A 144,179-nucleotide genomic window follows, 5' to 3' on the forward strand; every position below is an offset into this window, starting at 1 on the left:
AAGGAAAGACTATAGAGAAGACGTCACCTGTAGTCACTGATATCATTGTGTATTCTCCTTACTATAGAGAAGACCTCACCTGTAATCACTGATATCATTGTGTATTCTCCTCACTATAGAGAAGACGTCACCTGTAGTCACTGATCTCATTCTGTATACTCCTCACTATAGAGAAGACGTCACCTGTAATCACTGATATCGTGTATTCTCCTCACTATAGAGAAGACTTCACCTGTAGTCACTGTTATCATTGTGTATTCTCCTCACTATAGAGAAGACGTCATCTGTAGTCACTGATATTATTGTGTATTCTCCTCACTATAGAGAAGACGTCACCTGTAGTCACTGATCTCATTCTGTATTCTCCTCCCTATAGAGAAGACGTCACCTGTAGTCAGTGATCTCATTCTGTATTCTCCTCACTATAGAGAAGACGTCACCTGTAATCACTGATATCATTGTGTATTCTCCTCACTATAGAGAAGACTTCACCTGTAGTCACTGATATCATTGTGTATTCTCCTCACTATAGAGAAGATGTCACCTGTAGTCACTGATATTATTGTGTATTCTCCTCACTATAGAGAAGACGTCACCTGTAGTCACTGATCTCATTCTGTATTCTCCTCACTATAGAGAAGACGTCACCTGTAATCACTGATATCATTGTGTATTCTCCTCACTATAGAGAAGACATCACCTGTAGTCACTGATCTCATTCTGTATTCTCCTCACTATAGAGAAGACGTCACCTGTAATCACTGATATCATCGTGTATTCTCCTCACTATAGAGAAGATTTCACCTGTAGTCACTGATATCATTTGGGGGTACAAACTCTATTCTACGGATAATTTGCACCTGAATGGAAGGGGGTACGCTGTGCTGAGGGAGAGAATCCTGGAAGGGGTGGCTGAGTATTTAAACTAGGTGAGTGGGGGGAGGATAATAAAGCAAAGAAAGCAGACAGTGGGATGGATAGGTTAGAGAGGGGTCAGGACATAATGGTGGGTGAAGAGGAGTCCTGTGGGGGGAGGTTAAGAGCAGTGGATAAGGAGATCCATGGGTTACAAACCAGCCGTAAAAATAAATGTAGCCCGAAAAATTGTAATCCCAATAATTCAAAAAATTCCATTAGCCCCAATAACTCAATAACTACAATAAGCCCCATTAACTCAAAAAATACCGTTAGCCCCAATAACTTAAATAACAATGTTTGACCCAATAACGCAAAAAATCCCATTAGCCCCAATAACTTAAATAATAACGTTAGACCCAATAACTAAAAAAATCCCATTAGCCCCAATAACTTAAATAGTACAATTAGCCCTTATAACTCAAATAATAACATTAACCCCAATAACTCAGAAAATCCCATTAGTGAGACTATATGTGTAAAACTTAATGGAAATGTAAAGTGTATGTTCACAAATGCCAGAAGCCTAGCAAATAAAATGGGGGAGCTTGAGGCCTTGATACTGGAGGAACATATTGATATAGTTGGGGTCACTGAGACATGGCTGGACTCTTCGCATGACTGGGCTGTCAATCTGCAGGGGTTACATAGTTACATAGTTACATAGTTAGTACGGTCGAAAAAAAGACATATGTCCATCAAGTTCAACCAGGGAATTAAGGGGTAGGGGTGTGGCGCGATATTGGGGAAGGGATGGGATTTTATATTTCTTCATAAGCATTAATGTTATTTTGTTCCATAAATGTATCTAATCCTGTTTTAAAGCTGTTAATTGTTCCTACTGTGACCAGTTCCTGAGGTAGACCGTTCCATAAATTCACAGTCCTCACGGTAAAGAAGGCGTGTCGCCCCTTGAGACTAAACTTTTTCTTCTCCAGACGGAGGGAGTGCCCCCTCGTCCTTTGGGGGGGTTTAACCTGGAACAGTTTTTCTCCATATTTTTTGTATGGGCCATTAATATACTTAAATACATTTATCATATCCCCCCTTAAACGTCTCTTCTCAAGACTAAACAATTGTAACTCCTTTAATCGCTCCTCATAGCTAAGATGTTCCATGCCCCATATTAGTTTAGTCGCGCGTCTCTGCACCCTTTCCAACTCCGCAGTGTCCCTTTTATGGACAGGTGCCCAAAACTGAACAGCATATTCCAGGTGAGGCCGTACCAATGCTTTATAAAGGGGGAGTATTATGTCCCTGTCCCTTGAGTCCATGCCTCTTTTTATACATGACAATATCCTGCCGGCTTTGGAAGCAGCAGCCTGACATTGCATGCTATTCTGTAGTCTGTGATCTACAAGTACACCCAGATCCTTCTCTACCAGTGACTCTGCCAGTTTAATCCCCCCTAAGACATACAATGCATGCAGGTTATTAGTACCCAGATGCATAACTTTACATTTATCCACATTGAACCTCATTTGCCAAGTGGATGCCCAGACACTTAGTCTATCCAAGTCATCCTGTAACTTATGCACATCCTCTATAGACTGTACCGTGCTACAAAGCTTGGTGTCATCTGCAAAGATAGAAACAGAGCTGTTAATACCATCCTCTATATCATTGATAAATAAATTAAACAACAGCGGGCCCAGTACTGAACCTTGGGGTACACCACTAATTACCGGGGACCAATCAGAGTACGAATCATTGACCACCACTCTCTGGGTACGATCCATGAGCCAGTGTTCAATCCAGTTACAAACTAAAGTTTCCAAGCCCAAGGACCTTAACTTACCTGTCAGACGTCTGTGAGGGACAGTATCAAACGCTTTGGCAAAATCCAGAAACACTATATCCACAGCCATTCCTCTGTCAAGGCTTCTACTCACCTCTTCATAAAAGCAAATTAGATTGGTTTGACAACTTCTATCCTTAGTAAACCCATGCTGGCTATCACTTATAATACAATTATCCCCTATGTATTCCTGTATGTAATCCCTTATAAGTTTACATTGTTTTGCAAGGATAGAATGAACAGAAAAGGTGGTGGAGTCTGTCTGTACGTAAGAAGTGGTATCAAAGTCAGTGTGAACGATGCCATAGTGTGTGATGATTCTGAGGATGTGGAATCACTGTGTGTAGAATAACAAAAGGAGGGAAATACTGAAAAAATGATATTTGGTGTAATCTACAGACCCCCTAATATCACTGAAGAGATTGAAGGTCGGCTGGACAGGTACAGTGGTAATAATGGGAGATTTTAACTATCCAGAAAATTCCTAAATTTATTGCAGGATAATTTTATGGGCCAGTTTGTGGAGGACCCAACAAGAAGTGATGCCTTGTTGGATCTGATCATTTCCAACAACGCAGAGCTGGTTGGTAATGTAACTGTGCGGGAAAACCTTGATAATAGCGACCACAATATAGTTACTTTTGACTTAAAATGTAGAAAACAAAGACAGACGGGGAAGGCAAAAATATATAACTTTAAAAAGGCAAATTTCCCTGGGCTGAGAGCTGCACTACAGGACATAGACTGGGGGAGGTGTTCTCAAATACTGATACGGAAGGTAAATGGGACATCTTTAACCCCTTAAGGACCGGGGGGTTTTCCGTTTTTGCATTTTCGTTTTTTGCTCCTTGCCTTTAAAAAATCATAACTCCTTCAATTTTGCACCTAAAAATCCATATGATGCCTTATTTTTTGCGCCACCAATTCTACTTTTTAATGACGTCAGTCATTTTGCCCAAAAATCTACGGTGAAACGGGAAAAAAAACCGTGCGACAAAATTGAAAAAAAAATTTTTTGTAACTTTTGGGGGCTTCCGTTTCTACGTTGTACATTTTTCGGTAAAAATGATACCTGGTATTTATTCTTTAGGTCCATACGATTAAAATGATACCCTACTTATATAGGTTTGATTTTGTCGGACTTCTGGAAAAAATCATAACTACATGCAGGAAAATTAATACGTTTAAAATTGTCATCTTCTGACCCCTATAACTTTTTTATTTTTCCGTGTATGGGGCGGTATGAGGGCTCATTTTTTGCGCCGTGATCTGAAGTATTTAACTGTACCATTTTTGCATTGATAGGACATATTGATCGCTTTTTATTCATTTTTAAATGATATAAAAAGTGACCAAAAATGCACTATTTTGGAATTTTTTGGCGCGCATGCCATTGACCGAGCGGTTTAATTAACGATATATTTTTATAATTCGGACATTTAATTCAGACATTTGGATACCATATATGTTTATTTTTATTTACACTGTGTTTTTTTTATTGGAAAAGGGGGGTGATTCAAACTTTTAATAGGGGAGGAGTTAAATGATCTTTATTCACTTTTTTTTTTCACTTTTTTTTTGCAGTGTTATAGGTCCCATAGGGACCTATAACACTGCACACACTGATCTCCTATGCGGATCTTCTCATAAGAAACCAGTGATCAACGATTCTGCCGCATGACTGCTCATGCCTGGATCTCAGGCACTGAGCAGTCATTCGGCAATCGGACAGCGAGGAGGCAGGAAGGGGCCCTCCCGCTGTCCTGTCAGCTGTTCGAGATGCCGCGATTAACCACGGCTATCCCGAACACCCCGACTGAGCTAGCCGGGAACTTTCACTTTTAGCCGCGTGGCTCAGCTCTGAGTGCGCGGCTAAAGGGTTAATAGCGCACGGCGCCGCGATCGGCGCTGCACGCTGTTAGAGGCGGGTCCCGGGGTCACTATGACACCGGGCCCGCCGTGATATGACGCGGGGTTACTGTGTAACCCCGCGTTATATCAGAAGAGCAGGACCAAGGACGTACCGGTACATCCTTGGTCCTTAAGGGGTTAAATCAACTCTAAATAACTATGCAGCTAAATATATACCAAAGGGGAACAAATATAAACGATTAAAACTAAATCCTACATGGCTGACAAATGATGTTAAAAGAGCAATAAACAACAAAAAAATAGCCTTCAAAAAATTCAAATCTGATGGGTCAACTATAACATTTAAACAGTACAAGGAGCTTAATAAAATCTGTAAAAATTTAATAAAAACAGCAAAAATTCAAAATGAGAGACAGGATGCCAAAGATATATAATTATATATATATATTTTTTTTAGATATATAAAAATACAAAAAAGCAAAGAACAGAGCATGTAGGACCCCTTAATGATAATGGGGAGGTTGTCACGGGCGATCAAGAGAAGGAGTAGCTACTGAATGGGTTCTTTAGTTCTGTATACACTATGGAAAAAGGAGCTGACATTGGCCAGGTCAGTGCTGGTAACACATCATGTAATGTACTGAACTGGCTTAATGTAGAGATGGTACAAGGTAAGTTAAGTAAAGTAAATGTAGGCATATCTCCAGGGCCGGATGGACTACACCCAAGAGTTCTTAGAAAGGTAAGTTCAGTAATATCTGTACCCTTGTTCATGATATTTAGAGATTCTCTGGTGTCTGGTATTGTGCCAAGGGACTGGTGCAAGGCTAATGTGGTACCAATCTTCAAGAAGGGCTCTAGGTCTTCGCCAGGCAATTATAGACCAGTAAGTCTAACGTGCATTGTGGGTAAATTGTTTGAAGGACTTATAAGGGATTACATACAGGAATACATAGGGGATAATAGTATTATAAGTGATAGCCAGCATGGGTTTACTAAGGACAGAAGTTGTCAAACCAATTTTATTTGCTTTTATGAAGAGGTGAGTAGAAGCCTTGACAGAGGAATGGCTGTGGATATAGTGTTTCTGGATTTTGCCAAAGCGTTTGATACTGTCCCTCACAGACGTCTGACAGGCAAGTTAAGGTCTTTGGGCTTGGAAACTTTAGTTTGTAACTGGATTGAACACTGGCTCATGGATCGTACCCAGAGAGTGGTGGTCAATGATTCGTACTCTGATTGGTCCCCGGTAATTAGTGGTGTACCCCAAGGTTCAGTACTGGGCCCGCTGTCGTTTAATTTATTTATCAATGATATAGAGGATGGTATTAACAGCTCTGTTTCTATCTTTGCAGATGACACCAAGCTTTGTAGCACAGTACAGTCTATAGAGGAGGTGTATAGGTTACAAGATGACTTGGATAGACTAAGTGTCAGCATCCACTTGGCAAATGAGGTTCAATGTGGATAAATGTAAAGTTATGCATCTGGGTACTAAGAACATGCATGCATCGTATGTCTTAGGAGGGATTAAACTGGCAGAGTCACTGGTAGAGAAGGATCTGGGTGTACTTGTTGATCACAGACTACAGAATAGCATGCAATGTCAGGCTGCTGCTTCCAAAGCCGGCAGGATATTGTCATGTATAAAAAGAGGCATGGACTCAAGGGACAGGGACATAATACTCCCCCTTTATAAAGCATTGGTACGGCCTCACCTGGAATATGCTGTTCAGTTTTGGTCGCCTGTTCATAAAAGGGACACTGCAGAGTTGGAAAGGGTGCAGAGACGCGCGACTAAACTAATATGGGGCATGGAACATCTTAGCTATGAGGAGCGATTAAAGGAGTTACAATTGTTTAGTCTTGAGAAGAGACGTTTAAGGGGGGATATGATAAATGTATTTAAGTATATAAATGGCCCATACAAAAAATATGGAGAAAAACTGTTCCAGATTAAACCCCCCCCCAAAGGACGAGGGGGCACTCCCTCCGTCTGGAGAAGAAAAGGTTTAGTCTAAAGGGGCGACACCGTGAGGACTGTGAATTTATGGAACGGTCTACCTCAGGAACTGGTCACAGCAGGAACAATTAACAGCTTTAAAACAGGGTTAGATACATTCCTGGAACAAAATAACATTAATGCTTATGCAGAATTATAAAACTACATCCCTTTCCCTTTTTCCCCTTACACCCTTCACTTCAATTACCTGGTTGGACTTGATGGACGTATGTCTTTTTTCAACCATACTAACTATGTAACTATGTAAGTTCTGCAGTTAAGATGAGTGAAACTTAACTCCCAGCATAACCTCACCACTGCTTAAAGGGGTACTCAGCTGCAAAACATTTCTTTTGAATCAACTGGTGCCAGAAAGTTAAACAGCTTTGTAAATTACTTACTTGAATGATTCAGATTTTAACTTCCTGGCACCAGTTGATTCAAAAGAAAATAATTTCCAGTGGAGTACCCATTTAAGTAATTCTGGGAGTTGTAGTTTTAAATGGTGAAAACCTCTTTAGCGCTTTTCCATTCTGTGGCAATTGGTATATATAATTATTATACTGGAATTTTTCACAATGCGCTACACCAGTGGTATTCGTCACAACAGGCTAAAAACTTTATTATGTGGAAGGGGTGGGTAGGTATGGGGTGACACCATTTTCTACCGCACCGGGTGACACCAACCCTAGCAACGCCACTGTCTCTACATAAAGTGAACACCGAGCGGTGTTTGGATATGCATATACAACTCAAATTGAAAATTTCCTTACATAAAGGATAAAAAACAACACTTTTTTCTTCTTTTTATAAAGATATATTTTTTTATTTCTATTTCTATTTTCAAACATGTTTTGTTGTAAGTTGCATTTTAAGTATAGGATGCATATAGAGATATTGCAATTTATATTATTGCGAACATTTTTCTTTTTAAACTGATTTACCTGTGAAGTACAATCTGTTTGTGTTATACAATTTGCCTGGTGTTTTGGATTGGTTTGCCGGGGACCATCCCCCTGGCGTACCTTCCCATTTCCCAGATAAATTCACTGTTCACGTGTCTCTAACTATGCCTAATGAAGCTGCTGTTGCAGTGAAATGCGCTGCATGATGGGAGAATAAACTACCTTGCTTTTATCCATTCGTGTGAATCACTTGTGTCCAGCGCAACGCACAGACCGGTGTTCCTCTTTGAAGCTATCCATCCGAGGCTAGTAAGAGGTCTGGGCAGGCATCACAGGAGCGTAGTCAGTATGGTAAAGTAACATAGTAACATAGTTCATAAGGTTGAAAAAAGACCAGAGTCCATCAAGTTCAACCTATAACTCTAATAAGTCCCTATTGAGTTGATCCAGAGGAAGGCAAAAAACCCTCATACTAGAGGTAAAAATTCCTTCCCGACTCCAAATATGGCAGTCAGAATAAATCGCTGGATCAACCTTCTGTCCCTATAAATCTAGTATACATAACCAGTAATGTTATTACTCTCCAAAAATGCACCCAGACCCTTTTTGAACTCTATTACAGAGTTCACCATGACCACCTCCTCCGGGAAAGAATTCCACAGTCTCACTGCTCTTACAATAAAGAACCCCCGTCTGTGCTGGTGTAGGAACCTTCTTTCCTCTAGACGTACAGGATGCCCCCTTGTTATTGATACAGTCCTGGGTATAAATAGATCATGGGAGAGATCTCTGTACTGTCCCCTGATATATTTATACATAGTTATTAGGTCTCCCCTAAGCCTTCTTTTTTCTAAACTAAATAACCCTAATTCTGATAATCTTTCTGGGTACTGTAGTCCTCCCATTCCCCGTATTACTCTGGTTGCCCGTCTTTGAACCCTCTCCAGCTCCACTATATCTTTCTTGTACACTGGTGCCCAGTACTGTACACAGTATTCTATGTGTGGTCTGACTAGTGATTTGTACAGCGGTAGAATTATTTCCTTGTCGTGGGCATCTGTGCCCCTATTGATGCACCCCATGATTTTATTAGCCTTGGCAGCAGCTGCCCGACACTGGTCACTACAGCTAAATTTACTGTTAACAAAGACTCCTAAAACTACAACTCCCAACATACCCAGACAGAACACGCATGCTGGGAGTTGTAGTTCTGTAACATCTGGCCCTTCAGATGTTGCAGAACTACAACTCCCAGCATGCCTAGACAGTCTAGGCATGCTTGGAGTTGTAGTTTTGCAACATTTGGAGGGCTACAGTTTGGACACATCTGCACAGTGGTCTCCAAACTGTGGCCTTCCAGATGTTGCAAAACTACAACTCCCAACATGTCGTTCAGCTGTCTGGGCATGCTGGGAGTTCTAGTTTTACAACAGCTTGAGGCACACTGGTTGAGAAACACTGAGTTAAGTAACAAAGTCTCAGTGTTTTGCAACCAGTGTGCCTCCAGCTGTGCACGGACAGCCAAAGGGCATGTTGGGAGTGTTAGTAGTATGCCTCCAGCTGTTGCATAACTACAAGTCCCAGCATGCCCTTCAGTTGTTACTGTATGCTGAGAGTTGTAGTTTTTGCAATGGCTGAAGGCACACTGGTTGCAAAGTTTGTTACCTAACTCAGTGTTTCACAACCAGTGTGCCTCCAGCTGTGGTAAACTACCACTCCCAGAATGCACTGATAGACCGTACATGCTGGGAGTTGTAGTTTTGCAACAGCTGGAGGCACACTAGTTGCAAAAAACTAAATTAAGTAACAAACTGTGTTTCGCAACCAGTGTGCCTCCAGCTGTTGCATAACTTCAACCTCCAATATGCACGGACAGCCAAAGGGCATGCTGGTAGTGGTAGTTTTGCAATAGTTGTAGGGATCTACAATGAGTTTCTTGCTTCAAGTTTGAGATGCAGCAAATTTTCCACCACAGCTCAAACTCCCAGCGGGGAACTTGCTGTACACCCCCGCTGTGTAAGTTTACCCTAAAAACTTTACAATAACCCAAAATAAAGGGTAAAACACTACATATAAACATACCTCAACACAGTCCCCCAACCCCCAAATAAAATAAAAAAAACTTCTTGTATGACACTGTATACAAAACGGAGCCTCCAGCTGTTGCAAGACAACTCCCAGTATTGTCGGACAGCGATTGACTTTCCAGGCATGCTGGAAGTTTTGCAACAGCTGGAGGCACCCTGTTTGGGAAACACTGCCATAGGGTATTTTTGGTATTGGAGGCAAGTGTAATTCTTGCATCCAGGTCCGTCCCTAAGCAAACCCTTATTTAGACCTCAAATGCGCATGGAGCTCTCTCGCTTCGGAGCCCTGTCGTATTTCAAGGCAACAGTTTAGGGCCACATATGGGGTATTTCTGTACTCAGGAGAAATTGCCTAACAAATTTTGGGGGGGCTTTTTCTCCTTTTACCCCTTTTGAAAAGGTGAAGTTGGGGTCTACTCCAGCATCTTGTTGTAAAATATTTTTTTTATTTTTTACACTAACATGCTGGTGTTGTTTCCTTCTTTTCATTTTCACAAGAAGTAAAAGGAAAAAAGTCCCCCCCCCCAAATTTTAACGCAATATCTCTAGAGTACGGAAATATGTACTCCATAGAAGTACGGAAACCCCATATGTGAACGTAAAATGTTCTGCGGGCGCACAACAAGGCTCAGGAGTGAGAGCGCACCATGTACATTTAGGGTGCATTCCCACAGGGAGTATACGCAGCGTATTTGACGCTGCGCAAAATTTATGGCAGCAGCGGGAAATACGCTGCGTATCCCTTGGTCACTATACACACAGGGCTTTCCGGCGGCAGCCCTATGTGTGTAGTGAGTTTTGGAGGCGGAGCCATATGCCGGCGTGTCTGTGACGCGCGGCTCCGCCTCCAAAACTGCAGGCGCAGCTCAAACTCCCAGCGAGAAACGAACCCGACCGTGTGAATGTACCCTAAAAACACTACAATACAGTACACAAAATAAAAAGTAAACCACTACATTTACACATATCCCTACTCAGCCCCCCCCAATAAAAAAAAAGTCTTATACGGCACTGTTTCCAAAATGGAGCCTCCCTGTTTGGGAAACACTGCTGTAGGGTATTTTTGTGGCGGATTCAAATCCCCAATTTGGTCCTCGAATGCACATGGTTCTCTTTCACTTTGGAGCCCTATCGTATATTGGGGAAACAATTTAGGTCCACATATGGGGTATCTCCGTACTCAGGAGAAATTGCCTTTCAAATTTAGGGGGGCTTTTTCTCCTTTTACTCCTTATGAAAAGGTAAAGTTGAGGGCTACCACCAGCATGTTAGTGTAAAAAAAAAAAAAATTACACTAACATGCTGGTGTTGCCTTTTCATATTCACAAGCGGTAAAAGGAAAAAAAGACCCCCAAAACTTGTAACAGAATTTCTCCTGAGTACAGAACTACCCCATAGGTGGGCGTAAAGTGATCTGTGGGCGCACAACATGGCTCATAAGTGAGAGCGTGCCATGTACATTTGAGGTCTAAATTGGTGATTTGCACAGGGGTGGCTGATTTTACAGCGGTTCTGACATAAACGCAAAACAAAAAATACCCAGATGTGACCCCATTTTGGAAACTACAGCCCTCACGATTGCGTATAGTGAGTATAGTGGGTATAGTGAGACTTAACACCCCACAGGTGTTTGACAAATTTCCGTCAAAGTTGGATGTGAAAATGAAGAAAAATTTTTTCACTAAAATGCTGGTGTTACCCTACATATTTCATTTTCACAAGGGAGAATAGGAAAAAAGCCCCCCAAAATATGTAGCCCCATTTCATCTGAGTAATAACATACCCCATATATGTGGATGTAAAGTGCTTTGCCAGCAAACTACAATGCTCAGAAGAGAAGGAGCAACCATTGGGCTTCTGGAGAGATAATGTGTCCGGAATTGAAGGCGACGTGTGTTTACAAAGCCCCCATAGTGCCAGAATAGTGGACCCCCCACACGTGACCCCATTTTGGAAACTACACCCCTCACGGAATTAAAAAGGGGTGCAGTGAGCATTTACGCTCCACAGGTGTCTGACATATTTTTGGAACAGTGGTCCATGAAAATGAAAAATGTTTCATTTGCATAGCCCACTGTTCCAAAGATCTGTCAAATGCCAGTGGGGTGTAAATGTTCACTGCACCCCTTATTTAATTCTGTGAGGGGTGTAGTTTCCAAAAAGGGGTCACATGTGGGGGGGTCCACAGTTCTGGCACCACGGGGGGCTTTGTAAACGCACATGGCCTCCCACTTCTATTCCAACTAAATTCTCTCACCAAAAGCTCAATGGCGCCCTTTCTCTTCTGAGCATTGTAGTTTGCCCGCAGAGCACTTTACATCCACATATGGAGTATTTCCATACTCAAAAGAAATGGGGTTACAAATTTTGGGAGGCTTTTTCTCCAATTACCTCTTGTAAAAATGAAAAATTTGGGGTAAAACCATCATTTTAGTGAAAAAAAATCAAATTTTTCATTTTCACGTCCAACTTTAGCGGAAATTTGTCAAGCACCTGTAAGGTGTTAAGGCTCACTGTACCCCTTGTTACGTTCTTTGAGCGGTGTAGCTTCCAAAAAAGTATGCCACATGTTTTTTTTTTTGCTATTCTGGCACCATAATAACTTCCTAAATGTGACATGCCCCCCAAAAACTATTTCAGCAAAATTTGCTTTCCAAAAGCCAAATGTAACTTCTCTTCTGAGCATTGTAGTGCGCCCGCAGTGCACTTGACATCCACACATGGGGTATTTCCATACTCAGAAGAGATGGGGTTACAAATTTTGGGGGGCATTTTCTCCTTTAACTCTTTATAAAAATGTAAAATTTTGGGGAAAACCAGCATTTTAGTGAAAAAAAAATATTTTTCATATCCAACTTTAACAAAAAGTTGTCAAACACCTGTGGGGTGTTTAAGACTCAGCAACCCCCTTTTTATGTTCCTTGAGGGGTGTAGTTTCCAAAATGGTATGCCATGTTGTTGTTTTTATTTTAGTTTTTTTTTGCTGTTCTGGCTTCCTAAATGGGACATGCCCCCCAAAAAGCAATTTCAGAAAAACTTATTCTCCAAAATCCCATTGTCGCTCCTTCCCTTCTGAGGCCTCCAGTGTGCCCGCCGAACACTTGACATACACATATGAGGTATTTCCTTACTCGAGAGAAATTGGGTTAAAAATTTTGAGTGGATTTTTCTCCTTTTAACATTTCAAAAACCGGGTCTACAAGAACATGCGAGTGTAGAAAATGAAGATTTAGAATTTTTGCCTCCACTTTGCTGCTATTCCTGTGAAAAACTTTCTGAATGTCATATTGAATACTTTGAGGGGTGCAGTTTTTATAATGGGATCATTTGTGGGGTATTTCTAATATGAAGGACCTTCAAATCCACTTCGAAGCTGAACTGGACCCTGAAAAATTCTAATTTTGAAAATTTTGGGAAAAACTTGAAAACTGCTGCTGAACTTTGAAGCCCTCTGATGTCTTCAAAAAGTAAAAACATGTCATGTATGATACAAATATAAAGTAGACGTATTCTATATGTGAATCAATATATAATTTATTTGGAATATCCATTTCCCTTACAAGCAGAGAGTTTCAAAGTTAGAAAAATTGTCATGAAATTTGGGGATTTTTCACCAAGAAAGGATGCAAGTAGCAATGACAATTTACCACCGTGTTAAAGTAGAATATGTCACGAAAAAACAATCTCGAAATCAGAATAATCGGTAAAAGCATCCCAGAGTTATTAATGCATAAAGTGACAGTGGTCAGAATAGCAAAAGAGGGCTCAGTCCTTAAGGTGAAAAAGGGCTCAGTCCTTAACCCCTTAAGGACCAAGGGCGTACAGGTATGCCTTTGCTCCCTGGTACCTGTACGCCCGTGGGAATTTCGGTCCCTGCCGAGCGCCGGGCAGGGACAGGACGGGGGGTGGCTGCTGATATCTATCAGCAGGCACCCCGCACAAATGCCCAGGATGGTCATCAGAACCACCCCACCACCCATGTCGGCGATCGCCGCAAATTGCAAGTGAATTCACACTTGCGATTTGCGGCTATTCCGGGTCATACGGGTCTATGGTGACTTGGTGACCCGGAATATAAGGGGGATCGCAGTTGTCCAAGACACGCACGATCCCCCTGAAGGGATAGGAGTGAGGTGGCAAGGGTGCCACCCCTCCTATCCCTGATATTGGTGGTCTAGACGCGACCACCAATAGCAGATCGGGGTCGGGGGGCTTTACTTTCGGTTTCCCTGTTCTGCCCACCCACAATAGGCGGGGCAGAATGGGGAACAGGCAGAGGACCGGCGCCGAACTCCACTTATCCCGCGGGCGAGGCTGCGGGGGCGACGATCGGTGGAGGAGATCGGAGTCCGGCGATGTCGTGCGGCTGGCTCCCTGGATCCAACGGAAGCTGGTAAGCCTGGAGGGTACAGTTTGAGACCACTATACATTGGTCTCTAAACCGTAACCCTCCAGATGTTACAAGTCTACAACTCCCAGCATGCCCAGACAGTTGTTTGGGCATGCTGGGATTTGTAGTTTTGCAACAACTGGAGGGCCACAGTTTGGAGATCACTGGCAGTGATCTCTAACTGTGGCCCTCCGGATGTTGCAAAACTGCAACTCCTAGCATGCCCAAACAGCAGTTTGCTGTCTGGACACCCTGGGATTTGAAGTTTTGCAACAGCTGGAGGTCCACAGTTTGGAGATCTCTAAACTGCACCCCACCAGATGTTGCAAAACTGAAAATCCCAGCATTCCCAAAAAGCGAACAGCTGTCTCGACATGCTGGGAGTTGTAGTTGTGTACCTCCAGCTGTTGTATAACTACATCTCTAAGCATCTCCTTCGGCAATCAGTACATGCTGGGAGTTATAGCTTTTGAACAGCTGGAGGCACACTGTTTGGTAAATACTGAGTTAGGTAGCAGAACCTAACTCAAGGTTTTCCAACCAGTGTTGCTTCAGCTGTTGCAAAAGTACAACTCCCAGCATGCACAGTCAGTGCATGCTGGGAGTTGTAGTTTTGAAACAGCTGGAGGTTTGCCCCCCCCCCCCCCCCCCCCCATGTGAATGTACAGGGTACATTCACACAGGCAGGTTTACAGTAAGTTTCCTGCTTCAAGTATGGGCTGCAGCAAAATTTTCGCCGCAGAGCATACTCCTAGCGGTAAGCTCACTGTAAACTACCGCCAGTGTAAATGTACCCTAAAAACACTACACTATTCTACAATAACACATAATAAAGGGTAAAACACAACATATTGTATGGCAGTGTTTCCAAAACGGAACCTCCAGCTGTTGCAAAACAACAACTCCCAGCATTTCCGGACAGCCGCTGATTATCCAGGCATGCTGGGAGTTTAGCAACAGCTGGAGGCACCCTGTTTGGGAATCACTGGAGTAGAATACCCCTATGGCCACCCCTATGCAATCCCTAATGTAGTCCTCAAATGCGCATGGCGCTCTCTCACTTCGGAGCCCTGTCGTATTTCAAGGAAACAGTTTAGTGCTACATATGGGGTATTTCCGTACTCGGGAGAAATTGCACTACAAATTTTGGGGGCTTTTTCTCCTTTTACCCCTCATGAAAAAGAAAAGTTGGGGTCTACACCAGCCTGTTAGGGAAAACAAAAAATTTACACTAACATGCTGGTGTTGTCCTTTACTTTTTATTTTCACAAGATGTAAAAGGAAAAAAAGACCCCCAAGTACGGAAATACCCCATATGTGGGCATAAAATGTTCTGCGGGAGCACAACAAGGCTCAGGAGTGAGAGTGCACTATGTACATTTGAGGCCTGGATTTGCACAGGGGTGGCTGACTTTACAGCGGTTCTAACATAAACGCAAAAATATTAATACCCACATGTGACCCCATTTTGGAAACTACACCCCTCACGGAATGTAACAAGGGGTATAGTGAGCCTTAACACCCCACAGGTGTTTGAAGAATTTTCATTAACTAAAATGCTGGTGTTACCCTAAATTTTTCATTTTCACAAGAGAAAATAGGAAAAAAAAGCCCTCCAAAATTTGTAGCCCCATTTCTTCTGAGTAAGGACATACCCCATATGTGGATGGAAAGTGCTCTGCGAGCGAACTACAATGCTCTTGTGAGAAGGAGCGCCATTGGAATTTTGAAGAGAAAATTTGTCTGGAATTGAAGGCCACATGTGTTTACAAAGCCCCCATGGTACCAGAACAGTGGACCCCCCCCACATGTGACCCCATTTTGGAAACTACACCCCTCATGTAATGTAATAAGGGGTGCAGTGAGCATTTACGCCCCACAGGGGTCTGACAGATTTTTGGAACAGTGGTCCGTGAAAATGAAAATGTAAATTTTTCATTTGCTCAGCCCTATGTTCCAAAGATCTACCAAATGCCAGTGGGGTGTAAATGCTCACTGCACCCTTTATAAAATTCTGTGAGGGGTGTAGTTTCCAAAATGGGGTCACATGTGGGGGGGGTCCACTGTTCTGGCACCACGAGGGTCTTTGTAAACACACATGGCCCCGGACTTCCATTCCAAATTCCCTTTTCAAAAGCTTAACGCCTTAAGGACCCAGCCATTTTACACCTTAGGACCTGGCCATTTTTTGCACATCTGACCACTGTCACTTTAAACATTAATAACTCTGGAATGCTTTTAGTTATCATTCTGATTCCGAGATTGTTTTTTCGTGACATATTCTACTTTAACACAGTGGTAAAATTTTGTGGTAACTTGCATCCTTTCTTGGTGAAAAATCCCAAAATTTGATGAAAAATTGGAAAATTTTGCATTTTTCTAACTTTGAAGCTCTCTGCTTGTAAGGAAAATGGATATTCCAAATATATATTTTTTTATTCACATATACAATATGTCTACTTTATGTTTGCATCATAAAATTGATAAGTTTTTACTTTTGGAAGACACCAGAGGGCTTCAAAGTTCATCAGCAATTTTCCAATTTTTCACAAAATTTCCAAAATCAAATTTTTCAGGGACCAGTTCAGGTTTGAAGTGGATTTGAGGGGCCTTCATATTAGAAATACCCCACAAATGACCCCATTATAAAAACTGCACTCCCCAAAGTATTCAAAATTACATTACGTCAGCATTTTAACCCTTTAGGTGTTTCACAGGAATAGCAGCAAAGTGAAGGAGAAAATTCACAATCTTCAATTTTTTACACTTGCATGTTCTTGTAGACCAAATTTTTGAATTTTTACAAGGGGTAAAAGGAGAAAATGGATTGTTGTTTTTGTAGCCCAATTTCTCTCGAGTAAGGAAATATCTCATATGTCCATGTAAAGTATTCGGCGGGCGCAGTAGAGGGCTCAGAAGGGAAGGAGCGACAAGGGGATTTTGGAGAGTACGTTTTTCTGAAATGGTTTTTGGGGGGCATGTTGCATTTAGGAAGCCCTTATGGTGCCAGAACAGCAAAAAAAAAACACATGGCATACCATTTTGGATACTAGACCCCTTGAGAAACGTAACAAGGAATAAAGTGAGCCTTAATACCCCACAGGTGTTTCACGACTTTTGCACATGTAAAAAAAGATATAATTTTTTTCACTAAAATGTGTGTTTCCCCCAAAATTTCACATTTTTGCAAGGGTTAATAGCAGAAAATACCCCCCAAAATTAGTAACCCCATCTCTTCTGAGTATGGAGGTACCCCATAAGTTGACCTGAAGTGCACTACGGGCGAACTACAATGCTCAGAAGAGAAGGAGTCATATTTGGCTTTTTGAGAGCAAATTTTGCTCGGGGGCATGCCGCATTTAGGAAGCCCCTATGGTGCCAGGACAGCAAAATAACCCCCCCATGGCATACCATTTTGGAAACTAGACCCCTTGAGGAACGTAACAAGGGGTACAGTGAGCATTTACAACCCACTAATGTCTGTCAGATTTTTGAAACAATGGTCTGTACAAAATTTTTTATTTGCACAGCCCACTGTTCCAAAGCTCTGTCAGACACCGGTGGGGTGTAAATTCTCACTGCACCCCTCATTACATTCCGTGAGGGGTATAGTTTCCGAAATGGGGTCACATGAGTTTTTTTTTTTTTTTGCGTTTGTCAAAACCGCTGTAACAATCAGCCACCCCTGTGCAAATCACCTCAAATGTACATGGCGCACTCTCCCTTCTGGGACTTATTGTGCGCCCCCAGAGCACTTTGCGCCCACATATGGGGTATCGCCGTACTCGGGAGAAATTGCATTACAAATTTTGGGGGGCGTTTTTCCCCTTTTACCTCTTGTCAAAATGAAAAGTATAGGGCAACACCAGCATGTTAGTGTAAAAAATTTATTTTTTTACACTAACATGCTGGTGTAGACCACAACTTCACCTTTTCATAAGGGGTGAAAGGAGAAAAAGCCCCCCAAAATTTGTTAGGCAATTTCTCCCGAGTACGGCGATACCCCATATGTGTCCCTAAACTGTTGCCTTAAAATACGACAGGGCTCCGAAGTGAGAGCGCCATGCGCATTTGAGGCCTGAATTAGGGATTTGCATAGGGGTGGACATAGGGGTATTCTACGCCAGTGATTCCCAAAGAGGGTGCCTCCAGCTGTTGCAAAACTCCCAGCATGCTTGGACAGTCAACGGCTGTCCAGCAATACTGGGAGTTGATGTTTTGCAACAGCTGGAGGCTCCATTTTGGAAACAGTGGCGTACCAGACGTTTTTCATTTTTATTGGGGAGGGGAGGGGGCTGTGTAGGGGTATGTGTATACGTAGTGTTTTTTTACTTTTTATTTTATTTTGTGTTAGTGTAGTGTAGTGTTTTTAGGGTACAGTCACACGGGCGGGGGATTACAGCGAGTTTCCCGCTGCGAGTTTGAGCTGCCGCGCAAAATTTGCTGCATCGCAAACTTGCAGCCTGATACTCACTGTAAGCCCCTTGTCCATGTGAATGTATCCTGTACATTCACAGGGGGGGGGGGGGAGACCTCCAGCTGTTGCAAAACTACAACTCCCAGCATGCACAGTTTATCAGTGCATGCTGGTAGTTATAGTTTTGCAACAGCTGGAGGCACACGGGTTGGGAAACACTGAGTTAGGAAACAGACAATGTTTCCCAACCAGTGTGCCTCCAGTTGTTGCAAAACCACTACTCCCAAACATTCTCAGGCATGCTGGAAGTAGTAGTTCGGTAACATCTTTAAAGCCAGATGTTGCCGAACTACAACTCCCAGCATGCTTGGAGTTGTAGTTTTGCAACATCTGGAGGACTACAGTTTGAAGACCACTAATACAGTGGTTCCCAATCTGTGCCCTTCCAGATGTTGCAAAACTACAACTCCCAGTATGCCAAAACTGCCCAGGCATGCTGGGAGTTGTAGTTCTGCAACATCTGAAGGGCCAGATGTTACAGAACTACAACTCCCAGCATGCCTGGACAGTAAGGGCATGCTGAGGATGTGTAGTTTTGCAACATCTGGAAGGGCACAGTGGTCTCCAAACTGTGGACCTCCAGATGTTGCAAAACTGCAAGTCCCAGCATGCCCAGACGCTAAGGGCTTTCTGGGCATGCTGGGAGTTGTAGTTTACAGGGTCCCATTACAGCAATGCATGTCGCTTTACGGCGACGTGCATTGCTGTAAAGGGCCCGACCGCGGCTGAAGATATACTCACCTGTCGCAGCCGCCGTCTTCATCGCCGGGATCCGGGTCTTCAGGGACGAGGTAAGTACTGGGGCTGGGCCCCAGCACTCCCCCGTCCCCCGCCGCGTCCTCTGGTCTTCCTCCCATCCTCTCCGGACTTCAAGGGGCCGGGCAGGGCGGGAGGAAGTAACCGCCCCCCCACCTGCGATTGGTCGGTTAGTTAACCGACGGATCGCAGGGGATCGGAGGAGATGGCAGGTTTGCCACCTCGCTCCTATGCTTCAGCATGGTCCTGGCTGTCTGTGACAGCCGGGATCATGCGAAATTACCGGGCGGTCGGGTCCCAGAGACCCGATCAGCCCAGTATCGCCGCAGATCGCAAGGGCGATTTACCCTGGCCTACATGGCCCCCCTCGGCGTTTGCCCTGGATGCCTGCTGTAGCATTTCAGCAGGCATCCGCTTCCGATCCCTGCCCGGCGCGCGGCAGGGACCGGAAACCGCCAGGGCGTAAGTTTACGCCCTGGGTCCTTAAGTACCAGAGTGCCGGGGCGTAAAAGTACGCCCTGGGTCCTGAACAGGTTAATGGCGCTCCGTCTCTTCTGAGGATTGTAGTGTGCCAGCAGAGCACTTGACGTCCACACATGGGGTATTTCCATACATAGAAGAAATGGGGTTACAAATTTTACGGGGTAATTTTCTCCTATTACCCCTTGTAAAAATGTAAAATTTGGGGAAAAACCAGCATTTTAGTGAAAAATGTTTTTTTTTCATTTACACATCAGACTTTAATAAAAAGTCGTGAAATACCTGTGAAGTGTTAAAGGGGTATTCCAGGCCAAAAAAATTTTTCAACTCGCTCCGGAAAGTTAAACAGATTTGTAAATTACTTTGATTAACAAATCTTAATCCTTCCAATAGTTATTAGCTTCTGAAGTTGAGTTGTTGTTTTCTGTCTAACCGCTTTCTGATGACTCACGTCCCTGGAGCTGTGCAGTTCCTATGGGGATATTCTCCCATCATGCACAGCTCCCAGGACGTGACATCATCATTGAGCAGTTAGACCGAAAACTTCAAAAGCTAATAACTATTGGAAGGATTAAGATTTTTTAATAGAAGTAATTTACAAATCTGTTTAACTTTCCGGAGCCAGTTGATATATAAAAAATGTTTTTGCCTGGAATACCCCTTTAAGGCTCCCTGTACTCCTTGTTACATTCCTTGGGGGGTGTAGTTTCCAAAATAGTATGCCATGTGTTTTTTTTTTTTTTTTTTTTTTTTGCTGTTCTGGCACCTTGGGGGCTTCCTAAATGTGACATGCCCCCCAAAAACCATTTCAGAAAAACTCTCCAAAATCCCATTGTCACACCCTCTCTTCTGAGCCCTCTACAGCGACCGCCGAACAATTGACATACACATATGAGATATTTCCTTACTCAAGATAAATTGGGTTACAAATTTTGAGAGGATTTTTTTCCTTTTACCTCTTGTAAAAATTCATAAACATGCGAGTGTAAAAAATTAAGATTTTGAATTTTCTCCTTCACTTTGCTGCTATTCCTGTGAAACACCTAAAGGGTTAACAAACTTACTGAATGTCATATTGAATACTTTGAGGGGTGCAATTTGTATAAAGGGGTCATTTGTGGGGTATTTCTAATATGAAGGCCCTTCAAACCTGAACTGGTCCATGAAAAATTCCGATTTTGAAAATTTGGTGAAAAATTGGAAAATTGCTGCTGATCTTTGAAGCCCTCTGATGTCGTCCAATAGTAAAAACATGTCAACTTTATGATGCAAACATAAAGTAGACATATCGTATTTGTGAATCAATATATAATTTATTTAGAATGTCTTTTTTCCTTACAGATCAAGACATCAAGAAGTAGGAAACTGGAAGCTGGATATCGCGCTGCTGTGTAATGGATATGGACGACTCTCCGGTAAGTTTTATTTAGCATACACACAACGCGTTTTAGGGAATTAATGTCCATTTCATCAGGCGTGATATCAAATAAAGAAACATACACGGAATTTAACAGGTAGTTGAATGACGTATACAGGTAGTTCAATGACGTATACAGGAAGTGACATTATCAACAGTCATTTAAAACAATCCATAATATATGTTAATAAATAAATAAGCGCAAAAAAAGAAGATATATATATATATATATATATATATATATATGCAGGAAAAGGATCTTTTGATACAATAACATAACAATTAGCTAGACCCAGGAACATATTAAAAATAGTAAGAAATATAAAAATACTATATAAAAGTTATATATATATATATATATATATATATATATATATATATATATAAATAAAAATCAACTCATTGACAATCGGGGTCAATCTGTTCTTTCTATACATTCATTTAACCCTTCAGGCCACATCGTGATTAATCTAAAAATCCAATAGGATTCCCTATTTATTAGCTGTTGGTATCAATTGGGACAATTTTCACTTATCGATTCAACTACACAAACCGACAATTGCTCACTGTCGCAAGCCTGCGAAAGGGCAATGTGGCGAGAAACGCTCTGTTTCATAAATTTATTAGCAATATTAGATCGATGCTTGTTCATTTGTGAGCGTAAATTTTGTACAGTACGGCCAATGTACTGGATCCCACACTGGCACGTTAAAAATAAATAACAAAAGTGGAGCCAGTTATTGTGCTCTCCGATCTTGAATTTTTCACCAGTGAAGCGTACGTATATAAAATTAGTACCAAATTGTGGGATCCAATTGCAACACAGACATCTAGAGATACCACATCTGTAGGTGCCCAATACCTTATGTTGTCCAAATGTAGAACTCCTATTTTCATAATTTTTCACTGTAGTTTTTAACCTACTAGGAGCTAGATGGTTGCGAAGCATTTTAGCTCTACGAAAAGTCAGAGTGGGTTGCTTGGGAAGAACCTTGTTAAGAATAGAGTCTGCAAGAAGAATTGGCCAGTGTTCATTTAAAATCTTCTGCATTTTAACTGGAGCATTGTTATAAGTAGTAATAAAATTGTACTTCCATTTATTATTAGTGGTCCCAGAAGCAACAGTGGTGGTGGCATTTTTATAGAATTGTTTCTTTTTAGGGGATTTGGACACTAAATCAATCTGTTTCAAATGACTGGCTTTCACATATTCTGTGTTCAAGATTTTTTTAGGATAGCCTTTTTCCAAAAAACGATCCAAAAGGATTTTAGATTGTGTAGTAAAATCCCGATCATTGCTACAATTTTTTCTGATTCGCTGATACTGCCCATAGGGTACATTATAAATCAATTTTGGATAATGGCAGCTATTAAAATCAAGAAAGCTGTTCACATCAACTTTTTTGAAAAATGTGCGTGTTTCGAATGTCATATTTTCATCTTTAAAAGTTTCAAGATCCAAAAATACACAGGTTGGAATAGAAATATTGGGTGTAAAAATTAAGCCCCAATCGTTGATGTTCAAGCAGGAAACAAAATCAAGAGCCACTTTCTCAGTGCCACTCCATAAAATAAATAAATCATCTATAAAACGCTTTTAAAATTTAATATATGGATTTAAAATGAATAGGAACTCGAAATGCCCCATGTACAAATTTGCATAACTTGGGGCAAATAGAGTCCCCATCGCACAGCCACGTGTCTGCCTAAAAATGTGTCCGTCAAAGGAAAAAATATTATGTTCCAAGATAAAATCAATAGATTTTAATAAAAGTCTAACTGTGCAGGAATTATTGTATCATCATTTTCTACATAAAATTTAACTGCATCCTTTATTTTTTATGATGTTGGAGTACAAAGCGCTCACATCGAGGGTTAAAAATATACAATTACTATCAATCTCAATTGACTGTAGGTCGGGAATAAGTTGAGTGGAATCTTTAAGGTGCGAAGGTAAATGACAGACGTAATATTGTAAAAAAAATATCCACAAAATGAGATAGGTGACAACTAATCGCACCAACACCCGAAAATATTGGTCGACCAGGAGGATTTTTATCATCCTTGTGGATTTTCGGGAGGTAGTAAAAAGTGGGTAGCTGGTAATTTTTTATTTTCAAAAACTCATATTCTTTTTTATTTAATATAAAAGATTCTACCGCACTTTTTATTAGAATATTATACTCATTAAAATAATCCATAGAAGTGTCAACAGATAAAATCTCATAATAACTGACATCAGAAAGAATATTCATAGCTTCTTTAATGTAATCTTCCCTATTTAAAATTACCGTGCCCCCGCCCTTATCTGCAGGTCGTATTATAATATTCTCATTATTTTTAAGAGATTTTAAGGCAGTATAGGAGATTCATTAATTTTACAAAAATCGTTACAAACAAGGGAATAAAAAGTTTCTACAAAATTCCCCTTATGTCCTAATGGATAAAAACTAGATTTTTTATGTACATCAACATGTTTGACAATTACAGAATTATCACCTCCAACATTTTCATGTGAAAGATCGTCAGCAGGAGAATTCCCTTTTTAGTTTCCTTTTAGTTTATTTGACAGTATTTTAGGATTGTTTGTCGTTTGGGGTTGATCAGTGGTAATAACGTTGTGGTGTTGGTATGAATTGGACGGGAGTGTAAAAAGGATATATTACAAATAGAACTTTCCAAATCCAGTGTTAAGTTACTTGTATTATTGACATCATGGTAGGTGGATCATGGACCAAGGTATTATCCAAATCCAAGGGGGTATCGTGAACTGTTAATGTGGAAATATTTAGATCTATTTCACATGGGGCAATAGCATTAGCAAATACATCAGGATTAATAGATAAAACTTCAAGTGTATTACAGTCCTGATCAACAGGTATATTAACACTTGATAAGTCCCGAGACACTGGATTATCAATTTCAGGGATCAAATAAATCAGTTAAAGTTATGACAGGACTCCTTTGGGGAATCATTTCTGTTTTCTTTTTCCAATTGGAGTTAAGTATTGTTCTGGTACCAGAGTACTGGTTAGCAGGATTATTAGGAGTAGAATTAGATTTCTTTGTAGTGTTAGAGTGAAAGTTATAACCTTTTTTAGCAGCAACATATGGTTTATTATTTTCTTTCTTGTCAGGATTTTTATTTTTATTTATATTTGCATGGGTATTTCTATTTTTAGCAACCACATCAATACCATCCAAAGCTATAAAAGAGCCTTGGTTGCTTTTATCAACATTGGGTGGTTGATACTTGCGCCATTTTCTCCCTTGGTTAGTGGCGTAATCTTGCTTGTCTCTATTAAACTTGAACACTTTTTTATTTATCAATTCAGATTCCATTTTGTTTAATTTATTCATAAGTATTAGATCTAATTTCTCAAATTCGATCGTGCCTTGAAAAATGGACAAGTGTTCACTGATCTCGCGGATATCAAACATGGAATGTTCGACCAATTGTTGCCTTTTGTATAGTACTCGTGTGATCATCTCCCTTGAACAACTCTCCATGAAAACCTCCCAGGAATCAGTGAACATATTGTCATTCTTAAAAGAAGATTCAAAGGGCATACGCAGCCCAGTCGGTGCAATTTTATGATTTAAGTATAATTGGAGAAATAATATATCAACCCCATGTTGTATCTCAATTTTGCAAGTGGAATAAATGGAAGTACAATTTTATTACTAATTATAACAATGCTCCAGTTAAAATACGGAAGATTTTAAATGAACACTGGCCAATTCTTCTTGCAGACTCTATTCTTAAAAAGTTTCTTCCCAAGCAACCCACTTTTCGTAGAGCTAAAACGCTTCGCAACCATCTAGCTCCTAGTAGGTTAAAAACTACAGTGAAAAATAATGAAAATAGGAGTTCTACATTTGGACAACATAAGGTATTGGGCACCTACAGATGTGTTATCTCTAGATGTCTGTGTTGCAATTGGATCCCACAATTTGGTACTCATTTTATATACTCACGCTCCATTGGTGAAAAATTCAAGATCGGAGAGCACAATAACTGTGGCTCCTCTTTTGTTATTTATTTATTGACGTGCCAGTGTGGGATCCAGTACATTTGCCGTACTGTACAAAATTTACGCTCACAAATGAACAAGCTTCAATCTAATATTGCTAATAAATTTATGAAACAGAGAGTTTCTCGCGACATTGCCCTTTCGCAGGCTTGCGACAGTGAGCAATTGTCGGTTTGTGTAGTCGAATTGATAAGTGAAAATTGTCTCAATCGATACCAACAGCTAATAAATAGGGAATCCTATTGGATTTTTAGATTAAACATGATGTGGCCTGAAGGGTTAAATGAATGTATAGAAAGAACAGATTGACCCCCATTGTCAGAGTTAATTTTTTATTTAGATTTATATATATATATATATATATATATATATAGAGAAACAGCAATGCTTCAGCTCACCCCAGGTGTGCACGGACAGAGCGCGGACCTCGCCCAATTGAACAGCAGAAGAAAGAGGAGTCCAGCGTCCAGAAACTCGGAGGAAAATATTTATTCACCAGATGAGCATACAGGAACACAGGGTACAGTGACGCGTTTCGGCTTTACAACAAAGCCTTAGTCATACACATATATATATATATATATATATATAACTTTTATAAAGTATTTTTATATTTCTTACTATTTTTAATATGTTCCTGGGTCTAGCTAATTGTTATGTTATTGTATCAAAAGATTCTTTTCCTGCATATATATACCTTCTTTTTTTGAGCTCATTTTTTTATTCACATATAATATGGATTGTTTTAAATGATTGTTGGTGGCAGCATGAGTAGAACATATAGTGGTTTAATGGCACAGCCTGGAGTTTGTGGCAGCATGTCGTGGCTGAATGACACAGCCTGGAGGTGGCTGAAGCATGAGGAGACCATATAGTGGCTGAATGGCACAGCCTGGAGGTGGTGAAGCATGAGGAGACCATATAGTGGCCGAATGGCACAGCCTGAAGTTGGCTGAAGCATGAGGAGCAGTAGGGATGTCGCTATTGGGACATCCCTACTTGTATATGTTACGTGTGTCTGCCGCTGCTTGATTGACAGGCAAATACCCTTGAGTAACAAAGTCAATAAGTGACAAATAGGGCACAATGGGGTACTAGTGATGGTCACAGATATCAGTAGATCATAGGCTGGACGCGTTTCAGTACCCCCATAGGTCCTTTCCACACAGCTTAATAAATCCATGCCTTATTAATCTTCACAAAGGTCAGTCTCTCCACATTTTTTCGTGGACAGGTGAGTTCTCCTTGGGGTGATTATGGGACACGGTGGAGGATGAGGAGGCAGAGTCGCACACTGTCACAGGTCCAATGGCCTGAGAGCGTGGAGGCGGGAGTGGTGTGACCTGTCCAGGTTGCTGTTGTGGCTGTGCAGGAACCACATTCACCCAGTGGGCCAAAAAGGACATGTATTGTCCCTGACCATAGTTACAGCTCCACATGTCGGTGCTGCCATGCACTTTGATACACTTTGGTAGAGTGGGGTGGTGGGTGTTAATACCAGTACCCGGTGATGAAGGTGGGTGAAAGAAGGAGAGTTTGGCATCAAATGTGTGGCACCAGGTGGGTGGAAGGATCAGAATAGTAGCTGAGGCAGGTAGGCAGAAGAAAACGGTCTTTTTTGTCAAAGTATTGGTGTGCACAAGTAAGTATTTAGGATATGCATTAGCTAAAACTTTACTTTTCTTACGATAAAATATATGGACCCAATATTTTTTTTAAATCTAACAAAAGGAAAGGTGTGCAAAAAATACCATGTGCCACCAATACCACTAAGTATTTATGCGATGCAAAGACCTCTAAAAGGTGGAAGGGACCAACGTATGGTCCATTGTAACATGTGTGGGTAAAAACTTCCCCTGTAAGGCCCTACTCTCGCACTATTAATTCCCTTATTGGCAAGTGTTACTCATCCTAAAAAGGGCCCCTCCCTCCCTATTTCCACCTAAAAACACTGCCATTTCCCATGGTTTTTAGTTGGAAATAGGGAGAGGTTCCTGTGTGTGGCTGCCCTTTTTAGAACGAGTAACACTTGCCAATAAGGGAATTAATAGTGTGAAAGTACAGGGCCATAGAGCAGCACAATTAGAGAGCCTGGGGGTGGCAGCATCAGCATGAGGAGACCATAGAGAAGCACAATGAGAGAGCCTGGAGGTGGCAGCATCAGCATGAGGAGACCATATGGCAGCACAATGACATAGCCTGGAGGTGGTAGCATCAGCATGAGGAGACCATATGGTGGCACAATGATAGAGCATGGAGGTGGTAGCATTAGGATGAGGAGACCATAGAGCAGCACAATGACAGAGCCTGGAGGTGGGATCAGCAGCATGAGGGCCATGCCAACTGAGAGTTGAGTCTAAGGAACCCACCAACTGTTGACTGGGGGTGTCGATGTCACTTGGGAAGAAGTGGATGACCAATCAATCGTGGCTGCTGGGTTGCTGGTCGAGACACGACTGCTAGCTGACAACGGAAGCTCAAACCTCTCACTGCAACTCCGGCTGACACACGCCCCTACTCTGCTGCGACCTCTGTCTCCGCCTGATTAATTAAAGCCTCTGCCACTCCTCTGTGAACGTTATGGCACTTCTCTGCCTGACATACTTATTGCGCATATGAGGGGAGTACAATACACTTCACTACTGTACGCTTAAATCAGTATTTGTCTAGAACAGCAGCAGTTGTGTACTACTGGCTGTCCTTTCACAGTATTTAGGCCCTTGACAGATTACAGGTACAAAATAGTACACTACTTAGATGTAGGTATGTGGTATGCACTTATGAGGGCAGAAAAATGCACTGCAGTACGCTTAAAAAATTTATTGGAGTAAAACAACAGCTGGTGATTACTTTTGGCTGTCCCTTCACAGTATCTAGGCCCTTGACAGATTAACAGATAGACAATAGTACACTACTTAGATGTAGGTATGTGATATGCACTTATGAGGGCAGAAAAATGCGCTACAGTACGCTTAAAAAATGTATTGGAGTAAAGTACCAGCTGGTGATTACTTTTGCTTGGACTTTCACAGTATCTAGGCCCTTGACAGATTACCAGTAGTGATGTCCCGAATAGTTTGCTGGCGAATAGTTCCCGGCGAACATAGCTTGTTAGTGTTCGCCACGGCGGGCGAACATATGCGATGTTCGGTCTGCCCCCTATTCATCATCATTGAGTAAACTTTGACCCTGTTTTTCACAGTCAGCAGACACATTCCAGCCAATCAGCAGCAGACCCTCCCTCCCAGACCCTCCCACCTCCTGGACGGCATCAATTTTAGATTCATTCTGAAGCTACATTCTTAGTGAGAGGAGGGACAGTGTAGATGCTGCTGATTTAATAGGGAAATCGATAGCTAGGCTAGTGTATTCAGTGTCCACTACAGTCCTGAAGGACTCATCTGATCTCTGCCATAAGGACAGCACCCCAAAAAGCCCTTTTTAGGGCTAGAACATCAGTCTGCTTTTTTTTTTTCTCTGTGTAATCTAATTGCAGTTGCCTGCCTGCCTGCCAGTGTGTGTGTCAGGCTCACAGCGTATACTGTGCCCACTTGCCCATTGCCACCACTCATATCTGGTGTCACAATAGCTTGCCTTTAAAAATAAATAAATAAATACATTTTTCACTGTGAAATTATAGCAGTCAGTTTCCTTCACACTTGTGCGTTTCAGGGCCTGCCAGGGCACAGTGTCACACCAGTGCAACTCATATCTGGTGTAACAGTAGTGTACATTAAAAAAATTTTTTTTTTGACTGTAATAGATTGAATAGCAGTTAGTTGTCTGCAAGCGTGTGTCAGGCCTACAGCATCTACTTTGCCAACTTCTGACAGTGCACAGTGCCACTCATATCTGTTGTCATCTGTTGCCACGTCAACCACTGCTGTCCTCCTTGCCCCCTCTCAACCACCTGTCACTCCGTCTCTCGCCTTGAGCAGTTCCTGCTCATCTGCCCACTGTCAAGGCCATGTTTCAGCGTAAGAAGCCAATGTCACAAAGTCACCCCCTTGCCCGGCGTCTGACAGCTGGCTTGTTTAAACTCTTAGCCTGACAGCTTTTACCATACAAGCTGGTGGAGTCTGAGGCGTTGGAGTCAGAGGAGGAATGTGGCTTTTAGGAGGAGGAGGAAGACCAACCACAACAGGCATCCCAGGGTGCTTGTTGTCACCTATCTGGTACCCGTGGTGTTGTACGTGGCTGTGGGGAAGAGCATACCTTCAGTGAGATCACTGAGGACGAAGAACGGGACATGAGTAGCTCGGCATCCAACCTTGTGCAAATGGGGTCTTTCATGCTGTCTTTCCTGTTGAGGGACCCTCATATAAAAAGGCTGAAGGAGAATGACCAGTATTGGGTGTCCATGCTACTAGACCCCCGGTATAAGCAGCAAGTGCCTAAAATGTTACCGAATTACCGAATTAGTCGGAAAGGATGCAGCAGTTCCAAAATAAATTAAAAACTATGCTTTACACAGCGTATAATGGTGATGTCACAGCACAACGGGAATCTAACAGGGGTGAGGTGAAAGTAATCCTCCTCCTCCCATGACCACGCCGGCAAGGACAGGACGCTTTACAGACATAAAGTTGATGGAGGGCATGCAGAGCTTTTAAACCCCTTAAGGACGCAGAGTTTTTCAGTTTTTGCACTTTCGTTTTTTCCTCCTCACCTTTTAAAAATCATAACCCTTTCAATTTTTCCACCTAAAAACCCATATTATGGCTTATTTTTTGCGTCACCAATTCTACTTTGCAGGAACATTAGTCATTTTACCCAAAAATTCACGGCGAAACGGGAAAAAAAATTATTGTACAAAATCAAATAAAAAATGGCATTTTGTAACTTTTGGGGGCTTCCGTTTCTACGCAGTGCATATTTCTGTAAAAATGACACCTTATCATTATTCTGTAGGTCCATACAGTTAAAATGGTACCCTAATTATATAGGTTGGATATTGTCGTACTTCGTAAACAAATCAAAACTACATGCAGGAAAATTTATACGTTTAAAAATGTCCTCTTTTGACCCCTATAACTTTTTTATTTTTCCACATACAGGGCGGTATGAGGACTCATTTTTTGCGCCGTGATCGGAAGTTTTTATCGGTACCATTCTTGATCACTTTTTATTCATTTTTTAATGCTATAAAAAGTGACCAAAAATACCCTTTTTTGGACTTTGGAATTTTTTTTATGTGTACGCCATTGACCATGCGGTTTAATTAACAATATATTTTTATAGTTCGGACATTTATGCATGTGGCGATACCACATAGCTACATAGTTACATATGTTTATTTTTATTTACACTGTTTTATTTTTTTTTATGGGAAAAGGGGGGTGATTCAAACTTTTATTAGGGAAGGGGTTAAATGACCTTTATTAACACTTTTTTTAAACTTTTTTTTTTGCAGCGTTATAGCTCCCATAGGGACCTATAACACTGCACACACTGATCTCTCATGCTGATCACTGGGGTGTATTAACACGCCTGTGATCAGTGTTATCGGCGCTTGACTGCTCCTGCCTGGATCTCAGGCACGGAGCAGTCATTCATCGATCGGACACCGAGGAGGCAGGTAAGGGCCCTCCCGGTGTCCTGTAAGCTGTTCGGGAGGCCGCGATTTCACGGCGGCGGTCCTGAACAGCCCGACTGAGCAGCCGGGTTACTTTCACTTTCATTTCAGACGCCGTGGCGGTCCACTTTGATCGCCGCGTCTGAACGGTTAATACAGGGCATCACCGCGATCGGTGATGTCCTGTATTAGCCGCGGGTCCCGGACGTTGATAGCCGGGACCGACCCGATATGACGTGGGGACACCGCGTGACCCCGTGGCATATCGTGGGAGCCGGCGGAGGACGTACATATACGTACTTCGTTGTTAAGGGGTTAAGTCCTACGCATCGCCACAGCCCTTCGGGTACTATTCTTATCAGTTTAATCCCTGTTACGTCCCCTAAGAATAGTACTACTTAACATACCACTCCTATCTGGTGGCACATTAGATTGCATGCACAGTGCCCCAAATTTGAAGTAGGAGGACCAACCAAGCATCTTTTTCCATCTCCCGCTTCCTAAAATTGATGCCATATAGACGTCCCCTGATAGGGGACGTAACAGGGATTAAACTGATAGGAATAGTACTACGAATAGTACTACTTAACACACCTTCTAATAACGCAGAGACAGGCAAAGTCAGAGGAGGAAGGTGGCTTTGAGGAGGTGGAAGACCAAACACAGCAGTCGTCCCAGGGGGCTTGTTGTCACCTTTCGGGGACCCATGGTGTTGTACGTGGCTGGGTGGAGGAAGAGACCTTCAATGACATTAGTGAGGACAAGGAGCGGGACATGGCAAGCTTGGTATCCAACCTTGTGCAAATGGGGAGTTTGCGGTAGTGCAAATGGACTGTTTGCAGTTGTTTGCGGTGCGTTAAACGGGGAGTTTGGTCTGTCACTGCGAAGCGGGCGTAACCCTTACACTACCTGATCGATACATTTTATGCCCTTTATGGATTAAAACCAGACTCTACATCAACTATGTCATTTTCCATGGGAGTTTTGCCATGGATCCCCCTCCGGCATGCCAAAGTCCAGGTGTTAGTCCCCTTGAAACAACTTTTCCATCACTATTGTGGCCAGAAAGAGTCCTTGTGGGTTTTAAAATTTGTCTGCCTATTGAAGTCTATGGCGGGTCGCCCAGTTCGCCCGTTTGCGAACATTTGCGGAAAATCGCATTCGCCGTTCACAACATCACTAATTAACAGCTACAAAATAGTACACTACTTAGATGTATGTATGTGGTATGCACCTATGAGGGCAGAAAAATGCACTACAGTACGCTAAAAAAAAACTTATTTTTGCACAACACTAACAGTACACAACAGTGCTGGAGCACACAAAAGCTGTGTACCAAACCCAAAATTGCACTCTGTCCAAGACTAGTAGGAATGGACTGCTGGGTATTATACCATCTACGGACTAGTATAACTAGCAGACAGTGGTGTACCAAGGGGTGAGCGGGGGGGTGCCAGGGGCGGACTGACCCGCCGCCGCCACTACTGATTATCTGGGACACTCATCCCAGATCCCCAGCAGACAGCGCTACATTCTCCTGTATGCGCGATACACGCACATACAGGAGGAGGTGTCGCCTCTGTATGAGCTGCATCTGCAGCTTACACAGAGGAGATGTGACCTCTGCCCCCACGCAGCACGCAGTACAGGCACAGATGATGTCACTCATCGGTGCCTGTACTGTGGAGGGGAGAAGACGCGGGCCCCTGCTGCTGAGGAGATCGCTGCGTGGGATATCAGGTGAGCATCCTTTTTATTTTTAACCCTGCCTATACCTATAGGGAAGGGTGGGGGTTGCTCTGCATATACATATGGGAAAGAGGGGGGGGGGTAGCTCTGCTTATACCTATGTGGAAGAGGGGGGTGTAGCTTTGCATATACCTATGGGGAAGAGGGGGGGGGTGTAGCTTTGCATATATCCATGGGGAAGAGGAGGGTATAGCTCTGCGTATACCTATGGGGAAGAGGGGGGGGTGTAGCTCTGCATATACCTATGGGAAAGAGGGAGGGTTTAGCTCTGCATATACCTATGGGAAAGAGGCGGTGCATATACCTATGGGAAAAAGGGGGGTGTAACTCTGCATATACCTATGGGAAAGAGGGGGGGTGTAGCGTAGCTCTGCATATACCTATGGCAAAGAGGGGGGAGTGTAACTCTGCATATACCTAGGTTACAGAGGGGGGGTGTAACTCTGCATATACCTATGGGAAAGAGGGGGTGGAGGGTGTAGCTCTGCATAAACCTATGGGAAAAAGGGGGGTGTAACTCTGCATATACCTATGGGAAAGAGGGGGGTGTAACTCTGCATATACCTATGGCAAAGAGGGGGTTACCTGGCTACCTACCTACCTGCCCTTTTACTGTGCAGGACACCAAAGAGGGCATTATTACAGTTTTTGGGCCTATAGATGGAAAGATTGTGTAGAGGAGGGGATGGCAGAGTTTGACATGTTTGTCCTGCAGACGTTAAGTGATCCACATGGCGGTCTTATCCAGACGGAGAAGAAAAGGAAAGAGGACGCCGCTGATCAGAAAATAAGTAATTGTGAGTCCCAAAATGTAACTGTAATCACTTATATGGTATACACATCCTGTGTACAGCTGATATCTACCGCCATATGGTCCTGTATATAATCACTTATATTGTATACAGATTCTTTATAATATACTGGTCTGTATATAGTGGTTCTATTCAGTACAGTATGGCGGTATTATCCAGTTATTGTGTGGTGGTATATATTTACTTCTTGTATACCAGTATTATTGGTCATGGAAATTTACCTATGTTAAAGTGTTTCTTATCTATATAAATTTTAATTTATTGTGTGTGGGATTTGTGTGGAATAGGGGCGTGGCAGAAGATTGACGAGCTGCAGAGACTAGCAGGGGCCCTTGCCTTTTTTTGGTCTGGGGGCCCCGAGTGTTGTCAGTCCGCCCCTGGGGGGAGGGGGTGTAATTAAGGGGGGGGGAGGGGGTGTAATTAAGGGGGGTGCGTGTGTCTGTGGGGGGGGGGGTGCCAAACGAAGGGTCCGCCCCGGGGGCCAAATGCTCTAGGTACGCCCCTGCCAGCAGATGATTTGTTGTGGAACAGAGACACAGAATTGCACTGAAAAATTATTCCTGCCTCTTCTGCTAAGGTTTATGAAGTTGAGGCAGCTTGTTAAAATGTATGAGGCAACACACAGCTCTCTGCCCTCTCTTTAATACAATGCTGTAGAAAGTGACTGGGAGGTTACTGACTGCAGTAAAAATCCTTTTCAGTGGAAAAAAAAGCACTGCTCTCTGTCCACCAGAACGCTGATGTGACTAGGAGGTGAAATGCTGCTGGAAAAAGCTTTTCTGTGTAACACACACAGCCTGTCCATCCTATCTCTCTGCAGTGTAATGAATGAAGTGGCTGGCCCCAATATGGCTGCTGATTATATAGGTTGGTGACATCACAGGGGTGACTGGCTGCATCCTGCATGTGATTCAGGGTCATCCCACCTGCAGTTGTTCCCGCCATCCCAGAGTTCCTTGCCCCATGTCTTCACATGTGGATCCACCATTTTAGATGCTATAGAATCACAGCGATATTAACATTCATTGCGAGTAGAATTTTTCAAGAAATTCGTAGCGAATTCGGATTTGTCAGCTTCGATTCGCTCATCTCTAGTATTAACGGTTAACACTAACTATTGTAGGTGAACACTAACTTTAGATTGATTCAATGTAGGTGTGTTCACAATTTTAGACAAGGCAAAAAATGTAATGGGTAGCGCTCACCTTCTCTGTGCTCGTGCAACAGTCCTCCTCCACTGCATGTCGTAAGTAGAAAAATGTAAGAATCCATGGCACTGGCTAAAACGTCCTTTATTGTAAATCCATTAAAAAATCCAAACAGGGACAAGGTGCACCAAACAAACAGATGAGGTCGAAAAAAAGACCTCCCCCTCCTCTGACGCGTTTCCGCCCTACCGAGCCTTAATCATAGATACAGGGGATAGTGTTCACACATATTTAAGAGCAAAAGTACCACCTCATGGGCGTAACTAATCAAAATGAAAAAAGTACAAATATACTTAAAATTGCTATTAACTCGTAACCAAATCAAGTCTGTGATTAAGTCCATTCGGAAACGAGGTGTTGAACATCAAGATCCAAAAACCTTCGCGATTAAGCAATTTTACTTTTCAGTCTCCTCCAGGGGATGGTTTGGTAACCCTTTCGATACCGGTTATTCTCAGGGCACCAACGTCCCCGAGTGGGCCTGGGCAAAATGCTTAGATACATTGGAAGGATTCTTGGTTACATGTGTGGCACCATATATATGTTCTCGCAATCTATCTTTTATGTGTCTACTAGTACAACCAACACAACCAATATTACAGGTAGTACATTGTACATAATAAATGGCCCACATAAGTAATACAATTAATGAAAGATGAAATGACATGTGAGGATCCCAAAATGTTTTCACTTATTTCTTTGGTTTGATTCATGATTGATTCAAGCACATCTATAGAATCCCTTCATGTTTAACCAGGTATTGGTCTCTATATTTTCTTGTATATGAGAGGGTGCTAATATAGATTGTAGGGTAGGAAGGCGCTTAGCCTAAAATCTGCATCCATCATGTATCACATTTTTAAGGATCGCATCCTGTTTCAAAACAGGGAGATATCTCTGAACGATACTTTTAATAGTATTATATTGTTTACTATATGTTGTGAGAAAATAGAGATATTCCGGCTCTATCCCTGGTCTGGATCCCGAGCAAGGAGAAGGTGTGGACCTCACCCAGAACGATAGAAAGGAAGGAAGTAAACTCCTGCTCGGTTCAGGAACATGTGGCTTTATTCACATCAACGAGGCAACAGGTACAGGGAGGAAGTGACGCGTTTCGGCCAGGTGCTGGACTTAGTCGTATGACTAAGGCCAGCACCTGGCCGAAACGCGTCACTTCCTCCCTGCAATTGTTGCCTTGTTGATGTGAATAAAGCCACATGTTCCTGAACAGAGCTGAAGTTTACTTTTCACTATATGTTGTAACAAAAGTTATCAGTTCTTTTTTAGGAAATTTTTTATTTCTACCAGATTTCACTCTGTCTCGCAGGAGATCCTCTCTTTTGATGTTTTTCACTTTGTTCGCAGCAGAAGAAATTAAGTAAAAAAATTGCTTAATCATGAAGGTTTTTGGATCTTGATGTTCCACACCTCGTTTCCGAATGGACTTAATCACAGACTTGATTTGGTTACGAGTTATTAGCAATTTTAAGTATATGTGTACTTTTTTCATTTTGATTAGTTACGGCCATAGAGGCGGTACTTTTGCTCTTAAATATGTGTGAACACTATCCCCTGTATCTATGATTAAGGCCCGGTAGGGCGGAAACGCGTCAGAGGAGGGGGAGGTCTTTTTTTTACCTCGTCTGTTTGTTTGGTGCACCTTGTCCCTGTTTGGATTTTTTATGGATTTACAATAAAGGACGTTTTAGCCAGTGCTGTGGATTCTTACATTTTTCTGTGTTCACAATTTTTATTACTCTCCTAAGAGTTTGTTTAGGTTTAAATGTAAGATTCTAGTTGCTGTCGTATAGAAGGTGCAAGCTTTATTATATACATTATGGGGGATATTTATGAAAACGTGTCCACAGCATAAGTTGCTGAGTTCCCCATAGCAACCAATCAGTTCACTTCTTTAATTTTTCAGAGGCCTTTTCAAAAATGAAAGAAGCGAGTTAATTGGTGGCTATGGGCAACTCAGCAACTTATCCTCTGGACACATTTTGATAAATCTCCCCCTATATGGTCATGCCATTGAATTCAACATATTTTGGGGAAAATATTCCGGGTGATGGAAACTAAAGGAATTCTATTAGAGGATGGATCTCTCACCTTTGAAGAAATTATTTTAAGTGCTGAAAACTTTAAAGGGGTAGAAGATACTTTGAGGGCCAAGCTTTATTTGTGTGCAAAAGTTATTATCCTAAGAATATCACTCTCAGATAAGATCCCGAGCTATGATGCATGGGCTATTTGGTCCATAAAATTAAAAACTAGGAGATCTTAGATGGAAGTAGCTCAAAGAGGAAGCTTTGAGAATAAGAAAAATTAAGAGTTTGTGTTTCTTCCCATAAAAATGTTTCCTCTCTCCTGGGTGGGGAGTGGAAGGGGTGGGTGAAGAAAGTACTATGTTATATTGTTAAACATGTTTTGTGTACGTATTGTATACTTTGTCATTTGGATATATACTGTAATAAAAAATAAATAAATACCACTTTTAACTATATGTCATTCTGTACACTTAAGGCAAGCATCAAACTGATACAAATTATTTTTCCCTTTAATATTATGTAATGTCCTGATCATACCCTTTCTCTTAAACCCAGACATTGCAAGATTCCTAACATACTATGATCTCACTTTAAATGACTAGCAAGGTCAGCAGAGATACAGGCCTGACATATGTACCAGTTACTTGTAACATAAGACTCTTAGCATTTCCTGGATACACATCTTGTTTCAGAGTTAATAGCTTAGATCTCTGCTTAGAGTTCCCTTAGGGCCCACCAAAAAATCCCATCAACTGATCTAAAGTTTGTGCGCAGTGTGAAATGCCTGGAGCTGATCATAAACAATCGCGTAGGTATTCATAAAATAACAGCAGTCAGAGAAGCTCCTACATCAATGCCTAGTGGAAGAATGTTCCGAGAAGACACAGAAAACTCCGACAACGGCCTTGAGTTACTATTGTAAACCTGTCCTGTTTTGTCAGGTTCTGCACCAAAATATGGCGCAGTGCACCACAATTTGGTGTCTGAGACAGAATTTGTGGTGTAATGGACCAAAATAAACCTACAAACCCAAAAAGGGATGTTGTTGGCCAGAAAAGGGGCATGGTTGACCCCAAAAGTGTTTTCACAACCTGACCTATTTAATATCGAATTTACAAAATCCTGTGAATAAATGGCTGGAAATTCTCAACAAGAAAAAGCTGGTCAGAACCTTCCCAACCTGTGAGTACACATAGTAAATAGAGTAGGATCATGCAAGTCTGAAGCAAGTCTTTCCACACTAATAACAAAAACCTAACACTCTTAGTAAATCAGGGCCAATGTCCTATTAACCTGTTGGGGACGAAGGGCGTATGCATACGCCCTTGCGTCCTGGTACTTAAGGACGAAGGACGTATCCATACGCCCGTGGGAATTTTGGTCCCTGCCGCCCGGGGACCGGACCGGGGTGACTGCTGATATCTATCAGCAGGCACCCCGTGCAAATGCCCAGGGGGGTCATTAGACCCCCCCCCCATGTCGGCGATTGGCGCAAATCGCAAGTGAATTCACACTTGTGATTTGCACCGATTCCGGGTCATTACGGGTCTATGGTGACCCGGTGACCCGGAATAGAAGGGGGATCGCGGTTGTCTAAGACAACTACGATCCCCCTAGAGCGATAGGAGTGAGGTGGCAGGGGTGCCACCCCTCCTATCTCTGCTATTGGTGGTCTAGACGCGACCACCAATAGCAGATCAGGGGCGGAGGGGTTTACTTTCGCTTTCCCCGTCCTGCCCACCCACAATAGGCGGGGCAGGTCGGGGAAAACGACGGGGACCGAACGCCGAAGGTCCAATTACCCCTCTGGAGGCTGCAGGCGACGGTGATCGGCAGGCGGCGACGGAGATCGGCGCGGGCGGCGTGAAGCGTGCGGCAGAAGAGGACGGCTCCCTGGATCCTACGGAAGCCGGTAAGTTGCCTAGCAACATCTGGAGGGCTACAGTCTGAGACTGTAGCCCTCCAGATGTTGCAAAACTACAACTCCCAGCATGCCCAGACAGCTGTTTGCTGTTTGGGCATGCTGGAATATGTAGTTTTGCAACAGCTGGAGGGCTGCAGTTTGAGACCACAATATAGTGGTCTTTAAAATGTATCCCTCCAGATCTTGCAAAACTACAACTCCTAGCATGCTCAAACAGCTCTTTGCTGTCTGGACATGCTGGGATTTGTAGTTTTGCAACATCTGAAGGGTCACAGTTTGGAAATCACTTGGCAGTGGTCTATAAACTGTAGCCCTCCAGATGTTGCAAAACTGCAAATCCCAGCATGCTGAGCAAACAGCTGTCTCACCATGCTGGTGGGTAACCATGTAGTTGTGTAACCTCCAGCTGTTGCATAACTACATCTCCCAGCATGCCCTTCAGCGATTAGTACATGCTGGGAGTTGTTTTGCAACAGCTGGAGGCACACTGGTTGGGAAATACTGTTAGGTAACAGAACCCAATTAAAGGTTTTCCAACCAGTGTGCCTCCAGCTGTTGCAAAACTACAACTCCCAGCATGCACGGTATGTCAGTACATGCTGGGAGTTGTAGTTTTGCAACAGCTGGAGGCACACTGGTTGGAAAATACTGTTAGGTAACAGAACCTAACTGAAGGTTTTCCAACCAGTGTGCCTCCAGTTGTTGCAAAACTACAACTCCCAGCATGCACTGTCAGTGCATGCTGGGAGTTGTGGTTTTGAAACAGCTGGAGGTTTGTCCCCCCATGTGAACGGACAAGGTACATTCACACGGGAAGGTTTACAGTTAGTTTCCTGCTTCAAGATTGGTCTGCGGCAAATTTTTCGCCGCAGCGCAGACTCCTAATGGGAAACTCACCGTAACACGCCAGTGCGAATGTACCCTAAAAACACTACACTAACACATAATAAAGAGTAAAACACTACATATACACCCCCTTACACTGCCCCCCCCCCCCCCCAATAAAAATGAAAAAAGTATTGTACGGCAGGGTTTCCAAAACGGAGCCTCCAGCTGTTGCAAAACAACAACTCCCAGCATTTCTGGACAGCCACTGACTGTCCAGGCATTCTAGGAGTTAAGCAACAGCTGGAGGCACCCTGTTTGGGAATCACTGGCGTAGAATACCCCTATGTCCACCCCTATGCAATCCCTAATTTAGTCCTCAAATGCGCATGGGGCTCTCTCACTTCAGAGCCCTGTCGTATTTCAAGGAAACAGTTTAGGGCCACATATGGGGTATTTCCGTAATCGGGAGAATTGCACTACAAATTTTGGGGGGCTTTTTCTCCTTTTACCCCTTATGAAAAGGAAAAGTTGGGGGTTACACCAGCCTGTTAGTTTAAATAAAAAAAATGTTTACACTAACATGCTGGTGTTGCCCCATACTTTTTATTTTCACAAGCAGTAAAAGAAAAAAAAAAAGCCCCACAAAATTAGTAACACAATTTCTCCTGAGTACGGAATTACCCCATATGTGGACGTAAAACGCTGTGCGGGCGCACAACAAGGCTCAGGAGTGAGAGCGCACCATGTACATTTTAGGCCTAAATTCGTGATTTGCACAGGGGTGGCTGATTTTAAAGTGGTTCTGACATAAACGCAAAAACATAAATACCCACATGTGACCCCATTTTGGAAACTACACCCCCCACAGAACGTAACAAGGGCTATAGTGAGCATTTACACCCCACAGGTGTTTGACGAATTTTCATTAAAGTTGGATGGGAAAATTAAAAAAAAGAATGTTTTCACTAAAATGCTGGAGTTACCCTAAATTTTTCATTTTCACAAGGGAAAATAGGAAAAAAAGCCCCCCAAAATTTGTAACCCCATTTCCTCTGAGTAAGAACATACCCCATATGTGGATGTAAAGTACTCAGCGGGCGCACTACAATGCTCAGAAGAGAAGGAGCGCCATTGGGATTTTGAAGAGAAAATGTGTCCGGAATTGAAGTTCACATGAGTTTACAAAGACCCATAGTGCCAGAACAATGGACCCCCCCCCACATGTGACCCCATTTTGGAAACTACACTCCTCGTGTAATATAATATGGGGTACAGTGAGCATTTATGCCCAACATGTGTCTGACAGATTTTTGGAACAGTGGTCCGTGAAAATGAAAAATGTTCCAAAGCCGGCAGGATATTGTCATGTATAAAAAGAGGCATGGACTCAAGGGACAGGGACATAATACTCCCCCTTTATAAAGCATTGGTACGGCCTCACCTGGAATATGCTGTTCAGTTTTGGTCGTCTGTTCATAAAAGGGGCACTGCGGAATTGGAAAGGGTGCAGAGACGCGCGACTAAACTAATATGGGGCATGGAACATCTTAGTTATGAGGAGCGATTAAAGGAGTTACAATTGTTTAGTCTTGAGAAGAGACCTTTAACCTCTTAAGTACCCATGACGTATGCGTACGTCATGAGTCCCGGTCCTGCGATATAACGCGGGGTCACAGGGTGACCACGCATCATATCGCGGCGGGCCTGGCGTCATAGTGAAGCCGGGACCCGCCTCTAATAGTGCGCGGCACTGATCACTGTGCCGGGTGCTATTAACCCTTTAGCCGCGCGCTCAAAGCTGAGCCGCGCGGCTAAAAACTAAAGTAAAATGTGCCGGTTAGCTCAGGGAGCTGTTCGGGATCGCCGCGGTATAATCGCGGCATCCAGAACAGCTGTAGCACGGGAGGAGGTCTTCTTACCTTCTCCTGTGCTGTCCGATCGCCGAATGAATGCTTCAAGCCTGAGATCCAGGCTTGAGCATTCAATCGCCGAAAATACTGATTGATCCATTCCTATGGAGATGGATCAATCAGTGTAAAAGATCAGTACATGCAATGTTATAGCCCCCTATAGGAGCTATAATATTGCATAAGAAAAGTGTAAAAAATCATTAACCCTTTCAATTATCCCTTCCCCTAATAAAAGTTTGAATCACCCGGCATTTCCAAAAATAAAAAATAAAAATTATGTAAATAATAATAAAAATAAACATATGTGGTATTGCCGCGTGTGGAAATGTCCGAATTATAAAAATATCCTGCTTTTTAAACCGCTCATTCAATGGCGTACGCGCCAAAAAATTCAAAAGTCCAAAATAGCGCATTTTTGATCACTTTTTATACCACAAAAAAGTGAATAAAAAGTGATCAAAAAGTCTGATCAGAACAAAAATGGTACCGCTAAAAACTTCAGATGACGGCGCAAAAAATGAGTCCTCAAAGCGCCCTGAACACAGAAAAATAAAAAAGTTATAGGGGTCAAAAGATGACCATTTTAAACATATAAATTTTCCTGCATGTATTCATGATTTTTTTCGGAAGTGATACAAATTCAAACCTATACAAGTAGGGTATCATTTTAACCGTATGGACCAACAGAATAAAGATAAGGTATCATTTTTGACAAAAAATGTACTGCGTAAAAACAGAAGCCCCCAAAACTTACAAAATAGTTTTTTTTATCAATTTTGTCGCACATTGATTTTTTTTCCCGTTTCACCGTAGATTTTTGGGTAAAATGACTAATGTCATTACAAAGTAGAATTAGTGATGCAAAAATTAAGCCATTATATACAATTTTAGGTGAAAATTTTTAAGAGTTATGATTTTTTTTAAGTTAAGGAGGAAAAATTGAAAATTGAAAAAAATGGAAAAAGCCCTGGTCCTTAAGGGGTTAAGGGGGGATATAATAAATGTATATAAGTATATAAATGGCCCATACAAAAAATATGGAGAAAAACTGTTCCAGGTTAAACCCCCCAAAGGACGAGGGGGCACTCCCTCCGTCTGGAGAAGAAAAGGTTTAGTCTAAAGGGGCGACAAGCCTTCTTTACTGTGAGGACTGTGAATTTATGGAACGGTCTACCTCAGGAACTGGTCACAGCAGGAACAATTAACAGCTTTAAAACAGGGTTAGATACATTCCTGGAACAAAATAACATTAATGCTTATGCAGTATTATGAAACTACATCCCTTTCCCTTATCCCCTTACACCCTTCACTTCAATTCCCTGGTTGGACTTGATGGACGTATGTCTTTTTTCAACCATACTAACTATGCAACTATGTAACTATTTTTCATTTGCACAGTCCACTGTTCCAAAGATCTGTCAAACGCCAGTGGGGTGTAAATACTCACTGCACCCCTTATTAGATTCTGTGAGGGGTGTAGTTTCCAAAATGGGGTCACATGTGGGGAAGTCCACTGTTCTGGCACCACAGGGGGCTTTGTAAACGCACATGGCCCCTGACTACCATTCCAAACAAATTCTCTTTCCAAAACCTCAATGGCGCTCCTCCTTTTCTGAGCATTGTATTTTGCCCGCAGAGCATTTTACGTCCTAACATGGGGTATTTCCATACTCAGAAGAGATGGGGTTACAAATTTTGGGGGGCATTCTCTCCCATAACCCTTTGTAAAAATGGTAAATTTGGGGAAGAAACTGCACTTTAGTGAAAAATTTTTTTTCATTTACACATCCGATTTTAACAAAAAGTCGTCAAACAACTGTGTGGTGATAAGGCTCACTGGATCCCTTGTTATGTGCCTTGAGGGGTGTAGTTTCCGAAATGGTATGCCATGTGGGGTTTTCTGCTGTTCTGGGACCATAGGGGCTTCCTAAATGTGACATGCCCCCCAAAAACCATTTCAGCAAAATTCTCTCTCCAAAATCCCATTGTTGCTCCTTCCCTTCTGAGCCCTCTACTGTGCCCACCAAACACTTGACATACACATATGAGGTATTTCCTTACTCGAGAGAAATTGGGTTACAAATTTTTGAAGGCTTTTTCTCCTATTACCACTTGTAAAAATTCAAAAACTGGGTCTACAAGAACATGAGAGTGTAAAAAAATGAAGATTTTGAATTTTCTCCTTCACTTTGCTGCTATTCCTGTGAAACACCAAAAGGGTTAACAAACTTACTGAATGTCATTTTGGATACTTTGAGGAGTGCAGTTTTTATAATTGGGTCATTTGTGGGGTATTTCTAATAGGAAGGCCCTTCAAATCCACTTAAAACTTGAACTGGTCCCTGAAAAATTTAGATTTTGAAAATTTTGTGAAAAATGATGTCTTCCAAAAGTAAAAATATGTCAACTTTATGATGCAAATATAAAGTAGACATATCGTATTTGTGAATCAATATATAATTTATTTGGAATGTCTATTTTCTTTACAAGCAAAGAGCTTCAAAGTTAGAAAAATGCTAAATTTTCAAATTTTTCATCAAATTTTGGAATTTTTCACCAAGAAATGATGCAAGTATCGACAAAAATTTACCACTACCATAAAGTAGAAAAAACAATCTCAGAATCAAATTTATAAGTAAAAGCATCCCAGAGTTATTAATGCTTAAAGTGACAGTGGTCAGATTTGCAAAAAATGCTCCCGTCCTTAGGGTTATAATGGGCTCCGTCCCCAAGGGGTTAAATACATAAACAAAAAAAAGGAAAAACAAACAAACAAATAATTTTAAAAAGTAGGAATAGAATTAAATTTATGCAGATTTGTAAGCCTTAAAAAAAATTCAGTTTTTCATACCAATGTGACTTATACGCTCAGAATAAGTAATATGTCTCTTATGCAGGGATATTTGAGTTGTGCACAAATCACAGTGTAAACTGCAGCACATATTTCCACTACAAACAATGGGGTGCGCATTTCAGCTTAGTATGCTTCGTATTTTGGCGTGCTACATGACAAAATAAGTACCAAACAATTCTGTCAACATCATGTTATAACAACTTCAATCATATGGTTATCTACTTTTAATGTGCTATTATGTTTTAACATGTGCAATCCCTGTGCTTTATAGTGTTGAGCGGCATAGGCCATATTCGAATTCGCGAATATTCGCGAATATATGGACGAATATTCGTCATATATTCGCGAATATTCGCATATTCGTTATATTTCCGCTTTATTTTCGCATATGCAGAAATTCGCATACGCGAAAATTTAACATATGCGAATATTTTCATATACAAAATTAACAAGCGCGAAAATTCGCATATACGAAAATACGCATATGCTAATTTTCGCATATGCGCATTTTCGCACGACAGTCTCACACAGTAGTATTACAGCCTTCTTTACACCAAACAAGCTGGAAGCAGAGAGGGGTGATCACTGTGATGTGTACTGTGAAAAAAAAACAAAAAAAAAAAAGAATATTCGTAATTACGAATATATAGCGCTATATTCGCGAAATTCGCGAATTCGCGAATATGCGATATTCGCGAATAATATTCGAATTGCGAATATTCGTGAGCAACACTAGTGCTTTATACATTCTTATTTTTAAGTTTTCAGTTTAACAACAAATTTTTGGTCCCTTCAATTTTGTTTATTTTATGAAGATAAATGCATGTAGACATATGTATAAATGATATGTAGGCACATCTTTAAATTTTTATTGTTAGACAGTGTTGTGTTTTAGACAGTGTCTAATTTTCTCTTTGGGTTACCTGGAGCTGTTCAAAGAGGACTGAACCTTGCAAAACCTTATAATGTAATGAGAGAAAAAAATATATAAAACTTTCTAAACCATAGGGATATGTTTCTACACAGTTTTTTTTGTCAGCCTCAGAAAGACAGTTTTTTGCATTTGGTTGGTTTTTCAAGCTTTTAGCTGTGGTTTTTAGACTACAGCAAAAACTATAGCCAAAATATGGCTCTTTTGTGTGACATTCTACTGTATAAGCCAAAATATGGATGTATTTTTCCCCCTAAATAGGCCCAAAATAAGTCCCTGCTACTTAATTTTATATAATTGCAATTAAACAATTACAGGTTAAAATAAATATGAGTGGGACATTTTCCATTTTACTGCTTCTTGTGCTTTTAATCTCCAACTCAGTAGGAGATTAACAGGGATTAAAAGTAATGTATTATTAGTATATTACCTTTTTCTCAAATTAGATTTTTATGCTAATCATATTTTAAAAGGTTTTGTTATATTATTTTCTAATTTTCCATTTTGCTCATTTTCTATCTATATTCTCTAATATTCCTGAAATCTTGTGTTTGTTGAGTACTACCTGTATAGCTCTTTAAGAAATAGTCTTGTGGGAACTGGAGCAATGCTGGTACCTATTCTCTACCGCCACGTCATTTTCACTACACATGGGAGAAGTACCATCTCTAGCTAGCTTGTCTGTCCCTGTAGCATTCGGCCCAGAAGCTTGTAGAGCTTCAATGAAACCAAGTGAACCACTCAATGTAGTTCCACAGAGGTCTATACCTTTGGTTTCTGAGGGACCATCAGTAAAATCTAAAGTCCCGCTGAGGAGAGAGTACGATCCCTCAGCTCCAGTATCTGAATCTTCAATAAGACTCTTATTAGCCGATCTACAGGCATCATTCACATCAGGCTTACAAGATGCAGTGGTAATCATACGGGAGGAGATACACTCACTAGGATCATGCATCGCTCAAAAAATTGTGGGTTTAACAACTACTCATAAAACAGTAGCAGAATCGGTAAATCATCTAAAGGAAGAGGTGAAAAATCTAAGATAAAAAATAGAGGACCTAGAGGACAGACTGAGGAGGAAATACCTCCGGGTAAGTGGAGTCCAAGAATCAATAAAACCAGAGAATTTAAAAAGCTTCATGGCAGAATATTTACTAAGCCTGCTTCCACAGTACTCTTTGGACCTTCTGCTAGACCGAGTGCATAGACTGCCCAAACCTACAACAAGGAACCCCCCAAAACTATCAGAGAAGTTTGCCAAGCTTTTGATATACGCTGATTTGTTGGAAGCTTGTCAGGACCGACCGGGGGAGACAGGGAGAGGGAGCCCTAAACTGACCCTGAAAACACTCTCCCTGCTTACTTGCCCATCCATCCTAACCGATGGATCGACAACTGGGCTCCGGTCCCTCCCTGCACTAAAGTGCAGTGGCCTAAAAGCACGTAATAATACACAGTAGGTCACTAGCCAGAAACATTACAGGAACATAGAACACTATAAATACTGGATTAAGATAACTAACAAAAACAGATAAAGTTCAGAGGACACAGATCAGTGAGTAACACAGAGGACACTATAGACCAATGGTAAAGCACAAAGGAAACACAAGATCAGATTAACCAAACAGGATATAAATATAGGGCACTGTTCACACTGGACACAGATAACTAACCAACAGATTAGGTCCAGAACACAAGACTGGGAAACGGATGAGTCATTTAAGACTCCAGGAACAAACATGAATAAAAACTCAATCCCCCAGAAACCTCCAGTAACACAAGAATGTCTTGATACTAGAACTCAATCTCCCAGAGTCCGCCATGGAGCACGGAGATCTCTTGTACTAATTCTCAATTCCCAAGAGTCCGATCAAAAGGTAACAGGGATGTCTTGTAACAAAAACTCAGAAAACTGATACAAGAAAACTCATAGTGTGAACAGCAACTAGCAGAATGGACATACCAAGCAGGATATAAATATAGGACACTAGCTAACAAAAAATGATTTTTAAATGGTCATAGTAGCATAGGCCACTATATAATACTCTCACCAAAAAACTATGAGGCCAAATATGGAAAAATTATTACAAACTTTATTGAAAATACAATAAAAACCCACATAAAATTACAAAAAAAATGAGTCGGTGGTCACAGAACACATACTGTAGAAGCGATGAGGATGTCCCCAGTATATAAGAAGTGCTGAATAGTAGAGAACCTTATTCAATGCAGTCACTTTAGTTAATAAGACATCAGAAAAAAGCATAGGATGCATATAAGAATAAGACAGACATAAAAGATTACCATAAGGTCAGTGACAGGGTGGAATATAATAAAGATGGACAGATACTGGTCATACACCCTATCCTGGGACAGCTCACCTACCCCAACCTATTTTTCTACTGGGAGTCCAACTGCTGGGACCCCCACCTCTCACCTTAGTTCCAGTTGCTCTCCAGGTGTTATAAAGCTATAACTCCCATCATGTCTGGAGAGTTTCAGGCATTAGTTGTAGTTTTGCAACATATGGAGAGCCACAGATTAGGGTACTTCATCACCTATCATCACTGCAGAACTAACAAGTGACTACAGCTCTGATGGAACAGTCAGGAGAATACACAGTGATATCTGTGACCTGAGTGACGTCTTCTCTGTTGTCTTTTCTTTTCTTCTTCATCTGGTCCAGACGTCAGGACTTCTTCCAGCTCCATCTTCTCTGCAGAGTTTGACACCCGGGCACCATAGGTTCTCACTTTGTCAGTAGATCCTCATCCTCTGTATGAAGACAATAATTATTATTATTCTGCTAAATACTGTACCCCCTGAATATAATACTGCCACCTACTGTACCCCCTGAATATAATACTGCTACCCACTGTACCCCTTGAATATAATACTGCCACCCACTGCACCCCCTGAATATAAAACTACCATCCACTGTACCCCCTGAATATAATACTGCCTCCTACTGAACCCCCTGAATATAATACTGCAACACACTTTATCCCCTTAATATAAAACTACCATCCACTGTACCCCTTGAATATAATACTACCACGCACTGCACCCCCTGAATATAATGCTGCCATCTACTGTGCCCCCTGAATATAATACTGCCACCTACTGTATCCCCTGAATATAATACTGCCACACACTATATCCCCTGAATATAATTCTGCCACACACTGAACCCCCTGAATATAATACTGCCACACACTGAACCCCCTGAATATAATACTGCCACACACTGTATCCCCTGAATATAATACTGCCACACACTGTATCCCCTGAATATAAAACTACCATACACTGTACCTCCTGCATATAATACTGCCACCCACTGTACTCCAGAATATAATACTGCAACCTACTGTTCCCCCTGAATATAAAATTGCCACCTACTGTTACCCCTGAATATAATCCTGCCACACACTGTGCTCTCTGAATATAATACTACCACACACCGTACCCTCTGAATATAATACTGCCACACGTTTCCCATAAACGTAATACTGCCACCCACTGTACCCCTGAATATAATACTTCCACACACTATGCCCCTGAATATAAACCCTCAAAAATAACCATGCTATATGCTGTACCCTTTGAATATAACCCTGCCACACACTACCATCCAAATATAATAATACTAATACTGTTACACACTGTTTCTTCTCAGTTTAGCTGAATCACACCTGTCCTCCTCCAGACCCCTCTGTCCTCCTCCAGACCCCTCTATCCTTCTTCTGGCTCCTCTGTTCCAACCCCACTTTCCTCCCAGACCCATAAGTCCTCCTACATGCTCCTTTTCCCCCCTCCCTAGACTAGGTTCTCTCCAGGCTCCTCTGCCCTCTCCTCAGACCACAGAATTCTGCTGTAGGCTCCCCTGCCAAACTCTCCAGACCCCAAAGTCTGACCCATACCCAATCACCTCCTGTCCCCCCACATTGATTAACAGTATAAGTTTTTATGTATGATAGATGTGTATGAGACTGGTGTATGTATAGTAGATGTATGGTTATGATATTTGCGTGTATGATAGATGTATGTATGATAGATGTATGATACATTTACACATCATACACTCATCTATCATACATACACACACCTATCATTCATACATACATCTATCATACACACATCCATCATACATACACATACATCATACATCCACACATCATAGATACATCCATCTAGCTTACACACATCTATCATACATACACACATCACAAATACACACACATATAAGCACACATCTATCAAACATACACACATCATACAAACACATGCCCGACACCTCCTCGCCTCCCCCCCCCCGCCCCTCCCACACACACACACACATGCATAATACATACATATGCACACACATCATACACACACATACATTACACATAAACACATATCATAAATGCACCTGCCGCCTCCAGATCTTCCTGCATAATACAATACATCTCCACACATCATACATACATCCTTCTACCTTACACACATCTCCACACATCATACATACATCTTGCTTACACACATCTATCATTCATACACACACCATTCCTACACACACATCCTTCATATATCATAGTGTACATACACACACATTCATACATCAAATATACAGTACATACACACACATCATTCATATATCTTACATACAGTACATATACACACACACACAACATTCATACATCATACATACAGTATATACACACACATCACTCATACATCATACATACAGTACATACACACATCATACACATGCCGCCTCCCCCCACATGCATAATACATACATGCACACACATCATACATACACATCATAAATACGCACATCATACATGAACACACCCGCCACCTCCAGATCCCCCCCGCATAATACATCTCCACACATCATACATACATTCTTCTAGCTTACACACATCTCCATACAACATAAATACATACTGCTGATGAGTGTGTATGAATGATGTGTGTAAACACATCATTCATACACACTCATCATTCATACACCATACACACATCATACATACACCATACATACAGTACACACACACATCATATATACACCATTCATACAGTACATACACCATACATACAGTACATACACACACATCATACATACATATAGTACATACGCACACATCATACATACACCATACATACAGTACATACACACATCATACATACACCATATATACAGTACATACACACATCGTACATACAGTACATACACCATACATACAGTACACACACATACAGACATCATACATACAGTACACACACACACATCATACATGCACCATACATACAGTACATACACACATCATATATACAGTACATACGCACACATCATACATACACCATAAATACAGTACATACACACATCATTCATACATCATACATACAGTACATACACACACATCATACATACACCATACATACATCATACATACACCATACATAAAAGAAAAAAGAAAGCCAGCACAACAGCCTAATACACGGGTGCACACTGCCATGGCATATACAAAGTATACAAAAAAAGAGGATTGCAGCAGCACACATTGGTCAAAAAAACTTGAGGCTCTTAGCGCACTTTTTGATCAAAACGTGTCCCCCATCCACCACGGGGAGGTGGCCTCATTTAGGATGGGAACCTAGCACAAATTCTGAGCCTAACACTCAACTATCCACTCACCTCTGCTGGGCATATAGCCTCTGACTGGGTACATACAGTACATGCACACATCATACATACACCATACATACAGTACATACACACATCATACATACACCATACATACAGTACATGCACACACATCATACATACACAATCTGCCTCTAGACCCCAAATATTATTTCCCCCTCCGGACCCGAAATTAACACGTTTCCCCCACTCCCCTCCGGACCCTGGTACTGGCAGCGCCGCTGGAGCAGTGTCCATGGCGACAAGCCTCCCCTTCAGGCCGGGACCTTGGGCTGTGCCTGGGGGCCCGACCTGCGGCTGCAGTATAGTATAATGACATGGGGGCCCTGTGGGCCCCTGTGCTAAGGGGCCCGGTCGCAATGGCGACCTTTGCTACCACTATAGATGCTAAAACTACCCTGCCTCACCAAGTAGAACAATAATGGAATATTGTGAGGCCTAAGAAAACTCTGCATTAATAGACTTAAAAGTTATATAACCCTAGAAACTTAACAAGATACCGGCTTAGCCTATGTTGTAATGTTGGAAAGGAACCAACATACCCCTAAAAAGGGCGTATATTCTTTGCCTACCATGTAAGTTTGTGGATTTGTGGTTCCTGATGAGTAAAAAATCCCCAGTTTTTAGGAATGAATGTGTTGCTAGATTTAACTATTAAAGCATACCTGTCATAGTGCAAAAAAAAGAAAAAAGTGATATGTTACTCAGGACCCAATCCTGATCATGTGCATATAATTTTTACGTGTCTCGGACCTATATATCCAGAGATATAAGCATTTATCTGCTGGTGAGTTACTGCTGATGAGTATACTGGATACCGGTATGCTTTACGGCCGGTATACAGTATGCTGTAAAATCTAGACTAGTCTGTCTGGCTAAAAGACAGGCGACCCCTAGTGGTGGCTATTTTGAGCTTGAATTTCAGGTGAAAATTTAAAAAAAATTTAACAGGTGTATATTGTGAAATGTCATATTATAATGAGTCCTGCAATATATGAAAAGTTTTTAACAATGACAGTGCCTCTTTAAGCATGATTATTTTTATTTCCTTTCACCTAGCTACTTACACCGCCAGAATGCACACCTGGAATCCAGAGAAGACTCACTTGTTGATGTGACATGACTCTGAGGTTAGTGTCATTAAATTGCAATCCTGGGAAGAAAGGAGGAGTGGTTTTAATATTCAAGAAAACAGTAATGCTTACTAACCAAGGTGTCGATGTAGACAGCAAAGGCAGGTATGTCATTTTAAAGGTGTAATATCATTAACACTCCATATGTCATTATAGGGGTCTATGTGCCTAATACTAAACAGGATACATTTTTACAATTTTTAAGGGCCACTCTCCACAGGGCAGCCTTCTCACCTTTAGAGAAGGTAATAGTGATGGGAGATTTTAACCATCCAAATCTGGCCCTCATTGGATTCAACATCAAAAACATTGGTGAATGAACCCACATCTATATCTCGTACTATTGTATGATGTGTGGCAGGTTCAACATCCCACAGAGGCAGATTATTATTATTTTTTCTAACCCTCACAAAGTCTACACACGCATAGATTATTTTCTAAGAAGTAAATCTGTATTGGATGTAACAGAATCATCTGACATCAAAACAATCACTTGGTCAGACCATGCACCAAAAGTATTAACACTGCAGGATTCATTAGCTTGCACAAACAGACCATTATGAAGAGCCAGTACATATGTAATACAACAACAGGATCTAAAAGATAAATTGTCCCATCAGGTTACATCTTTTTTGAAGACAATAAGGGTTCAGTGTCATTACTAATGACTTTATGGTAGGCCTTTAAAGCGACAATTCTAGAGAAAATTATAAGCCAAACGGTTTACCATAAAAAGCAGACACAAATAAAAAGAATAAAATTATTGTCAGAATTGGCAGAATTGCAGAAACAGAATAAAAAGTCCTTTAATTCCATCACGCTTTATCATTAGAATTACATACTATGTAGATGTATAAATTTGATCTAGCACTGAAAAGTATGAAACTTAATTTTTACTGGTTAGCCAATAAACCTGGGGCCTTTTTGTCAAAAAAAATTAAAAGGAGGGAGGAGCAAAATAGAATTGCATACTTAACTTCGTCATCAGGGGGAATGGTTTATGATCCCGAAGGAATCGAGGAGGTATTTGCCACATATTATGAAACACTTTATAATTTAAAACAAGATCACTCAATAGCTCAACCCTCCATACCATCTATAGTGGAATTTTTATCTAAAATATCATTACCAGCTCTAACTGAGCAACAGATCACTGCCTTGTCAGCTCCCTTCTCAAAGGATGAAGTTATCAAAAGTATAAGTCTCCTTAAAACAGCAAAATCTCCAGGGCCAGATGGGTTAATCATTGAATTTTATAGAATTCATATGCGTAAATTAGCTCCCTATCTAACAGACCTATTCAAAGGAAATTTTAGTTGCAGGAACTATACCAAGGGAGATGTTAGAGGCTATAGTAATAACCTTACCTAAAACAGAGAAAAGCCCTTCAATGCCCTCCAACTTTAGAACAATCTCATTGTTAAATGGAGATATAAAACTGTATGCAAACATCTTGGCAATTAGGTTGAGCTCAAGCTTGCCCCATTTGATTAACATTGACCAGGTGGGTTTCGTCCGGGGACACCAATCCCTGGATGGAACCAGACGCATTCTTAATGTGGTTACCAAGGCAACATGCGATCGAATGCCTTCTCTGCTTAGATGCGGAAAAGGCATTCGATCGCATAAGCTGAGATTATCGAAGGATAGTGGTGCAAAAAATGTGGGTTTCCACCTACTTTGGTCTCAGCCATCATGGCTTTATATACTTTCCCAACAGTGAGTCAGCACTGGGGGAACCATATCTAGATATTTCACAATTCAGAATGGCACTAGGTATTTCACAATTAGTAATGGAGCCGTTGGTGCAACATGTGGGCATCCCAGTCATGGGATAGTGGGCATCCCAGTCAGACTCACAGACCAATGAATAAACCTGTTTGCAGATGATGTGCTTCTTTCAATTGTAGAGCCACATCATTTGATTCAAACTCTGATGGACCTGCTAACACAAATTCAGTAAGATCAGCTATCATAAGTTAAATATAGCCAAACCAATTGCCCTACCAGATATTTAGATGCAATAACTAGGAAGGATTTGAAGGATAACTACACCTTTTTTGGGCATCAAGTTAACATCTTCCCCTTCATGCTCTCTTTAGGTTAATTTAGAAACACTGAACACACAACTGAAAAGGGACGTAGCAACTTTTTCTAAAGTTCCAACTTCCTGGATAGGCCGTATATCAGTAGTGAAAATGTTCCTGCTCCCCAAAATATTATATTTGTTTCAAAACCTCCTAATTAGCTTTCCTGTATGAGTGATTAAAAAATTGCAAGCCCTACTAATGAAGTATATTTGGAAAAAGGGCTGGAACATCTGCGAAAATTCTTTATTTACCTGTTAAGGAGGGGGGGGGGGCTTGGGATGCCTGAACCTTCTTGGGTATTAGCTACGAGCTGTTATGCTTACCTGTAATCTGCACTGAGAGCTTTAGTTTTTTTGGTTTCTGTGGTTACGCCTAGCCTCTGGGATGGTCAGCTGTCCTTGTTAGCTTCATATGAGTACTCCCTATTTAAACCTGCAGTTTATATCCAGGCTTTGCCTGTGAAAGAGGTTTCTCAAGTAGATAGGGTTGTTTCTTATATTCCTTATTGTCTGGCATTTCTAACTTTGGCTTGGCATTCTGACCTTTCTCCTGTTTTTGCGACTTGTCAGTTCTGATAATTCCTAGTATTGACTCCTGGACTGTGACTTATTGTGTGTGTTTGTTTTGATATTATTTCTGTTAGTCTGTGTGCTCCCTTACTTAATCCTGAACTGTGTCTGCATTATAGTTTATTTTGTTGACAGTGACTTCCTTCACTTATTTAGGAAGAGACCATCACTCTGGTTGTTGATCCGCTGTTTAGGGCCGATAGGGAAGGTCAGAGGGAGTGGGTGATAGCCAGGCACTTGGGTTACAATAGAAACACAGCTCAGGGAGGCGCCGTCATCACAGTTGGTATTATGGTCAACTTTACTATTAGGTAAAAACCTGCCAGTTGGCTAGTCTTGAAATATGGAAGTATGCCCGGTCGCATTACATCTTAAACCCTGTCAAATACAATGGGACCCCCTTTGAAGTTATACAACACCTTCTTTCTGCAGTAGATCTATCTAAGTGAAGGAGTAGAGGTGTTAAACACATTGCAGCAAATTAGTCGGGCTGGTACCTTGTTGTCATTTGAGGAAATTTGGGATAGATATGACATCCCTCCCAGGGAGTTTTTTAAATACTTACAAATATGGCACCTCATTTTTACTTTGAACTTGGGAGAAGATAAGCCTACTTTCCAATAAACCAGTATTTTCAAAAATCATTGGAAGGGAAAGGGGGGGAAATTGAGAGCATACAAAGCTTTGCAAGCCATGGTGGAAGCACCAAAAATGACCTATCAAGAAAAATGGGCAAAAGGCTTGGGTTTCGACATCCCGACATCCGCATGGAATAAAATATATGCCCTTTCTATAAAAGTATCAAATTGTGTGTCTCATTTGGACTCTTCAAGGAAGATAATGTACCGTTGGAATATGACAACAGAATAACTTGCTAAAATTCACCCCAATGCATCATCCCTCTGTTGGTGCTGTGGACATGAATTAGGATCACTGTTACATATTAGGTTGCAATGCAGGGAGGTCCAGGATCTATGGAAACTGATTTATTGGGTAATGATGGTGTTACATGGGGGACAGCTAGTATAGGGTCCAGAAGTGGCACTTCTATCCAAAGGCTTAGATACATTACCCAGTACAAGTCTCATTATGGTGCCACACACATTGTTTTCCACCCGAATAGTGATAGCTAGATACTGGAAAACATCAGCTATGCCAACCATAGCCGAAATAATCGATTCTCTACAAAAAAAAATATTTGCAATATGGAAAGATTGAGAATAGATAGATTGAGAAACACCAAAAAAGCTATGAAACAAGCATTAATTTGGGAACAATTTAATAAAAATCTGAATCTAGTAGAGACTAGAGGAAGAAAAACATAGGAAAGGGGAAGGAAATCATAATAAAAGATAATAAGAAGTGTGCAGGACTGGGGTAAAATAGAGAGCATATCATTAGTTAAAACTAGAGATGAGCGAACTTTTCAATAATTCGATTCGGCCGATTCGCCAAATTTTCAAAAAAATTGTTTCGATACGAATTTATTTGCGGTGAAACTATATTAAAAACGGCTTTTTCTGGCCTACAGAGAGCCTCAATAGGGGTATAGAACAATTTTCTGTGTTCTAACACGCATATGGAGTGTGCTAAGGTAGTGAAATAATACTGTTATTCAGAATAACATGCAGATTACCGGCATCGTTTTTAGAATCACTGCCGCAGAGCGGCACAATGACAGAGCCTGGAGGTGGCATCAGTATGAGGAGACCATATAGTGGCTGAATGACACAGCGTGGAGGTGTTGGCAGCATGAGGAGACCATATAGTGGCTGAATGACACAGCGTGGAGGTGTTGGTAGCATGAGGAAACCATATAGTGGCTGAATGACACAGCATGGAGGTGTTGGCAGCTGAAGGAGACCACATGACAAAGCGGGGAGGTGTTGGCAGCATGAGGAGACCGTATAGTGGCTGAATGACACAGCGTGGAGGTCTTAGCAGCATGAGGAGACGATATAGTGGCTAAATGACACAGCATGGAGGTGTTGGCAGCATGAGGAGACTATATAGTGGCTGAATGACACAGTGTGGAGGTGTTGGCAGCATGAGGAGACCATACAGTGGCTGAATGACACAGCTTGGATGAGGCTGAAACCTGAGAAGACTATATAGTGGCTGATTGACACAGCGCAGAGTTGTTGGCAGCATGAGGAGACTATATAGTGGCTGAATGACACAGCTTGGAGGTGGTGGCAGCATGAGGAGACCATGTAGTGTCTAAATGACACAGCGGGGAGGTGCTGGCAGCATGAGGAGACCATATAGTGGCTGAATGGCAAAGCCAGGAGTTGGCACCAGCATGAGTAGACACTAGGCCTTCACAATCCCTAAGATTAAAAGATGAATTCAGAAATTTTAATTGAAGATTTTGGATAGCTAGTGCTACCTACCATAGCAAAATGTTTACTCCCAGACCCAGGCCCAGAAGCGGTATCAGTAAACCATATATTGCTTGAATGACACAGCCTGGAGTCGGCTGAAGCATGAGGAGACCCCAGGGCTTCACAATCCCCCCCCCCCCCAAAAAAAATGAAATTTTATATGAAGAATTCGGACAGCTAGTGCTAGTGCAACATTTTCAGTCCCAGACCCAGGCCCAGCAGCAGTATCAATAAACCATGCATTGGCTGAATGGCACAGCCTGGAATAGGCTGAAGCATGAGCAGACCATTGAAATGTATGATTTTTTTAAATTTAAAAATTTAAAATTTAATTTAATGATTCTGAAATTTAACTTTTAATTCCCAAGTTTTAGTGTCCCAGCGTGTGGGTACAAAGGGCCAAATCTAACAAGCCCCCACAGAGCTCATGTGGCAGTGAGATGTAAAGTCCAAGCCCAGAAGCATCAGTAAGCCAAGTAGTTCCTGAAAGACACAGTCAGGAAAAGGCATCAGCAGAACACAAGAGGATTTCATAACCCCTAAGCTTGAAATATCAATGTTGAAATCTCAATTAAGTATGTATGTAATCTAGTGCAAAACATCCATAAATTTTAAGGGGTACTCTGCCGCTGGGGACCCCATGATCTTGCACGCAGCACCCCAGTTAAAATCAGTCACCGGAGCATGTTCGCTCCAGGTCTGATTACTGGCGACCACGGGGCCAGCGGAGTGTGACGTCACGCCTCCGCCCCGTGTGATGTCACGCTCCGCCTCTCAATGCAAGCCTATGGGAGGGAGCGTGACATCACACGCCGTAAACCCCGTGGTCGCCGGTAATCAGACCCGAAGCGAACATGCTCCGGGGACTGATTTTAACTGGGGTGCTATGTGCAAGATCACGGGGGTCCCCAGCGGCGGGACCACCGCGATTAGGCATCTTATCCCCTATCCTTTGGATAGGGGATAAGATGTCCAAGTGCCGGAGTACCCCTTTAAGGCCCAAGCACTGAAGCATCAGTAAGTCAAGTAGTTCCTGAAAGACACAGGAGCAGTCAGGAGCAGACATCAAAAGTACCTAAGAGGGTTTCATAACACCTTACATTGAAATATCAATGTTGAAATATCTATCAAGCATGTATTTAGCTTGTGCTAAACATCCAAAAATGTAAGGTCCAAGCCCAGAAGCATCAATAAGCCAAGTAGTTCCTGAAACACACAGTCAGGAGCAGGCATCAGCAGTACCCAAGAGGCTTTCATAACCCCTTACATTGCATGTATGTAGCTAGTGCAAACATCCAAAAATTAAAGGCCCAAGGCCAGAAGCATCGGTGTGGCAAGTAGTTCCTGAAATACACAGGATCAGTCAGGAGCAGGCATTCACAGTACCCAAGAGGGTTTCATAACCCTAATTGATAACCCAAGAGGGTTTAATAACCATAATTGTGATGTGTTGGTGTAGCAGCATGGTCAATCTACTCTGAGGCATCTGGTATTGATGGGTGGAAATCCTGGCTGATCCATGCCTGATTCATCTTCACATAGGTCAGTCTCTCCACATTTTTCGTGGACAGACAAGTTCGCCTTGGGGTGACTATAACCCCGGCCGCACTAAACATCCGCTCTGATGGCACACTACTGGCCGGGCAGGACAGCTTTTCCACGGCAAACTCTGCTAGTTGTGTCAATAAATCAAGTTTGGCTGCCCAGAAAAGTCCAGCGGATCTTCAAGGTTTGTTGGCATTAGTGTTGCTCGCGAATATTCGCAATTCGAATATTATTCGCGAATATCGCATATTCGCGAATTCGCGAATTTCGCGAATATAGCGCTATATATTCGTAATTACGAATATTCGTTTTTTTTCTTTCTTTCTTCACAGTACACATCACAGTGATCACCCCTCTCTGCTTCCAGCTTGTGTGGTGTAAAGAAGGCTGTAATACTACTGTGTGAGACTGGCGTGCACAAATTCGCATATGCGAAAATTTAGTATATGCTAACTTTCGCATATGCGAATTTTCGCATATGTTAATTTTGTATATGCTTATTTTCACATATGTTAATTTTCGCATACGCAAATTTTCACATATGCGAAAATAAAACGAGAATATAACGAATATGCGAATATTCGCGAATATATGACGAATATTCGTCCATATATTCGCGAATATTCGCGAATTCGAATATGGCCTATGCCGCTCAACACTAGTTGGCATGGCCATGTCAAGGTATGCCACCACCTGCTGGTTCAGGCCCTGCTCCATGTCTACCTGCTGCTGAGGAGTTGCTTCACTATGCGGGTGAAGAAAGCTACTCATCACCGACTGTAGACTTAGGCTGTTGAGAATGGAGCTGCTCCTGCCACCCCTCCCCTCCCCAGCAGCCATGGTAGTGGAAGGTGAGTGCAGAGGGCCCCCCGAGTCACACCTGCGAGTGGATGGACCATGTTGCCGATAGGCATCGGCCAACTAACTACGTAGGATCTCTCTGTAGTAGTTCAGATTGTCCTCCCTCTCAGTGGGTGTAAAAAAGCCCCCTTTCTGTGACGGTAGCGAGGGTCCAATAAGGTGGAGAGCCAGAAGTCATCATGCTGACAAATTTTGACAATTCGGGGGTCACTACGCAAGCAACTGAGCATGCATCATGCCATTTGTGCCAGTGACTCTGAGGGACTCCCTGTCTCCATCTCCACTGCATATTGCCACTGTGTGTCTGGGTCATCTGTCTCGCCTTCCTCTTAATAACCCTCTAGCTGATTATGCTCCTCCTCCCCTGTCCGATGACGAGAAACACCACCCATCTCATCCAACCTAAACTGTGCTCTACTCTGCCCCTCATCCTCCTCCTCCAGTTCAGCCTCCACAGGGCTCATGTAGCCGTGAGATGTAGGAGCAACATCTCCATTGCCCTGACCAGCCATCGTTTCAATCATTCGTTGTAGGCAATGTAGGAGTGGAATTACATAGTTATATAGTTACATAGTTAGTACGGTCGAAAAAAGACATATGTCCATCAAGTTCAACCAGGGAAATGAAGGGTAGGGGGGTGGCGCGATATTGGGGAATGGATGGGATTTTATATTTCTTCATAAGCATTAATGTTATTTTGTTCCAGGAATGTATCTAATCCTGTTTTAAAGCTGTAAATTTTTCCTGCTGTGACCAGTTCCTGAAGTAGAAAAGGAAAAAAGAAAGGAAACAAAGGGGGCGCTATCTAAGTGCCGTAAATGGTGGTAATCGCAAAGGATGTAAATTTGCGCATACAGGAATTATGGAGCCAAATTAAAGTGTGTGTTAACACACTCACCTTCTAGTGTTGTGCAAGCTCAGGCACAACACTGATGTGGGCTTTCTGAGTGCATGCACTCTAGACGTTCTCCTCTGGGCTGCCAAGCATCTATCCCGATACTCCGTGCTGTCGGTCTGGTAGATAGTGGTAAGGATGCTGGATGACCTCTGCAAGGTGCTTGTCCAGTCCTGGTAAAAACGGCGATGCTTCTCTGGGGCGCCTCCAGATGCGTAGATGCTTCAACTCCCGACCCAGGTGGGGGTTGAAGAAGGAGGAAGATACGGGAGCAATTGAAAGTTTTTAAAAGCTTTATTCAGACGACGCGTTTCGCAAGGGGTCCCTTGCTTCATCAGGTCATAGACAACAGGGGTACAGACAGTCTTTATATACAGTGTGTACTTCAAAAAGTGCGGGAGTTTGTGACAGGTGTGGTGCGTCACCTGGATGCTGGATGTGACGTGCCGGCTGAGAACGGGAGTATTCATTCATAAAATGTGCTGTTTGTATACAATGTACCGAGTGTAACTTTATGATTGGATGTAGAGAGAGCTGCTGGGTGTATCATGTTCGGCTTACAGGATGTTCTCAATGTGTTGGTGAGTGGGAAACTGTGATTTGGTTCGCTTGAGGAAGAAATGTCAGTAGACTGCGGGAATACTAGGAAATATTTTACTATTATATTGGAATATAATACAATATAATATTGTGAGTTGAATATTCTGTAGATTATGTTTCTGTGTAATGCATAATTAAGCATCTCGTATATCAATTGTAATTAATAAAGATACCAGGTGATTGCTGGTGTATTAGTGTGTAAAAAAGATTATTTTATTTATTTTACACTATAAGTTATGCTGCTGCATACTATGAAATTGTGCCTATCGTGTGGGACAATATGTACATTATGATAATAATCTTTATGGTTGAGCTTGCTATTCTGATATAATCGTTTTAATGAAAAGGGTTTTTATTTATATTTATATATACTTATTGTCGCTTGTTGTAATGTCATAGTACGTTTTTTGGTTATTGACAAATGTATATTGGATACACAGAAAAATGCTGGTATCAGCCTATTTGATAATTGGTAGTTAATAATTGTTAATTCTTGCACTTTTAGCTGTCTATAGATGGGTACAGAGGTACAAGGCGAAAAAATGCGTATAGTATATTGAGATCACAGTATTCCACTGTCTTTCTCATGAGTGGTGAACATGTAATTGACGGTTGGCAGAATAATCAATAATACATGGATACAAACATATAGGTGGGGAAAAAACATATATAAAAACATATATAACAATTATATATATAAAAAACATACACATGTGGAAGTAACCTATGGAGGTACACTCTAAAATTGGACATAATGATACTTTATAAAAACAATAGTAAAAAATATTGTGGTGTATGTATAAAAAAGTATTGATGTAAAGGACACAAATTGAAATGCGTCATTTGGGTGGTGATTTGATGTAAATATACTTATGGAAAAGATGGTGGTGGGCCCTGTGGATGTTGGATGTATTGGATAAAATAAGCCTAAAGTTGTTAACGTATAAGTTCCACTGCTTCATTCAGACCTCTTGGGACTAAGGTGCCAAGGCGGAATATCCAGAACATCTCTCGTTTTGATAGTTCTTCAAATCTATTGTGGACAGTATCTTCAATGTGATCTATTGGATATATACAGATCGGATTTTTGATCAGAGGGTGTTTTTCCCGACAGTGACGGGAGACACTATGTAGGGTATATCCTTTCTTGATATTTGTTCTATGGTTATTTAACCTAAGGTGTAATTCTTGTGTCGTGCGGCCCACATATTGTTGTCCACAGCAGCATTCGATTACATAGATTACATAGTTAGAACAACAGTTCAAACTGTGTTTTATGGTGAATATTTCACCGGAGGTAAAGCTCATATGTGTTTTTATGTCTGCTTTAAGGGTGTTGCAGCACAGGCACCGTTTTTTGTGACACCTATATACCCCATATTCATTTCTTGGATCCTCCTTCAACCCCCACCTGGGTCGGGAGTTGAAGCATCTACGCATCTGGAGGCACCCCAGAGAAGCATCGCCGTTTTTACCAGGACTGGACAAGCCCCTTGCCGAGGTCATCCAGCATCCACACCACAGTTCCTGAAGTAGACTGTTCCATAAGTTCACAGTTCTCATGGTAAAGAAGGCGTGTCGCCCCTTGAGACTAAACTTTTTCTTCTCCAGACGGAGGGAGTGCCCCCTCGTCCTTTGGGGGGGGGGGGGTTTAACTTAGAACAGTTTTTCTCCATATTTTTTGTATGGGCCATAAATACACATATATACGTTTATCATATCCCCCCTTAAACGTCTCTTCTCAAGACTAAACAATTGTAACTCCTTTAATTGCTCCTCATAGCTAAGATGTTCCATGCCCCATATTCGTTTAGTCGCGCGTCTCTGCACCCTTTCCAGCTCCACAGTGTCCCTTTTATGGACAGGTGACCAAAACTGAACAGCATATTCCAGGTGAGGCAGTACCAATGCTTTATAAAGGGGGAGTATTATGTCCCTGGCCCTTAAGTCCATGCCTCTTTTGATACATGACAATATCCTGTTGGCCTTGGAAGCAGCAGCCTGACATTGCATGCTATTCTGTAGTCTGTGATCTACAAGTACACCCAGATCCTTCTCTACCAGTGACTCTGCCAGTTTAATCCCCCCTAAAACATACGACCCATGCAGGTTATTAGTACCCAGATGCATAACTTTACATTTATCCACATTGAACCTCATTTGCCAAGTGGATGCCCAGACACTTAGTCTATCCAAGTCATCTTGTAACCTATACACCTCCTCTATAGACTGTACCATGCTACAAAGCTTAGTGTCATCTGCAAAGATAGAAAGAGAGTTGTTAATGCCATCCTCTATATCATTGATAAATAAATTAAACAACAGCGGTCCCAGTACAGAACCTTGGGGTACACCACTAATTACTGGGGACCAATCATAGTACGAATCATTGACCACCACTCTCTGGGTACGATCCATAAGCCAGTGTTCAATCCAGTTACAAACTAAAATTTCCAAACCCAAAGACCTTAACTTACCTGTCAGACGTCTATGAGGGACAGTATCAAATGCTTTAGCAAAATCCAGAAACACTATATCCACAGCCATTCCTTTGTCAAGGCTTCTACTCACCTCTTCATAAAAGCAAATTAGATTGGTTTGACAACTTCTATCCTTAGTAAACCCATGCTGGTTATCACTTATAATACAATTACCCCCTATGTATTCCTGTACGTAATCCCTTATAAGTCCTTCAAACAATTTACCCACAATGCACGTTTAACTTACCGGTCTATAGTTTCCTGGGGAAGACGAATTACGTCGTTCATCCCGTAATCCAGGTGACTTACAAATAATGTGGCTTCCTCAAAGGGCCTCAGCAAACGGCAGGTGTCACGTATGAGCTGCCACTGGTTCACATTGAAGTTACACAGGGGAGTACCCCTATCTGATTGGATCATCAAGAAATTGGTGATGGCTTTTCTTTGTTCGTATAGTCTGTCCAACATATGGAGGGTGGAATTCCAACGTGTGGCAACGTCACAAATAAGACTATGTTGTGGGTTGTGGGAAGTAAGCCATACTCGGATTTTTTGACAAATGAATTTTAGCAGTTCCACCCCTGTGTGACTCCGTTCGCCAAGGCAAACCATGTGAAGAACAGCGCGACATTGCCGTGCCCTACACACATGGTACAATGAAGGGCCACTGAAATTTGTACATGCAGTGGAGGCCAAGGACACGGTGGAGGATGCGGAGGTGGAGTCGCACACTGACACAGGACCAACTGCCTGAGAGCGAGAGCGTGGAAGAGGAAGCGGTGTGACCTGTCCAAGTTGCTGTTGTGGCTGTGCAGGAACCACATTTACCCAGTGGGCCGTAAAAGACATGTATTGACCCTACCCGTAGTTAAAGCTCCACACGTCGGCGCTGCCGTGCACTTTTGAACACACCGACAGGCTCAAGGACTGGCCCACCTTCTCTTGTACAAAATTATGCAGGGCTGGTACTGCCTTCTTTGCAAAGAAATGATGGCTTGGGACTCTCCACCTTGGCTATGCACAAGCCATCAATTCTCTGAAAGGTGCAGAGTCCACCACTTGAACAGTGCAGCACCAGCAACTTAGACAGGAGCACATTCAACTTCTGTGTTGTTGGATGAGTGGGCGCATACTGTTGTCTCTTGGACATGGCTTCGCCAATGGATTGTTGGCGAAATGGCTGACTAAAAGTGGGAGAAACAGGAGCATCTTGAGCGACAGAAGTAGGGTTTGACACACAGCTCTCTTCGGCTGAGGTGGTGGAGCCTTGGCTGGCAGAAGGAGGGAGCGGCTGGCAACTGGGTGATGCAGCAGGCTGGACCACTACATCGGAGCCACGGTTCTCCCAGGCCGCTTTATGGTAGTGAAACATGTGTTGATGAAGGCCCGTGGTGTTGACATTGGGACCCTGGCCACGCTTCACCTTCTGCCGACATATCTTGCATGTGGCTACGTGAACCTCCTCCGGATGCCTGATGAAAAACTGCAACACCGCTGAGTAGCTGATTTTCCCACCTACAGTCTGCACTAATTGACTGGTACTGGCGCCGTCTCCAGGAACCCCTGTTCCACTACCTCCCGGAAAGGTAGGCTGCCGCGAAGCAGGTGGTCTCCCCCTGGCACGTTTGGCTCCAGAATTTCCACTTCTGCCACCATGCTGACTGCCAACCGTGCTACCGCCTTGCTGGCTCAGCTGCTGCCTCAAGGGCAACCTGCAACTCTCTTCTCCTGATGATGATGATGATGATGAAGCCCCTTCTGCACCCGGCTCCCAATTGCGATCGGCTTCATCATCGTCAACAAGTGTCTGCTTGTCACTGATGTCCTTCTCAGGTTCCCCAACAGGGACCCTGCTTCAGGACCCTGAACCCTGGCAACACCACCTCCCACGTCACTCTCCTCATCACTACTTGGCCGCCTAGCGGAGCAAGTGGCGCATGTCTCCTCCCCTTCTAGGCTGCTATAGTGGAGCTGAACCCACAGCATAAGATACTTCTGTAGGAGAGGGAACAGCATAGGACAGAGGCAATGGGAGGACAGAACTGCTCTCGGGCCATGCCAACTGAGGGTCAGATGTCACTTGTGATGAAGTGGATGAACATGTTAACCAATCGATGAGGGCAGATGGGTTGCTGGTCGAGACACGACCGCTAGCTGATGATGGGAGCTCAGGCCTCTCACTGTGACTCCTGCTGCCCCTCGCCCCTAGTCTGCTGCGACCTCTGCCTAAAGTATTTAGGCCTCTGCCACTTCTCTGCCTGACATACTTAGTGCGTATATGAGGGTATTACAATAAGCTTCACTTCTCTTTAAACAGTATTTGTCTAGAACAGCAGCAGGTGATTACTTTTGGCTGCCCTTTCACAGTATGTAGGCCCTTGACAGATTAACAGGTACAAAATGGTACACTACTTAGATGTACGTATGTGGTATGCACGTATGAGGGCAAAAAAATGTGCAACAATATGCTGAAAAACTCTGTATTTTTGTAAAACACCAGCCAGTGAGTACTATTGCTTGGACTTTCACAGTATGTAGGCCCTTGACAGATTAACACGTACAAAATGGTACACTACTTAGATGTACGTATGTGGTATGCACGTATAAGGGCAAAAAAAATTGCAACAATACGCAGAAAAACTCAGTATTTTTGTAAAACACCAGCAGGGGATTACTTTTGCCAGGACTTTCCCTGTATCTAGACTTGTTACAGATACAAAATAGTAGACTGCTTTGATGTAGGTATGTGGTATGCACGTATGAGGGCAGACAAATGCACTACAGTCCGCTAAAAAAACGTATTTTTGAACAGCAACAGGACACAACAGTGCAGCACCACAAGAAAAACAAACAAAAAAAAAAAACAGGGATTAAACACTAAATTGCACTCTGTCACAGAGTGTTAAGAATGGTGTGCATTGGTTTTTATACAGTCTACACACAATTATAAGCAGCAGATGATTTCTGGTGGAAAAAAAGCACAGAATTGCGCTGAAAAATAAGGGGGTTCATAAAGTTCAGCCCCTCTCTGATGAAATGCTCATTAACATGAATAGGAGGTTTATGGCGCAAGATCCTTCTAAGTGAGAACAACCAAAGCACTGCACTTCTGTCTGTCCACAATGCTGATGTGACTAGGAGTTGCCAGTGGTATGTTGTGGTATAAGTAATTCACACACACGCAGTCCGTCCTCTCTCTCTCTGAGTGCATGGATGAAATGAGCAGCAGCAAGATGGCTGCCGATTATATAGGGCTGTGAAATCACAGGGGGTCAATGAATGCTGATAGGCTGCATCGCGCATGTGATTCAGGGTCATCCCGCCTACCTCCCTTCCCACCCTCCCATAATCCCCTGCCCCATGTAGTGACACGTGGATCCGCCATTTTAGGTCTCCTTTAGCCTGGAACGCTGTAAAATTTAGTTTAATGAAGCAAATCGCGCCATAGAATCACGGCGATATTCGCTGCGAATCGAATATTTCATCAAATTCATAACTAATTTGGGTTCATCAACTTCAATTCGCTCAACTCTAATTACTTTTGCCAGGACTTTCCCAGTCTCTACACTTGTTACAGATACAAAATAGTATACTGCTTTGATGTAGGTATGTGGTATGCAAGTATGAGGGCAGACAAATAAACTAAAGTCCGCTGAAAAAACTTCTTCTAGCACAGCAGCAGGACACAACAGTGCAGCACCACAAATAAGATTTAAAAAAAAACGGGGTTTAAACCCTAAAATGCACTCTGTCACAGACTGTTAAGAAGGGTGTGAACAGGTTTTTATACCCTCTACAGATTAGTATAAGCAGCAGATGATTTTTTGTGGAAAAAATAGATAAAATTGCGCTGAAAAATCTTTCCTGCCCCTGTGATATAACGTTCATGAAGTTGAGGAAGCTTGTTGAGATGTATAAGGCAAGGAAAAGCTATCTGGCTATCTGCCCCTCTCTGATAAAATGCTGAAGAATGTGACTGGGAGGTATGGCGTAAAAATCCCTCTCAGTCAGAACAAGCAATGCAATTCACTTCTCTCTGTCCACAATGCTGATGAAAATAGCACACAGACACAGAGTATGTCCTATGTATGCAGTGTATATGGCATAAAATGAGCCCTCCCATAATCCCCTGCCCCATGTAGTGACATGTGGATCCGCCATTTTTGGTCTCCTTTAGCCTGGAACGCTGTAAAATGGAGTTTAATGAAGCGATTTGCACGATAGAATTGCGGCGATATTCGCATTCGTTGCCTATCGAATATTTCATGGAATTCGTAACGAATTAGGGTTCGTCAGCTTCGATTCGCTCATCTCTACTCGGTATAAATAGATCATGGGAGAGATCTCTGTACCGCCCTTTGATATATTTATACATAGTTATTAGGTTTTCCCTAAGCCTTCTTTTTTCTAAACTAAATAACCCCAATTCTGATAATCTTTCTGGGTACTGTAGTCCTCCCATTCCCCGTATTACTCTGGTTGCCCGTCTTTGAAACCTCTCCAGCTCCACTATATCTTTCTTGTACACTGGTGCCCAGTACTGTACACAGTATTCTATGTGTGGTCTGACTAGTGATTTGTACAGTGGTAGAATTATTTCCTTGTCGTGGGTATCTATGCCTCTATTGTGCACCCCATGATTTTACTTGCCTTGGCAGCAGCTGACCGACACTGGTCACTACAGCTAAATTTACTGTTCACTTAGGGTCTCAAGTCCTTTTCCACGTCAGTCGTCCCAAGTGTGCTCCCATTTAATATATAGCCCCCATCCCGGATTTTTCCTCCCCATTTGCAAAATACCTTACATATGTCAGTGTTGAACCTCATCTGCCACTTCTCAGCCCAAACCTCCAACCTACTTTACTTTTCAACCCCTCTACAAGGTCATTAATAAATACAGGGTGCGCCATTTATATGGATAGACCTTAATAAAATGGGAATGGTTGGTGATATTAACTTCCTGTTTGTGGCACATTAGTATATGTGAGGGGGCAACTTGATGGCTCCCAGCTAGTGCGTTAAGACCTCTGCTAGACTGGATGTGTGCCGACATTCCATCTGTCAAGCTGATCTAAACTACAGAAAAGATCTGAATAAACATGAAAATATGAATCATCTAACCGTGAGTGCTGGAATTAATTTGAATAAGTGTACAGCCCATGCTTGTTAATATATTAACTCCAAAAAGACAATTGTAACCCAAAATGTAAAAAAAAAAACTAAATAAAATGTATTAAGAAATCCAAAGTTAAAATTTATTTGGCTTTCTAATATTCTCAATATTTTTGGTTTTGCATGACCGTTTCAAAGGTTGACCTGTTATACTACTAGAGCTTTGAGCCTTAGGGTGTCTAAGGCTCAAAGCTCTAGTAGTGTAACAGATCAACGTTTGAAACAGTCATGCAAAATACATCTTATTTATTTTTATTTTTTTTTACAAATTTGGGGTTACAATTGTTTGACCTTTGATATGAAAAAATATTTGGGTATTAATATTTAGATTCAAGCCAAAAACGTAAACCATCCTATACCCTTATATTTTATTCAAATGGTAGACATGACATTTTGCATTGAAATCTGATATAGTTGTATTTGTTAGACCTTATTCTAATTACAAAAAATGTAAAACAAACTTGCTAAAGGGTTTTGGGAGGAACAATCAAGCTAGCGTTATGCTCGTAAAGAATAAATTTATCTAGCCGTATAGTGTAGTTTGACCATCTAATTAATTGTTCAAAAAACCCTTACCAAAAGCACATTTAAAAAATAAAAATAATATAAAAGTCTGGTTTAATAAATATTGCAATGTGATGATGTATCTTAATCTGCAATCCTGTTAAAATCTATGTTTGTGATCCTCAGTTTAGGAAGAAGATGTTTTTTCAATAAAGCAATGTAATTATTTTAAGGTTGTTGAAGTTAGCAATGCTGTGTAGTCATATGAATGCACCTTGTTCAAATAATGTTAGGTTATATGTTGTGTTATATTAAAAATTTTGATAAATTTTTTACTTTAAAGATATGTCCTTTTTATTGTTCCTTTTCTTAATTTGAATAATATATTTAATAAAGTAAAGTGATTAACCCTTTCTATATTAAGCACAAACAGTGAAAAACATTTTTGAAGGCAGACTGTGTAATCAAAGTTCATTTTTTTACATTGTCCAACACATTTTACATTGTCCAATGCAAACAATGGCTTTATAAAGCCAATGCTAATATTGAAATGTATGTATGGCGGAATCATTGAGAAAGAGTTGCAAGATGTCGGAACGCGTCTGACATCAAATAAAGGCACTTTGAATATACTCTGTCTACAATGGACATCTATTTCTTTCACGCTTGGCAAAGAAAACAACAAATCTTTGCCAGGTAATATCGATTATACAAGCATCTTCTTCGAGCGTTGACCCAAACGTCTCAGTCACTATGGACACCTGCGCGGCAAAAAAGGAGACCAATAGCTTGGGACTGCTAGAAGCTTATGAGGTTTTCGGGTAACAAACACAACCTAGCAAGGTGAGATTATAAAATATGCACTCACCTTGCACAAAGCATACTGTCCAATAGTAATGTATTTTTAAGGAGTTCCAGGTTCCATAGTCCTTTCTAAATTACTTATCATCTATTTATTAACTCCTTAATGAAGCAGGATATAAATGTACGCCCTGGTGAGTTTGTACTTAACGCACCAGGACGTACATTTACCTCCAATACATAACCGCGAACATCGGAGCGATGCTTGGGTCATGATCATGCGGATGTCCACCATTAACTCCTCAGATGCCGTGATCAATACAGATCACAGCATCTGCATCATTGTGGTCACTAAAATGGATGATCGGATCGCCTGCAGCGCTGCCGCAGTGAAACGATCTTCCAGAATGGCAGACGGAGGTACCCTCACCTGCCTCCTCTGCCTTCCATGAGTCTTCTGCTCTTGGAAGCAATCGAGCAGACCAGAACAAAAGATGACCGATAACACTGATCAGTGCTATGCCCTATGCATAACACTGAACAGTATTAGCAATAGAATGATTGCTATAAATATTCCCCTATGGGGACTATTAAAGTGTTAAAAAAAAAAAAAAAAAACTTTCCCCAAATAAAAACATAAATTGTCCCATTTTCCCTATTTCACCCCAAAAAAGTGTAACAAAAAGTATAGCCACATCCGTAAACATCCCAACTATTAAAATATAATGTTAATGATACTGTACGGTGAACAGCGTGAATGTAAAAAAAAAAAGTCCCTTATTTATCAAAAGTTTGAAAACATTTGACAAGCTAAAGCAAAATAACAAAATAGATTAAAATAAAGGGGGAGAAACGGCCGTTCGAAAGCACCACTAACAAGCTTTTTCGAAGTCATCATGCAGTAGATATATAAAAAAATTCATTTAAGATATTCAAACCTTCAACATAATATAAAGAAAAATTTTAAATCTGCTTCTATTTATTAACCTACAAACCCAATATTAACCTGTTCAACAGATATCCCTAATTGTGTAATCATGAGGAAAAGCTGAAAGTTTTTGCAGCAAAACAATGGTAGAAAAAAAAACAAAAAACTAAAAGGTTATTTAAACAAAGAAATAAGTTTAACCAAAATTACGGGCTTAGCATAGCAAGTAGTCTATCAATTTTAGACACTTGGTTTTGCAAAATGATTTTGATCTGCTTAAGGGGGTACTCCGTTGGAAAACTTTTTTTTTTTTTTTTTAATTTTATGAACTGGTGCCAGAAAGTTAAACAGATTTGTAAATTACTTCTATTAAAAAATCTTTACCCTGCATGTACTTTTTAGCAGCTCTATGCTACAGAGAAAATTCTGTTCTTTTTGAATTTCTTTTTTGTCTTGTCCACAGTGCTCTCTGCTGACACTTCTGACATTGTCAGGAACTGTCTAGAGCAGCATAGGTTTTCAATAGGGATTTTCTCCTGCTCTGGACAGTTCCTGATGCCTGAGGGGCATCAGGTGTCAGCAGAGAGCACTGTGGACAAGACAACAAAGAAATTCAAAAAGAACAATTTCCTCAGTAGCATACAGCTGCTAATAAGTACAGGAAGGGTAAAGATTTTTTAATAGAAGTAACTTACATATCTGTTTAACTTTCTTGCACTAGTTAACTTATAAAGACCTAAAAAAAAAATTCCACTGGAGTACCCCTTTAACCTCTTAAGCCGTGACCCCGCATCACACCAGGTCGGTCCCGGCTGCTATTCATAGCCGGGACCCTGGGCTAACAGCGCGCGGCACCGATCATAGTGCCGCGCGCTATTAACCTTTCAGAAGTGGCGATCAAAGTGAAAGTAAAAGTAAACGCATCCCTGCAGCTCAGTCGGGCAGATCGGGACATCGCGATAAAATCGCGATGTTCAGATCAGCTAGGACGCAAGCGGAGGTCTCCTTACCTGTCTCTGCAGCGTCCGATCGGGGTTTGATTGCTCCAAGCCTGAGCTACAGGCTATTGAGCAATCGAGCCCATATCTCGCTGATCCATGCAAAGCTAAAAAAAAAAAAAAGTTAACAAAGGTCATTTAACCCCTTCCCTCATAAAAGTTTGAATCACCCCCGTTTCCCATTAAAAAAAAACTGTGTAAATAAAAATAAATATATGAGGTATCACCACATGCGGAAATGTCCGAACTATAAAAATACATCATTAATTAAATCGCACGGTCAATGGCGTAAGCGGAAAAAATTCCAAAGTCCAAAATAGTGTATTTTTGGTCACTTTTTATATCATGAAAAAATGAATAAAAAGTAATCCAAAATTCAGATCACTACAAAAATGGTATCGATAGAAACTTCAGAAAGTAGAATTGGTGGCGCAAAAAAATAAGCCATCATATGGATTTTTATGTGCAAAATTGAAAGCGTTATGAGGAAAAAGTGAAAATGCAAAAACTTAAGGGGTTAAGTTCTTCAACCACTTCATTCACAGCAATTGAAGGTAAATCTGCATGGGCTCCTGTGTCAATTGTGGCCTGAGGATTAGTTTCATTGTTTGGAACTTCAAATAAAGTGAGTGTCACAAGTTGATCCTCACAACCTTCAATCTGTAAGAAATTACATTTTTAATTTTAGAAACAAAATTATTGAGGGGAACTTGAACACACATTCAAAAATATTTTATATTATTTTTAATATGTAACACTTTTTGAAAGAATTATATATTTGACCAAAAGATTGCCTTAGTTAGCAAAAAAAAGAATGTCCACTAATTAAAATCAGATGGCATTACCCAATTCTGAAGTGTTAAAAGAGATTGATGATTTTCACCAAAAACCAGAACAAAAAAATTCTCCAATATAAGTTTGAAATTGGATAAGATTTAGTTTACTAAATTATGACAAATTTTCAAATTAGAAATAAATCTAATTTAGATTTGTCATATTTAACTGAACTTAGGCTGATGCAAAATTGAACATTTGCCCATAGCCAACAATCATATTTATATACTATTTTTGAATGGTTCATTTGTTACATTAACTAATAACAAATATTGTTTACTATGGTCTACTGGTCAACTTATACTTTGCACAGGTTTAGGGACATCTCTCTCTATAGGGTTTGTTGAAGTGTTATCTTGTTTATATTCTTGTTAAGCAATATCCTTAGTGTACGCAATTGCTCTGTGGGATGTTGAAGATGAGAACGTATCCCCTAGTCCATTGATGCTTTTTAATTTTATTTTTTTTACAACTAGTTTGGAAGACTAACCTTACTCGATGGCCAACATCCACACTTTTTGTACATTTATATACATAAGTATGTCTTTTTTTTTTTTTTTTAGCAAAATGGCTTTGCAGAAGAATGCTAAAGCATCCATGAGTACTATCTTTTAGATGTGATGACAAACCAATTAGCTAAGAATAAACACAAACTTACATTGGTATCTTCAATATCATGTTTGGTTCTGGGTCTTCGAAGACATTTTCATCAGGCGTCTCCTATTTTGCATTTAACACATTTTTTCATTGCATTTAAACATTTTTTTTAAACTTCTATAGTTTTAAAATAACTAGTAATCCAAAAAAAAAATAAAAACACATTTTAATTTGGGACATTTATGTATTTCACATATTAACAATAGCATAAGGCTAAGTTTACACTTGGTCTTTTCCTTGCAGTTTTGGGAAAATGGCCACTGCAGTTTTTGAGCAAAAGTCAGAAGTGGATCCATAAGGGAGGAGAAGTGTAAGTCCTTCCTTTATATATCCTTTTCCTTTTGAATACATTACTGGCGTTGGCTCAAAAACTGCAGTGGCAATTTTCCAGAAACTGCCAGAAGAAAAAATAAAGTGGAAACCTAGCCTAAGATGCATTTAAAAAAATAATTTTTTTAAGCTAATCAAGTAAAATGTAACATTTTTATTAGCTATGTTTGTCACAATTTGATCCCTAAATAATTTTTTTTAATTTTTTTGATTCAAACTTAATAATATAAATGTTAAAACAAATGATTTCACAATTATCTGAAATAATTCATTAAGATGTTGTGTTGTTCTATGCAGTATGATCAAATATGTACTCTTAAGACAAATGTATACATGTCATAATTTGGGTGATGCATAATTAAGTTGTTTTTGTACAAATTGTTAAATGGAGGACTCAAGTGCTGATAAATTTAGCCCCTATACTAAGGATAGGATCTATTTTTCAAATAGTGTTGTGTCTTACCAGGGCAAAAACACACAACCTCCTGTCCGAGGCCACAGAATTCTGCGTGAAAGGGGGCCTGTGTACTAAGGGCTGAAGCGGCGGATGACACGCACCCTCAATACTACTCGATGGCAGAGCTTGAACGCTGACTTGGGCAAGATCAGGCTCAGACATATCTCTGTATTGAGGGTTCGTGTAGGACGCTGCTTCGCGCGTTGGTGAACCAGCGTTATATTGCATTATATGGGCATTTGGCCCATCCGCAATCATACACTTATGTCCTATCCTTAGGATGTGTGCTAATTTTTTACGCACAAGACTACTCCTTAAAGGGAAAGTCAAATAAAGACATGTACAGTGTTTTCATCACAGTGCACTGTATTCATAAATTAACAAGTTAATTAATGAGGAGCATACAGCATTTTTTGTTTGTTATTTATTTGTTTTTTTTATTGTCAGTTTTAATTGTTTTTTTTTGAAGATTTTTATAAAGGTTTTCAAATCCCCTCCCAAAAATAAAAATAAAATAACAGCATAAAATAAAAGTATGAATCAACATTTAAACTCTGAAGATGTACACCTTCACTAAATGTAATGTAGTGTTTACAATTAGTATCTCTGATTCCTTACTTTACAACATTACTGTAATGACGTCAAATCGGATATTATCCAAATCATATATTTACATACAAATGCATGAAGTTTAAAGGGGTACTCCGGTGAAAAACTTTTTTATTTATTTATTTATTTTTTTTAAATCAACTGGTGCCAGAAAGTTAAACAGATTTGTAAATTAATAAAAAAAAATTGGTTTATTAGTCCTCAGCTCAATATCAAAAAAGATTAAATGGTAGATGTCTGGGGTCAGATGGAACAAAAAGGAAGATAACTGATAAATGATATATTATAAGATAATAAATGCTGAATAATAATGTGTTTCATGCAGGGCCCTACGGTTGCGCACAAATGATTAAAATGATACAATAAAATGTATAAGAACAATTGGATATTACACTACAGAGCGAACATGGATAATATTGACAATGTTCTCAAATATATATGTTGTAACCAATGTATCTATTATAGCTGCTAGCTATATGTTGACACACTTGTGTATCTGTTATAGCTGTTAGTTGTAGTTGCATATATTGCCACACTTATCGAAATGATAGTGTGTCTGTTAAGCACCAAATAAATTCAAGAGACTAAATGGATACATGAATAATATATACATGAATAATATACATTCCACCTGTAAAAAAAATAATAAAATAACTGTACTTATTTTTCAAAAAAAAAAAAAAGTCCTGTAAATGAAGTACAATCTTGTGGATGGTATAATTAAATCCTGTAACTTAAATAAGATGTCCTATGAATGTCCTGAAAAAAATCCTGAAGTATAATAGTGTCCTGTAACAGGTATGGTTCAGTTTGTATAATTAATGATAATGTTGGATCGCTAATACCGATTGTTCCACTCCACGCTGGAAATATCTGCAAAAGAAATAGAATGTCTGGCACAATTGTGCCACTCACCGCACCACTGGAAGGCAGATGGAAGAATGTCAGATGCGCTCTAGCCGGGGCGGCGTGATGTTCGCAAGATGTGCGACCGCTCTCACCGGAGAGCTGTTCCTTGGCGTCTGACGTCAGAGGTCAGCTGATGGCAGGTCAGCTGACCTGGTGCGGGAGGCTGATATACGCTGTATAACGTTGGATGCAGATAGTTAGTAGCATACAAATAAAATATAACTCCAACGGACTTTAGAACAATGTGCCTGAGTGGAGGGTTTTAAACCGGTGTGGCAGATGAATTGCAATGCGAATCCATGAAGTGAATGAGTAGTATGTAGTAAATGAGTAAAGTCTCTCCAAAGAACAACTGTCCAATGGACGCTGTAAAACCGCAACTGTAGTGTGAACTGGGTCTGATAGTCAGAGGCTTAATCTCGGTTACCAGACGCGTTTTGGGGTTCAAAGAACGTTAGTAGTACCCTGAAGAAGGGGTACTACTAACGTTCTTTGAACCCAGTTCACACTACAGTTGAGTTTTACAGCGTCCATTGGACAGTTGTTCTTTGGAGAGACTTTACTCATTTACTACCTACTACTCATTCACTTCATGAATTCGCATTGCAATTCCTCTGCCACACCGGTTATTTGGTGCTTAACAGACACACTATCATTTCGATAAGGGTGGCAATATATGCAACTACAGCTAGCAGCTATAATAGATACATTGGTTACAACATATTTAAGAACATTGTCAATATTACCCATGTTCGCTCTGTAGTGTAATATCCAATTGTTCTTATACATTTTATTGTATCTTTTTAATCATTTGAGCGCTACCGTAGGGCCCTGCGGGAAACACATTATTATTCAGCATTTATTATCTTATAATGAATAATATATCATTTATCAGTTATCTTCCTTTTTGTTCTATCTACCATTTAATCTTTTTTGATATTGAGCTGAGGACTAATAAACCTATTTGTTATCACTTTTCTATATTTCTCTGTGGGGGAGAGCTTTTAGTTAACCTCGCTCAATTATTGTGGTTGAGCTACACATAAATACTCAGATTTGTAAATTACTTCTATTAAAAAATCTTAATCCTTCTTGTACTTATTAGCTGCTGAATACTACAGTGGAAATTCTTTTCCATTTGAAACACAGAGCTATCTGCTGACATCATGGGCACAATGCTCTCTGCTGACATCTCTGTCCATTTTAGTAACTGTCCAGGGTAAAAGGAAATCCCCATAGCAAACATAGGCTGTTCTGGACAGTTCCTAAAATGGACAGAGATGTCAGCAGAGAGCACTGTGCTCGTGATGTCAGCAGACAGCTCTGTGTTTCAAAAGAAAGAAATTTTCGCTGTAGTATTCAGCAGCTAATAAGTGCAGGAAGGATTAAGGTTTTTAATAGAAGTAATTTACAAATCTGTTTAACTTTCTGGCACCAGTTGATTTAAAAAAAAAAAAGTTTTTCACCGGAGTAACCCTTTAATTTCAAAAATAGATTTATGTCAACTACATTGAATAATTTTAAACTTGAACATGTTGATTGTGTCCATCAAATTACTTACTTGATTTTCAACAAACTCGACACAATCTTCAAAAACCTCCTCAACATCATCATCTTGAAGGGGATTTCGATCTAGGAATATGTATGGCAATTTTCCGTGTCATGACAGTAGATTAATAAATACATCACATATTTTAATGTTATTTGTGGTCGGGTTACATGTACCGTGAGTAGAGTACCATTTGCATGAATAATTAGGCCTGGGGTGTGCCTGGGTGGCCGTGAAGGGTATCCTAAAGAAGGGGGATACCCTGAGAGTGACTGTAGAAAAAAAAAAAAGGGGAAGGGAGGGTGGGGACATCTTGCATGCTGCCGACAGAATCTGTGTGGATCAGGTGGGTATATAAAGACCAGAGTCCTCCCACAAATTAGGTTAACTGTTTCAGCTAACCTCCACTTGTGGTTGGGTTACATGTACCGTAAGTAGAGTACCATTTGCATGAATAATTAGGCCTGGGGTGTGCCTGGGTGGCCGTGAAGGGTATCCTAAAGAAGGCGGCAAAAATACCTCAGTTAGGAAAACATGAATTAATGGTTAAGCATAACCTACATCATATGAACCTAAGATAACAGACAAAATGCTCCAGTTAACAGCCGGAGGCTGGAACGTGTCAATGGAACAGAGCGACAACAGTGCCCTAACTTACTTAACATATAAGCGATAACTGACAAGGAGAAGCCCCTACCCAGAAGCTGGCTCAGCTGTTATGGAGCCGAAGCCAACATAGAATTTCTGGATATACCACTTGTCACTACTGGAACCATAGCGCCTACCAGAATGGTACTACCAGGGTGCGCATGGATAAAAGTAACCCAAGTGTCAAATATAGAAAATGTTGAAGTGCTAGATAGACAGAAGGTACAATAAGTCGGTTAGAAAAGTGGCCAAAACACAGACGTCAGTAGGTATTTACATAGGTAGTGCCAGAAGAGGAAGATTTGAAAAGTGTCTCAAGCTACACATTAGTAATCCTATTGAACCATGCTATACATAAAGTGACAACAACAGACCCGCATAGACAAAACATAAAAGGATATAACATACTTAACCTGAGGTTTCGTGTACCAGTAGGGAAATCTCCTCATACTTGCAGGAGTAAAGATGATTATTACTGTTGCGCCCTGAGGCTTATCGCAAAAGAAAATTTACATGACCAGCAGGTTACAAAGAATGATAAGGGCAAATTATCCAACAGGTACACACATAACAAGCTGAACCCACATCAAAGAACTGAACACTAAGATGTACAACTAAGACCACAATCAGACGCATAGTAACAAACATAAGAGGAAGATAGAGATGGCAACAACATGAGGCTCGTGGACTGACAGTGCAATCTGCCTCCGACAGAATCGTATGAAACGCAGAAACGCAAACGACATGAGGGTCGTTGATTGTCAAGCAATCAGCCTCTAACAGGGCCGTACTGTATGTAACGTACAACAACAAATGACAAGAGGCTCCTGGATTGATGATACAATCTGCCCCAAACAAGAACATTTGTAATGTACACAGGAATGACAACAATATGAAGGCTCAAGGATTGTCGGGCAGCCTATCTCTCACGGGAGCGTGTGAGGTACGAAAGGCATGTAAAGAGACGGCTTAAAGCTTACCTGGAATGGGAGGTCAAACTGACTGTAACAAATTGTATGTAATGACCAGAAAGGAAACTATAAAGATAAAGCTTTAAGGATTGATGACAGCAATCAGCCTCCAGCCACAGCGAACGTATAGCGCTAAGAGGTAAAACAACCTAGCATACATAACGTAAGCTGAAACAAGAGCTGAAACAACAGAAGGGGACAATAAACTATGAAATGTACTCTGTAAGGAACTGTATGCGTATTACCCTGTAGGGAACCATAGGTATGTCCCACTGTAGGGAACCGTTAACGTCTAAGCATTGTATATCACTTGAAGTAACGTAAGCACCGTATAACATAAGCTAACTGCCTCTAACAGGGGCATATGTAATGTACAAAACAAAAGATAGCAAGAGGCTCGTGGATTGATGATACAATCTGACCCAAATGAGAACATTTGTAATGTACAAAGGAATGACAACGATATGAGGCTCGAGGGTTGTCAGGCAGCCTCTCTCTCATGGGAGCGTGTGACGTACGAAAGGCATGTAAAGTGACGACTTAAAGTTTACCTGGAATGGCGAGGTCAAACTGGCTGTAACAAGGCATGTGTAATGACCAGAAAGGAAACTATAAAGATGAGGCTTTACGGATTGACGACAGCAATCAGCCTCGAACCACACTGAACGTATAGCGTTAAAAGGTAAAACAACCTAGCATACATAACGTAAGCATAATGTGACAGAGCTGAAACAAAAGAACAGGACAATAATTACACTGTAATGAACTGTATGCGCATTAACCTGTAGGGAACCGTGTGCATGTCACACTGTAGGGAACCGTATGCATGTCACACTTGTAGGGAACCGTATGCATGTCACACTGGAACCGTATGTATGTCACACTGTATGGAACCGTATGTATGTCACACTGTAGGTAAATGTATGTATGTCACACTGTAGGGAACTGTAAACGTTGACGCGTAACATAAGCACCATATAACATCTCCAAAAACATCAAGGCCCTGTACATGAGCTTATAGTAGTGTAAACCCTGAATAACATTAATGTTCAACATAACAGCTAAATTAACCACTAATACATAATATATATTATATATATATATATTTATATATATATATATATATATATATATATATATATATATATATGAAAAGCAACAGTAAACACAAATTACCAGCAATAGTAACATAGGCCCATATGTCAGCTAAAATAATGTTAAATGCCCAGTATATCTGCTACAGTAACATAAGCTCCAAGTCACATTATTGTACCATGTATCAGTTAGCTAACACTAAGGCATAGCATATAGATACTAGTTATGTAATGCAAATTATCAGCTATAGTAACATAAGCACCGTATGACCACTATAGGGACATTAATGCACCAAATGACATCTATGGAAACGTGACACAGCATCGACTATATTAACACAAAGCCAGTAAATCAACTACACCAAAATGAGCACAGTACATCAGCTATGGTATCAATGCCTGGTACTGTAAACTGATATAAAAACGCGAAGCACGGTATCAGCTCAGGTAACGCATGCCATCGGAACTATTTTAGTATAAATGTCATAGTCGCGTATGTACAATGTGACAGCTCCAGAAAGTTATACATAATTTTTTGCGTATAGGAACATTTGCGTAGTGTGAACGTTGTGGGGTAAAATGACTCATGTTCAATGAGAAACATAAGAGTAACATGACAGCGCTGAACATGAAAAAACGTGACCACAAGCCATGAAAACAATACTGTAAGAAACATATGCGGGTCACATTGAAGGAAACATACACCACTAGGGAAACATAGTTACATAGTTAGTACGGTTGAAAAAAGACATCCGTCCATCAAATTCTACCAGGGAATTGAAGGGTAGGGGTGTGGCGCGATATTGGGGAAGGGATGGGATTTCATAAGCATTAATGTTATTTTGTTCCGGGAATGTATCTAACCCTGTTTTAAAGCGGTTAATTTGTCCTTCTGTGACCAGTTCCTGAGGTAGACTGTTCCATAAGTTCACAGTTCTATAGTTCTTATGGTAAAGAAGGCGTGTCGCCCCTTGAGACTAAACCTTTTCTTCTCCAGAAGGAGGGAGTGCCCCCTCGTCCTTTGGGGGGGTTTAACCTGGAACAATTTTTCTCCATATTTTTTGTATGGGCCATTAATATACTTATATACATTTATCATATCCCCCCTTAAACGTCTCTTCTCAAGACTAAACAATTGCAACTCCTTTAATCGCTCCTCATAGCTAAGATGTTCCATGCCCCATATTAGTTTAGTCGCGCGTCTCTGCACCCTTTCCAGCTCCACAGTGTCCCTTTTATGGACTGGTGCCCAAAACTGAACAGCATATTCCAGGTGAGGCCGTACCAATGCTTTATAAAGGGGGAGTATTATGTCCCTGTCCCTTGAGTCCATGCCTCTTTTTATACGTGACAATATCCTGATGGCCTTGGAAGCAGCAGCCTGAAATTGCATGCTATTCTTTAGTCTGATCTACAAGTACACCCAGATCCTTCTCTACCAGTGACTCTGCCAGTTTAATCCCCCCTAAGACATACGACACATGCATGTTATTAGTACCCAGATGCATAACTTTACATTGTAACCTCATTTGCCACATTGAACCTCATTTGCCAAGTGGATGCCCAGACACTTAGTCTATCCAAGTCATCTTGTAACCTATACACATCCTCTATAGACTGTACCGTGCTACAAAGCTTGGTGTCATCTGCAAAGATAGAAACAAAGCTGTTAATGCCATCCTCTATATCATTGATAAATAAATTAAACAACAGCGGGCCCAATACTGAACCTTGGGGTACACCACTAATAACTGGGGACCAATCAGAGTGCGAATCATTGACCACCACTCTCTGGGTACGGTCCATGAGCCAGTGTTCAATCCAGTTACAAACTAAAGTTTCCAAACCCAAAGACCTTAACTTACCTGTCAGATGTCTATAAGGGACAGTATCAAACGCTTTAGCAAAATCCAGAAACACTATATCCACAGCCATTCCTCTGTCAAGGCTTCAACTCACATATTCATAAAAGCAAATTTGATTGGTTTGACAACTTCTATCCTTAGTAAACCCATGCTGGCTATCACTTATAATACAATTATCCCCTATGTATTCCTGTATGTAATCCCTTATAAGTCCTTCAAACAATTAACCCAAAATTCACGTTAAACTTACCGGTCTATAGTTTCCTGGGGAAGACCTAGAGCCCTTTTTGAAGATTGGCACCACATTTGCTTTGCGCCAGTACACTGAGTATGAACCTGAGTAATACTGTGTGGGATATAAGCGTGGTATACTGTGTGGGAACGTATGGCAGAACGCGGTTTTGCTTGTTACCTGCTATTGCAACTGAGTGGAAACGCAATCATGGTGGTGTAGTTGTGTACAATGTAGCCGTGACACAGGAAGCCAAGTGATGTCAGTACCCTGGTTGAAATGAATACCTGTTATCTTGTGTGAACCGTATGCGAGATAAATGCAGGGAAATCTGGCATGTATGGTAAACAGAATGCTGTAAAGAAACATAAGTGTGGCATATTGTGAAATGAAAATGTGGAGTACTATGTGGTAATGTCAGCAAGGACATCCTATCACACCTGACCTCCAACATGAGTAAATATAAAAGCAATGCCATGATAACAACCTAATGTACTCGCCCTGAGAACCATGAGTGTAATGCTGTGACAGCTTAAAATACCTGACCTGCATACATTAATGAAAGCCTAACGTGACAGAGCTAAAACAAGATTGTCACAACAATGTGACAATAAAGCTATGAAACATCCACTGACGTAGCAGGTGGGCGCACAGTATATTCTATGGTGACATAACCCGTACATGACTACGTGTATGTAGTAATAAAGTATGCAAGTTATATGAATGGTAACAAAACAGTATACTAGAGACATATGGTGCATCTATGATAAGTGACATAACCACGGTGATGTATAACAGTATGCTAACGGCAACTTACATGGTATATACTAAGGGATGTATACGTGGTGTACATATAACTGACAAACACAGTAAATAAATGCACTGGTGATGTATAACAGTACAGTGTATAATGGATGACATGTTGAGATAGAGCTCGGTCCTGGGCTGCAGCATGAAAGAGTGTACAGATGCGGGGACACAGCAGGAGAGATTCCAGCGAGGGGACAGTATGGAGAGCGGTTGTGAGCATGAAACTGGATTACACCAGGTCACTTATGAAGGAACAGTAATCTCGTAAATGTAAGAACACAGACAAAACACAATACTTAGCATAAATAATGAGCCCAACGCTGAGAGGGTTAAACCTGGAGATTCAGCAGCCTGTACTGCTCTGTCAGCCCAAACACATCTTCCTGCTGCAGTCAATTATATGTATAAGCTACAGCTGTGACCTCCTATGAGTGATCTCTGCAGACTAATAGGCAGGAAAGAGTTAACCTCAGGCTGAAATATGCAAATTACCTCACGGCCAGCAGGCTAGGGCTGGAGCCTGTACAGCTACTTTGCTTACTGCATGTTTACTGCATATTGTAGGAGCAAGATGTAGCTACTTCACAGCCTGCATCATGAAAGGTACCGTGACACATTACCGTATTCCTTGCATCATAGTTAGGCTAGCGAACAGTGCCGCTCTGCAACGTATGCAATCAAACCTCCTGCCACAGCATCCGGTGCAAAGACATCTTGCATGCTGCTGACAGCACCTGTGTGGATCAGGTGGGTATATAAAGACCAGACTAATGAGGTTAACTGTTTCAGCTAACTTCCACTTATTTTCCAAGACTATAAAAATATACAAGTACGTTTTGGCTGATATTTTTCTGCTAATTTTTTTTGGCAAACTTTTAGGTCAGAATAACGTTTCTGGATTTGGCGTTCATCATGGTTTGTCCCAAATTTCTCTGCAAACCTTTGAGAGAGTTTCTTCATTATTTTAGTTTTCCTTTTATTTGAATTTCCCAAACATGGGGCTTCATAATTTGCTGTATCAAAAAATGTAACCATAAATTCTAGTTCTTCTCTACTTAAAGGAGGAGACCTTGGTGTTGCTGTAGCTGCACCTAAGAAAAAAAGTTAAAAAGATAAAACTATTGTTAATTTAAAAATGTAAACATTTAAATAAAAAAAAATAAAAAAAAAAAGTTTAACCTTTACTAATTGACTGAATGCCCTGGGTCCTTGGCGATACTTCTGTCTAATTTAGATATGTGTCAGAGCACTACAAACGTAAATATACACCTATTCATATTATCCTGATGGTTACTGCCAAACACAACTATCTGTGTGAAATATGAATATGTGTATATATACGGCAGTGCAGGGTACCATAGAATAGCGGCCTGCCACATCTATACATTATACAGAAGGATCGGAAAGGCTGTCAGTAGTGACATCCACAGTGTTTTCTCATTCACTACAGGGACTAATGTTCCCAACATCGAGCACGCTCTGCACAATGCTGGTAGCTGTGTTACTGGAATTAATTGACTGTTCACAGCAGGTGTCAGAAGGTACCCTCGCTGCGATATGTGTAATAATGCAGGAAATAGAGTTCATGTTGATCTTTGTTAGACAAGGGAATATTTTATAGAATTTGTCTTTAAAGCTTTTTGTTAAGAATGAATCAGCCTGCTCTTTGAAGGTATATATGAGTAGGCCTCAATAGTTAGACCAGTTATTTCCTAACAGTGTGTCTCCAGCATTGAAACGACTAAAACTCTCAGCATCCCTGGTCAGCCAAGGCTGCAGGCACCCTGGATAGCAAACACTGCAGCTGCACTGTTACTGGTATAACAAGTATATATATATATTTAGTGACGATCCGTCTTGGGGATTAGCTCTGGGATCGTTCTGGACCACGCCACAGGATGCGTTTCCTCTCAATAAACCAGCAAACAAATGCTTATAATGCAAATCTGGCACCTTGCCAGTTTTATTAGACAGGTTGCAGGGAAAGAAATAAACAAAAAGCAGGAACAAAACAAAATCCTAGACCGTCTGGTCATTGACTAAACATAGCTCGGGCTGTGTACTCCTCAGCAGGCTCTGTCTCTCCCCTACAGCCCACATGCTGTCTCCTAGGAAGAGCCCACATTAGACTGAGTCTCCATCTCATATACACACCTCCCTTCCCTCCTGCCTCATTACTTAAGAAGCAGGTGAGAGCTTCTGCAGGGTGAGCCAAGGAAATACACCCTTTCCTTGCCACACTGCTACAATATATATATATATGTATATACTATCAATAGGATGGTGACCACAGTGAGACCTTGGGCAGATTTGGGATAACCTGTTTTGATGACAGTTTTACAATTAAAGGGGTACTCTGGCGCTTAGACATCTTATCCCTTTTCCAAAGGATAGGGGATAAGATGCCTGATCGCGGGGGTCCTGCCGTTAACCCCTTAAGGACTCAGGGGTTTTCCGTTTTTGCACTTTCGTTTTTTCCTCCTTACCTTTTAAAAATCATAACCCTCTCAATTTTCCACCTAAAAATCCATATTATGGCTTACTTTTTGCATCATCAATTCTACTTTCCAGTTACATTAGTCATTTTACCCAAAAATCCACGGCGAAACGGAAAAGAAAATCATTGTGCGACAAAATCGAAGAAAAAATGCCATTTTGTAACTTTTGGGGGCTTCCGTTTCTACGCAGTGTATATTTCGGAAAAAAAGACACCTTATCATTATTCTGTAGGTCCATACGGTTAAAATGATACCCTACTTATATAGGTTGGATATTGTCGTACTTCTGGAAAAAATCATAACTACATGCAGGAAAATGTATACGTTTAAAAATGTAATCTTCTGACCCCTATAACTTTTTTATTTTTCCACATACAGGGCAGTACGAGGGCTCATTTTTTGCGCCGTGATCTGAAGTTTTTAACGGTATGATTTTTGTTTTGATCTGACTTTTTCATCACTTTTTATTCATTTTTTAATGGTATAAAAAGTGATCAAAATACGCTTTTTTGGACTTTTGAATTTTTTTGCGCGTACGCCATTAACCGTGCGGTTTAATTAATGATATATTTTTATAGTTCGGAAATTTACGCACGCGACGATACCACATATGTTTATTTTTTTTATTTACACTGTTTTTTTTTTATTTTTATGGGAAAAGGGGGGTGATTCAAACTTTTATTAGGGAAGGGGTTAAATGACCTTTATTAACACTTTTTTTTTACTTTGTTTTTGCAGTGTTATAGGTCTGCCTATAACATTGCACACACTGATCTCCTATGCTGATCACTGGCGTGTATTAACACGCCTGTGATCAGTGTTATCGGCGCTTGACTGCTCCTGACTGGATCTCAGGCACGGAGCAGTCATTCGTCGATCGGACACCGAGGAGGCAGGTAAGGGCCGCGGCGGTCCCGAACAGCCCGACTGACTAGCCGGGATACTCTTACTTTCGCTTTAGAAGCGGCGGTCAGCTTTGACCGCCGCTTCTAAAGGGTTAATACCACACATTGCCGCGATCGGCGATGTGTGGTATTAGCCTCGGGTCCCGGCCGTTGATGAGCGCCAGGACGGACGCGATGTGATGCGGGGTCGCAGCGCAACCCCGCTTCATATCGCGGGAGCCGGCGCAGGATGTAAATATACATCCTGCGTCGTTAAGGGGTTGAAATCAGTCTCCGGAGCACGTTCGCTCAGGGTCTGATTACTGGCGAGAGCATTGTGACATCATGGCTCCGCCTCCGTGTAACATCACGCTCCGCCCCTCAATGCAAGCCTGTGTGATGTCACACCCCCTCCCATAGGCTTGCATTGAGGAGGCGGAGCGTGACGTCACACAGGGGCGGATCTGTGATGTCAAAATGCTTCGGCCCTGTGATCACCAGTAATCAGACCTGGAGCGAACGTGCTCCGGGGACTCATTTTAACGGGGTGCTGTGTGCAAGATCACGGGGGTCCCCAGCGGTGGAACCACCGCGATCAGGCACCTTATCCCCTTTCCTTTGGATAGGGGATAAGACGTCTAAACATCGGAGTGCCCTTTTAAATCTTTTTTGTTATTATACATAAATGTTTTGGGTTACAACTTTCTGTAATGTACATGTCATGTTTTTATAAATTTTAAAAATCACTATATTTTGCAAAAAAAGATAATATTCTAAATATTTTTTTCAAAACCTTCAAGAATACAAAGAAAACAAGCTGTGAAAAATGTTGTAACAATTGAACCGTAAACAGATTGTTAAATTTAAAAGAAAAAAAAAATATGGTATATAATGGTTTAAGGTATTAAACATGTAGGTGACACTTTGAGCTTCTTGACGACATTGTCCACCTAACTTTCATAACCAGGGTACTTTTGCGTGACCCTGGATCATATTAGTTAAAGCCTTAAGGACGCATGACATAAATGTACGTCCTGGTGAGGTGGGACTTAGTACACTAGAATGTATTTTTACGTCCTATGCATGACTGCAAGCATGGTAGCGAAGCTCAGATCATGTGCGGCATATCAGCAAGGGACCCGCCATTAATGTTTGACATCCTCAATTGTCTACCATTTATACCTCAGATGTCGTAATCAGAACAGATAACCGATTCTGCTGCGCTGTGGACAGTGAAAGTGATGATGGTATCGGTAGCAGCACTGCCATGTACATCAGATCATCCAAAATGCAAGACGGTGTTCCCCCTTATCCAGCCTACGCTGCAATTACATGGATCTTCTGCTCTGGTCTGCAATCAAGCAAGCCATGGCCGAAGATGACCGATAACACTGATCAGTGCTAGGCCCTATGTATAGCACTGAACAGTATTATCAATCAACGGATTGCTATAAGCAGTCCACTATGGGTAATGTTTATGTTAAAAAATAAATTATACATTAATTGTATGCATAACTAAAATTTCACCTTTACCAATTTAAATAAAAATTTCACCATATTGTTCCGTTACCCCCAAAATAAATGTTTAAAAAAAAAATAAAAAATAAAAGAGGAAGGATTAATTATTTAAAAAAAATTATTTTAAAAAACAAAATAATTTTATATAGACAGTTAATGTGATTCCCAAATATTGTCTAAAGAAATACCTATTATGAAAAAAAAAATATTGATGAGAGCATTTCAGAAAAGAAAGAAATATGAAATTCAAAATGTTTGTTGTATTTATATAAACAAAATGCTGCACCTTTGTAAATATATTTTTACATGTTTAAATGATCACCATTTTTTACAAAAATATAATTACATTGTTTTATCATAGGTAAAGCAACCTACATTTTTTTGATTATTATATTGTTATTTGTCAACTTTTAAATAAAAATTTCACTGTTTAAAAAAACAACAACAAAAAAAAACTGTCCATTTTAACTCATCGCTAGGTGGTGATCGGACCGGGATGACTGCTGATATCTATCAGCAGGCATCCCGTGGCAATGCCTAGGGGGGTTCTGAGAACCCCCCCCCTGTTGGCGATCACTCAATTCAGCCAAGCGATTTGCAGCGATCCAGGCCAATCGGGTCACTGGTGACCCGATTGCCCGGAAAATAAAAATGATCGGAGCTGTGAGAGACAGCTCTGATCATCCTAAAGGATAGGAGCGAGGTGGCAGTGTTGCCATCCCCTCCTATCCCCTGCCATTGGTCGATCAGAGTTCACAGGCGGCGAGGGGGGAGCATGGCCCCGCTTACCCGGACCGGTGGAGGCGACGGAAGCAGCATCCACGAGCAGCGGCAGTGGCGGCGGCAGCATCGACACAGGAGGAGCGGGCGGAAAGTGCGGCGTGGAGAAAGCTGCAGCGAAGAGTGATAGCGAAGCGCGGTAAGTGATCTTCTCTGTGGCCTTCTAAAAGCTGCAAAACTACAACTCCCAGCATGCTGGGAGTTGTAGTTTTGCAACATCTGGAGGGTCACAGTTTGGAGACAACTGTGTAGTGGTCTCTAAACTGTGGTCCTTCAGATGTTGCAAAACTACAACTTTCAACATGCACTGACTGTCTGGGCATGCTGGGAGTTCTAGTTTTGCAACATCTGAAGTGGCACAGTTTGAAGACCACTATACGGTTGTCTCCAAATTGTAGCCCTCCAGATGTTGCAAAAGTACAATTCCCAGCATGGCCAGACAGTCAGGGATGCTGGGCGTGTAGTTCTGCAATATCTGGCCCTTCATATGTTGCAGAACTACAACTCCCAGCATGTCCAGACTGTCCAGGCATGCTGGGAGTTGTAGTTCTGCAACATCTGAAAGGCCAGATATTGCAGAACTACACGCCCAGCATCCCTGAATTTCTGGCCATGCTGGGAATTGTAGTTTTGCAACAGCTGGAGGCACAAAGGTTAGAAACACTGAGCTAGAGTCTGTTTTCTAACTCAGTGGTTCCCCACCAGTGTGCCTACAGCTGTTGTAAAACTACAACTCCCAGCATGTATGGTCTGTCACTGCATTCTGGGAGTTGTCATTTTGCCACAGCTGAAGGTTTGGGGTGTCCCCCCTCCCATATGAATGTACAGGGTACATTCACACGGGCGGGTTTACAGTGGGTTTCCTTCTACAAGTTTGAGCTGAGGCAAATTTTCCGCCGCAGCTCAAACTCCCAGCGGAAAACTTACTGTGAACCCCCGCCTATGTGAATGTACCTTAAAAACATTACACCCACCCCCCGCCCCCCCAATAAAAATGAAAAACATCTCATGCGGCAGTGTTTCCTAAACGGAGCGTCCTGCTGTTGCAAAACCAAACTCCCAGTATTGCCGGACAGCCATAGACTGTCCTGGCAGGCTGGGAGTCTTGCAACAGCTGGAAGCACCCTGTTTGGGAAACACTGCTGTAGGGTTTTTCTGTAGGTTACCTGGTCCGCCCCTATTGCAAATTACTTATTTAGGCCTCAAATGCACATGGCACTCTCTCACTTCAGAGCCCTGTCGTATTTCAAGGCAACAGTTTAGGGCCACATATGGGGTATTTCCGTACTTTGGAGAAGTTGCGATACAAATTTTGGGGGGATTTTTCTCCTTTTATCCTTTATGAAAAAGTAAAGTTGGGGGCTACACCAGCATGTTAGTGTAAAAAAGGTTTTAAAATATTACACTAACATGCCCCATATTTTTCATTTTCACAAGAGGTAAAAGAAGAAAAAGACCCCCAAAATTTCTAACAAAATTTCTTCTGAGTACAGAAATACCCCATATGTGTACTTAAAATGCTCTGTGGACGAACTACATGGAGTGAGAGAGCGTCATGTACATTTGAAGCCTAAATTGGTGATTTGCACAGGGGTGGCTGATCATTAAAGCGGTTCTGACATGAACCCAAAAAAAAAACACCCACATGTGACCCCAATTTGGAAACTAAACCCCTCACGGAAGGTAACAAGGGGTATAGTGTGCCTTAACACCCCACAGGTCTTTGACAAATTTTTGTTAAAATTGGACAAGAAAATGAAAAATTTGTTTTTTTCCCCTGAAATGCTGGCGTTACCCCAAATTTTTCATTTTCACAAGGGGTAATAGGAAAAAAAGCCCCCCAAAATTTGTAACCCCATTTCTTCTGAGTATATAAATACACCATGTGTGGATGTAAAGTGCTCTGCGGGCAAACTACAATGCTCAGAAGAGAAGGGGTGCCATTGAGCTTTTTGAGAGAGAATTAGGCTGGAATTGAAGGCTATGAGTGTTTACAAAGCCCCATGGTGCCAGAACAGTGGACCCCCTCCACATGTGACCCCATTTTGGAAACTACACCCCTCACGGAATGTAATAAGGGGTACAGTGAGCATTTAGCCCCCACAGTTGTCTGACAGATTTTTTGAACAGTCGTCCGTAAAAATTAAAAATGTAATTTTTCATTTCCACAGCCCAGTGTTCCAAAGATCTGTCAAATGCCAGTGGGGTGTAAATGCTCACTGCACTCCTTATTAAATTCTGTGAGGGGTGTTGTTTCCAAAATAGTATTCCATGTGTGTTTTTTTTCTGGCATCATGGGGGCTTCCTAAATGCGACATGCCCCCCAAAAACCATTTCAGCAAAATTCGCTCTCCTAAAGCCCAATGTCGCTCCTTCCCTTCTGAGCCCTCTAGTGCACCCCTCTAGTGCACCCGCAGATCACTTTACATCCACATATGAGGTATTTCCTTACTCGAGAGAAATGGGGTTACAAATTTTGTGGGGCAGTTTCTCCTATTACTCCTTGTGAAAATGAAAAGTTTGGGTTAACACCAGAATTTTAGTGTTAAAAATCCAATTTTTCATTTTCACGTCCCAATTTAACAAAAGTTCGTCTATCACCTGTGGGGTGTTCAGGCTCACTGTACCCCTTGTTACGTACCCCTTGTAGTTTCCAAAATAGTATGCCATGTGGGTTTTTTGTGCTGTTCTAGCACCATAGGGGCTGCTCTGGCAACATAGGGGCTTCCTAAATGCGACATGCCCCCCCAAAAAATTTCTGCAAAATTTGCTTTCCTAAAGACAAATGTGACTCCTTCTCTTCTGAGCATTGTAGTTCGCCCACAGAGCATTTTACTGCCTAACATTGGGTATTTCCATACTCAGAAGTAATGGGGTTACAAATTTTTGGGTGGCATTTTCTCCCATTACCCTTTTTTAAAAATGGTAAATTTGGGGGGAAAATTGCACTTTAGGGGAAATTTTTTTTTTCCATTTACACATCCGACTTTAACGAAAAGTCGTCAAACACCTGTGGGGTGTTAAGGCTCACTGGACCCCTTGTTACATGCCTGGAGGGATGTAGTTTCCAAAATAGCATGCCATGTGGTTTTTTTTTTTTTTTTTTGCTGTTCTGGTACCATAGGGGCTTCCTAAATGTGACATGCCCCACAAAAAACCATTTCACTCTCCAAAATCCCATTGTTGCTCCTTCCCTTCTGAACCCTCTACTGCACCTGCTGAACACTTGACATACACATATGAGGCATTTCTTTGCTTGAGAGCAATTGGGTTACAAATTTTAGGGTGCCTTTTCTCCTATTTCTCCTATGAAGATTTTGAATTTTCTCCTTCACTTTGCTGCTATACCTGTGAAACACGTAAAGGGTTAACAAACTTTCTGAATATCATTTTGAATACTTTGAGGGGTGCAGTTTTTATAATGGGGTATTTCTAACATGAAGGCCCTTCAAATCCACTTCAAAACTGAACTGGTCCCTGAAAAATTCCAATTTTGAAAATGTTGTGAAAAATTTGAAAATTGCTGCTGTACTTTGAAGCCCTCTGATGTTTTCCAAAAGTAAAAACATGTACATTTTATGATGAAAATATAAAGTAGACATATTGTATTTGTAAATCAATGTATCATTTATTTGGAATGTCTGTTTTCCGTACAAGCAGAGAGCCTCAAATTTAGAAAAATGCAAAATTTTAAATTTTTTCATCAAATTTTGGAATTTTTCCCCAAGAAATTATGCAAGTCTCGACAAAAATTTACCACTAACATGAAGTAGAAAATGTTACGAAAAAACTATCTCGGAATCAGAATGAAAAGTAAAAGCATCCCAGAATTGTTAATGCTTAAAGTGACAGAGGTCAGAATTGCACAAAATGCTCCCTTACTTAGCATTATAATGGTCTCCGTCCCCAAGGGCTTAAATAAGCTGGTTGTCAATAAAGTGTACCCCTTTTGATAGTGTCAAACGTATATGAGGCATGCTATCCCAAGTGTTGCAAAACATATTTTCCATTTCTTTTACTTTAACCAATGCTCCATTTTGTTTGACTTCACCTAAAATGGATGCCGCTTCTACTACAGGATTGTGGACCTGGAGGCCTCTCTTTCTCATTTTAGCTGGATTACTACTCATATACAGACAGTTAAAACTTTTAAAAACATTAGCTCAACAGATAATACCCTCCACATGGTCTGATCATTTAATATTAGCCCAACCCATGCTTACTATGAGAAATCACTTTTCTTTTTCTCTGTCTGTCAGCTCCGCAGTAATGTCTGTTCCCTTTTCCTTTTATATATACATTTCTGCCTGCTCTAATTAAAGTTTATGATAGCTTAAAACATTTAACAAGGATCATTTAACTCTTACCTATACTGCTCCGCGTGTAGGTCCAGCGCCGTCTGGGACTTGTGATGACTTGTTTCTCTTATTCCCAGTATGCGACAGATTTTGCTTGCGTGCGACACTAACGTGTGACGCCATCATGTCTGTTGCAGCCCAAAAGCGGGAACTGTGAGAGAATCTCACATCAAGCACTTCCCCTGATACAGTTAACTTGCTAAAAAGGTATGTTATTGATCTAGACCCAACAAAATTTGGTAGATCAGATTAAAAAATTAGAGGAAGCTTATGCAAAGGATGCTGGAAATGAGAACTGGGAAAAATTGGAACAAGCACAAAAAGAATATCAAGAGCTAGTGCTCGAGAAGGCACAACATAGTATTCTTTTCTGGGGACAAAAACGGTATGTGGAAGGGGAGAAATCTAATAAGTGGCTCTGTGGCATAATAAAAAATCAAACGGAAAATACGGAAATTACTAATTTAGAAAATAAGCAGGGAATGATAGTAACGGATAAAGAGGAGATAAGGAAGATAGCGATGGAGTACTATCAAACATTATATGAATCTGAGGGGGAAAAATCAGAATTGGAGATCAAAGCATTCTAACAAAATTTAGCTCTACCAAGTTTAAATGAGGAGGAGAATAGGAAGATGAATGAGGTGATCAGCCTGGGTGAAGTCCAAGAAGCATTGAGAACATGCGCAGGGAATTCTGCCCCAGGGTCAGATGGGTTCTCATTTGATTTTTACAGGAGATTTCATGGGTCTCTGTTACCCTGCTTGTTGGAGGTTATTAATGAATCCTTGGAAAGAGGGGCTATGACCCCTTCAATGTCTGAAGCAGTGATAATATTGATCCCCAAGAAGGGTGGTGGCAGGGAAAAGATGGAGAATTATCGGCCTATATCACTTTTGAATACGGATTACAAAATCTTTGCAAAAATATGGGCAGGAAGATTAAAAAAGGTTTTGGGTGAAATTATAGGGGAAGAGCAGAGGGGCTTTATGGTGGGTAGGAATATTTTTGGTAATATACACAGGACATTCCTTAATATTCAAACACGTGGAGGGGACCCCCACTCCATCCTGTCGCTGGACGCTAAGAAAGCGTTCGACGGGGTAGAGTGGGGTTTCCTCTTTGGGGTGGTGGAGAGATTTAACTTGGGCACTTTACTCTTAAAAGCTATTAAAACGATTTATTCAGCCCCTACAGCAAAAATTAGTATCAATGGGAATTTTTCTAACACAATATTTTCAAGACAGGGATGTCCACTATCACCTTTATTATTTGCACTTTTTATAGAGCCACTAGCAGCCATGGTTAGGAACACTGAGGTCTTTCAGGGGTTTGGGGTACAAGGGGATAGAGAAAGAATGTTATTATATGCCGATGATGTGCTTCTGTTTGTTAGGAATCCGGTAGAGAAAGTTCAGGAAGTGATCAGGTTGGTGGAAAAATGTGGGTGTTTCTCAGGAATGAAAATTAATTGGCAGAAGTCCGGTCTTATGAAATTGGATGTAGAAATTGAGGTTCCAACTGGCCCTGTAAACGTGCTAAGAGTTAACGATAGTTTGGAATATCTGGGTATTAAGATCTCTAGCGCTGTCTCGGACTTTGAGAGATTAAATTTAGTACCTTTGATGGGGAAGGTAAGGGGAAAGATAAATACTGAGATTAGGTATGGTGGATAGAATAGGACTGCTGAGAATGGTATTACTCCCCATGATAACGCATTATTTGAGAGCTTCTCCCATATGGATTAAAATACTTGGTTTAAAAAATTGGAAAGTATTTTAAATAATCTTACATGGGGAGGAAAAAGAATCAGGATCAAGAGTCAATATCTGTACCACCCCTTAGAAGAAGGAGGGCTGGGTCTCCCTAACTTTTATCATTATTTCATAGCATCCCAACTAACATTGGTTATCCAAGAACAACAAACATTGCTGGCTTATTTGGAAAAGGGGTGTAAGAAATATAGGTCCATATGGGAGTGGTTGGAGAGCGGAAGTTTGAAAAAGGACACAGAAGAGGGGAATACAGCTAAAGAACTATTGGTAAAAGTATGGGATGGTATGAAGTCAGCAATAGGGATGACAAGTAGTGTATGGTGTACCCCCATATGGGAAAATGAGAACTTCCCAGAAATAAAGAAAATCGCAGAATATTTGAACTGGGAAGAGAAAGGAATTAGATTGGTAGAGCATGTCTGCACAAATGGGAAGATAGTAGATTGGAAATGTTTGAGCGAACAGTTTAATTTAAAAAGTAGTAATTATTTTGGTTATGTACAGTTCAAGGATGCTTTGGGACAAGAAGAACCGAAAGGAAAATTAAAGGTAGAGTGTTATCACATTATAGAATATATTAAAAATGCACAGGGGGGAAAAAAGAAAATAATGAGTACATTATATAAAATGCTAGGTCAGAAGGGTTGGGAGGACGTAGTAAAATGACTAGGACAGGCACTTGATATAGGTGGAATTTTAGAAGACGCGTGGAAACTGGTGTTAAAGAATATTAGAAGAACAACAATTAATGCAAATAATAGGTTGTCTTTCTTGATGTTAGTATATCAGGCACAGTACTCACCGCAATTTCTTTATAAAATTAATGTCAGGGAAAAAGCACAATGCCCCAAGTGTGGGTCCGGGGGAGGTAATTGGTTACACATGCTATGGAATTGCACAAATTTGCAAAAATTTTGGAGTGCGGTTTTTGAAACTATTAATGATAGAATAAGTGTGGTATTGCTCTTTGAACCTAAGGTTGCAATTTATGGATTAGAGATAGCGGTAACTAAGCATACAGATCTTATACTTGGAGTATTAGGAGTGGCAAAGAATTTGATTCTCAGGAAATGGTTGGCCCCAGCGGCTCCATCAAGAGAAGAATGGTTGGCCGGTGTAATTAAGGTTAGAACTTATGAGTTGTTGCTGTTTAAGAACAGTGAAAGAAATAAAAAAATCGAGAATAAATGGCTACCCTGGGAGAAAGGAGATAGTGAAAAGGAGAAAAGAGTATGAGAGGAGGAGGGAAAGGAAGCAAGACAATGGTTTTTGGACAGGCTGTCTTAAGGGGAGGGAGGAAAGGGGGGGAGGGGGGTTTGGTATTGATAACGCTGAAAGTAATAATGGATTTTGTATGTATTGAAATCTATAAAATAAAAAATGTATAAAATAAAAAAACACTATTACATTAATAGTTTGTTTTGTTCAGTCAAACAATAATTTTTGAAAAAAAATAATTAATGGTTCACAGACCTTCAAATTATTATAAAAAAATTAATATATTAAATAAATATCCCCTTACACCCCCTTATCCCCTTACACCCTTCCCTTCAATTCCCTGGTTGAACTTGATGGACATATATGTCTTTTTTCAACCATACTAACTATGTAACTAAGTAATGCACTAAATAATGTTTACCAATTTAAATGAATTTTAAAAACCAAAAATGTTTTATTTAAATAAAATAAAAAAAAGGTGTTAATTTTTAAAACAACCACTTACGGACTAATTTCATTGTGCACCTCATTATTGAGATAAATGAAAATATTTCACTTCACATTTTCCATCCTTCACTTCCCAAGCAACGAAAAATAAATAATTTCATAAACAAAATATTTCAGCGGTTTTATATCAAAATTAAACATAAGGCCATAAGGCCAATTAGGCCATAACTCAATTTACCACAAATATTTTTGCACACCCAAAAAAAAAAAAATGTTGTTGTGGAAAGCAATAAAACCACATGCAACTATACCTTTATTATAAAAATTTTTAAATAAAATATAATATTTAAAAATCAACATAAAGGACTATTTAGAGCAAGACTAAAATTGCTAATACTGTTCACTGGTATGCATAGGGCATAACCATTCTAGGCACTGCACTCCCGCAAATGCAGTGATCTGTATTGATCACTGCATCTGAGGGGATAATGAGGGACATCGATGCAATAGCGCATGCTGGCCATTATCGCCAGATCCCTGAATGCTATCAGCATCCTGAACCTGCAGCACAAGACATGGGCATCCCTCCAATGCTAGTGGTCATGTATAGGATGTAAATTTACGTCATGACGCATTATGTACAACCTAACCAGGACGTACAAGTACGTCTGGCATTGTTAAAGGGGTATTCCAGGCAAAACCTTTTTTTATATATATCAACTGGCTCCGGAGATTTAAACAGATTTGTAAATTTGTAAACTTCTATTAAAAAATCTTAACCCCTTAAGGACCAAGGACGTACCTGTACCTTACACGGTAACCCCGCATCATATGACGGCGGGCCCGGCGTCATAGTGAAGCCGGGACCCGCCGCTAATAGAGCGCAGCACCGATCGCGGCTCCACGCGCTATTAACCCTTTAGCCGCGCGCTCAGAGCTGAGCCACGCAGCTAAAAGTGAAAGTAAGAACTGCCGGTTAACTCAGTGGGCTGTTCGGGATAGCCGCGGCGAAATCGCGACATTCCCAACAGCTAACAGGACAGCGGGAGGGTCCCTACCTGCCTCCTCGCTGTCCGATCGCCGAATGACTGCTCAGTGCCTGAGATCCAGGCATGAGCAATCAAGCGGCAGAATCATCGATCACTGGTTTCCTATGAGAAACCAGTGATCAATGATAAAGATCAGTGTGTGCAGTGATATAGGTATATAGGTTCCTATGGGAGCTATAACACTGCAAAAAAAAGTGAAAAAAAGTGAATAAAGATCATTTAACCCCTCCCCTATTAAAAGTTTGAATCACCCCCCTTTTCCCATAAAAAAAACCACAGTGTAAATAAAAATAAAAATAAACATATATGGTATCACCGCGTGCGGAAATGTCCGAATTATAAAAATATATCTTTAATTAAACCGCTTGGTCAATGGCGTACGCGCAAAAAAATTCCAAAGTCCAAAATAGTGCATTTTTGGTCACTTTTTATATCATTTAAAAATGAATAAAAAGCGATCAATAAGTCCTATCAATGCAATTGATTGTACCGTTAAAAAGTTCAGATCACGGCGCAAAATATGAGCCCTCATACTGCCCCATACACGGAAAAATAAAAAAGTTATAGAGGTCAGAAGATGACAATTTTAAACGTATTAATTTTCCTGCATGTAGTTATGATTTTTTCCAGAAGTACGACAAAATCAAACCTATATAAGTAGGGTATAATTTTAATCGTATGGACCTACAGAATAAAGATAAGATGTCATTTTTACCGAAAAATTTACTATGTAGAAACGGAAGCCCCCAAAAGTTACAAAACGGCGTTTTTTTTTTTTTTATTTTGTCGCACAATGATTTTTTTTTCCGTTTCACCGTAGATTTTTGGGCAAAATGACTGACGTCATACATAGTTACATAGTTACATAGTTAGTACGGTCAAAAAAAGACATATGTCCATCAAGTTCAACCAGGGAATTAAGGGGTAGGGGTGTGGCGCGATATTGGGGAAGCGATGGGATTTTATATTTCTTCATAAGCATTAATGTTATTTTGTTCCAGGAATGTATCTAATCCTGTTTTAAAGCTGTTAATTTTTCCTGTTGTGACCAGTTCCTGAGGTAGACTGTTCCATAAGTTCACAGTTCTCATGGTAAAGAAGGCGTGTCGCCCCTTGAGACTAAACTTTTTCTTCTCCAGACGGAGGGAGTGCCCCCTCGTCCTTTGGAGGGGTTTAACCTGGAACAGTTTTTCTCCATATTTTTTGTATGGGCCATTAATATACTTATATACATTTATCATATCCCCCCTTAGACGTCTCTTCTCAAGACTAAACAATTGTAACACCTTTAATCGCTCCTCATACCTAAGATGTTCCATGCCCCATATTAGTTTAGTCGCACGTCTCTGCACCCTTTCCAGCTCCACAGTGTCCCTTTTATGTACAGGCGACCAAAACTGAATAGCATATTCCAGGTGAGGCCGTACCAATGCTTTATAGAGGGGGAGTATTATGTCCCTGTCCCTTGAGTCCATGCCTCTTTTGATACATGACAATATCCTGCTGGCTTTGGAAGCAGCAGCCTGACATTGCATGCTATTCTGTAGTCTGTGATCAACAAGTACACCCAGATCCTTCTCTACCAGTGACTCTGCCAGTTTAATCACCCCTAAGACATACGACGCATGCAGGTTATTAGTACCCAGATGCATAACTTTACATTTATCCACATTGAACCTCATTTGCCAAGTGGATGCCCAGACACTTAGTCTATCCAAGTCATCTTGTAACCTATACACATCCTCTATAGACTGTACCGTGCTACAAAGCTTGGTGTCATCTGCAAAGATAGAAACAGAGCTGTTAATACCATCCTCTATATCATTTATAAATAAATTAAACAACAGCGGGCCCAGTACTGAACCTTGGGGTACACCACTAATTACCGGGGACCAATCAGAGTACGAATCATTGACCACCACTCTCTGGGTACGATCCATGAGCCAGTGTTCAATCCAGTTACAAACTAAAATTTCCAAACCCAAAGACCTTAACTTACCTGCCAGACGTCTATGAGGGACAGTATCAAATGCTTTAGCAAAATCCAGAAACACTATATCCACAGCCATTCCTCTGTCAAGGCTTCTACTCATCTCTTCATAAAAGCAAATTAGATTGGTTTGACAACTTCTATTCTTAGTAAACCCATGCTGGTTATCACTTATAATACTATTATCCCCTATGTATTCCTGTATGTAATCCCTTATAAGTCCTTCAAACAATTTACCCACAATGCACGTTAAACGTACCGGTCTATAGTTTCCTGGGGAAGACCTAGAGCCCTTTTTGAAGATTGGCACCACATTCGCCTTGCGCCAGACCCTTGGCACAATACCAGACACCAGAGAATCTCTAAATATCATGAACAGGGGTAAAGATATTACTGAACTTACCTCTCTAAGAACTCTTGGGTGCAATCCATCTGGCCATGGAGATTTGCATACATTTATATTACTTAACTTACCCTGTACCATCTCTACATTAAGCCAGTTCAGTACATTACATGATGTGTTACCAGCACTGACCTGGCCAATGTCAGCTCCTTTTTCCATAGTGTACAGAACTAAAGAACCCATTCAGTAGCTCCGCCTTCTCTTGATCGCCCGTGACAACCTCCCCATTATCATTATTAAGGGGTCCTACATGCTCTGTCCTTGTTTTTTTTTGCATTTATATATCTAAAAAAAATATTTAGGATTAGTTTTGCTTTCTTTGGCCACCTGTCTCTCGTTTTGAATTTTTGCTGTTTTTATTACATTTTTACAGATTTTATTAAGCTCTTTGTACTCTTTAAATGTTATAGCTGACCCATCAGATTTGAATTTTTTGAAGGCTATTTTTTTGTTGTTTATTGCTCTTTTAACATCATTTGTCAGCCATGTAGGATTTAGTTTTAGTCGTTTATATTTGTTCCCCTTTGGTATATATTTAGCTGTATAGTTATTTAGAGTTGATTTAAAGATGTCCCATTTACCTTCTGTATCAGTATTTGACAACACCTCCCCCCAGTCTATGTCCTGTAGTGCAGCCCTCAGCCCAGGGAAGTTTGCGTTTTAAAGTTATATGTTTTTGCCTTCCCCACCTGTCTTTTGTTTTCTACATTTTAAGTCAAAAGTAACTATATTGTGGTCGCTATTACCAAGGTTTTCCCGCACAGTTACATTACCAACCAGCTCTGCATTATTGGAAATGATCAGATCCAACAAGGCATCACTTCTTGTTGGGTCCTCCACAAACTGTCCGATAAAATTATCCTGCAATAAATTTAGGAATTGTCGCCCCTTTGTAGTTTCAGCCAACCCCGGACCCCAATCTATATCTGGATAGTTAAAATCTCCCATTATTACCACTGTACCTGCCCGGGTGGCCCTCTCTATTTGTTTATACAACTGACCTTCTATCTCTTCAGTGATATTAGTGGGTCTGTAGATTACACCAAGTATTATTTTTTCAGTATTTCCCTCCTTTTGTAATTCTACCCACAATGATTCCACTTCCTCAGAATCACACACTATGGTATCGTTCACACTGACTTTCATACCACTTCTTACATACAGACAGACTCCACCACCTTTTCTGTTCATTCTATCCTTGCGAAACAATGTAAACCCCTGCAGATTGACAGCCCAGTCATGCGAGGAGTCCAGCCATGTCTCAGTGACCCCAACTATATCAATATGTTCCTCCAGTATCAAGGCCTCAAGCTCCCCAATTTTATTTGCTAGGCTTCTGGCATTTGTGAACATACACTTTACATTTCCATCCTTTATGTTATTGGGGTTAATGGGATTCAAGGGTGTAAGTTTTATTTTCCTATGAAGCCTATTCCTCTTAACTATTCTAACCCCTCCCTCCGCTCCACCCCCAGGTACATTTATAATTCCCACCTCTCTATCTACACTATCTTCCCCCTCTTTGCTGTAGGTTCCCTCCCCCCAACTCCCTAGTTTAAACACTCCTCCACCCTTCTAGCCATCTTCTCCCCAAGCAAAGCTGCACCCTCCCCATTGAGGTGCAGCCCGTCCCTACGGTAGAGCCGGTAACCGACAGCGAAGTCAGCCTAGTTCTCCATGAACCCAAACCCTTCCTTCCTGCACCAGCTTCTGAGCCACTTGTTTACCTCCCTGATCTCCCGCTGCCTCTCTGGTGCGGCTCGTGGTACTGGTAGTATTTCAGAAAATACTACCTTGGAGGTCCTTGCCTTAAGCTTGCGGCCTAAGTCCCTGAAATCATTTTTAAGGACACTCCACCTACCTCTTACTTTGTCATTGGTGCCAATATGTACCATGACTGCTGGGTCCTCTCCAGCCCCGCCCAGCAACCTGTCAACCCGATCCGCGATGTGCCTAACTCGTGCGCCAGGCAGACAACACACTGTTCGGCGATCCCGGTCTTTGTGACAGATTGCCCTGTCTGTCCCCCTAATAATTGAGTCCCCCACCACTAGTACCTATCTGGCCTGCCCTGTACTCCTCCCTCCCTCCTTACTGGAGCAGACACCCCCCTGGCGGTCAGAGGCGGTATCCTGCTGCAGTTCTGCTAGCTCTGTAATGGCATCCCCCTCATCTGCCAAGCGGGCAAACTTGTTGAGGTGTGCCAGTTCAGGACTAGCCTCCCTGACACTTTTTCCCCTACCCCTCTTTCTAATTGTAACCCAGCTAACTACCTGACTGTCCTGCAACTCCGTCCCACTGTCCTCCCCCACCTCTATTCCTGAGAGTGCCTGCTCAGTGAGCAGGAGACTCCTCTCCATGTTGTTAATGCTTCTCATTGCTGCCAGTCGCCCCTCTAGATGCAGGATCTGGGCTTCCAAACGGACAACTAGCACACATCTCGCACAACAATATGCACCCTCAAACTGTTGTTCAAGGATTGCATACATTGAAAGTCATTACAAAGTAGAATTGGTGGCGCAAAAAATAAGCAATCATATGGATTTTTAGGTGCAAAATTGAAAGAGTTATGAATTTTTAAAGGCAAGGAGCAAAAAACGAAAATGCAAAAACGGAAAAAACCCGGGTCCTTAAGGGGTTAATCCTTCCAATAGTTCTTAGCTTCTGAAGTTTTCTGTCTAACTGCTCAATGATGATGTCACATCCCGGGAGCTGTGCATGATGGGAGAATATCCCAATAGGAACTGCACAGCTCCCGGGACGTGAGTAATCAGAGAGCAGTTAGACAGAGAACAACAACTCAACTTCAGAAGCTAATAACTATTGGAAGGATTAAGATTTTTTAATAGAAGTAATTTACAAATCTAAGGAAAAAAAAGAGACTGTGTGTGCAGCTTACAACCTGGGATATTCGAGGTTAATGTGGATAAAAATCGGTCCCCACCGATCAAATAATGAAAAATCAAGTATGCAAATTTAACCACACCTCAAGAATATCACCCTACTGGGTACACAATGAATAAAAAATGAGACAGATGGTTTCTGAAAAAATGCAAATTTTAATAAAAAACAGAAATATCAATATAAAATAGTAGTTAAAAGATCAGAGCATTAGTAATAATAAACTGTCATTGGGCCCTAATGACAGATAGATGTTGAAGTCCATGGATATTGCTCCGAATTGGACTGTTAGTCCGGCAAAAAGAATACAGTAGATGTTTCAATGATGGCCCAATTTTTAAAGTGGCATTAGATGGATTCGCTCACAGTTTGTATAGAATGAATGGAACAGTCTCACCCTGGCTGCTGGTTCCGCACTGTGGCGGGCCAATGGAAACAAGTGCTGTATTCTCTGCGATGTTCTCGGCATGAATGCCTTGGCAGCTGGAGGGTTCCGGCAAGGAGCTCCCTCGTAAGCGGTCCGTGGTGTCAGCAAACACCGATGTCGGTAACGGACTCACACTAGAAGCAGCAGACTTGTGGTAGGCTCAGTGAGCGAGATCAGTAGTTAGTGCAGCAGGTGGTTTAGGTTGCGAACTTCCGTGCCGGCTAAAGATCAGATGTTGTTGGTAATTAAGGTAGTGCTTGTATAGCGCTCTGTTCAGATGAAACGGCCTAGACGCGTTTCAGGGTGCTAAAATTGACCCCTTCTTCAGTAGGCAAGTATAGAGAATAGTACCTATGCATCCTTTATATGCTGGATACACATGTGTCTCTCATTAGTGAGACAGAGAAAAACTGTGGAATAAACTTGGAAATAAAACCTGGTTGGTGGATTTTCGATCACTAGCTTTATATGGATATAAGACTTTACTCAATCTCTTTATATAACTAAATATTGGATATAACCACACAATAGATATCATAATATCTTTCTTAATAGTTGATCCTTATCAAACTAATTTTTGTATAGATATAAACACAAACGAAATACACACATTAAAACTGGCTCAGACATCAACAAATAAAACGCATGAGGAATCCGAGGTGTGAATAGGGGCCAAAAAATTGTATTATGAAGGTTGCAAAAGTGGTATATGAATAGGAGAGCAATTGTAGTTGTGATTAGTTGAAGTTGTTGAATAATACTAGTGTCGAAATCCAGTATGATTCTAACTATGATTATGGATATAATCAGAAAAGAAACTAACACAGTGCTGACTGGGAATCTATTTAAATGTGTTGTTATGAAATAAATCTAATGGGGTTTTGAACGTAAGGAGTGATAGGAATGAATAAAAAAAATAGAAAATAGTTCAAAAGAAAAGAATAATAAATAAATAAATAAATAAAAATAAGCTATAAATACAGAATGTGAATTGGTGTTAATCATATTGATCTGAAATACTAAAAGTATGTGGAAATATGACACTATTTAGATCTACGGATAATGGATTCAACTGAATTTCAACAGACTCAAATCATACAAAATTATTTGTAGTAAAAGATTGTTATATACAATAAGCAAAATACTTTGAAAAAAATAAAACATAAAAAATTCTTGTTTCTTCGTATTTTTTCAAATACGAGAGACCCTACGGAGGATTACACCTCACAGTTACACAGTTTTTGTCACACTGCACTGGAACAGGGTATTATCACTTCCACTGAATGCAAATTTATTTTGAGCACTGAGGGGAGATTGCCCGTGTTTTATTGTTTGCCTAAGACCCATAAAAATCTAATAAATCCACCGGGTAGACAGATCCTATCTGGGATAGGTACTTTAAAATCTAACCTATCCCAGTATGTAGATAAATTCCTTCAACCTTTTGTACAATGTACCAAATTTTATTTAAAAGATACCTTTCAAGTAGTAGCCATGGTTGAAGCCTTCCCTTGGGAGGAGCATCATATCATGGCTACACTCAATGTATCTTCCCTCTATACCATAATACAACACAATCAGGGTATAGAAGCGGTCAAAAATATTTTATTGGGAGGAAACATCAAGTTAGAACAAGTAGAGTTCATAACACGGGCAATCTATTTTATTCTCACTCACAATTATTTTTATTTTGAAGGTGATTATTATTTACAGCAAACCGGTACCGCCATGGGCACAAGTTCGCGCCGAGTTACGCCAACCTATTCATGGAGGATACTACCATCAGTCCCAAACTTGGCGCGAACCTGGTGCTCTGGCGGCGGTACATTGATGATATTTTTTTAATTTGACAGGGGTCTTTAGAAGATTTAAATCACTTTATTTTGGATTTAAACACTAATTCACACAATTTAGTTTTCACTTCCCAATCAGTAATTCTCAAATAGAATTCTTGGATTTAGAAATTAGGGCCACCATAGGTGGCCTTAAGTGCAATACTTATAGAAAATCTACAGCCAAGAACAGCTATATTGATTTTGAGAGTTGCCACCTACCTAGGTGGCTACTTAATGTCCCTGGTGGACAGTTCCGTCGACTGAAAAGAAATTGCACTGATAACTAATTTTTGGAAGAAGCTGAGGAACTAACAGGCTAGTTTCGGGAGAAGGGGTATCCACAGGCTGTCCTACAAAAATCATTAGACAAAATCAAAAGTTTGGATAGGAAAGATTTTTTCATTCCCAGAGAGTCAGCCACAAAATCATCAATCCCAGAGTTTAGATTAGTTTTACCTTTTAATACCACCCACACAAAAGTAGAAACATTTTAAGAAAACATTGGAAAATTCTAAAACAAGATAAAATAATAGGTGAAACACTGTCTCAACATCCGCCAATTATATATACACGAGCTCCGAATTAAGCCATTACAATAGCCCGTCCATCAAACCCCCAACCAAATCCATCAAACCCCAATCCTGGATGGATTTGAAAGGTTTTTTTCGATGCGGTACTTGCACTAGGTGTACCACATCCAGGGATACAAGAAAGACAACTATTTTATATTCCACAGTAAATTAATTTACGTGGAAAATTGCTGAATGTATTACATGTAATACAAAAGGGGTTTTATACATTTTGGAATGCGGTTGCCATAAACAATATGTGGGAAGGACTAAGCGACAATTAAAAGCCAGAATAGCAGAACATATTAATAATATAAAGAAGGGAGAACATAAGCACCCCTTATCTGCTCATTTTACGAAAGTACACCACAAAGATCCAACTAGCTTAAAATTCACAGGCTTCCAAACTATCAAAAAAGATTGGTGTGGTGGGAGCTTTATGTTAAAAATGTCTTTATGAGTAAAAAAATCTTCGAATTTGACACCATAGAGCCTAAAGGGCTGAATTCCAGTGTTAAATTGTTTGCTTTTCTTTGAGAGACCCGCTTGGGCACCGGCACCCGCAGCTTTTAAATTGTGCGGCAGTTGCCGATGCCTATGGGGGTCTCTCATAGATATCTGCCTATGTTTTGAAAAAATACGAAGAAACAAGAATTTTTTATGTTTTATTTTTTTCACATATTTTGCTTATTGTATATAACAATCTTTTACTACAAATAATTTTGTATGATTTGAGTCTGTTGAAATTCAGTTGAATCCATTATCCATAGATCTAAATAGTGTCATATTTCCACGTACTTTTAGCATTTCAGATCAATATGATTAACACCAATTCACATTCTGTATTTATATCTTATTTTTATTTATTTCTTTATTATTCTTTTCTTTTTTACTATTTTCTATTTTTTTTTATTCATTCCTATCACTCCTTACGTTCAAAACCACATGGGATTTATTTCATAACAACACATTTAAATAGATTCCCAGTCAGCACTGTGTTAGTTTCTTTTCTGATTATATCCATAATCATAGTTAGAATTATACTGGATTTCGACACTAGTATCATTCAACAACTTCAACTAATCACAACTACAATTGCTCTCCTATTCATATACCACTTTTACAACCTTCATAATACAATTTTTTGGCCCCTATTCACACCTCGGATTCCTCATGCGTTTTATTTGTTGATGTCTGAGCCAGTTTTAATGTGTGTATTTCGTTTGTGTTTATATCTATACAAAAATTAGTTTGATAAGGATCAACTATTAAGAAAGATATTATGATATCTATTGTGTGGTTATATCCAATATTTAGTTATATAGAGAGATTGAGTAAAGTCTTATATCCATATAAAGCTAGTGATCGAAAATCCACTAACCAGGTTTTATTTCCAAGTCTATTCCACAGTTTTTCTCTGTCTCACTAATGAGAGACACATGTGTATCCAGCATATAAAGGATGCATAGGTACTATTCTCTATACTTTCCTACTGAAGAAGGGGTCAATTTTAGCACCCTGAAACGCGTCTAGGCCGTTACATCTGAACAGAGCGCTATACAAGCACTAGCTTAATTACCAACAACATCTGAACTTTAGCCATCACGGAAGTTCGCAACCTAAACCACCTGCTGCACTAACTACTGATCTCGCTCACTGAGCCTACCACAAGTCTGCTGCTTCTAGTGTGAGTCCGTTACCGACATCGGTGTTTGCTGACACCATGGACCGCTTACGAGGGAGCTCCTTGCCGGAACCCTCCAGCTGCCAAGGCATTCACGCCGAGAACATCGCAGAGAATACAGCACTTGTTTCCATTGGCCCGCCGCAGTGAGGAACCAGCTGCCAGGGTGAGACTGTTTCATTCATTCTATACAAACTGTGAGCGAATCCTTCTAATGCCACTTTAAAAATTGTGCCATCATTGAAACATCTACTGTATTTTTTTGCCGGACTAACGGTCCAATTCGGAGCAATATCAATGGATTATCCGAGAATTGTTTAGGTAGTTGCTTCAACTAGGGCCCAATGACAGATTATTGTTACTAATGCTCTGATCTTTTAACTACTATTTTATATTGATATTTCAGTTTTTTATTAAAATTAGTATTTTTTCAGAAACCATCTGTCTCATTTTTTATTCATTGTGTACCCAGTAGGGTGATATTCTTGAGGTGTGGTTAAATTTGCATACTTAATTTACGAATCTGTTTAACTTTCCGGAGCCAGTTGATATATATATAAGGTTTTGCCTGGAATACCCCTTTAATTAGTTAAAATGTAAAATATAAAAAAAAAAAGCATTACTACAACAACACAAAAATCTAAATTAAATTACAATTCAGCATAATTAACTGCAATATAAACCTATTATTATTATTTTTTTTTTAAACATGTCTTACTTTTTTTCAACAGGAGTTAGATTTGTTTCCAACACTTTTATGTGCAACTATGCAGCAGCATTGTAGAGTGCCAACAATCCGGAGAAGGACACAGAGACGACAAAGAACCTTTCATCCAAGACTTTCATTGAATAATTTTTTGGAAGAGGAAGTGCATCGCAGTTTTAGACTTAGTAAGCCAGCAATATTGGAACTCCTACATAAAATTGAAGTAGGCATTTAGAAAAAGACCAACAGATCACATGCATTAACAAAGATCCTTTCTGTATTATATTTTGTTTTAGCACTGGCATCTTTCAGCATTGTTCATCCTCTAGGTTGCCTAAGTCAACCCTCATTCTCACGAATAAGGCATGCCAAATATAATTGGCCTCATAGACTGCACCAATCTTGCATTCATACCACCAGCTAACAAAGAAAGGGTATATCAAAATGGGAAAATGTTTCGATCAATAAATGTTCAAGTTGTAGTGGGTCCATCCCTGAACATTATTGACGTGGTGCCCAACTATCCTGGATCATGTCATAATGCCTTTATTTTAAGGAACACTGAGTTTATGCTCGATTCGAGAGAGGATTTTATGGTGACTCATGTATATTAGGTAAATTCCCTTAATTAATTTTATTTTAATCCGAATGTATATTAAATAATTTAGCTGAAACAGTTAACCTAATTTGTGGGAGGAGTCTATTCTTTATACCCACCTGATCCACACAGGTGCTGTCGGCAGCATGCAAGATGTCTTTGCACCGGATGCTGTGGTTTTGGCGGGAGGTTTGATTGCATACGTCGCAGAGAGGCACTGTTTGCTAGCCTAACTATGATGCAAGGAATACGGTAATGTGTCACGGTACCTTTCATGCTGCAGGCTGTGAAGTAGCTACATCTCGCTCCTACAATATGCAGTAAACATGCAGTAAGCAAATGTGGCTGTAGAGCCTCCAGCCCTGGCCTGCTGGCTGTGAGGTAATTTGCATATTTCAGCCTGAGGTTAACTCTTTCCTGCATCAATCTCTTAGTCTGCAAAGATCACTCATAGGAGGTCACAGCTGTGGCTTATACATATAATTGACTGCAGCAGGAGGATGTGTTTGGACTGATGGAGCAGCACAGGCTGCTGAATCTCCAGGTTTAACCCTCTCAGCGTTGGGCTCCATAAGTATTATGTGTTTTTGACTGTGTACTTACATTTATGAGATTACTTTTCCTTCATATGTGACCTGGTGTAATCCAGTTTCATGCTTCCAACCGCTCTCTATTCTGTCCCCGCATTTGTATGCTCTTTCATGCTGCAGCCCAGGACCGAGCTCTATCTCAAGACAACATGTCATCCATTATAGGCTATGTATAAGTTGTCATTATACATTGTACTGTTATACATCACCAGTGCATTTATTTACTGTTTATGTCCCTGTTGTATGTACACCGCGTATACATCCCTTAGTATATAGCATGTAAGTTGCCGTCAGCATACTGTTATACGTCACCGTGGTTATGTCACTTATCGTAGATACACCATATGTCTCTAGTATACTGTTTTATGTTACCATTCATATAACTTGTATACTTTATTATTACATACACGTAGTCATGTACGGGTTATGTCACCATAGAATATACTGTGCGCCCACCTGCTACGTCAGTGGATGTTTCATAGCTTTATTCTCACATTTGCCTTGTTTTAGCTCTGTCACATTAGGCTTTTCATTAATGTATGCAGGTCAGGTATTTCAAGCTGTCACAGCATTCCTCTCATGGTTCTCAGGTCGAGTACATTAGGCTGTTATCATGGCATTGCTTTTACATTTACTCATGTTGGAGGTCAGGTGTGATAGGATGTCCTTGCTGACATTACCACATGGTACTCCATATTTTCGTTTCACAATATGCCACACTTATGTTTCCTTACAGCGTTCTGTGTTACGTTACCATACACGCCATGTTTCCCTGCATTCATCACGCATACGGTTCACACAAGATAACACGTATTCATTTTAACCAGGGTACTGACATCACTTGGCTTCCTGTGTTACGGCTACATTGTACACAACTACACCACCATGATTGCGTTTCCACTCAGTTGCAATAGCAGGTAACAAGCAAAACCGCGTACTGCCATACTTTGCCACACAGTATACCATGTCTACCTTCCACATAGTGTTCCATGCTTATATCCCACACAGTATACCAAGCTTGCGTTCAACACAGTGTATTACTTAGGTTCCTACTCAGTGTACGTGTATATGTTTCCCTAGCGGTGTAACATGTACATCTTCCTTCAATGTGACCTGCAGATGTTTCTTACAGTATTGTTTTCGTGGCTTGTGGTCACGTTTTTTCATGTTCAGCGCTGTCATGTTACTTTTATGTTTCTCATTGAACATGAGTCATTTTACCCCATAACGTTCACACTACACAAATGTTCCTATAGTAGGCACATTAACGCATAAAATGATGTATACTTTTCTGGAGCTGTCACATTGTACATACATGACTATGACATTTATGCTACAATAGTTCCGATGGCATGCGTTACCTGAGCTGATACCGTGCTTCACGTTATTATATCGGTTTACAGCACCAAGCATTGATACCATAGCTGATATTCTGTGCTTGTTTTGGTATAGTTGATTTACTGGGCTTTGTGTTAATATAGCCGATGCTGTGTTACGTTTCCATAGCTGTCATATGGTGCATTAACCCCTTAAGGACCAAGGACGTACCGGTACGTCCTTGGTCCTGCTCTTCTGATATAACGCGGGGTTACACAGTAACCCCGCGTCATATCACGGCGGGCCTGGCGTCATAGTGAAGCCGGGACCCGCCTCTAATAGCGCGCAGCGCCGATCGCGGCGCCGCGCGCTATTAACCCTTTAGCCACGCGCTCAGAGCTGAGCCGCGCGGCTAAAAGTGAAAGTGAAAGTTCCCTAATAGCTCAGTCGTGCTGTTCGGGATAGCCGCGGCTAATCGCGGCATCACGAACAGCTGAAAGGACAGCGGGAGGGCCCCTTCCTGCCTCCTCGCTGTCCGATCGCCGAATGACTGCTCAGTGCCTGAGATCCAGGCATGAGCAGTCATGCGGCAGAATCGTTGATCACTGGTTTCTTATGAGAAACCAGTGATCAGCATAGGAGATCAGTGTGTGCAGTGTTATAGGTCCCTATGGGACCTATAACGCCTGCAAAAAAAAAGTGAAAAAAAAAAGTGAATAAAGATCATTTAACTCCTCCCCTATTAAAAGTTTGAATCACCCCCCTTTTCCAATAAAAAAAAAAAACACAGTGTAAATAAAAATAAAAATAAACATATATGGTATCACCGCGTGCAGAAATGTCCGAATTATAAAAATATATCATTCATTAAACCGCTCGGTCAATGGCGTGCGCGCAAAAAAATTCCAAAGTCCAAAATAGTGCATTTTTGGTCACTTTTTATATATTATAAAAATGAATAAAAAGTGATCAATAAGTCCTATCAATGCAAAAATGGTACCGTTAAAAACTTCAGATCACGGCGCAAAAAATGAGCCCTCATACCACCCCATACACGGAAAAATAAAAAAGTTATAGGGGTCAGAAGATGACAATTTTAAACGTATTAATTTTCCTGCATGTAGTTATGATTTTTTCCAGAAGGGTATCATTTTAATCGTATGGACCTACAGAATACATATCAGGTGTCATTTTTACCAAAACATGTACTACGTAGAAACGGAAGCCCCCAAAAGTTACAAAACAGCGGGTTTTTTTCAATTTTGTCGCACAATGATTTTTTTTCCCGCTTCACCATAGATTTTTGGGCAAAATGACTGACGTCATTACAAAGAAGAATTGGTGGCGCAAAAAATAAGCCATCATATGGATTTTTAGGTGTAAATTTGAAAGAGTTATGATTTTTTAAAGGCAAGGAGCAAAAAACGAAAATGCAAAAACGGAAAAAACCCCGGTCCTTAAGGGGTTAATGTCCCTATAGTGGTCATACGGGGCTTATGTTACTATAGCTGATAATTTGCATTACATAACTAGTATCTATATGTTATGCGTTAATGTTAATTAACTGATATACGGTACATTAATGTTACTTGGGGCTTATGTTACTGTAGCAGATATACTGGGCATTTAACATTATTTTAGATTACATAGTTACATAGTTACATAGTTAGTAGTCTATCTAGCACTTAAACATTTTCTATATATGACACTTGGATTACCTTTACCCATGCGCACCCTGGTAGTACCATTCTGGTAGGCGCTATAGGTCCAGTAGTGCCAAGTGGTATATCCAGAAATTCTATCTTGGATTCAACTCCATAACAGCTGAGCCAGCTTCTGGTTAGGGGCTTCTTTGTCAGTTATCACTTAGATGTTAAGTAAGTTAGGACACTGTTATCGCTCTGTTCCACTGACATATTCCAACCTCCGGCTGTTAACTGGAGCATTTTGTCCGTTATCTTGGGTTATCTTGGGTTCACGTATGACGTAGGTTATGCTTAACCATTAATTCATTTATTACCTAACTGAGGTATTTTTGCACCCTTCTTTAGGATACCCTTCACGGCCACCCAGGCACACCCCAGGCGTAATTATTCATGCAAATGGTCCTCTACTCATGGTAAATGTAACCTGACCGCAAGTGGAGGTTAGCTGAAACAGTTAACCTAATTTGTGGGAGGAGTCTGGTCTTTATATACCCATCTGATCCACACAGGTGCTGTCGGCAGCATGCAAGATGTCTCCACCCTCCCTGCCCTTTTTTTTCTACAGTCACTCTCAGGGTATCCCCCTTCTTTAGGATACCCTTCACAGCCACCCAGGCACACCCCAGGCCTAATTATTCATGCAAGTGGTTCTCTACTCACGGTACATGTAACCCGACCACAATGTTAATTATCTATAAAATGTTGCACCTAGAAAAAATTTAATTAAATAATTTAAGATTTAAACCACAGCTCCAACATATGCACTCCATTTTAAAGTACTTTACCAACTGCTCAATGGTGTAGGTTTTGATATTCCTCAAACACGCACGTTTTCATGTGTATTTTCGCTCACACTTGGAGTGTTTTTCGTAAAACCACGCCCCTTTTGTCGGGTTTTCAAAATGCTCCGAGTGAAGGAGCTTTTTGTCGGTAAAATATGTTGCAAAAAGTGTTGCACGAGCTGTGCGGCACAAATTTAGCCGCTCAAGCTGACAAAAAGTGACGGGATTAGCTTAGTAAATCAGGGCTAATGAGTGTGTGTGTGTATATGTGTATGTTCCAGCATCACTTCCAAACGGATAAATATATTAACATAAAACTTGGTACACATGTTACTTATATGTTAACAACAAACATAGGATAGGTAATTTAATCCTTACCCACCCCCATTTGCGATAGTCATGGTTTTTATCTAAAGGGTAACTCATCAAAACAAATTTTTGCTATTGCACTCATTATGGTAAATAAAATATATTTCTAATATACTTTGGTTAAAAAAAAATGAAGTTTTCTATGTTTTATTTGTGCTTAAAAAAGCTCGAGAGCACATTTTCCCCCATCTTATACACAGACTTTGGACCGAAGCCAAAACACAGAAAGTGCAGCCTGGAGTGCTGAGTGGGGGTGTGTCCAGCCTTATCCAATGATAGCTCCTCTCACACTTAACTGCCATATGCTGTTGGTTGGACACCCCCCCCCCCACCACCACCACCACCACCACACCCCACAGCACTCCAGGCTGAACTTCCTGTGTTTGGGCGCTTGGTCCAAAGTCTGTGTATGAGATGGGGGGGAAATGTGCTCTTGAGATTTATTTTTTAAGCACAAATAAAACATAGAAAACTTCATTTTTTTTAAACAAAGTATAATAGAAATATTTTTATTTACCATATGGAGTGCAATAGCAAACATTTGTTTTAATGAGAGTGCCCATTTAAAGTCCCATAAAAGTCCATGGGAAATATATGTTACTGCATAACTTCCAAAAAGCTAAAGATATTTCATGTTAGTTATATGTCCACAAAAAAATTTAGGATAGTTAAAGGAGTAGTCCAGTGGTGACCCAGTGGTGAACAACTTATCCCCTATCCTAAGGATAGGGCATAAGTTTGAGATCGCTGGGGGTCCGACTGCTGGGGCCCCCTGCGATCTCCTGTATGGAGCCCCGACAGCCCGCAGGAAGGGGGCGTGTCAACCGCCGCACGAAGCGGCGGCCGACACGCCCCCTCAATAAAACTCTATGGCAGAGCCGAAGCGCTGCCTTCTGCAATCTCCGGCTCTGCCAGAGCGATGTATTTAGGGGGCGTGTCGGCCGCCGCTTCGTGCGGAGGTCAACACCCGCTATCTGGCCGGAAAGCCTGGCCCCCGTACAGAGAGATCGCAGAGGGCCCCAGCGGTCGGACCCCCCGCAATCTCAAACTTATCCCCTATCCTTAGGATAGGGGATAAGTTTTTCACCACTGGACTACCCCTTTAATTTAACCCTAACCTACCCTCATTTGCGAGGGTCGAGGTTTTTGTTTAACCCCTTAAGGACCAGACCATTTTGGCCTTAAGGACCAGACCAATTTTATTTTTGCATTTTATTTTTTTCCTCCTCGCCTTCTAAAAATCATAACTCTCTTATATTTCCATCCACAGCCCCATATGAGGGCTTGTTTTTTGCGTCACCAATTGTACTTATTTTACCATAAAATGTATGGCACAACCAAACAAATATTTTTTATGTGGGAAAATGGAAAATAAAACCACAATTTAGCAAATTTTGTAAGGTTCACGCTGTACACTTTCCGGTAAAAAAAATGACTTGTTTTCTTTATTCTGTTGGTCAATATGATTAAAATGATACCCATGTTATATGCTTTTCTATAATTGTACAGCTTAAAAAAAATCTCAAACAATTTTAACAAAATTAGAATGTTTGAAATTGCCCTATTTTGACCACCTATAACTTTCAAATTTTTCCATTTATGGGGCGATATGAGGACTCATTTTTTTGCATCTTGATCTGTAGTTTTTATCAGTACCACTTTTGCTTAGGTTTTACTTTTTTTATAAATTTTGCAATTTTGGACTTTTTTTTTAAATATATATACTCCATTCACCGTACGGGATAATTAACAATATATTTTAATAGTTCAGACTTCTATGCACACGGCGATACCAAATATGTGTATTAATAATTTTTTTACGCCTTTTGAGGGGTAAAATGGGAAAAATGGACGTTTTACTTTTTATTGGGGGAGGGGATTTTTCAAATTTTTAAACTTTTTTATTTTACATTTTTTTACTATTTTTTTTACACTTTTTATGTCCCCAATTAGATGATTGCTAATACTGTTCAGTGCTATGTATAGGACATAGCACTGATCAGTATTATCGGTGATCTTCTGCTCTGGTCTGCTCGATCTCAGACCAGAGCAGAAGACCCCGAGAGATGGCCAGAGCCAGGTGAGGGGACCTCCGGTCACCATGTGGGTGATCCGATCATCCATTCAAAGTACCGCACTGCCACAGATGCCGTGATCTGTATTGATAACAGCATCTGAGGGGTTAACGGCGGACATCCGCATTACTGGTGGGTCCCTGGCTGCTGCTAGCAACCGGGACCTGCAGCGCATGACGCGAGCACAGCTCCGGTGCTCGCGATCATGGTGGCGCGTAAATGTACGTCATGGTGCGTTAAGTACCACATCACCATGACGTACATTTATGTCCATTGTCATTAAGGGGTTAAAGTCCAATACAAATTTATGGGAAATGTATGTTCCAGCATAACTTTAGTACGGCTGGAGATATTTTGATGATACTTGGTCACATGTTACCGTATTTATCGGGGTATACCACGCACCGGCCTATAACACGCACCCTCATTTTACCAAGGATATTTGGGTAAAAAAAGTTTTTTACCCAAATATCCATGGTAAAATGAGGGTGTGTGTGTGCGCGTGTATACCCCGATACACCCCCAGGAAAGGCAGGGGGAGAGAGGCCGTCGCTGCCCGCTTCTCTCCCCCTGCCTTTCCTGGGGTCTAGAGCCCTGCTGCCGGCCCTTCTCTCCCCCTGGCTATCGGCGCCGACAGCCAGGGGGAGAGAAGGGCCGGCAGCAGGGCTCTAGACCCCAGGAAAGGCAGGGGGAGAGAAGCGGGCAGCGACAGCCTCTCTCCCCCTGCCTTTCCTGGGGGTGTATCGGCGTATAACACGCACATAGACTTTAGGCTAAAAATGCGTGTTATACGCCGATAAATACGGTATTTATATGTCAAAGAAAAATATATGATAGTTAAATGAACCCCTAACCTATCCCCTTATGTGTAGGATGGGGTTTTTGTTTCAAGTCCCATGGAAGTATATAGGACTTCAGGTACCTTACTCCACAAGCTCCACTCTGCATCTCCTGGTGAGTGTGTCAGTCCGGCTGGCAAGCCACACCCTCCCCGCATTCCATGGCCCATCTTGCAAAGATACACCCACCCTTTAAGCCACACCCCTTTCATTTTTAGCTTACAATATCTTTACCACAAATCAGCCCCACCTGAGGACGGGATATGAGGATTAGATATGGGGACGGGATATGAGGACATGATATGAGGTCAGGTTATGAGGATGGGATATGAGGTCGGGATATGAGGTCGGAATATGGGGACAGGATATGAGGTTGTGATATGAGGTCGGGATATGGGGTCAGGATAGGGGGATGGGATATGAAGACGGGATATGAGGTTGAGATATGGGGTCGGGATATGAGGTCAAGATATGAGATCGGGGTATGAGGATTAGAAATGAGGATTAGACAAGGGGATGGGATATGAGGTCAGTTTATGAGGATGGGATATGAGGTTGAGATATGAGGACGGGATATGAGATCGGGATATGAAGTCGGGATATGAGGACAGGATATAGGGACAGGATATGAGGTTGGAATATGAAGACAAAATATGAGGACAGGATATGAGGACGGGATATGAGGACAAAAGCTTCCTCCTTTGTTGCTTTTCCTCCCCCACAATGTTAAGGTAGGAAAAACCAGGCAGCACCGGGTACTCAGCTCAATGACCCTCATTTACTCATCTTTTCCCGACAGCTTTTAACGGGTTCGGCAACTAAATTTCTGTCGCATGGACCGTGCGACAGATCCTGCAACATTTTTTCCAGATTAAATATTGTGAACTGAAAAACCACTCGGAGTGTTTTTTTTAATCTCTTAACTCCTTGGGGACGTAGGGCGTATGCATACGCCCTCGCGTCCCGTCACTTAAGGACGTAGGGTGTATCCATACGCCCTCCGTATTTCCGATCACTGCAGCTCGCCGGGCGGTGATCGGAACGGGATGCCTGCTGATATCTATCAGCAGGCATCCCGTGGCAATGCCTAGGGGGGTCCTGAGACCCCCCCCCCCATATCGGCGATCGCAGCAAATCGCAGGTCAATTCAATCGCTGGTGACCCGATCTCCCGAAAAATAAGACTGATCGGAGCTGTCAGAATGTTGCCATCCCCTCCTATCCCCTGCCATTGGTCGGTCAGGCTGACCACCAATGACAGGAGGGGGGCGGGGGGTTAGAGTTCATTTCCCCCGGCTCTGCGCACCGATCGAAGTCGGCACAGAGCGGGGGGAACACGGGCGGCGAGGGGGGGGACATGGCCCGGCTTACCCGGACCCGCGGCGGCGGAGGCGGCGGCATCCCGGAGCAGCGGCGGCAGGAGGAAGAGCGGCGGCCGGAAAGTGCGGCTGAGAAGGCTGCAGTGAAGATCGCGATAAGTGATCTTCACTGTGGCCTTCTAAAAGCTGCAAAACTACAACTCCTAGCATACCCAGACAGCCAAAGGCTGTCTGGGCATGCTGGGAGTTGTAGTTTTGCAACATCTGGAGGGTCACAGTTTGGAAACCACTGTGTAGTGGTCTCTAAACTGTGGTCCTCCAGATATTGCAAAACTACAACTCCCAGCATGCACTGACTGTCTGGGCATGCTGGGAGTTGTAGTTTTGTAACATCTGAAGTGGCACAGTTTGGAGACCACTATATGGTGGTCTCCAAACTGTAGCCCTCCAGATGTTGCAAAACTACAACTCCCAGCATGCCCAGACAGTCAGGGATGCTGGGCGTGTAGTTCTGCAATATCTGGCCCTTCAGATGTTGCAGAACTACAACTCCCAGCATGCCTGGACAGTCTGGGCATGCTTGGAGTTGTAGTTTTGCAACATCTGGAGGGCTACAGTTTGGAGGCCACTGTTCTTCACCAGTTGTTGCATAACTACAACTCCTAGCATGCCCAGACTGTCCAGACATGCTGGGAGTTGTAGTTCTTCAACATCTGAAGGGCCAGATATTGCAGAACTACACGCCCAGCATCCCTGACTGTACGGGCATGCTGGGAATTGTAGTTTTGCAACAGCTGTAGGCACACTGGTTGGGAAACACTGAGCTAGAGTCTGTTTCCTAACTCAGTGATTCCAACCTGTGTGCCTCCAGCTGTTGCAAAACTACAACTCCCAGAGTGCACTGACAGACCGTACATGCTGGGAGTTGTAGTCTTGCAACAGCTGGAGGCACATGGGTTGGAATCACTGAGCTAGAGTCTGTTTTCTAACTCAGTGGTTCCTCACCAGTGTGCCTACAGCTGTTGTAAAACTACAACTCCCAGCATGTACGGTCTGTCAGTGCATTCTGGGAGTTGTCATTTTGCCACAGCTGAAGGTTTGGGGCGCCCCCCGTCCCCCCCCTCATGTGAATGTACAGGGTTTACAGTGGGTTTCCTTCAAGGAAACTTACTGTGAACCCCTGCCTGTGTGAATGTACCCTGAAAACACTACACTACACTACACTAACAAATAATAAAAAGTAAAACACTACACATACACCCCCTTACACCCCCCCCCCCCCCAATAAAAATGAAAAACGTCTCATACGGCAGTGTTTCCTAAACGGAGCCTCCAGCTGCTCCCAACTCCCAGTGTTGCCGGACAGCCATAGACTGTCCTGGTAGGCTGGGAGTCTTGCAACAACTGGAGGCACCCTGTGGGAGACACTGCTGTAGGGTTTTGGTGGAGACAAGCCCCATCCTTGTAACCGGGTCCACCCCTACTGCAAATTCCTTATTCAGGCCTCAAATGCGCATGGCGCTCTCTCACTTAAGAGCCCTGTCGTATTTCAAGGCAACAGTTTAGGGCCACATATGGGGTATTTCCGTACTCGGGAGAAATTGCGTTACAAATTTTGGGGGGATTTTTCTCCCATTACCCTTTGTAGAAATGGTAAATTTGGGGAAAAAACTGCACTTTAGTGAAATTTTTTTTTTTTTCATTTACACATCCAAATTTAACGAAAAGTAGTCAAACACCTGTGGGGTGTTAAGGCTCACCGGACCCCTTGTTACGTTCCTTGAGGGGTGTAGTTTCCAAAATAGTATGCCATGTTTTTTTTTTTTCTGGCACCATAGAGGCTTCCTAAATGCGACATGCCCCCAAAAGCCATTTCAGAAAAACTCACTCTCCAAAATCCCATTGTCGCTCCTTCCCTTCTGAGCCCTCTACTGCGCCCGCCGAACACTTGACATACAACTGGGTCTACAAGAACATGCGAGTGTAAAAAATTTAGATTTTGAATTTTCTCCTTCACTTTGCTGCTATTCCTGTGAAGCACCTAAAGGGTTAACAAACTTACTGAATGTCATTTTGAATTCTTTGAGGGGTGCAGTTTTTTATAATGGGATCATTTATGGGGTATTTCTAATATGAAGGCCCTTCAAATCCATTTCAAAACTGAACTGGCCCCTAAAAAATTCCGATTTTGAAAATTCTTTGAAAAATTGGAAAATTGCTTCTGAACTTTTAAGCCCTCTGGTGTTTTCCAAAAGTAAAAACATGTCAACTTTATGATGCAAACATAAAGTAGACATATTGTATATGTGAATCAATGTATAATTTATTTAGAATGTTTATTTTCTTTACAAGCAGAGAGCTTCAAAGTTAGAAAAATGCAAAATTTTCAATTTTTTCATCAAGAAATGATGCAAGTATCGACAAAAATTTACCACTAACATAAATTAGAATATGTCACGAAAAAACAGTCTCGGAATCAGAATGAAAAGTAAAAGCATCCCAGAGTTATTAATGCTTAAAGTGACAGTGGTCAGAATTGCAAAAAATGCTCCCGTCCTTAGGGTTATAATGGGCTCCGTCCCCAAGGAGTTAAGGACCAGGCATGTATGTGCATGTCCCTGCGCCCTGGGTCTTAAGGACCAGGCACGTATGAGTACGTCCATGGGAATTTTGGTCCCCGCCGCGCGCTGGCAGGCACCCCGTGCAAATGCCCAGGGGGGTCATCAAACCCCCCCCCGCATGTCAGCGATCGGCGCAAATCGCAAGTGACTTCCGGGTCATTACGGGTCTATGGTGACCCGGTGACCTGGAATATAAGGGGGATCGCGGGTGTCTAAGAAACCCACAATCCCCCTGAAGAGATAGGAGTGAGGTGGCAGGGGTGCCACCCCTCCTATCCCTGCTATTGTTGGTCTAGACGCGACCACCAATAGCAGATCGGGGGCGGGGGGGTTAACTTTCATTTTCCCCATCCTGCCCACCCACAATAGGTGGGGCAGAATGGGGAAACGACAGAGGACCGGCGCCGGAGTCCACTTACCGATCTGCGGAGGCTGCGGGCGACGATCGGCATTGGAGATCGGCGGGCGGCGATGTCGTGCAGCAGGCTCCCTGGATCCGACGGAAGCCGGTAAGTTGCCTAGCAATATCTGGAGGGCTGCAGTCCGAGACCACAATATACTGGTCTCTATACTGTAGCACTCCAGATCTACACAACTGTTTGCTGTCTGGGCAAGCTGGGATTTGTAGTTTTGCAGCATCTGGAGGGCCACAGTTTGCTGTGGTCTCTATACTACAGTCCCAGCATGCTGAGATTTGCAGTTTTGCAACATCTGGAGAGCTACAGCTCTCCAGATGTTGCAAAACTGCTAATCCCAGCATGCTGGGAGTTGTAGCTGCGATCCCTCCAGCTGTTGCATAACTACATCTCCCAGCATGCCGTTCGGTGATCAGTACATGCTGGGAGTTGTAGTTTTGCAACAGCTGGAGGCACCCTGGTTGGAAAATATTGTGTTAGATAACAGAACCTAACTGAAGGTTTTCCAACCAGTGTGCCTCCAGCTGTTGCAAAAGTACAACTCCCAGCCTGCATGCTCTGGCAGTACATGCTGGGATTTGTAGTTTTGAAACAGCTGGAGGTTTGCCCCCCCCCCCATGTGAACGTACAGGGTACATTCACACGGACAGGCTTACAGTAAGTTTTCTGATTCAAGTATGAGCTGCGGCAAATTTTTCACCGCAGCGCAAACTCCTATCTGGGAACTCACTGTAACCAGTGTGAATGTACCCTAAAAACACTACACTGCAATACACTAACACATAATAAAGGGTAAAACACTACATATACACCCTCTTACACTGCCCCCCCCCCCAATAAAAATAAAAAACGTATTGTACGGCAGCGTTTCCAAAATGGAGCCTCCAGCTGTTGCAAAACATCAACTCCCAGCATTTCTGGACAGCCACTGACTGTCCAGGCATACTGGGAGTTTAGCAACAGCTGGAGGCACCCTATTTGACAATTACTGGAGTAGAATACCCCTATGTCCACCCCCATGCAATCCCTAATTTAGTCCTCAAATGCGCATGGTGCTCTCTCACTTCGGAGCCCTGTCGTATTTCAAGGAAACAGTTTAGGACCACATATGGGGTATGTCCATGCTCGGGAGAAATTACACTACAAATTTTGGAGGGCTTTTTCTCCTTTTACCTCTTATGAAAAGGAAAAGTTGGGGTCTACACCTGCCTGTTAGTGTGAAAAAAAAATTTTTTACACTAACATGCTGGTGTTGCCCTTTACTTTTTATTTTCACAAGAGGTAAACGAAAAAAAGACCCCCAAAATTTGTAACTCAATTTCTCCTGAGTACGTAAATACCCCAGATGTGGGCGTAAAATGATCTGAGGGCGCATAACAAGGCTCAAGAGTGAGAGCGCACTATGTACATTTGAAGCCTAAATTGGTGATTTGCACAGGGGTGGCTAATTTTACAGCGGTTCTGACATAAACGCAAAAATATAAATACCGACATGTGACCCCATTTTGGAAACTACACCCCTCACGGAATGTAACAAGGGGTATAGTGAACCTTAACACCCCACAGGTGTTTGACAAATTTTCGTTAACAATAGGATGTGTAGCTCACTTAAAGATAAAGGTAAGGAGAGTGTTCGAGGTTAAAGGTGATGCCTTCACCCAATCAGGCCTAGTCAAAAAATGGGAAAATATATGTATATACCAGTCCTCAAGAACACTAGGGATGTGTAGAATAAAGAGGAAAGAAAATAGTGGATCTAATAAGGATTTATTAATATATGTATATATGTAAGTAAATGCAAATAAATCACCAATCACTCTGCAGGGCCCTTGCAGGAATGAATTGGTAATAATCAATATATAAATAAAAATGCTAATGAAAATGCAGATAAAAATGCAGATAAAAATAATATAGCAGAAATGCACCAATGTCCACTAAGGTGGTTAGCAACGTGTCTTTTTTGGTTAGTAGTCACTCTTGGACACAGTTAAGTCCAAGGATATCCAATTAAAAGAGTCACAGTTCAGTAATCAACTCCTATGATACTGTAGCCAAATATAGCAATAGTGGTGATAATAGCAACAGTTGTAGCAATTATGGCAATAGTTTGTAGAGTATCGGTGCACAGCACCACTCACCCTTCTTCTCGGCTGTTAGCGATCCCGGCAAGCAATGATGTTCACAGGTAGCGATTTCGGCAGACCGCGATGTCCTGTAGGTGATAAAAGCTGTTTGTATTGCCGGTCTGGATCGTAGCCTAGGTGAGTGGTTCTCCGGTAGGCTGTAAGTATCCTGGGCTGGCACGGGGAGGCGTCCGGCCTAGGGAGAACGTGTTCAGGAACTCTGCTGTCCGGGGCTGTGAATGGAGATCTGGGAGCAGCTGCGTGTCTGAATGATGCGCTAGCTGCGCGCGTGTTGCAGTGGTCCCAGTTCTGTGAGCATCCAGCAGTTGCTAGCCAAAATGTGTGGATATAGTCTCTTTAGAAGTGGTATAAGGTGCTTTTGCAAGTCAGACGCGTTTCAAGGCCTGCGGGCCTTTTCTTCAGTGACAGTAAGGTATGTAGGCCCAGTGGTAGGGTCTGTATTTATAAGGTCTACAATTAATGATGTCATGTTAAATGAGGGTGGCTACTAAAACATGGAGCCTGACTAGTTCAGGTTGGTTGTAAAATCAGAGATGGATCCAATAGAGTAAGTGAAAGGAAAAAATAAAAGAGAAATAAAGAGAGAAAAGAGGGTGAAAATGAACAATGTATGAATTTGTGAGTGTATATAAATACCTATATAGGTAAGATATAAATAGAGATATAGAATGAATGTGAGTACAAAATGTATTGAAGGATGCAATATTATATAGTGATGAATTTAATTTATAAAAAAGAATATATATTACTAGAGATACAGTATTGTATAATAAATTAGGTATGTATCCAAGATGGATATATAATACCACATATACAGTGATGTAAAAAATAAAAATGAGTATAAACTCAAAAATATGGCATAAAAATATCATGAAAATAGCGTGAATCAACATTTATGAGAGGATAAAAATATCGCAGTGTGAATGTAGTGTGGACACAGACATATAATACAAATATGAAAAAAAAAATATATATAAAAAATAAATTTTTTTTTTTTTTTTTTTTTTATAAAAACATGATAAAATGGCATAACATAAAAAAAAATATAAAAAGCATTAATGTTGCAGGAATTTGAGGGGGGAAGGGGTAAAGGGTTCCAGACAAGGAAATCGTGGTTCTGATGTAGATAATTCTTGGGGAGGCTCGTCCCCAGGGACCATCACTGGGTCGATAGACGACCAGCCAGTGACGGGTCATGAGGGCGAACCGCACCACAAGATGGAATCAAAGGAACCCGAAGATTTCAAGTTCTGCATTGAGTCCTCTAGGCTTGATAGTGTCGAAGTCAAAAATCTTCCTTGATTCTGCTTTGGACATTTTTCTAATGTAGTCGCCTCCACGCCAGCATTTTCTGCCGTTTTGGATGGCTAAAAAGAAAAGCTCTGACGGATTCTGGTTATGATGTTCTGCAAAATGTGCTGACAGCGGGTGTGTTTTTAAGCCTCTTTTTATATTATAGATATGTTCTGCCATACGTGTTTTGAACTGTCTCTTCGTACGGCCTATGTATTGTTTTTGACATGTACATTGGATCAAGTAGATGACCCCTTTGCTGTGGCAGGTAAGACACTCAGAAATTTTATGAATATAGTTATTGGATGTGGATGAAATGTCAGTAATTTTTTTAGGAAAGTTTGTGATTTTACAGGCTGAGCAGGTACCACATCTATAGAACCCCTTACTTTGTAGCCATGTAAATGATGTTGCAGAAATAATTGGTTGTCTTACTGTGGGGGCAACTTGGATACCTAAGTTTGGGGCTTTTGTGAACACTATAGGTGGATGTAAGGGGATGTTTTGACCAATGATTTTATCCTTCATTAAAAAGTGCCAGTTCTTTTTAATAATGGTTTCAATTTTCTTATAATCTTTATTAAAAGGTAAAATCAACTTAGGATCATCATTTTGTGGTAAAATTTTAGTTTCTTTAGGGATAAAAAAAGAGGATCTGTCTAAAATACGAACTTGGTTAAAAGATTTGTCTAAAACACTACTTGGGTAATTTTTCTCCAAGAATTTCTCAGTAAGGGCTTGAGCCTCTTCTTCAAATTTAGTGTGGGAAGTACAGTTTCTTTTTAGTCTGCGGTACTGACCCGTATGTACATTTAGAAGCCATCTGGGTAGGTGGCAACTATTAAAAAGAATAAAACTATTTTTGGCTACGGGTTTATGGTACGTACTGCAGTTCAATTTATCTGAATCTATAGTACTTAAAAGGTCTAAAAATTCTAAAGTGCCTGTACTTATGTGTGGGGTAAAATTTAAATTATGATTATTAGTATTTATTTCTTGGATAAAAACTTCCAACAAGTTTCTCGAACCTTTCCAGATCAAAACTATATCGTCGATATAGCGCCGCCATAGTACGAGATCCGTGCCAATTCTGGGAGAGATGTGTTCTTCTTCCCAGGCAGCCAGAAACATATTGGCGTAGCTGGGCGCGAATCTTGTACCCATGGCGGTGCCTGTGGCTTGGAGATAAAATTCACTTTCAAAATTAAAATAATTATGGGTTAAAATATAATTTATAGCTTGAAGGATAAGATCAATTTGTTCTGGTAAAATGTCCCCTTTCATTAAAAAATGTTGTACTGCTTTTAGTCCGTCAGTGTGATTAATTATAGTGTATAAGGAGCTCACATCTAGTGACAAAAGGATGTAGTCGGATTCCCATTTGATGTAGTCGGATTCCCATTTCAAAGACACTACTCAAGCAATTCAGATCCTAGAAAACATCAAATGGGAATCCGACTACATCCTTGTGTCACTAGATGTGAGCTCCTTATACACTAAAAATTTATCACACTGACGGACTAAAAGCAGTACAACATTTTTTAATGAAAGGGGACATTTTACCAGAACAAATTGATTTTATCCTTCAAGCTATAAATTATATTTTAACCCATAATTATTTTTATTTTGAAAGTGAATTTTATCTCCAAGCCACAGGCACCGCCATGGGTACAAGATTCGTGCCCAGCTACGCCAATATGTTTATGGCTGCCTGGGAAGAAGAACACATCTCTCCCAGAATTGGCACGGATCTCGTACTATGGCGGCGCTATATCGACGATATAGTTTTTATCTGGAAAGGTTCGAGAAACTTGTTGGAAGTTTTTATCCAAGAAATAAATACTAATAATCATAATTTAAATTTTACCCCACACATAAGTACAGGCACTTTAGAATTTTTAGACCTTTTAATTACTATAGATTCAGATAAATTGAACTGCAGTACGTACCATAAACCCGTAGCCAAAAATAGTTTTATTCTTTTTAATAGTTGCCACCTACCCAGATGGCTTCTAAATGTACATACGGGTCAGTACCGCAGACTAAAAAGAAACTGTACGTCCCACACTAAATTTGAAGAAGAGGCTCAAGCCCTTACTGAGAAATTCTTGGAGAAAAATTACCCAAGTAGTGTTTTAGACAAATCTTTTAACCAAGTTCGTATTTTAGACAGATCCTCTTTTTTTATCCCTAAAGAAACTAAAATTTTACCACAAAATGATGATCCTAAGTTGATTTTACCTTTTAATAAAGATTATAAGAAAATTGAAACCATTATTAAAAAGAACTGGCACTTTTTAATGAAGGATAAAATCATTGGTCAAAACATCCCCTTACATCCACCTATAGTGTACACAAAAGCCCCAAACTTAGGTATCCAAGTTGCCCCCACAGTAGGACAACCAATTATTTCTGCAACATCCTTTACATGGCTACAAAGTAAGGGGTTCTATAGATGTGGTACCTGCTCAGCCTGTAAAATCACAAACTTTCCTAAAAAAATTACTGACATTTCATCCACATCCAATAACTATATTCATAAAATTTCTGAGTGTCTTACCTGCCACAGCAAAGGGGTCATCTACTTGATCCAATGTACATGTCAAAAACAATACATAGGCCGTACGAAGAGACAGTTCAAAACACGTATGGCAGAACATACCTATAATCTAAAAAGATGCTTAAAAACACACCCGCTGTCAGCACATTTTGCAAAACATCATAACCAGAATCCGTCAGAGCTTTTCTTTTTAGCCATCCAAAACGGCAGAAAATGCTGGCGTGGTGGTGACTACATTAGAAAAATGTCCAAAGCAGAATCAAGGAAGATTTTTGACTTCGACACTATCAAGCCTAGAGGACTCAATGCAGAACTTGAAATCTTCGGGTTCCTTTGATTCCATCTTGTGGTGCGGTTTGCCCTCATGACCCGTCACTGGCTGGTCGTCTATCGACCCAGTGACGGTCCCTGGGGACGAGCCTCCCCAAGAATTATCTACATCAGAACCACGATTTCCTTGTCTGGAACCCTTTACCCCTTCCCCCCCTCAAATTCCTGCGACATTAATGCTTTTTATATGTTTTTTTATGTTATGCCATTTTATCATGTTTTTATTAAAAAATAAATAAAAAAATACAAAAAATTATTTTTTATATATATATTTTTTTTCATATTATATGTCTGTGTCCACACTACATTCACACTGCGATATTTTTATCCTCTCATAAATGTTGATTCACGCTATTTTCATCATATTTTTATGCTATATTTTTTGAGTTTATACTCATTTTTATTTTTTACATCACTGTACTCTTATGAATATGTGGTATTGTATATCCATCTTTGATACATACCTAATTTATTATACAATACTGTATCTCTATTAATATATATTCTTTTTTATAAATTAAATTCATCACTATATAATATTGCATCCTTCAATACATTTTGTACTCACATTCATTCTATATCTCTATTTATATCTTACCTATATAGGTATTTATATACACTCACAAATTCATACATTGTTCATTTTCACCCTCTTTTCTCTCTTTATTTCTCTTTTATTTTTTCCTTTCACTTACTCTATTGGATCCATCTCTGATTTTACATCCAACCTGAACTAGTCAGGCTCCATGTTTTAGTAGCCACCCTCATTTAACATGACATCATTAATTGTAGACCTTATAAATACAGACCTACCACTGGGCCTACATACCTTACTGTCACTGAAGAAAAGGCCCGCAGGCCTTGAAACGCGTCTGACTTGCAAAAGCACCTTATACCACTTCTAAAGAGACTATATCCACACATTTTGGCTAGCAACTGCTGGATGCTCACAGAACTGGGACCACTGCAATATGCGCGCAGCTAGCGCATCATTCAGACACGCAGCTGCTCCCAGATCTCCATTCACAGCCCCGGACGGCAGAGTTCCTGGACACGTTCTCCCTAGGCCGGACGCCTCCCCGTGCCAGCCCAGGATACTTACAGCCTACCGGAGAACCACTCACCTAGGCTACGATCCAGACCGGCAATACAAACAGCTTTTATCACCTACAGGACATCGCGGTCTGCCGAAATAGCTACCTGTGAACATCATTGCTTGCCGGGATCGCTAACAGCCGAGAAGAAGGGTGAGTGGTGCTGTGCACCTATACTCTACAAACTATTGCCATAATTGCTACAACTGTTGCTATTATCGCCACTATTGCTATATTTGGCTACAGTATCATAGGAGTTTATTACTGAACTGTGACTCTTTTAATTGGATATCCTTGGACTTAACTGTGACCAAGAGTGACTACTAACCAAAAAAGACACGTTGCTAACCACCGTAGTGGACATTGGTGCATTTCTGCTATATTATTTTTATCTGCATTTTTATCTGCATTTTCATTAGCATTTTTATTTATATATTGATTATTACCAATTCATTCCTGCAAGGGCCCTGCAGAGTGATTGGTGATTTATTTGCATTTACTTACATATATACATATATTAATAAATCCTTATTAGATCCACTATTTTCTTTCCTCTTTATTCTACACATCCCTAGTGTTCTTGAGGACTGGTATATACATAAATTTTCGTTAACGTTGGATGGGAAAAGGAAAAAAAAATATTTTTTTCACTAAAATGCTGGTGTTACCATAAATTTTTCATTTTCACAAGAGAAAATAGGAAAAAAGCCCCCAAAATTTGTAATCCCATTTCTTCTGAGTGAGAAAATACCCCAAATGTGGATGTAAAGTGCTCGGCGGGCGAACTACAATGCTCAGAAGAGAGGGAGCGCCATTGGGATTTTGAAGAGAAAATGTGTCTGGAATTGAAGGCCATGTGTGTTTACAAAGCCCCCATAGTGCCAGAACAATGGACCCCCCCCCAACATCTGACACCATTTTGGAAACTACACCCCTCAAGTAATGTAATAAGGGATACAGTGAGCATTTACACCCCACAGGTGTCTGACAGATTTTTGGAACAGTGGTCCGTGAAAATGAAAAATTAAATTTTAGTGAAAAAAACATTTTTCTTTTACATATGCAAAAGTCGTAAAACCCCTGTGGGGTATTAAGGCTCACTTTATTCCTTGTTACGTTCCTCAAGGGGTCTAGTTTCCAAAATGGTATGCCATGTGGAGGTTTTTTGCTGTTCTGGCACCATAGGGGCTTCCTAAATGCGACCAAAATTTGCTCTCAAAAAAGCCAAATATGACTCCTTCTCTTCTGAGCATTGTAGTTCGCCCGTAGTGCACTTCAGGTCAACTTGTGGGGTACCTCCATACTCAGAAGAGATGGGGTTATAAATTTTGGGGGGTATTTTCTGCTATTAACCCTTGCAAAAATTTGAAATTTGGGGGGAAACACACATTTTAGTGAAATTTATATATTTTTTTTACATATGCAAAAGTCGTGAAACACCTGTGGGGTATTAAGGCTCACTTAATTCCTTGTTACGTTCCTCAAGGGGTCTAGTTTCCAAAATAGTATGCCATGTGGGGGGGGGGTTTGCTGTTCTGGCACCATAGGGGCTTCCTAAATGCAACATGCCCCCCAAAAACCATTTCAGAAAAACGCACTCTCCAAAATCCCCTTGTCGCTCCTTCGCTTCTGAGCCCTCTACTGCGATCGCCAAACACTTGACATAGACATATGAGGTATGTGCTTACTCAAGAGAAGTTGGGCTACAAATACAAGTATAACTTTTCTCCTTTTACCCCTTGTAAAAATTCAAAAATTGGGTCTACAAGAACATGCAAGTGTAAAAAATGAAGATTGTGAATTTTCTCCTTCACTTTGCTGCTATTCCTGTGAAACACCTAAAGGGTTAAAACGCTGACTGAATTTTATTTTTAATACTTTGAGGGGTGCAGTTTTTATAATGGGGTCTTTTATTGGGTATTTCTAATATGAAGACCCTTCAAATCCACTTCAAACCTGAACTGGCCCCTGAAAAATAGTGAGTTTGAAAATTTTGTGAAAAATTGGAAAATTGCTGCTGAACTTTGAAGCCCTCTGGTGTCTTCCAAAAGTAAAAACTTGTCAATTTTATGATGCAAACATAAAGTAGACATATTGTATATGTGAATAAAAAAAAATGTATTTGGAATATCCATTTTCCTTACAAGCAGAGAGCTTCAAAGTTAGAAAAATGCAAAATTTTAAATTTTTTCATCAAATTTTGGGATTTTTCACCAAGAAAGGATGCAAGTTACCACAAAAATTTACCACCATGTTAAAGTAGAATATGTCACGAAAAAACAATCTCGGAATCAGAATGATAACTAAAAGCATTCCAGAGTTATTAATGTTTAAAGTGACAGTGGTCAGATGTTCAAAAAACGCTCTGGTCCTAAGGTGTAAAATGGTCTGGTCCTTAAGGAGTTAAGTCAAAAAGGGCGTGGCTAACCGGAAAAGGGGCGTGTTCCCGACAAAAGTGATAAATTACACTGAGTAAACTGAAAAACACACATAAAAGTGGTGAATTCTGCCTCTTAAGAACCAGATAGCTCTGAAAAGTTTTGAAAAAGACTGTTTTAAACATTTAAATTGTTTTAGTTGTGAACATTTATTCAGTAGTGTGAATTTTTTACATGTTAATTTTTTATACATTTTATATATTTTTATATTTTCTAATTATTCTACTTTATAAGATAGATTGTTTAAAAATTATCAAATTATTTTTAAAAAAAAGTATGATTTAACCCCTTACGTAATTGTACGTCATGATGACGTGGTACTTTACGCACCATGACGTACTTTTATGCGTTGCTCGTTTCATGCGTGGCAGTTCCAGGCTGCTATCAGCAGCCACGGACCTGCCAGGAAAAGGCAAACATCCTCTACACCCCTCTGTCAACCATGAACACTCCTCTACACCCCTCTGTCACCCATCTACACTCATCTACACCCAACTGTCACCCATGTACACTCCTCTACACCCAACTGTCACCCATGTACACTCCTCTACACCCCTCTGTCACCCGTGTACACTCCTCTATACCCTATGTCACCCATGTACACTCCTCTACACCCCTCTGTTAGTCATTTACACTCCTCTACACCCCTCTGTTACCCATGCACACTCCTCTACACCTCTCTGACACCCATGTACACCTCTCTACACCAAACTGTCAACCATGAACACTCCTCTACACCCCTCTGTCACCCATGTACACTCATCTACACCCCTCTGTCACCCATGTACAGTCCTCTACACCCAACTGTTACCCATGTACACTCCTCTACACCCCACTGTCACCCATGTACACTCCTCTACACCCAACCAACTGTCACTCATGTACACTCCTCTACACCCCTCTGTCATCCATGTACACTCCTCTACACCCCCTGTCACCCATTTACACTCATCTACACCCCTCTGTCACCCATGTACAGACCTCTACAACCCTTTTTCTTCCATGTACACCATTCTCCCACCCATGAACACTCTTCTACACCCCTCTACCACCCATGTACACTCTTCTACAACCCTCTAAAAATTATGCCAAATTAAAATTCTTATTAGACTTATGAAAGAAATGGGCATTGTGTTTGAGATGTTAGAATTTTTTTTATCTGTTTTACAAAGACTATTTTAACCTCTTAAGGACCAATGACGTTGTGGAACGTCATGGTACCCTGGGCTTTAAGGACCAATGACGTTCCACAACGTCATAGCGTTTCCCGTTCCCTGCCGCTCGCCGGGCAGAGATCGGAACCGGATGCCTGCTGAAATGCTTCAGCAGGCATCCAGGGCAAACGCCGAGGGGGGCCATGTAGGCCCCCCATGTCGGCGATCGCCGCAAATCGCAAGGGAAATCGCCCTTGCGATCTGCGGCAATATCGGGCTGATCGGGTCTCTGGGACCCAACCGCCTGGTAATTTTGCATGATCCCGGTTGTCACAGACAGCCAGGATCATGCTGGAGGCTAGGAGCGAGGTGGCAAGCCTGCCACCTCCTCCTATCCCCTGCGATTCCTCGGTTAGCTAACCGACCAATCGCGGGGGGGGGGGGGGTTACTTCCTCCCGCCCTGCCCAGCCCCTGGAAGTGCGGAGAGGACGGGAGGAAAGACCGGAGGACGCGGCGGGGGACGGGGGAGTGCTGGGGACCGGTCCCGGTACTTACCTCGTCCCTGAAGACCCGGATCCCGTCGATGAAGACGGCGACGGCGGCGACTGGTGAGTTCCTCTTCAGCCGCGGTCGGGCCCTTTACAGCAATGCACGTTGCCGTAAAGCGACATGCATTAATGTATTGGGACCCTGTATACTACAACTCCCAGCATGCCCAAACAGCCCTTACTGTCCAGGCATGCTGGGAGTTGTAGTTCTGTAACATCTGGCCCTTCAGATGTTGCAGAACTACAACTCCCAGCATGCCTGGACAGTTTTGGTATACTGGGAGTTGTAGTTTTGCAACATCTGGAAGGGCACAGATTGGGAACCACTGTATTAGTGGTCTGCAAACTGTAGTCCTCCAGATGTTGCAAAACTACAACTCCAAGTATGCTGGGAGTTGTAGTTCGGCAACATCTGGCTCTAAAGATGTTGCCGAACTACTACTTCCAGCATGCCTGAGAATGTTTGGGAGTTGTGGTTTTGCAACAACTGGAGGCACACTGGTTGGGAAACATTGTCTGCTTCCTAACTCAGTGTTTCCTAACCCGTGTGCCTCCAGCTGTTGCAAAACTATGACTACCAGCATGCACTGATAGACTGTGCATGCTGAGAGTTGTAGTTTTGCAACAGCTGGAGGCTCCCCCCCCCCCCCCTGTGAATGTACAGGGTACATTCACATGGGCAGGGGGCTTACAGTGAGTATCAGTCTGCAAGTTTGTGATGCAGCAAATTTTGCGTGGCAGCTCAAACTCACAGCGGGAAACTCGCCCGTGTGACTGTACCCTAAAAACACTACACTACACTACACTAACACAAAATAAAATAAAAAGTAAAAAACACTACATATACACATACCCCTACATAGCCCCCCTCCCCTCCCCAATAAAAATGAAAAACGTCTGGTACGCCACTGTTTCCAAAATGGAGCCTCCAGCTGTTGCAAAACAACAACTCCCAGTATTGCCGGACAGCCGTTGACTGTCCACGCATACTGTGAGTTTTGCAACAGCTGGAGGCACCCTGTTTGGGAATCACTGGCATAGAATAGCCTTATGTCCACCCCTATGCAAATCCCTAATTCAGGCCTCAAATGCGCATGGCGCTCTCTCATTTCAGAGCCCTGTCGTATTTCAAGGCAACAGTTTAGGGTCACATATGGGGTATCGCCGTACTCGGGAGAAATTGCCTAACAAATTTTGGGGGTCTTTTTCTCCTTTCACCCCTTATGAAAAGGTGAAGTTGGGGTCTACACAAGCATGCTGGTGTTGCCCCATACTTTTTATTTTGACAAGAGGTAAAAGGGAAAAACGCCCCCAAAATTTGTAATGCAATTTCTCCTGACTACGGAGATACCCCATATGTGGGAGCAAAGTGCTCTGGGGGCGCACAACAAGGCCCAGAAGGGAGAGTGCACCATGTACATATGAGGTGATTTGCACAGGGGTGGCTGATTGTTACAGCGATTTTGACAAATGCAAAAAAAACAAAACCCCACATGTGACCCCATTTCGGAAACTACACCCCTCACGGAATGTAATGAGGGGTGCAGTGAGAATTTACACCCCACTGGTGTCTGACAGATCTTTGGAATAGTGGGCTGTGCAAATAAAAAATTTTGTATAGCCCACTGTTCCAAATATCTGACAGACACCAGTGGGGGGGGGGGTAAATGCTCACTGTACCCCTTATTACGTTCCTTTTTTTACGTATGCAAAAGTCGTGAAACCCCTGTGGAGTATTAAGGCTCACTTTATTCCTTGTTACGTTCCTCAAGGGGTCTAGTTTCCAAAATGGTATGCCATGTGGGTATTTTTTGCTGTCCTGGCACCATAGGGGCTTCCTAAATGTGACATGCCCACGAGCAAAATTTGCTCTCAAAAAGCCAAATATGACTCCTTCTCTTCTGAGCATTGTAGTTTGCCCGTAGTGCACTTCAGGTCAACTTAAGGGGCACCTCCATACTCAGAAGAGATGGGGTTACAAATTTTGTGGGGTATTTTCTGCTATTAACCCTTGCATAAATGTGAATTTGGGGGGAATCACACATTTTAGTGAAATTTTTATTTTATTTTTTTACATATGCAAAAGTCGTGAAACACCTGTGGGGTATTAAGGCTCACTTTATTCCTTGTTATGTTCCTCAAGGGGTCTAGTTTCCAAAATGGTATGCCATGTGTTTTTTTTCCTGTTCTGGCACCATAGGGGCTTCCTAAATGCAACATGCCCCCCAAAAACCATTTCAGAAAAACGTTCTCTCCAAAATCCCCTTGTCGCTCCTTCGCTTCTGAGCCCTCTACTGCGCCTGCCGAACAATTTACATAGACATATGAGGTATGTGCTTACTCGAGAGAAATTGGGCTACAAATATAATTATACATTTTCTCCTTTTTCCCCTTGTAAAAATTCAAAAATTAGGTCTACAAGAACATGCAAGTGTAAAAAAGTTAAGATTGTGAATTTTCTCCTTCACTTTGCTGCTATTCCTGTGAAACACCTAAAGGGTTAAAATGCTGACTGAATGTCATTTTAAATACTTTGGGGGGTGCAGTTTTTATAATGGGGTCATTTGTGGGGTATTTCTAAGATCAAGACCCTTCAAATCCACTTCAAACCTGAACTGGTCCCTGAAAAATTGTGATTTTGGAAATTTTGTGAAAATTTGGAAAATTGCTGCTGAACTTTGAAGCCCTCTGATGTCTTCCAAAAGTAAACACTTGTCAATTTTATGATGCAAACATAAAGTGGACATATTGTATATGTGAATAAAATTTTTTTATTTGGAATATCCATTTTCCTTACAAGCAGAGAGCTTCAAAGTTAGAAAAATTAAAAATTTTAAATTTTTTCATCAAATTTTGTAATTTTTCACTAAGAAACGATGCAAGTATCGACACAATTTTACCAATAACATAAAGTAGAATATGTCACGAAAAAACAATCTCGGAATCAGAATGAAAGGTAAAAGCATCCCAGAGTTATTAATGCTTAAAGTGACAGTGGTCAGATGTTCAAAAAACGCTCTGGTCCTAAGTTGTAAAATGGCCTGGTCCTTAAGGGGTTAAATTTGATCATATATAGTAACATTGACATGTTGTTGATTAACTACTTTAATAACAAAGTTCAACTTATTTTATTTAAAACAACAGTAGTGCTTGAACATAAATTAACCAAAAATAAAAAAAATTATAATTCAACGCATTACAAAAAAACATTTAAAAAAAATTATCACCAAAATAACGATTGTGTGTCAATTGTAGCACCAATTTTTTCTCGCAAATCTTGTGCAATTTCTGCAGTCATCTGGTATTGTTGGGCAATGTTTTTTATGTGTTTAAGGAATATTGTGAGACTTCAACACCAGCACTAACCAGTGTTACGGTCTTGCAGCGTGTTGACGATAATCATTGTGCTGCCTATTGCGCCCATTTTTGCCTATCAATTTTTTAATAATTTATCAAATAAAATAAATTAACTATAACATGACACAGGCCGGATAATTTGCACTCATAAGTATGCAAAGTTGTCTGCATTGCCTCACAGCTGAACAATATTTCTCTCCTCCAAACTCATTCCCCTCTTCTAAAGAATGGTAAGTAGGAGGGAGAGGCGGAGGGAAGTGGACTAATTTGCCAGTGCTGAGCGGCACTTTGTCTTTCAGCACAGACGACAGTAGTCAACTTATAGCGGAAAAAAGTGGAGGTAGCGCCGGGTGCGGTGTAGATCTTTAGCCGATGTAGGTGGGTACCCGGGTGGAGGTTAGCGTGTTCCTTGCTGGTGATGGTAACTTGATATGCAGGCCTGCAGCGTGAGGACGGAGCCCAGAGGTGGGTCCGTATGTAGAATGCAGAAAATTATAAAAAAAAATGCTGCGGTGGCGCTTCCAAGGAATTAACCCAAAGTCGTGGGTATAGGTATAAAGTTATTTATTACAGCATAAAGAAATCAAAGAAAATAAAATAAATAAAACGAGACGCGTTTCGGGAGTCACAGCTCCCTTTTTCAATTGCAGGTGGTTGCTGTGTGGCCAGGTGACAGGTGTGGGAGTTTAAATACATGAAAAAAATGGCGCCAAACCAGGTGAGCTGGTGACGTCATGTGGGATGGATGCCGGGGCCAGGTGTGGATTGGGCAAGAGAGACCTACATTGCACAACATTTTCAATAAAGGAGCATGAAAACCACGTAAATCATGAAAAAATGCATAGGTATAGTCCTTTACAGGAGTATCTAGGAGTTCAAATGGAACAGCGAGAAATGTCCGTAGTAGCGACCAATCAGGGAGCTGCCAGTGTCCATGGGACCAATCAGGAGGCAGTAAGCGGAGGCTGTCATCGCTGTGCTGGGTTGCAGCGGCAGGTGTTTGAATGGAGACGAACCTCTTAAGGCTGATTGGTCGCTTGCTGTGGGATAGTGTAAAGGCGACCAATCAGGATCGTGCCGTACAAGACTGAGTAAAGTTACGCTGTCATGGGCGAAAGTCCGTGTGGAGATGTCGTCCAAAGATGGGCATGGGGATAGTGGGCTGGATTCTGATAGGCTGACCGTGATATCGAGTGAGCCAATCAGAGGGGGGACGTATAAGTCCGGGTTCAAGGTTGCTGCCGCTGGTGGCGGTAAAGTGTCTTCCAAAAATGTCGTCCAATCGCTGCTAGGGTCGTCCGGGTGGTGGCCAATCAGAGCTGGGACATGTATATCCTCTCCGGGAGACTCCTAGAGGCATCGGAGGCAAATCTTTTTTGAAGAGTGCGACCAATTGCTGCTGAGCAAGTCTGGGTGGCGACCAATCGTGAAGAAGGAGGTGTTATGGCGACCAATCATGAAGAAGGAGGTCTTTGAACGCTTTCAGGGTGCCAGTATCAGGCTTGAACTTTGTCCGGTCGGGCTGTCATCCGATCTGGTGGTCATCGGGGTCCGGATATCGCTTGGAATTTTTCCAAGTGGATGGGAACAGCTACCTCAACTATGACAGCTGCCATTTCAGAAAGTGGACACAGAACATCCCTTTTGGCCGAACCCTCAGACTTCGAGAACCAAAGTAAAATCCTGGACTAATGCTTTAAATCCAAAGGCTATCCCACCTCACTCATCAACCAAAGCAAGCTCAAGGCAAGCAAATTCTTACAAAATGAGTGCTTGATACTCAAAGTCACCAGCAATGACATACCCACTCCTTCAATTTCATCACCACCTACAATGATGACCACAAACTAATCAAAAGGATTATCATTGACCATTGGAAGACTCTCCTGCTGGACCCCTTCCTCAAAGACATCCTGCCACCTAGACCAAACATCACCTTCAGAAAAAACAGGTCGCTCAAAAATATGCTGGCACCAAGCAAGCTCAAAGCACCAAAGAAGCAAACCACTTTGCTGGACACCCCACCTGTCACCGGTTCATACATGTGCAACAAACCTCTCTGCAAATGCTGCAACAACATTGCTAACAAATGCACTAAATTCACCTGCAGGCTGACCAACATTACTTACCCCATCAAGAGTTTCATCAACTGCAGCACCTCCTAAGTGATCTACCTCCTCGAGTGCCCCTGTGGTCTTCAGTACGTCGGGCGCACCATCCAACCACTAAATCAGCACATTAACAAGCACAGATCCAATGTCACCAAGGGGTACCAACTCCACAGTGTCTCCAGGCATGCAGCGGAAAAACACAGCAGCAATTTCAGGTGCCACACCATCACACCCATTGAACATATCTCCGCTGACACTGCCCACAGCTTCGCAGTTCTGAGAAAAAGGGGAAAATTTCTGGATCTTCACGCTTAAAACTTTGACACCCTCGGGTTTGAATGAATACATCGAAAATGTTACCTAAATCCACCCCTCCACCCACTGCTGCCGGAATGCAAGTCCACCCACCTCACCGATGCTAGCTAAAGACAAGCCGATGGGTCCTGATGACATCGTGACAGCCATAGCAGATGCCTCCTCACTGCGGGACAAGACGACACCAAGCCGCTGTAGAAGACACCTGTTTCTCTTTCCTCCCCTTTCTCTCTCTATCTCTCCCTCCTTTTACAGGTCTTACAGCCCTTCCATGAAAAATTCCAAGCGATATCCGGACCCCGATGACCACCAGATCGGATGACAGCCCGACCGGACAAAGTTCAAGCCTGATACCGGCACCCTGACAGTGTTCAAAGACCTCCTTCTTCATCATTGGTCGCCGCCCGGACTTGCTCAGCAGCGATTGGTCACACTCTTCAAAAAAGATTTGCCGCCGATGCCTCTAGGAATCTCCCGGAGAGGATATACACGTCCCAGCTCCGATTGGCCACCGCCCAGACGACCCTAGCAGCGATTGGCTGACATTTTTGAAAGACACTTTACCGCCACCAGCGGCAGCAACCTGGAACCCGGACTTATACGTCCCCCCTCTGATTGTCTCACTCGATAGGTCTCCAATAGCCTGGAACGCTGTAAAATGGAGTTTAATGAAGCAATTTGCGCGATCGAATTGCAGCGATATTCGCATTCGTTGCAATTCGAATATTTTATGAAATTCGTAACGAATTCGGGTTCGTCGGCTTCAATTTGCTCATCTCTAACAATTATCTGTCCCAAATGGTGCAGAGCCCGACCAGAGGGGACGCCCTACTAGACTTAATATTAACCAACAGACCTGACAGAGTAACTAATGTGCAAGTAGAAGGACACCTAGGAAATAGTGATCATAATATACATTATAACTTGTTCTTCAATAAGGGAATCCCTCGAGGGACCACAAAAACAATGAACTTTAGTTAGGCAAAGTTTGACCAGCTCAGAGAAGCCCTTAACAATCTAAAATGGGATAATGGGAGTCATATAAAAATATCTTAAACTCTCACTGTAAGATGTATATACCCTATGGGAATAAAATGGTCAGAAATAAAAGAAAACTAATATGGATGAACAAAAATTTTAAGGGGGCAATGAATTACAAAAATAAAGCGTTTAAACTACTAAAAGAGGATGGCAGTGCAGAAGCATTAAAAAGCTATAGAGAAAAATGTAAAATATGTAAAAAACTAATAAGAGCCGCAAAAATAGAGAGAGAAAGACTCATTGCCAAAGAGAGTAAAACTAACCCCAAAATGTTTCTTAACTATATAAATAGCAAAAAGGTCAAAAAAGAAAGTGTAGGCCCTTTAAAAAATGATAAAGAAGAAATTAAAAACGGGGATCAGGAAAAAGCAAATATATTAAACAAATTCTTCTCCACTGCATTCACAGAGGAAAATGAAATGCAGGGGGAAATACAGTGAGATAAGGTAAACTCCCTTTTACAGGTCACCTGTCTAACCCAGGAAGAAGTACAGTGCCGCCTACAAAAAATTAAAATAGACAAATCGCCAGGTCCAGATGGCATACACCCCAAGTGTTCTAAAGGAATTAAGTACTGTAATAGACAGACCCCTATTTTTAATATTCATGGACTCTATAGTAACAGGGACTGTTCCCCAGGACTGGCGCATAGCAAATGTGGTGCCAATATTAAAAAAGGGGACAAAAGGGGACCCCGGAAATTATAGGCCTGTTAGTTTAACCTCTGTTGTATGTAAATTGTTTGAGGGTTTTCTAAGAGATGCTATTTTGGAGTATATTGATAAAAATAAATGCATGACACCATATCAGCATGGCTTTATGAGGAATCGTTCCTGTCAAACTAACCTGATCAGCTTCTATGAGGAGGTGAGCTCCAGACTGGAAGAAGGGGAGTGGCTGGATGTCACATACCTGGATTTTTACAAAGCATTTGATACGGTGCCACATAAACAGTTGGTGCATAAAATGAGAAGGGTTGGGCTGGGGGAGAATGTGTGTAAGTGGGTAAGTAACTGGCTCAGTGATAGGAAACAGAGGGTGGTTATTAACCCATTGGGGATGGAGCCCATTATGACCCAAAGGAAAGGATCATTTTTTGCAAATCTGACCACTGTCACTTTAAGCATTAATTAACTCTTAACTCTGGGATGCTTTTACTTTTCATGACATATTCTACCTTGCGTTAGTGGTAAATTTTCGTCTTGGTGAAAAATTCAAAAAATTTATGAAAAATTAGAAAATGTTGCATTATTCTAACTTTGAAGGTCTCTGCTTGTAAGGAAAATAGACATTCCAAATAAATAATATATTGATTCACATATACAAAATGTCTACTTTATATTTGCATCATAAAGTTAACATGTTTTTACTTTTGGAAGACATCAGAGGGATTCAAAGTTCAGCAGCAATTTTCCAATTTTTCGCTAAATTTTCAAAATCTGTATTTTTCAGGGACCAGTTCAGGTTTGAAGTGGATTTGAAGGGTCTTCATATTAGAAATACCCCATAAATGACCCCATTATAAAAACTGCACCCCTCAAAGTATTCAAAATGACATTCAGGAAGTGTGTTAACCATTTAGGTGTTTCAGAGGAATAGCAGCAAAGTGAAGATAAAATTTAAAATCTTCATTTTTTACACTCGCATGTTCTTGTAGACCCAGCTTTTGAATTTTTACAAGGGGTAAAAGGAGAAAAATCCTCTAAAAATTTGTAACCCAATTTCTCTCAAGTAAGAAGCTGCTCTTGCTGTAATAGGGAAAGGGATAGCTAGGTGGTTCATTCAGGGTCCACTACACTCCTAAACCACTAATATAACATCTGCTTTAAGGACAGCACCCAAAAAAAGCCATTTTTAGGGCTCAAATATCAGTCCATGTGTCTTGCAACAGCTGGAGGTACCCTGGTTGGGAGGGAACCACAGGTTAAAAGGGGGTACTCCGGTTGAAAACTTGATTTCTTTCAAGCAGCTACAGTATTAGAAGGGCTCAAAGATCAGTCCGTGTGTTTTGCAACAGCTGGAGGCACCCTGGTTGGGCAACCTCTGGTTAAGGGGTACTCCGCTGGCAAACTTTTTTTCAGTCCAGCAACTACAGTATTAAAAGGGCTCAAACATCAGTCTATGTGTTTTTTTCTTTCCAGCAACTAGTGCAAATCATCTTTGGGGTGACCTTAGTGTAAATTTGAAAATAAAAAAAAAACTTTTTTGGCTGTAAAATAAAATCAGTCACTTCACTTCACACTTGTGAGTCTTTTAGCCTTCAGGGCTCATTGTCACACTAGTGCAAACCATATGTGGTGTGACCATAGTGTAAATTTAAAAAAAAAAAAACTTTTTTGGCTGCGAAATAAAATCAGTCAGTTCACTTCACACTTGGGAGTTTTTGGGCCTGCTGAGATCATTGTCACACTAGTGCAAATCATATGTGGTGTGACCATAGTTAAAATTTGAAGAAAAAAAAAAACCTTTTTTGGCTGTGAAATAAAATCAGTCAGTTCACTTAACACTTGGGAGTCTTTTGGCCTTCAGGGCTCATTGTCACACTAGTGCAAATCATCTTTGGGGTGACTGTAGTGTAAATTTGAAAAAAAAAATACAATATTGACTGTAATAGATTGAATAGCAGTTAGTTGTCTGCAAGCGTGTGTCAGGCCTACAGCGTCTACTTTGTCAACTTCTGCCAGTGCACAGTGCCACTCATATCTGTGTCACAGTAGCTTGCACGCATGGTACCACTAATTGAAAAAAAAATGACAGGCAGAGGCAGGCCACCCCGCAGGGGCCGTCGTGGTGCTGGGATTCCCTCTGGCCCTAGAATAATGGCCAGTGTTCAGCGGCCACGTACCCTGAACCTGCAACGTTCTGAGACATAGTTGACTGGCTAACACAGGACACCCAATCTTCTACAGCTTCCGCTCGGAACCCTGACGCACCATCCTTCTCCTTTAGCTTAGCTTCGGACACCTCTCAAGTTACCACTCGCCCACCTGCCGCCACCACCAACACTAGCACCACAGCATAGTTACATAGTTAGTATGGTTGAAAAAAGACATACGTCCATCAAGTCCCACCAGGGAATTGAAGTGAAGGGTGTAAGGGGATAAGGGGAAGGGATGTAGTTTTATAATTCTGCATAAGCATTAATGTTATTTTGTTCCAGGAATGTATCTAATCCTGTTTTAAAGCTGTTAATTGTTCCTGCTGTGACCAGTTCCTGAGGTAGACCGTTCCATAAATTCACAGTCCTCACGGTAAAGAAGGCGTGTCGACCCTTTAGACTAAACCTTTTCTTCTCCACACGGAGGAAGTGCCCCCTCGTCCTTTGGGGGGGTTTAACCTGGAACAGTTTTTCTCCATATTTTTTGTATGGGCCATTTATATACTTATATACATTCATCATATCCCCCCTTAAACGTCTCTTCTCAAGACTAAACAATTGTAACTCCTTTTAATAGCTCCTCATAGCTAAGATGTTCCATGCCCCATATTAGTTTAGTCACGCGTCTCTGCACCCTTTCCAACTCCGCAGTGTCCCTTTTATGAACAGGCGACCAAAACTGAACAGCATATTCCAGGTGAGGCCGTACCAATGCTTTATAAAGGGGGAGTATTATGTCCCTGTCCCTTGAGTCCATGCCTCTTTTTATACATGACAATATCCTGACGGCTTTGGAAGCAGCAGTCTGACATTGCATGCTATTCTGTAGTCTGTGATCTACAAGTACACCCAGATCCTTTTCTACCAGTGACTCTGCCAGTTTAATCCCCCCTAAGACATACGATGCATGCATGTTATTAGTACCCAGATGCATAACTTTACATTTATCCACATTGAACCTCATTTGCCAAGTGGATGCCCAGACACTTAGTCTATCCAAGTCATCTTGTAACCTATACACATCCTCTATAGACTGTACCGTGCTACAAAGCTTGGTGTCATCTGCAAAGATAGAAACAGAGCTGTTAATACCATCCTCTATATCATTGATAAATAAATTAAACAACAGCGGGCCCAGTACTGAACCTTGGGGTACACCACTAATTACCGGGGACCAATCAGAGTACGAATCATTGACCACCACTCTCTGGGTACGATCCATGAGCCAGTGTTCAATCCAGTTACAAACTAAAGGTTCCAAGCCCAAAGACCTTAACTTACCTGTCAGACGTCTGTGAGGGACAGTATCAAACGCTTTGGCAAAATCCAGAAACACTATATCCACAGCCATTCCTCTGTCAAGGCTTCTACTCACCTCTTCATAAAAGTAAATTAGATTGGTTTGACAACTTCTATCCTTAGTAAACCCATGCTGGCAATCACTTATAATACTATTATCCCCTATGTATTCCTGTATGTAATCCCTTATAAGTCCTTCAAACAATTTACCCACAATGCACGTTAGACTTACCGGTCTATAATTGCCTGGCGAAGACCTAGAGCCCTTCCAGAAGATTGGTACCACATTACCCTTGCGCCAGTATCTTGGCACAATACCAGACACCAGAGAATCTCTAAATATCATGAACAAGGGTACAGATATTACTGAACTTAACTCTCTAAGAACTCTTGGGTGTAGCAGCTTTACTTGATCCATCAGAGGAGTTATTTACACATCAGTTTGAAGACATGAGTGATGCGCAACAATTATTGCCAGAGGATGTAGATGACAGGGATATGTCTCAGTCACGCAGCATTACACACATGGACGTACGGTGTGATGATGATGCTGTACCCGCTGCTGCTTCCTTTCTTGAGTTGTCAGATACCGGTGAAGCGGTTGATGATGATGATTCGTCCGTGAATGCCACGTGGGTGCCCGCTAGAAGAGAAGAAGAACAGGGGGAAAGTTCAGATGGGGAGACAGAGAGGAGGAGGATACGAGTTGGAAGCAGCGGGAGGTCATCGCAAGGAGCTAGTGGCACAGTCAACGCATGCTGTTGCCACCACCAGAATGCCGTCATCGCAGAGCTCAGCAGTGTGGCATTTTTTTGGTGTGTCTGCCTCTGATAACAGCGAGGCCATTTGCAACCTGTGCCAAAAGAAACTGAGTCGTGGGAAGTCTACAACCACCTAGGTACAACTGCTTTGCGAAGGCACATGATGTCACATCACAAACGCCAATGGGATCAACACATGAGTACAAGCAGCACACAAACTCAAAGCCGCCATCCTCCTCCTGGTCCAGCATCTTCAGCCAAGTCAACCACTGCTGCCCTCCTTGTTCCCTCTCAACAATCCGCCTCTCCGTCTCTCGCCTTGAGCAGTTCCTGCTCATCTGCCCACAGTCAGGTGTCTGTCAAGGAGATGTTTGAGCGCAGGAAGCCAATGTTCCAAAGTCACCCCCTAGCCCGGCGTCTGACAGCTGGCTTGTGTGAACTGTTAGCCCACCAGCTTTTACCATACAAGCTGGTGGAGTCTGAGGCCTTTAAAAAATTTGTAGCTATTGGGACACCGCAGTGGAAGGTACCCGGCCAAAATTTCTTTGCACAAAAGGCAATCCCCAACCTGTACTCCATTGTGCAAAAGG

This window comes from Hyla sarda, chromosome 1 (genome assembly GCF_029499605.1).
Source record: "Hyla sarda isolate aHylSar1 chromosome 1, aHylSar1.hap1, whole genome shotgun sequence".
Classification (NCBI taxonomy): domain Eukaryota; kingdom Metazoa; phylum Chordata; class Amphibia; order Anura; family Hylidae; genus Hyla; species Hyla sarda.